General features: G+C 38.4%; 2 protein-coding genes across 8 annotated transcripts in view; both read left to right on the top strand.

The window, feature by feature from the left end:
- Positions 1–3057, top strand: part of ube2wb (ubiquitin conjugating enzyme E2 Wb) — a 7254-nt gene extending 4197 nt beyond the window's left edge. For all 3 annotated transcript variants that reach the window (XM_053487478.1, XM_053487477.1, XM_053487479.1), the window contains 5 exons: positions 85–176; positions 369–471; positions 1256–1411; positions 2161–2236; positions 2432–3057. In XM_053487478.1, coding sequence (XP_053343453.1) covers positions 85–176; positions 369–471; positions 1256–1411; positions 2161–2236; positions 2432–2445 — 441 coding nt within the window. In that variant the 3' untranslated portion in view covers positions 2446–3057. The remainder of the gene's footprint in view (positions 1–84; positions 177–368; positions 472–1255; positions 1412–2160; positions 2237–2431) is intronic.
- An 8148-nt stretch (positions 3058–11205) lies between these two features.
- Positions 11206–114358, top strand: stau2 (staufen double-stranded RNA binding protein 2). Of its 5 annotated transcripts, none has more exons than XM_053487738.1 (15): positions 11206–11256; positions 19896–19980; positions 20173–20303; positions 20501–20660; positions 23875–24010; positions 45297–45456; positions 49535–49642; positions 55064–55303; positions 55987–56136; positions 61641–61772; positions 63808–63871; positions 71588–71877; positions 83953–84066; positions 109975–110063; positions 113555–114358. In XM_053487738.1, exons 2-15 carry the CDS (start codon positions 19905–19907, stop codon positions 113628–113630), a joined length of 1926 nt encoding a protein of 641 aa, XP_053343713.1. In that variant the 5' UTR covers positions 11206–11256; positions 19896–19904; the 3' UTR covers positions 113631–114358. The 5 variants fall into 5 exon arrangements, with proteins under 5 accessions (XP_053343713.1, XP_053343714.1, XP_053343715.1 ...); XM_053487739.1 differs by having other exon boundaries at positions 55999–56136; XM_053487740.1 differs by having other exon boundaries at positions 55091–55303.
- Positions 114359–119354: the final 4996 nt, after the last annotated feature.

The raw sequence follows: 119354 nt of genomic DNA on the forward strand, positions 1-119354 counted from the left end.
GTTAATAATATGATCACTTGTGCTATCAGTATTATTTAATAAACTAACATTTTGTTTCTTATATTCCTGTACACTCCTGAACAGAAACGGCTTCAGAAAGAACTGTTGGCTTTGCAGAACGATCCTCCTCCTGGAATGACTCTTAATGAGAAAAGTGTAGAGAATACCATAACACAGTGAGTGTGTTTCCATGTTTCTCCTGAATCCCAGATTATGAAAAAGAACGGGCTGTAATCAAAGCAGTGCGAAGTACAGTAACTAAGACAAAAATATTTTTGACACATATTCCTATAAGGTGTATAATTGTATGTAATTTGTATTTTTCATATTATTATGCCTTTATTTGAAATGTCTCCTCTGTTTTCTAGGTGGGTCATTGATATGGAAGGAGCCTCTGGCACTCTGTACGAAGGAGAAAAATTCCAGTTGCTTTTCAAATTCAGTAGTCGCTATCCGTTTGACTCGCCTCAGGTACAATACAGTTTACACACGCTAATAAGCCAACAAGTGCTCTGGAGTATCCTTTGCACTTACATTAATTTATACAGGAGGTATTAACCATATAAAACTAATTTATCATAACTGATTAGCATAAAATTCGTGAAGGAGATGTGGTATAAGTGCGGACATCATGGCCCCGGTGTGTGTTAAACCCAGGTTAAGGGGCGTGGCTTCTCCTTAGCAGTCTCAGTGAAGGGGGTGTGGCCTAAGTGCTTGTTAATCCCCATGTAAGGGGTGTGGCTTCTCTTTAGCAGTATACCCCATGTAAGGGGTGTGACCCTTTTCTTTGGGATCTCATAAGGAGAGGTGTGGCCTATGTACTTTTTAATTCCCATTTTTTGCCTCTGGGTGTGGCATCTCCCTAACAGTCTCAGTAAAGAAGGTGTGACCTAAGTGCTTGTTACACCCCATGTGAAAGGTGTGGCCTCTCATTAGCAGTCTCAGTGAGTGGGCTGTCTTGGTAAACGGAGTTATGTTCACTGTGCCTGTCAGCCTCAGAAAAAGAGGCGTGGCTTCTGTCACATTACTTCATTGTATATTTGCTCATTACTATATTGCACTTAATCATTTATCTATTAATTATATCGTATTGCATTGTTGACGCATTATCTTCTGTACATTTTCTGGGATCACTGATCACACACCCTCTTGTTCCACCCTGATCGAGGTGTTATTTTCAGCATCAAAGCTTTTTTTTTTTTTTTTTACCTTTGTATATGTATACAGTAGGCTATATTTGTGTGTGTGTTTCCAGGTAATGTTTACAGGAGAGAACATACCCGTCCATCCTCATATTTATAGCAACGGCCACATCTGCCTGTCCATTCTAACAGAGGACTGGTCACCAGCGCTGTCCGTCCAGTCAGTGTGTTTAAGCATTATCAGCATGCTGTCCAGCTGCAAGGAGAAGGTAAACACACAGACACACACAAATATGCATACATTTTAATATATGCAGTGTTTTATCTATCTATCTATCTATCTATCTATCTATCTATCTATCTATCTATCTATCTATATAAAGTAAAGTGTAAATTTTCCTGGTTGTTTTTGCTGGCTAGAAATCTGTATAGCTGCTTTTTTTGCTCACACTGATCCGGTGCAGGTTCAATGATTAATTTAGGTATTTTTAAAAATCTGTAGTTATTGAGTAACAAGTCACTCAGTCGTAAAGTGGTTTACGACTGACAGAATTCTGTGGGAACTGATATTACAAACCACATATCAGTCCTTTTCATCACATGTCCTAATTTGTCTTGAACGCCCCTCATAGTGTATATGGCTGTGGTGGCAGTGTGATATTGTGCAGAGATGATTTAATCATTATATTATTCAAGCTCGGTTTCAGACATCCTGTGGTGTAAGAGATCGGATTTTAAGGACTTTAATTTTAGATGTGGTTCATGGGTGTTTATACCTCTGTTTTGAGATCCCTATCCAAGTATAATCCTGACAGTCAAGCGACAAAAGAAAAAATGTTAAAAGCACACAGGCTCATTGATAGCTTAAAGAAACATTGTTCTGCAATGAATCACACTAGGTTTTTTAATACTGTTTTTTTTTTTTTTTTTTTTTTTTCTGGCCCAGAAATTAGTCACATTAATTAAACTATTTGTAGAATACTGCTCCTTTACAGCTGATCTAATGTGTTTATTTCAGAGACGGCCTCCTGATAACTCCTTTTATGTAAGGACGTGTAACAAAAACCCAAAGAAGACTAAATGGTGGTATCATGGTAAGAACATTACTGCTGTTTCTTAATGTTTCTTGCTGTACACAATAAGGTATGGTAACAGTATAAAGTTAATAATCAGTGATGAGGAGGGATGGTTGGATAGATTGTGTGAAGTATAGGTACTGTATATTCATGTGTTTGGTTAAAAAAGCCAAACTGAGAATGATCTGTAAACCTTTTTTGTTTGTTTGGCAGATGACACTTGTTGATGCTGAACTTGACATCATGTTTAGAAAGAAGTTCCTGCTGACCTACATTAGCACTTTTTAAACTCTGAACTTTAGCCTCGGACTGAAAATGGAGGACGTGAACTTTTACTCAAGGACCAGCATTACGATAACGACAAAATGGCTTCAGTTAAAGTGAAGATGTCAAGAATTAACACCTGAAGAGGATTGACCGAAGAAGGATCCCGGATAAAGCAATGAGTCTCGATTCCATTTTTTAATTATGGGTTTCTTAGCTATGTCTCAAATCGCATGCTTCCATAGTGCACCAACCCCTTTTGGCGTGAGCAGCGAGCATTGCTTGGGACCCTTGTTGAGTCAGGCATCTAGGTTAGCCTCCTGGCTTAGTGCTTTTATAATTTATAATTATATGACTCACTTTGTCAGACTTAAAAACGAATCCGACTTAAGAACATGCTCCCAGAATGGAACTTGTTTAGAAGTCAGGGACTTACTGTGGTAATAATAATAAAAATGGAAAAATAGGAGGGGGAGGCGGACATCTTGCATTTGTCCATCTTTAGCATTTAGCCCTTGTTTGTTGGGGAGGGGAATCTAGTATTCTGCTTCTGTGCTATATATATATATATATATATATATATATATAGCACTAAGCCAGTTACGTAGATGTGCAAGGTACGAAGACAGGTACTATGTGTGTGTATGTGTGTATATATATGTATATATATATATATATATATATATATATATATATATATATATACACACACAGTATATACAGTTGTTTCTTTGGGTTCTTTTCAACATTATACATTAATAATGATCACACTGAAATTATGACAACAAATATAGAATTATGTAATCAAAATATAACGCATTACATAGACAAAAAAACAATATATGTTTTATATTTACGATTCTTCGAAGCAGCCACCTTTTGCTTCGCTGACCGCTTTGCATACTGTTGGCATTCTCTCAGTCAGCTTCATGACATAGTCACCTGGAATAGTTTTTCAACAATCTTGATGGATTTCCTAGAGGTGTTGAGTATTCTCGTTGGCTGCTTTTCCTTCACTCTGTGGTACAACCTCACTTGGATTAAGATCAGGTGATTATGGAGCACTCCATCACTCTCCTTCTTGGACAAATAGCTCTTACTTAACCTAGAGGTGTGTTTGAGGTCTTTGTCCTGTTGGAAAACAAACAATTTCCCTCTAAGTGCAAACCTGATGAAATGGCATGTTGGTGCAAAATGCCATGGTGAAAACCATTCCAGTCTAATGAGAGAATACCACGAGTTGTCATTAGAGCTAAATGTAATGACTTTAAACAATCTAAAATATAAAACACATTCTGGGATGTTTGACATTTTTTCATAGTTTGGATGTCTTCAGTATTACAACGTACAATATACACTGTTGAAAATAATAAAAATAGTGATAAACACTGAGTTAGTGTCTGGCCAAAAAATTGTCTCTATTTCCTGAGGGGAAAATTATTGGGATGCGTCAGGCAAAGAAAGTTAATGCTGAAATTGGGTTTAACCTGAAAGTACAGTGTCAACTTTGTGGGAATATGGTAAAAAAAATAATAGAGGTCAGTTAAACACTTGATAACACGTATTGTAAGAAAAATCAACAGTTAAAACCATCGCTGTACTAATACTGAAACTTGGAGCATTTCCAGACACACCGTATGATGAGAACTCACAGAATTGGGACTAAACAACTGTGTCCATAAGAAAATCACTTGATAATGAAGCTAATCAGAAATAAAATGCCCACTGTACAATCTTCTGGAGGCAGTGTTATGATCTGGGGTTGCTTCAGTTGCTCAGGTCGAGGCTCAGCAACGTTATGTGGAACGTTATTATGAAGTCAAGAATATATTGAGAAAATATTTTGAAGGTCTTGCATAGTTAACCAGTAAAGTGCATAGTGTGCAATTTGAGACAAAGCCCTTGATTTTCTACTTTACTGAATATATTATTAAATTCAACATTCTTTTCTATTTTGGTTGTGCAATAATGAACCTGAATCGTTTGGTTCATCTGGAAACGAGTTTAGCATTAAGTGCTTTGCGTTTTTTTGCATCTGTTTTGGTTTGATGTTATATGCACTGTGAAATTCTCTACGGAGGCACAGAACAGTTGAAATCGAAAACCTCACTCACTAATTTATTTCTGTGTAATTTTATTGAATTAGGCATGTGCCGATAATCATTTATATTACCTAGGTCGATGTTTGAAATGCACGGTATTAATATTGTGAATGCTTAAATAGATCATCACTGGAGCCAATATATTTATTATTTAAGACATTTATTGTTTGATTGTATTGTTATTTTAATTAGCGTTTTTAATTGTCCATTTATTTAATTGTGTGCGTTTGTTTTCCTTTATAAAAAAAAAAGAAAACATACCTTAGTGGACCACTATATTATGTTAATGTTCCCAGCAGACATAAGAGAAAAAAAAATCTTATTCTAATAATAATTTTATTTTAAAAAGGAATGGCATTTAACCTTCCTGTTTTTTTAGTTCTGGTATCCTGCTTCTGTGGTAGCTCATCTTCCTCCAGATTATACTTTCTGACTTGCTTTTCTGCTCACCACTGTTGTAAAGAGTGATTTTTTTTTTGAGTTACTGTCAGTCCATCCTCTGACTCGTCTCAGAAAGAAAGCATTTTTGCCCACACTTACTGAATTTATTTCCTTTTTCCATGTTCTGTTTAAACTCAGTACTGCTGTGTATTAAATCCTAAGAGATCAGGGATTTCTGAAATACCATAACCAGCCTATTTGGCACCAACAACCATGTCAGTCACTGAGGTCACATTTTTATGTTTGATTAGGTAGAAATCACTAGCTTTTTTTTCCATTGTGATGCTGTTGAAAAATAGATTGATTTCACGAATGAGCAGGGGTTCCTAATAAAGTGGCCAGTGAATGTATCATAGATTTGGTAATGCACACCAAAACAGTACGTTAGGAATATCGAGAAGCCATGATTTAAAGGATAAGCAGGTATTTTTATTTGGGAATGTACAGTAATATCGGCACATGCCTTTATATGCTACTGCAGTTTTGATTTCTTTTTTGTTTTTGTAAAAAGTACAGAAAGTAATAGATGCGTAAAATTTTCTGGAAGCTTAGTGGTGTTCCGGTTTATATGGTTAATGAAAACTGATGATTGTAATGAATGTTTCACAGCTTGTGTAAGTGTATTTATTTGTTTGTATAATTGACATTTTGAAGGGGTTTTAAAGGGCTGTAAATTAGACCACGTCCGGTTTAGTTAATTGTTAATAGCCATGTGCTGATACGACTTTACAGATTTTTCGTATCATTATTGTCTGAGGTTTTTTCCAAGCCTACGATCTTATACCTTATACGTTTGCCTTTCCTGTTTTTGTTGAACAGTGTTTTGAAACCGAGTTAAGTCTTGTAGTGCAGACATAGCTAGCTGATTAACTCGCAAATGACTTAAGCTAGCTAAATGTAACCATGGGAATGACTACAATAAAAGCGAAACGTAGCTTAGAGCAAGCCTTGTATGTGCATTTCGCAAAATTGTGTATCTGTTTTTAGATTAGTTTTGATTTGGAAAGAAATGTCTTCCTAGGTTGACAAAAGCACTTTTTTATTTAATGTTTAACTATCTTTCGTAGTCATGACCTAGCAAACTAACAAGTACTGGCTAGCACACATATTACATTACATACACTTCTGGCTAAATCTAAATAGTAGGGATGGAAATTTCCAGGGATCGCCGGGTACGATATTATCGCGATACCTAGTTGGTGATTTTATGTGTATTGCGATTCTGTCAATGCACCATTTTATAAATATCCTGATTGAATAGCTGATAGCACCACCTGTAGGATTATATAGGAACAGCAACATTTTTTGCCACCTTACATACGAACATATAAATTAAAAAAATATCTTTAAAAAAAAAATTAATCCTGATACATAAGTGAATCAACACCCCCTCCCCCGTCTCTACTAAATACACTAAATTATGACTTAATTCTTACCATGAATTCGAAGTGCTCATGATAATATTGCAAATGTGAAATTATCGGCACATGTCTAAATATGAACAAAAAAAATCCTGATTATCTTGTATTTCTTTTGTTTTGTTTTTTTTCCTGGTCACACTCAGACTCAGGTACTTTTTCCCCCCTTCTTCACCTTTCCTATGGTTATTCTGTATTTTATTGTGTATATAGTCCTTTTTTTCTTTCTTTTTTCTTATTTTTTTCTTCCTGAAGAAAATATTTTACAATAAGAAAATCAACATGTATATTTAAATTGTGTGTTACTCTTTAGCTGAATGAACATGTAAAGTAAAGAATGATTAGAATTGATTTGCAAATTAGGCTCTTAATTCAGAATGTTTGTTTTCTTACTCTAGTTTTAGTCCACTGGTAGCTGTAGGGCATTAAATCACATCTTGGTGTGCTGTTATAGGAAAATGATCTAGTATGGGGTGATCATGTGAGGAGTGGAATCATGGTTACCACCTTGTAGTTAATTACTCTCTTATAACTTCATGTCCTGAAATGTTTTGTTCCTCTTATTCCACAAGAATGTTATTCTTATATCCAATTATTATGAAATTTCATGAATGAATGGCGTATCACGTTGCTTTCTTAAAATCTTATTTGATGTAAATCATTTTATTTTGTAGAGTGTGTGTGAGCGATCAGCACGGTTGCGTAGTGGTTAGAATTGTGACATCGCCCTATAGGGTCAAGTGTTCGGTTTCCGACTTTGACTCGTGGTGTGTGCAGGTGGCACGTGGGTTATCTCACATAGTCCAAAGACGCGCGAAGTAGGCTAATTGGCATTACTTCAAGAAGATTGGCACCCTGTTTAAAGTGCACCCTGCCTTATGTCCAGAGTCCCCTGGAATAGATTCCAGCTTCTTATGACCCTGTAAAAGATATAAAGAATGAGTGGCTATTTCTCTCTCTCTCACTCACTCACTCACTCACTTACAGTACTCTTTCTAAAATTGTTAAAAAATAAGACAAAAAAAACACACTAGAAAATACAGATTCCTATACTTACGTTTTGGTAGAAGACTTCCAGACTTTGGCATTAAAGGTTTCTTTTCATAAACCTAAAATAATTGTGTCACCATATCAGTGATTACACAGCACATTCTTAATCCTTCTTCCATCCAAGCAAGTCTGAATCAGTCATTACTATAGAAATGATAACGTATCAGAACAGGGACGCAGATATAATTCCGTGACTTAAATTGCAGTAAAATTTTTCTGGCCGGTTAGATAAATGAATTTAATATCAATATTAACATTACTTTATCTATTTATTTTAGATTTACTTTATATTTAAGTATAGTATACCAGATAATACTAAACCCGTGCGAATAGGGCTTTAGAGTCAAGAGATTAAAGGCATAAATAGTTCTGGTTTTTTTTTTTTCCTCCCAAAGTCTGTCTTAAATCATAACTGGGGTGAACGGGTCCATCTACAGTACCTGCTGCCTGGCACATCAGACACCGAATGCTCTCCACCCTGTAGATACTGTATATCTGCCGTTTGGGTTCCTTTTGCAATTTGTTTTGGGTTGTTATCCATCTGCACTATTAGAATTCATCCTTCCACACCAACAAACATTAGTGACCCGATTCCATATGGAGTCATATATGCCCACAGCTAACACTTGGTGTCGTTTGTCCAAATGATAATGTCTCAAATTGTTTGTTGAATGTAACAAATTGTTTATTTGGCTACTCTTAAAATTTCTGCTACCTTTCTGATATATATATTTTTTTCTGCTTAATAATTGCTTCCTTTGTATTAATACCTTTTCGGACCGAATGTTGAGAGTTCCGGTGAACAGCTACCAAAACACACAAAACACTTCAATTTAACGTTTTTGACGGTAATCCTGAACTTGATCAATAAATTAAATTATTATTTATTTAATAATCAATAAATAATAGGGAAACAGGCCATGACTGGCACGCAACTGCTTATAAGGCAATTGTCGGATTAGTTTCAAGCCTTTAAACATATAGGGGTTTTGCAAAAACTTTAATTCCTTGATAGATAATACAGTATTTTTGTTAAACGTATTGAAATTAAAGCTGAAAGTGTATACCTCAGTCTCATCATGTTTGCTACATTTTAAATCCTTTGTGGTTATGAAAACTGTGTCACTGTTCAAAAACTTAAGTAACCAATTATGCATAAGCTTACTGGCCATGTCATGATCTGGATCCAAGAATCTCCCAACAATAGGATGATTATTGTTATGTTGCACCAATATAACCACTCTTTACAACCATGGTAACCTGAGAGCATTTCAGAAAACACAAGAAACGTCCTGAAGTGGATGGGCTACAACAGCGGATTACACTGGACTGCACTCTCGTCAACCAATAAAAGGAATCTAAAGCAATTGACACTGAAACAAAAAAAAAGGCCAAAGTATATTGTTGTGAAAAAGTTACTTTTTGCATATATTTGCACACTTAAATGATTGAGAATATAATCAAAATAATTTTAATATTACCTAAAGATAACCGAAGGAAATACAAAATGCAGTTCTTAAATAATAAGTCTATTATTCACCATAATCCCCCCTCCCCCCGGCCTCCTTTGCGAAATCATAAATAAACTGTGATTAACATTTTTTGAAAGCTGAGTAAAAATTCACTTCCACACCCAGGTCCGATGACTGCCAGACCTGTTGAATCAAGAAATCATTGAACTAGAATTAGAACTAAAGGTTTATTTGATGATCTGATTCATTAAAATGTGACAAATATAAAAAAATAAAAAAAATCCCAAAACGAAAATCAGGAAAATATATAATTTTTTTTTTTTTTTTTTGCAGCAGCAGCAGCACCGTATGTGGACACTTGGCCAAATATTTTGAGTTTAATGGAACCCCAGCTTATGAATTTTGGTCTTAGAAATTAAAATTTTGCAAGGAATTTGCATCATATGATTGCAGCATTTTCTGCATATGAATGAACGACCTGAACTAAAGACCGGTTTAAATGCGTGTATGTCTGGGTGCCGACCAAAACGTTTGCAAAGTGTGTCTACGAATTTTACCCCTTTTTTTTTTTTACATTTTGTGCTTGATTCAGTAAAGACATAATAAAATAAAATATTTCTCTGGGTCCCAAGAAAGTTTTCAAGGATGGTAAAGAGAAGAAACTTAAGTCACTTTCAGTAAAAAAAAAAAAAAAAAAAAGAATCATTGCTAAAAAAAAAAAGCAGCCGGTGCCAAGAGGAATCATAAATTAAGTGAGTTTTAATTATTTTTTATTTACATGTATTTTCTAATGCATTGATTGTTTTTATATATAATTATAGTGTTGGAAATTAGTAACACATTTTAAACAAATTTGTCAATAAAAAAAAATTATAATTGTTGCCTCAAGAACTCGCCTCTGGAATGGATCAAATTCGCATGCAGAGGTTGTATTGTATCTGGTTGATAATTTTTAAAATCGACAGATTTGTTCAAAATTTAACTTTTATCTTGATGTTTCATTGATGATGTGCAACAATTCTATATTTTAAATTATAAAGTGTGGTCAAAATACTATTACAGGCTACTTTTAGAGGCATTTTACATAGAATTAACCACATTTAAACAAATTAATGAAATGAAATTGAATACCACCCGTCACTTTTTCAGTTGAAATTTAATTGCACACCAATAAGTGTATTTAAAAACATTTTAGAATAAACTACAAATGTTTATGTTACCCTGAAGTGTGCGGAATAAAGGTGTAGGATTGCGGTTGTTGTTGTAGGTTTTAAATGCACGCTCATAAGCGAGTATTAAGAAATGTACAGCGCCATCTGTCGAAGTTTGAGATGAATTTTTCGAAGTCGATTTCTATGATATAAGTTAAATTTTGCAATAGCATATCTTCTCTTCCCGCGGGCGGATTGTGATGAAACAAAGCCTATATCGGCCTATCTACAGTATATGTTACCTCAAGCTCAAGTGTGAAAACCCCATTCAAATTCCTTCGGTATTTTTTGTACGTGATGCAAACAAACAAAAAACAGAAAAATTTTCAAAAAATAAAAATAAAAAATAAAAAATAAAAATAAACATCTGGGTGAGTTCTATTATTCTTTTTACGTCCCGCCCATTACGCCGGCATGTGCAATTCGACACTGCTGTGTTTTTTTTTGCAAATATCTTTAATGTACAGACATGCCAACTTTAAAGTTTTATGAGTCATTTTGGATAAATGATATTATATTTTATTATTAATATTATAATTATTATAGAATGTTGGAAAATGCTAACACAATGAAAATATTATAGGCTAATTTTAGATGTAGGCTATGTTACATTCAATTAAAACACGGATTTTTTTTATTTTAAACGGATTATTGAAATATTCAAAATTTACATTTTGTGTCATTTTGTTGTTTTAAATGATATATTTAATAAACGCGCATGTGATAAGTCTGCATTTCTCCGCTTCGTGTCCTGTACTGTATGTGAGAGGAGTTCGGGAAAGCGCTCGAGCTGCAGCAGGAAGTCGGACTGTACCACCGCTAGTGGAGGAGGAAGGGGGGGACGTGTGTGTTTTAATGCGCGAAATTTAAACTCCTCCTCGGTTATAAATGATTTCATAACAGAACCGAAGAACGAACAATGTTTTTATATCAATAACTAGTTTTTTATATAGTTAAAAATCGATTAATGACTCATAGAGAATGTGTAAAAATCCGGCGCACATCCGCTCGGTGGTTCGGTCCGGTGTCATTAGTTCTCTTTAGTGTTTGCCAATGTTGGAGGTCTGGCCGCGGACAGAGGTAAAAAAAAACCAAAAAACAATCACTATTGAAAGGTGGAGTGTGTGAGGTGGAAGTGTGTGAGCAGTGTTTGGTGTGTTTGTGTGTCTCCGTGGCGTTTGTTCGGCTGCCGGGTGATGTGATGGAGAGGTTTTGGGTCGGATGCGCAAGGGGGAGTTGAGACATTCAGCCATGATGGATAAACACACACACAGACACACACACAGCTAACAGCTAACCGTGCAGGGAAACCTGCATCAAAGCTATAATAAAACCAAAAGGAAATACTGGCGAACTCTTTCAAACTAATATATAAACCTGGGAAGCGTTTTGAAGCTGGAGGACAGCAGAGCTCCTGCAAAGCAGGCGGTTACTAGTGGACAGTGTCCACTAACCCAGAGAGACACTAGTCTAAACATCACACCACTGCAGCTCTATTATCAGTTATTATCAGTTATCATTCACACACACTCGTGTCATGAGCTCTTGTGATCCCCAGCTTCAGTCTTTAGCTACTGTCTCAGATTAACACTCATATATCAGTCCAGTTTAATCCCAAACACATGCTCGTGGGGACATTTCACACCAAACACATTTATATCAAAATGATCGCGACCTCCTAATAGATTCGGTTGCTACCCCGTTGGACTATTTCGTATCCTCGTGAGAAGTTACAGGTTGTTCCGTGATGATGTCACAAAGGGAATGCTGCTACCACGGTTACGTCTTAGTTAAGCAGCGTTTAAAATACAGCGGTACCAATTTAATCTGTTCCTGAGACGAGTTCTCAAGGCGAAATCAGGTTCGTATTGCGAAAGGCATTTAGCGAATAATGTACGTGCAGGTAATTCAGCCCCCGCCAAAATATTACCGATTTCACCACTATAGTTATATTTTTTGCGTATTAAAAAAAACAGGAGGTCTAAGGTGGCCATTTTCATGGTGGGAGGAAACCCTGCATGTACACAGACCCCAAGGCGGGAATCGAACCCGGACCCTGGAGGTGCAAGACGACAGCGCTAACCATGAAACCACTGAAAAACGAACAATGAAATAAATAGACATTAATCCTCACTTAACGTTAATTTATGCTTTTTTTTGGTACCGCTGCTTTAAAAACGAAACTGAAACTGGTTTTATTCTTGATAACATTCTTGGGACCCATGGTGCTGTGTCTTTACTAAATCTTGCACAAAATCCAAAAAAAACTAAATTTCGGCTACCAGAAGTATGCGCAACTGGATGTACATGTGACTGGTTCGGTCGCTTGTATGCCGAATATTCTTCGCATGGCGAAAAACATTTTGGGTTCTCAGGTGAAAATTTGCAAGGTTCGTATTCCGAGGTACTAATGTATTTATTTATTTAAGTGTGTTATTTATTTATTTATTAATGTGTACTATTTTATAATCCCCCCCCAAAAAACAAACAAACGCATTAATATGAAATTAACTCGTAAGACTTTTTTTCTGTAATTTTCCCAATTTTGTCGTAGCCAATTCCCACCAGCTCGCGAGGCAACTACCCGTTAGCGAGGGTGGACGACTGTCGTGGATTTCTTCCGATCCACGTGATGCCAGCAGGCCGCATCTTTTTGAACTGCGAGCTCACGCACTTTTGGGAGCGGCATGACACATATTTGGAGGACAACGCTATCCGCTAATTCCGCTAATTCCGCTTGCTTGAGCTCATGGACACTTGTGATTGGCTAGAGCTGCGATTGACGTGCAAGTGCTAGAGTGCCTCCTTTCCCTCCCCTATAAGAGAGCCTGGCCAATCAGCTCTTTCTAGGCTCCCGTCTGTGAGACGCTACAGCATCACCCGAGGTGCGAACTCGCAATCTCCTAATGATAGGTCGAAAACGCGGAAGACTTGTAAATATGCAAAGTTTTCATGAACATTTTGGAAATGTGTGCCTAGTCACATGACCAGGGTTATAATTAATATTAAAAAAAGGAACACTTCACACAGGACATCAGTATGAACACGAGACTATGTGAAAAGAAACTGGAGAAACACTATTACATCACCTGTAGGTTTTCAGAAGAGCGGGTTTGAAACTCAACTGTGTTGTTGCCGTCTTGCCTGGAGTACTCCGACTGAACCAATGGTTAATCCATCACTGGTCATATCAGCGGAGTGAACAGTGCCTGACTTTTGAAAAGAACATACTTACTTACCTCAGTTACCACCAGCGAGCTAGTTTTTATACTGTAAGCTGATGCTCTTCTTCGTTGTTGTTTAATGGCAGTTTGAATCTACTAGGTTGCACTACCTCCAACTATAGGTCTAATTTTTTTGACCTCTTAAAGACAAGAAAAAAAAAGTCAAATGCTACCTTTCCTGTCTTGTCTTGCTTTGTGTCTTAAACTCTTTGTCTGCTTTTATCAGAGCACTTCCACACACTCTATCTTCTCTACATGTTCTCTCTCAGTACCACTCTGCGCCTTTGGTTGGAGTCCTGTCAGTTGCATTACCGCCACCTGTAGATCACTGTCGCTCAACTTCTTTTCCAGTCCAGTATTCCTTCCCTGATCAGTGAGTCCTTATTCTAAAAAGACTGGTAACAATGCCTTATACTTTTCTTTGCATTTGATTGATACCCTACATGTCATTCCGCGTTCAGGACTGGAGTTTCTTACAGTCTTCCTGAGTCTCCAGTAACGAACTGGACGCCATATTGACGTATATAGCAACTGTTCTATTGTACTTCCACACAGTATGACTGCACAACAATCCCTGCTACCCGTTATCACCCAAATGAGGATGGGCTCCATGTTGAGTCTGGTTCCTCTTAACGTTTCTTCCTATTGTCATCTTTGGGATTTTCGGGCTGGTTTTCCCACTAAATTATACCCTGATTATTTTGATTCAGATTCACATTTTTCACATTTCATATACATTTTCATAATTTTCCTTTGATTGTGAAATTGTCATTGTGAAACAATGACAATTGATCACAATGGTTGTGCTGAATGGGAAATCTATCTATGAAAACCAAAATATATATTTTTTTATTTATACTAGGGTGCAAAAAACAAATTTCTGTTGTAAAGTTGGACATTGTTACATTTTGTTCTATGGGAGTTGACTCACTTTGGTAGCCAACCTAGTGGTTATTTGAGGAACTGCATGTTTTGGCACTTTGGTTGTTGGGCTTATTTTTCAGAACCAAAATTTCGCTCCTTAGTTTAAAAGATTACATGATTTTGCATCAGTCTGCACAGAATAACCTTCGCAAGTTGTGTCGATTTTGAAACGAACATGTAAGTAATTTTGTCTGCACTTTATTTAGTTTGCACATTAACAATCTATAAAAAAACGGAGGGAGAGCTGCCAGAGGGGCATACCGCAACGTGAGGTAATAAAAGCGAGGATTATTTGAAATAGCCTGGCTTGATTTAGTGTCACAGGTCAGTCCAGGCTCAGGAGTTTCCATAAACAAAGTGACTTTCAGGCTCTGTTCATGCTTAACATTAACATGCGTTCTGCGTGATTAGATTGTAAGAGGCCAGGAATGAATGGGGTATTAGTATTAGCATGTGAACGTGAATGCGTCTCGCTTATTCACAGACAGCGGGAAAAACGAATCAACTGCATTGTTTCTTTAGACGAAAAAATCTATAATCACTGCCATTATGTTCACATTACAAGCTGCATTGTTTAGTTCCATTTTTTTGTACATTCTTTCATTATTACAGCTGGTACACTACCTATTAGGCTAACTTCTGAGGCTGGTAACTCTAAATGAACCTCTTCTTTGCAGCAGAGCTAAGTTTTGGTTGTGCTTTCTTGGGATGGTCTTCATGTCTTAATACAACGATTGACCTTTGTTGTTTGTGCTTTTACTTAATTACCTAATGTTGTATGTGTTATTATATAGTTTTGAAACTTCCATGTAGTTCACAAGTTGAGACTGTTCACAAGTTGGGCCGAGTGGTAGAGCCCGCTGCCTCTCATTCACGGATCAGGGATAGCGCAGTGGTTAAAATGTTGGACTACTGATTGGAAGATCTCAGGTTTAAACCCCAGCACCACCAAGTTGCTATTGTTGGCCCTTGAGCATGGCCCTTAACCCTTGGATTTATAATGAGATACAGTGTAAGTTGCTTTGGATAAAGCTGTCTGCCAGATGCTGTAGCTGTAAAAGTAATTCATTTAACCACATAATTTCAACTTTTGAACCAGCCTGGAAGGTAACAGAAGACGAGCAAATAACCAAAATAGTAAACATGCCTGACAGGCTTTTAAGGTATTAATTTTTCCATGGTTTGTGGGCAGAGTTTATGTCAGTGTGTGAAAATGCAGAAATCTTATTCTGCATATACCATACACTCGTTAGAGATGTATTTTTCTACAAATCGCAACAAATGTACCATAAAAAGAAAAAAAAAACATATGGACAAGAGCTTTTCCATTAGCTCGCGTTGAGGGTCATTAATGAAAAACCAAGCGTAGAACAAGTGTAAACCCTGCTAAACGGTCCTGACAGAGAAAAATGCATAAAGGTATAAAAGTCTGAGCTTCGGAATGTGGAATTAAGAGAGAGAGAGAGAGAGAGAGAGAGAGAGAGAGAGCTGTCTGCCAGGCTGTCAGGGAAGAGCTAAAAATAATTGAATGTTTAATAATAATGATTTACCTCAGGCTTTTGGTTGTTCGGTCACACAGCTAGCAGAAGAGTAAATACTGAACACGGTTATAGAATAAAAAAAAAACTTTTGGGGCAGCTCTTTTAATCAGCAGCTAATTAAAAATCACTAGTGGTATTAAGTAGGTGCTGAGTAGTTCCGTCTTTTTCAGAGAGTAAGAGGTTTGTAGTAACTCGTAGTAACGTTTTCACATTAGGCACGATGGACCTTTACAATCCCCTTGAATCATTGCTCTCTAGGGCTGGGTATTGGTTGGGCTTTTACGATACTAGTGCCAGAACTGATACTTAAAAAAAAAAAAGGCTCAAAAAATGGTTGATGGATAATATTAAAGAATGGCATTTTATTAAAAACAAAAATTAATATAAGTTTAAAGGATACAAGTATAAGTAAGCCCACCACAAACATACCTACTACCCAACACCACCACAGTAATTTAATACCCATAACAGCATTTATGACCACATTTGCCTTATCTTACAAAACACGCTACCTCTCCTAACTTTGCTAGTGTTGGTCTGACTAAATGTGTTTAGCTTGGAGAACTAACGCTGCCGTCAGAGCTGGTGTAATTACTGCATTCACGCGCGTTAAGTCGGAATGTGATAGCAACATGGACACTTGCGTTACTACAAAGCGTAGTTGGATTTGTGTTAATAAGCTTTCCGACACATGCATTTTCTCAGTCGTTTGTTGCTACGTTTATCTCACCATCAATCTGGACTAAATTGCCTGTGCTGCTACAGCTCGTACATCCCCAGAACATCAGAGATTCATGCTTCATAGCACGGATGGAGTGCTTCTCATCAAATGCCTTGTTGACTCCTTTCCAAACATAGCATTATGATTGTGGCTGAAAATTTCAGTTACAAGTCTCATCACTTCAAATGATATCATTCTATTTTTATCTGATGGGCATTTTTAAATCTTATTTTTAGATATATTTTTATATCCTTTTACTGATTGAAGTTGTACTAAGAATTTTCTTGAGGATTTATTGGTAGGTCTTTTGCCTTCGTCATGGCTAAGTATTCGGCCAAGTCAGTACAGCCATGGAGAAATAGTGAATGGGTTTCTGAACAGCTCATTGGCTGTTTATACACAGACCCTAATTACGCTCAAATAAGTCCCAGGTGTGGAAACTTAACCTTAATAGACGTTTAAACTTACGTCTGTCAGCATGTGTGTATGCTAACAGGCCAAGCATTCAAAGGTATTAAAACTTAAGGTCAAGGCCATTTAAATGAGTTTAGTTATTATTTCGTATTTAAGAATAAAAAAAAAAAAAAAAGATTGTCAGGAAACCGTGGATCACTCGCAGTACCCAGTTATAGGATGACTGATCTGAAGACTACCTGCATCTCATCACGATCTGTGAATTTGTAGCAATCCGTAGCAAATAGATATTGAAAGTGGAAGCTGGAGTTCAGTTACCTGATCAAATACTTTACATTATTAAAACCTTTGCACTGAGTGTTGTAGACCTGCCTTCACTTTGCACTTTTGGTTTTAGGAACTTCTCTAAGTTTGCTCAAATCTTTTCAGTAGATTGTTCTAGAAACTTAGCACTGTGGAAATTGGAGATGGGGGAAAAATCAATTCAGTTACATATCACGATTCTTTTGTGTGGCAATGAATGTATCGCCACACTGACTCCAATTTTTTAAAATATATATACAGTGAGGTCAATAAGTATTTGATACATCATACAACGTAATTACTGGGTTCTTCTTTTTAGATTCTGTCTCTCACAGTGGAAATGCACCTGTGCTGAAAATTGTAGACCCCTCCATGATTTCTAAGTAAGAGAACTTTCAAAATCACAGGGTGATCAAATACTTATTGACCTCACTGTGTGTGTGTGTATATATATATATATATATATATATATATATATATATATATATATAATAAATTTATTTTATTTTTTATTTTAGTGAAAAAACGGACACTACACGGTTTTGCATGGTGAAACTCTCTTCTTTAAAAGGCAAGAAAGATTAAAACCATTAATATTCCAGCAGCCCCAATATGTGCAGGAACACAGCATTGGTCAGTAACTGATTAAAAAAGAAAAGAAAAAAAATGCTAATATGGCGTGTGTGAACGGAGGACAACTTTTGATATATCATGTAGAACCAAAGTCCGTATTACTTTTAAAACATCCTGCTGGAATATGGGAATGACATCGCAAAAATGTACAACTCTCAAAACTTATCATTATTATTGTCAAGGAAACAACCGAAAGCAACCAAAAAGAAAACATGTAATCTTATGAATCTGTGCTATTTATGTGCCAATATGATCCATTTTTTTGTATACAGTAGATGGTTAAACTGAAATAAAATTCAGTTCATCATATTGCCTATATACATATACATACAGTGGGTACGGACAGTATTCAGACCCCCTTAAATTTTTCACTCTTTGTTATATTGCAGCCATTTGCTAAAATCATTTAAGTTAATTTCTTCCTCATTATTGTACACACAGGACCCCATATTGACAGAAAAACACATTTTTGCAGATTTATTAAAAAAGAAAAACTGAAATATCACGTGGGTCTAAGTCTTGTATTCAGACCCTTTGCTCAGTATTTAGTAGAAGCACCCTTTTGATCTAATACAGCCATGAGTCTTTTTGGGAAAGATGCAACAAGTTTTTCACACCTGGATTTGGGGATCCTCTACCATTCCTCCTTGCAGATCCTCTCCAGTTCTGTCAGGTTGGATGGTAAACGTTGGTGGACAGCCATTTTTAGGTCTCTCCAGAGATGCTCAATTGAGTTTAAGTCAGGGCTCTCGCTGGGCCATTCAAGAACAGTCACAGAGTTGGTGTGAAGCCACTCCTTCATTATTTTAGCTGTGTTCTTAGGGTCATTGTCTTGTTGGAAGGTAAACCTTCGGCCCAGTCTGAGGTCCTAAGCACTCTGGAAAAGGTTTTCGTCCAGGATATCCCTGTACTTGGCCGCATTCATCTTTTCCTCGATTGTAACCAGACGTCCTGTCCCTGCAGCTAAAACACACCCCACACAGCATGACGCTGCCACCACCATGCTTCACTGTTGGGACTGTATTGGACACTTCTCCACACATACCGCTTAGAATTAAGGCCGAAAATCTTATTTCTCACCATCTTGGAGTCCTTCAGGTGATTTTTAATGTGTCTTGCACTGAGGACAGGCTTCCGTCACGCCACTCTGTCATAAAGCCCCGACTGGTGGAGGGATGTAGTGATGGTTGACTTTCTACAACAAAACTTGCGGTGGATTAAGATGAACCGTACTTACTGTACGGCTATTGCGTGAAACCGCGTAGGTGAGATAGGGGTATTAGTAGTTAACAGATTGTGGGCCAAACTTTGCTGAGTGATGGTGGTAGAATAATTATAAAGGTCTTAAAACAACTAAAAACCAAAACAACATACATGAGAAATCATAAAGGAGTTTTCATTTTCTGCAATGGAACAGTACTCTAACTAGTTACTTTTATTAGAAAATAATGTAACTGATAACTTTTTAAAGCCAGTAATGTAATTAGTTACTTTAAAAAGGATCGTTCCCCAACACAGGTTGTATGTAGTAGACCACTTTTGAATCTGGATATTTAATAGATTGTGATTTTTGCAAAATCACAATACGGAACGGGTCGTCACCTAGGTATCGTTATATCACATCAGATGATCCCTGTTCCAATTGGAAACAAAGATCTTTATAATGAGGAAACATCTTCACTGATTGTTCTAAAACCTTTGCGCTGAAGGCTGTAGAACTTTCATGCTATTGATTTAAAAAAAAAATCTAGAACTTTTGCACTGAATATTCTGGAACTTCTCCACTTTGTTCGGCCCACTGGACCTTTGCTGTCCGGGTTCCAGTACCTTTGCACCAAAGAGCTGAAATCTGTAACCCTGAGGACTGTAGAACATTTACACCTTCTGTCGGATTCTTGAACTTTATATGCATTTATGTGACTTTTTATTCTGCACCGTTCCTCTTGTATTATTTTACAGATATAGAGCATGGCTCAAGTGAAAGTGCAGAACTCAGCACACGCCGTGCCCTCCATCAATGGCACTGTGCCCGCCGTCCCGCCAGGTGCGTGTGTGTGTGAGTGAGAGGGAAAAATCCATTATGGTATCCACTTACAGCTTTTTATTTTCAACACTAAATGTCATATAATAATGCAGCGATAGTGCGAAGGGTCTGTTATTCAGTCAGACTGGTTTGTTAAGAGATTTCAGGCATTTATACAGTGTGCTACGACTGTTACGATTGTTTTTCTTTCAGCTACTCCCCAGGATAACATGGCAAACCCTAAAGAGAAAACTCCGATGTGTCTGGTGAATGAGTTAGCCCGTTTCAACCGGATCCAGCCGCAGTACAAACTGCTGAACGAGCGGGGGCCTGCACATGCCAAGGTGCGCCGCTTCAGTTCCCCTTATTACTCAAAAGCCAACTGAAGTCTAATACTTTGATCAGGATGTATCTTTACGTGAATCTATACCAGCATATACTTTATATTTATATTCATGTAATATACTGTATAATACAGGGTTCATTTTCTAATTGTGCTCTTCCTGTGTGTGTGTGTGTGTGTGTGTGTGTGTGTGTGTAGATCTTCACTGTACAGTTGTGTTTAGGTGAGCAGGTGTGGGAAGCTGAAGGCTCCAGCATTAAGAAAGCTCAGCACTCAACAGCCAATAAAGCACTGGCAGAGAGCTCGCTGCCCCGCCCCCCGCCACGCATCACTAAACCAGACACACACACCAATCCAGGTACGCACATCAAAACACACACTCTCTACATCAACCCCAGGTTCTAGAGGGGCAGTGAGGGCTCACATACATAAGACATCCTGAGGGAGGTGTGTGTCACTGCGAGTCGCATTAATGGTTCTCGAACCGTTAAGATTCTAAGTCCAGGCTAAAATCAGTGTGTGTAAGGAGTAAGAAGAGTGGAGGGAGGAAGAAAAGAAAGAACGGAGGAAAGAAAGAGGAAGTAAGGAGGAAAGAAGAAAAGAAAGAACAAATAAAGGAAAAAAAGATGGCATAGAAGGAAATAAAGAAGGAAGAAAAGGTAAGAAAGAAATAAGTGAGGGAAAAAAGGAAGAAGGAAGGAAGAAAGGAAAGAAAAAAGAAGGATGGAAGGAGAGAATAAAATAGAGGAAAGAAGAAAAGAAAGAAGGAAGAAAGCTTAGAAAGGAGAAAGGATGGAAAGATGAAAAGAAGGAAGGAAAGAATCGAGGAAGAAAATAAAGTAATAAGTAAGAAAAAACGGAAGGAAAAAAGGTAAAGAGGAAGAAAGGAAAGGAAGGAACAAAATAAAAAAAAGGTAAAAGAAATAAGTAAGTAAACTGTCCTAAATAATCATGTTTTAATATTGTACAGTGGAACCTCGCATTGCGAGTAACATGGTTTGCAAGTGTTCTGCAAGAAGAGCAAAGATTTTTTGAAAAACAAACAAGTCTTGGTTTACGAGTACCGAGTATCATGTATCACGCATGCACTTCTTGTTTTGATGCCGAGCGACATATTATCACAACCGAGCCAACGGTTTTTCTCTCAAATGCGCTGCGGAATTGTGGGTAATTGTCTTCCCTGCTGGGTCTTAGTGCGCGTCTCTTACTGGTATAATCAACATCTGGGCACGCGTGTACTGGTTACTATAACACTGTGACCATGAATGTGCGTGAAAACATTTTATTTTGTGTCTGTATGCGTGTGTGTACAGCGCGCGTGTACTGTTTATTATAACACGGTTAAAGATAAGGTTAAAGATTCATTTTCTGCCTCCCTCGCTGTATCAGCCTGCTCTGGGGCATTGGACACCGTGCCCCTTCACACACACACTCCTTCTCCTTTTGCCTTCACACACACACTATCTCTCTCTCTAATGGAAACACTGCTCTGTCTTTGCCTCTTCTCTTTCTTTAGCTTCTTACACACACACACACACACACGCACACACACAAAGCGCCTGCACGCTTAAATGGAAACACTTATCTGTCGGATAAAATGCAGGTTAATTTGTTTTATTTTTACTTTATATTTTGTGTTAATTATTTTGATGTATTTATTTTTTTGGGCTGTGGAACGAATAATTTGAGTTTCTATTATTTCTTATGGGGAGATTCGATTAATGAGTGTTTTGAAATGCTTCTGGAGCGAATTATGCTCGTAATCCAAGGTTCCACTGTATTGAGTTTTTAAATTATTTTTCACATAAAGTCACACACTGCTGGTTTAAAAAAAAAGTGATTGATAGGTTTTGGAATCCATTGGTCACTGTCGTTTCTAGATCCATTCCGAAGTCTATTTTAAAACATTTGCAGGGCGGGTTTAAGGACCTTACCTTTCACCTTACTGTTTGGAATCAGCGTTAAGTGATAAAATTAAATTGAAATGCTTTAACACTATTTTCAAAATGTTCCAGTTAAGATTGTTTATTTGGTCAGGTCTCGGCTCAGCAGCATCATGTGCCAGTAAAAGGAAGTCAGCTGACGACCTGAATGTACCGAATGACCAGGTTATCACATCTTGGCCCTTACATTGTGTGCCATATTGTACATATGATATATAAGATGGTCAAATTGAACATAAGTGTGTGTGATTTTAGTTATGGCCAGACAGTGTGCTAGAGATGCATTTCTACAAGAAAATTTAAATTGTGAGTGCTTCACCTCAGTAGAGGGCGCTGGTGAACAGCTGGTGAAGATTTGAGCATTAATTCCAATCGGAATTTGGACGATAATAATAAAAGAATGACACTTGGCTTTGTGACCAGGTTCTACATGGGATCTGAACATATTAGAGTTGGACATGTGTCAGAAACCATGTTAAATAAAGGTAACCTAATGGAAGGGGTGGACAAATTGCATAAATCCTGTGCTTAAGTAAAAGTAAAGATATTCTAGCTAAAATGATACTCAAGTAAAAGTAGAAGTCTTTGTGCTTGAGAAAAAGTACAAAAAATACTTACCGTCAAATTTATTCAAGTATCAAAACCCTGATCCTGTATTGGCTCATTATAGCCTTTAAGGCGACTCTCTCTCTCTCTCTTTCTCTCTCTGTCTTCTTTTCAAAACTTTGGCTGTGCTGTTTTTATCATTGTTGGGAAGCAACTCCACTTCAGATTTCTAACACCTGATACAAAGTAGAGTTTACAGACCCATGCAACTATGTACTGTATAATAGTCAACAGGTGGCGATATTACTGCTTTAAATGCTACACACCACATAATACCATTGAGAAACATACTGAAGGAGGAAGTACAGATGTTTGTTGTAGGATATAGTGGAGGTAAAAGTAAAAAGTATCAATTAATAAAAATACTCAAGTAAAGTACAGTAACGACTCATATTTCTAATTATGTTACTCACTCACTCGCTCTCTCATCGTCTATACCACTTTATTCTGTATTCAGGGTTGCAGGGGGCCTGGAGCCTATTCTAGAATATTTAAGGCATGAGGCGGTATACGCCCTGGACAGGGTGCCAATCCATCGCAGGGCACAGACACACCACACACTGTCACACACTACAGGCAGTTTGGAAACGCCTTTTAGCCTAATCTGCATGTCTTTGGACTGTGGGAGGAAACCGGAGTACCCGGAGGAAACCCACCAAGCATGGGGAGAACATGAAAACTCCATGCACACAGAGACAGGAATCAAACCTGGACCCCGGTGGTGCAAGGCGACAGTGCTAACCACTAAACCACTGTGCCATAATCATGTTGACCTTAGATCATCACCAAAACATTCAGGCCCCTTTAAGGATGAAGATCATTTTATCCTGTCCTAACTCCCCTTTTGTGTCTGTCTGCCTTTGTTGGATGCTGAACGATCTCTGTGCAGTAGAGAGTATGTATGTGTGTTACTGTACCTCAGTAATCCTGGTATGACACTCAGCAGGACTGACTGTTTTGTGATGTTGTTGCATTTCGTCAGCGCTGTTTATTTTTACGTAAACACCTGCATGTGTTCTTCAGGCAGCATCACCCCTACTGTGGAGCTGAATGGATTGGCAATGAAGCGTGGAGAACCAGCCGTCTACAGACCCCTGGAACCCAAACCCCTCCACAACTACAGGGCCAACTACAACTTCAGAGGCATTTTCAATCAGAGGTGAGTACCGACTTGGACCGTGGAGAAATCCCTGAGTTTACATTACAGAGCACACAGCTGCAGCATGGACGAAGCACCTGGATAGTGTTAGAAAAATCGCAGTCTGTTTAATTTTTATTTTTTTTTCCAATAATAAAAAAAAATTTAATAATATATTCAATGTTAAAATATATAATTATGCAACATAATCAGCGTGTACTACAAAGAGATCCTTAATATGAATAATAGTTTAAATAGAGCATAGAGCCTAATATTGTCAAGCAGTTAACCCTGTGCATGTTAGGTTTTAGTCCACTTATTTTAACCTGAAGCACTGCTTATAAAAAGACAGCTTTAATTTAGGTTTTTTAAATCAGATTATTTAAGTAAAGTATTATCTATATGCCTGGACTTATGTAGCAACATCATTTCCACTCCTGTCCACTAGGGAGCAGAAGAGCTCCACATATATTTAAACTTTGTTTATATTGTGTTCATGCTCAAGCATGATTATATCAAGCAATATTAATTTGTGTAATACTAAGATCGCATTAATAAAGAATTGTTGATACACATATATATATATATATATATACACACACCCTTTTTTAAATAAAAATAAACCAGGACTTTTGATTGCATAGGGTAACAGAACACAGTTGTTCTTGTCGAGGGGTCGCTATCCGATCTACAAAATAACTTGGCACAGATTTTAAGCCCTGGATGCCCTTTCTGACGCAGCCCATCCATTTCATCCGGGCTTGCATCCAGTGGCTGGGGTTTGGGCACGGGGTGGGAATCAAACCCGGGACTTCCGCACGGCAGGCGAGAAATCTACCACTGAGCCACCATTGCCCTCATAACATAACAGAACACAGTTATGAGAGTAAAAAAATTGCCTTTATTTCTCTATATAATCCCCTGCTACAGTAATGCACTCATCCCAGCGTTTCACTGGTGCTTGGATACCATCAAGGTCGAAAGTTTTCTTAGTACGCCCAATTATCAGGATACTTGCTTCAATTCTGAGACGCTAGCCTCCCAGGAACTCCTTTAATGGCCCATACAGGTGGAAATGGCTTGGAGCGAGATCAGGACTGTACTCTGAGTTGAGTTCCTGTAATGTGGAAGTGGTGTTCATGAGTGAACGTGTGTATGAAAGAGATGCGCAAGTTGGGAGACAAGTTATCCGTCGATTTATCAAGAATTAGACGTTTCACTCGGGAAGTGTTTGCCAGTGAGCTCCGCACCGCCTCAGCTTTCTTTAAAGCATTTGCACCATTTAAACTTTTTACGCCTTCATTCATGAGAAATTTCATCACAAGTCTAGGTTTGATTTGACTGCCCCTCGTTCAAAAAAAAACCCCAATAAGTCATATAACAGTTATTCAACATTGTCGTTTGATGCATACTTGACAGAAACATTTGTAAAAAAAATAAATAAATAAAAATAAAAAGCAAATTGCTCGGAATAGATATACTGAAACATTTCAAGCCAGAATATTGGTAAATAATATCAAATAAACAAACATACATGTACATAAATCCATAAACACCAAATATACAGTATACTGATTTTTAAGAACATCACTGGAATGAGCTAACATTTCAGTACACAATCAAGTGCTACAAAGTTGGACAGTTAGGCCTCGAAGTGTCTGTTTGGAGCAAGTTTGTTTTGGACAAAAGATTGCATTTGGAGTCTGGGGGGGTCTTTTATACATTTTTGGCTGAGCCGTCCCTTTAAATTGAATTTATATACATAATAGAGGACGTCAAAAGGAAATAATAGCCCTGCTGAATTACACAGGCGGTTATACACACACAAACACAGGCATACACATTGTCATCATGCAGCAGGGGAGAACCAGCACACAGGCTCATCTTGTTCCATCCTAAACGCTCAGAAAAACGCGTGTTTGTGTCTCTGCCGCGGATCTTTGGCACACAGCTTTACAAACAGTAAGACAGCCAGGAGCCAAGGCAAATCTGATCTCTGTAAGATTACATCATTCTGGAATAGACAGAGACAGGAGAAAGAAAATGAGAGAAAGGGACAGACAGACAAACCTGACAGACAGACAGGGAGGAAGAGAGGGACAATAAAGAGACAATGAAAGGAGGAAAAATGAAGATCAAAGATGAAAGAGGAACAGTAAAAGAAGAAAGGGGATACGACAAAAGGGTAGCGGGAGAGTGCACAGGTGAGGGGAAAGGAGAAAAAGGGACAATAGACGGACGGAAAAAATGCGAGACGGAGAGAGGCTGGAAAGTGGTGAGAGATGGACAGAAAAGGGGACAGAGACTGGGATGTAAAGAACAAAAGTTAGAAATAGAGTGAGTTAAGGAAAAGAAAAGAATAATAAAAAGAGGAAGAGAGACAGATGGATGAGTAGAAATAAGTAGGAAAGAAGGTCAATAAAAAGGAAGGAAATAAAGTCATGGAGAAGGACAGATGTAAATGTAGAGAGAGATATGTATACTGAAATGTGGAGACAGACAGGAAAAGCAAGAGTGCCTGATATGCAGAAAGGGGAAGAAAGAGAGTAGAGATAGAATAAATTAGAAGAGATGCACATTCAGACAGAAAAGTGAGCGAGACAAAGAATGAAACAAAAAAATGGGAAAAAGACAAATTGACAGATCTAGGGAGACAGACAATAAGTGTGGGGGAGAGTGAGAGATACAGAAACTAGACTGATGGACTGACTGGAAGGGTGAGAGAGAGTCAGACAGGCAGGGAAGGGCTGAAAGGCAGAAGAAAGAAGACAGAGAATGAAGATGGGGAATGGTAAAGTAGGAGGGCCAGACAGGCACGGAGAAAGACAAGTTGCCATGGTGATATTATATAGTTAGAATGATTAAACTCCTCACCGCAACCGAGATCGATCAGGGAAGGCAGTGTCTGTCACTGGCTTCATTATTTACTCCATATTTATCCCTTAAAGTGTCTCATCTGGGGAAAAACCGACATACTTCTGTATGTATGTGTAATTGTGTAAAAAAAATGTGGTTGCTGAAAGTGTGTGTGATTTACACTATGAGGCAGTGACCATCACCTTCATCATCATCATCATGACTGCTTTTTCTTCTCTATTAGCAGAACGACAATTGTGCTGGTATACAAAAATGCGTAAAATTGATTTTGTGTGTTTCACATACAGTGGAACCTTGGATTACGAGTAACACAGTTTACGAGTGTTCCGCAAGATGAGCAAAGATTTTTAATACATTTTGACTTGAAAAACGAGCATTGTCTTGGTTTACGAATACTGAGTATCATGCATCACGCATGCGTTTCTTGTTTTGACACCGAGCGTCACGTGATCACAACAGAGCCATCGGTTTTTCTCTCTCTTGCGCTGCGGAATTGTAGATAATTGTCTCCTCTGCTGGGTGAATACACACACACACACACACACACACACACACACTCTCTGCCTTACACATAAACTTTGCAGGCATTAAGACCCAGCAGGGGAGACGACTATTGCTATTCACCCAGCAAAGAAGACGATTACACACACTTTCTGCCTTATGACGCACACACTCTCTGTCTTACACAGAAACTCTGCTCTGTGATTCCGTTAGTATGCGCTCACGCAAGTGTGACTAGCGATGTTCCTTGCTAATTTTCCCGATAAAACAGTCTCTACGTTAATGTGGTGTGTGTGTGTGTGTGTGTGTGTGTGCAAAAAACAAAAAACACACTCATATGCACCCCACACCCTGCGGCTCAGACGGATTCCGATGCATGACCTAGGTCAAAGATTTATTTATGCAATACCTGTAAATTCCTAAAATAAGAAATAACCGGTTGAACAAATCAGGTCAACTCCAGATATAAAAAAAAATTACTTACTCTCCTGAGTTGTTTTGTTTAATAGCCATTTAAGTATTAAACATTATGGTAACCTATGTTAGGTACACCCAAGCACTAGAACATGCAAACTCCATGCACATGGAGACGGGAATCAAACCCAGACCCCGGAGGTAACAGTGCTAACCACTAAGCCACTAAACCACCCATTTGGAGTCTAAAAATAAAAGTAAATAAATTCTGTATTTTTTGATATATACTTATACAAAAGGATGTATGTCTGTGTATGAAAATGGCTGTAATTCCTCAATGGTTAACACCACACTTTTGTTAAACCTGAATTAAAGCTAAAAGTCTTGACTTTGTTGACATTTTGAGTGTTTCGTTTCAAATCCAGGTTTAAAAATGGTTATAAAACAATTTGTGCTTCTCAACTGTATGCTTCTTTCAAGTCATATATGTTAACAATTTCATTATTTATTAATTTATTCATGCATTTATTTAAAACAGGATGTAGCTGTACTGAAGACGTGAATGAAACCTGGCTGATTTCTGTCTCCAGTACTGTTTTTACCCAACACTCCCTTTTTTTTTTTGTTTTTTTTTTTTACGTTATCATCATTGTTAATTTAAGTTAAATGAGATGGATGAAGTGGTAACATGGCACTACGACCCCTAGCGAATCCTGATCCCTGACTCTGCGTATAAAGAGAGAGAGAGAGATTGTGTAAAGGCATATGCTTACTGCATGGTGTAAATATTAGCATAGTATGATATAGTTTATCAAAGTGTAATAAAATAAAGTCCAATGGTAGTGGATTAACCCAGGGAAAGTCCTTCAAACAAACCAAAATTCCGAAAGGGAGCTAATAAGGAACCCCTCTGATCCAGACTGGATAGTGGGACTAATAACGTCAGGGAATCGATTGCAGTTGTGGTTTCATTGCTTCCTGCCACTGCTTGACTTCCTGGGCTGTTGCGTCAGCGACGCCGTTTACGCCTGGAACAATAACGAGGGAAACCGCCACGTTGAAAATGATGATATTTCCTGCTCTGATACAGAGCAGAGAGAAACATGCTAACGGGGAAGACCTGAACCGCAGCGCTGTTTCCTTATCATAATGTCAGCATTAGCAATATTGAATGAAATGCTTTAGCATGCATGATTCAGTGTCCATGACCTTTTGTAGGTGGTGATAGTCTGTTGAATATCCGTGGAATGCTTGTGGATACAGTGGGACTGTAAGAATGTAATAACTAATATGCGAACATGAATTCTGATGGACATGTTGAAATCAGTCTTCAACTTGTCACGGGGAGGGACAGGAGAATGTTTAGCTACAATAGAAGTTACACTTTATATACACTTTAATATCAAAAGATAATAGACAGTGACATCACATTAACATGAAAAATTAAGAAAATAATTAGTGAAAAATGAATGCCTCAATATTACTGAGGTCAGGAGACTATGATGCCCGCTCCAGGACCCTAACTTTTTCCGGGAAAAGCCACTGAAAAGTCGCCTCGTCCTTGTGTTTTGGTCCTTTCCATCATTGTTCATGTTGGAATGTTCCAGTGCATCCAGATGCAAATTGGTCTCCAGTATTTTTGATAACGGGCTACGTTTATCTGGCCATCAATTTTGACTAAATTCAGGCAACACACATCTTCAGACACACATCAGAGATCCATCTTCATGCTTCATAGCACAGATGGCGTACTTCTCATCAAATTCCTTGTTGACTCCTTTCCAAACATAGCATTATGTTTGTGGTCAAAAAGTTCCGTTACGGTCTCATAACTTCAAATGATTTTGTTCTAATTTCCTAGTTTGAACACTAATGATTGGCATTTTTAAATCGTTAGATATATTCTTGTATCCTTTTCCTGATTTATAAAGTTTAAATAAGAATTTTCTTTAAGATGTTGACAGTTTTTTTTGGCCTTCGTCATGGCTAGGTATTCGGCCAAGTCAGTACAGCCATGGAGAAATAGTGAATGGGTTTCTGAACAGCTCATTGGCTGTTTATACACAGACCCTAATTACGCTCAAATAAGTCCCAGGTGTGGAAACTTAACCTTAATAGCCGTTTAAACTTATGTCTGTCAGCGTGTGTGTATGCTAACAGGCCAAGCATTCAAAGGTATTTAAACTTAAGGTCAAGGCCATTTAAGTAATTCCAGTTATTATTTTGTATTTAAAAAGGGGCTTTCTAAAGTATGTAATGATAACTGGATTCACCTCACCATTAAAAATAATTTTTCTGTTCAACACACCCAGGAGATTTACTTTTTTTTTTTTTTTTTTAATACTCAGACCAGTCCATCTGGCACAAGCAATCATACCCTGAATGAAGTTACAGAGATCGCACTTTATATCTCTTGCTATGTTTTTGTGAACATAAGCTCAAGTCCAGTATCTGCATGATTTTTATGCATTGCGCTGCCACTGCAAAATTGCCTGATTTGATAACTGCACAAATCAGCAGGTGTAAAGGCGTTCCTATTAAAGTTTATGACTTTTAGCCAGGTAGTACTTCAACTTTTCAATGCTCCATTTAACGGCAAGGGCCTCTTGCTCCCCTCTTGCTCCACTCTGCTGGGGTGACTTTCTACTCACATACAGGACAGAATTTTCACTGCAGAAATCTTGAGACAGCACAGTCTCAGGGACGTGCCAGTGTGAACTATGAAGAAGCATTAGAAGTCAAGATGCTCTAGGACTGGCAAAACTCATGTGCAATCCCTTAGTTTTTCCGCACACCTGGTCCAGCTGGTAGTTCTGGTTCCAGTCCTGGTTAGTTCACAATCAATCCGTGACATTTCTTTTGCTGTTAAAGTTGGTTAGGAGGGCAGGTTTCATTAAAATTTTTACACAAACTCGGCCAGTTCCTGTTTCTGAACAAGGTTGAGGACCACATCCTTGTGGATCATATTGTCAGTCCCAAATCTTGAGTGCTGAGACAATAGACAATCCATTTTTTTCAAGAGAAATGAATTATATTGATAGCAGGTTTAGTGCATTTGATGGTTGCAGGCAGTGGTTCACTCCAGCCAGGCCTCCTTAGCCACATAGAGCAATCCTTAGGGCTGCCTCCCAAAGAGGAGTTTGAGGGGGGTGAATCAGGTTGATAACTGGAAGTTTTGTCTCTCCTCATTAACTATTCATTTCAGAATCCACTTCAGGGCCTGGCTGAAACGTTCCACCTAGCTGTTGAGGACCTGCTTTGGTCTGTCCTTGGGTAGGCAGCAGGGCCAATTCTTGGTTGATGCTTAACAATGTTATCTTGTGGAGAGGGCTATTCTCTTGGTAGCAAGTGGCATGATTGTAGGTGGAAACAAGGTCTATGACTATTTGCCTAACGGGCACTCCTGTAACGATACAGGGATCATCTGGGACAGTGCATATTAAGGCTTTTCCATTTGATCTCCAGTAAAGGCCAGTGGAACCAGTCACTGATCTTTATACTAGGATGGTAATACACTATGCATTTTTTTTAACAATGATATATGAGGATGGCCATGCTTAGTTGATTCCAGAAGTGCCTTCCTAGTCACTGTTATTTTATTCCTGGCCAGACACAGAGGGCAAGAAATGAATGGTCTGAGTGCTATCACTTTCAGCTCCCCTGCCAGCATTATCCTCTGGGACAGGTAGGTTTAGTGGGGCCTGGCTGGTTGCATTGACTATGCTGAGCTTTTAATTTTGCAGGAACTTTATTTAGGGACCAGGCCAGGCTCATACTACAAGAACATACCTAGTGTAAGTTTTGGATCAACACATTGAGCCTGAGTCATTTGCACTTCTGGTACCTAATCTGGACCTCGGTTGTGGGGACCTCTGTGACATGACCATGGACACAGGTGATCTCATATGTCTACATAGAATTGAACAGTGAGCTAAAATGATTCGAGTTTGTGTGCCCAGATTGGTGCTCCATCAAAGGTGACCCAGGGTGTAGACAGCCAGATCTTCTTAGGCTCAGGGGAGGCTCACAGCTCTAGTTCCATGGGCATTGGTTCTTCTAGGCCAATCTTGTGAGCAGTTTTGTAGGTTGCCAGTGGCTTGAGTGATTCCATCATCTCTTTTGGTATGGCCTAGGGGCAGTGAGTGCGCATTCTATAACTTTCACCATGGATTTGGTCATAAATGAAGAAGAGCATGCTGATCTTTTACACCTCATCCAGCAAGCTCTTCAGGAACTTCTTAAAGGCCAGTAAAAAGAGTCTCTCAATTCATCCAGCTGATCCTCTGTGGCGGTTCCAGGGTCGTGATAATGTTGCGAAGGTCAGTGAGTTCCAGAGGTGGCACTTCTCTAGTCTTTCCTCAGCGGAGACTGGGGGAGTGTCAGTGGCATCACTGTCTGTATGCCTTAGAGAGAGGCAGAGTCAACATACAGTCTGCTTTACACACTTAAGATGTTTTACACAGCCTATTTTGACCAATATAAAGTAAAAAACTACTCTAAACTATTTGAAAAGTATTTGAAGGCATTTGTTTTAACTTCTATCTGTGTAAGCAGTGGGACCTGGTTTCATCCACTTAACTGGGTCTTGAGAAGACATTTCCTGACTTACTGAGTGGGATTATAGGATCGAATGGGTTTTTATTTTAATTTTTTCTCACTCATTTAATTTAATGAGTGATAATTGATATTTCAAGGTAAAATTAAGCAAACTTTGTTGCCATAGTCTTCAAGCAAAATGTGTTAATATTTATGAAATCGATTTTTAAAGGATTGACATACTTGCAGTGTGACTAGATGAAAGGATGTCTAGGTGACTAACTGAAAGGGAGCCAGCTACCAGACTAGCTGTGAAGAAACACACCATAAAAAATGTTTAAAATCTTTTTAGTTATGTGTTCGGTTGGAACAGCATCAGCTGGTTTCATCATTTCAGGGCGTGCATGTGTTTTTATCACAGCTGTGCATGATTATGGGTTTTTGCGAATCATCACCAGCATACATATTTGTATCAAAGGCTACATCACTGACCTTGATTTCCTTCTTCATTCTTATCTTGTTGATTTAGTGAGTAGTTGTGGTGTCCAAATATTTCTTGTTGAAGTCAAACTGAGAAAATAACATGCAATCACAGGCGATCTGTATTTATGGAAACAGTGAGATGAACAGGCGTAAAAGTGCCAATCACGAAACTGTGTTGTTGAATTGATAAGCTGAACAGAAGTGCTACACCTCCATGGTATTTTTTAAATGAGAGCATTTAAATACGGATTTTATTCAAGAAACCTCTCAAAACGGCTTTCCATGTTTCCGGGTGTAGATTTAGATTCCCAAAGACAGGGGCATGGAAAGCTTCCTGAGGCTTACTACTTTTTGATTTAGTTTTTCTGTACCACTGTCTAGATTCGAAAATTGAATAGTGTTTACATTATAGTATAGATCAGTAAAATTAAGCCGGTTTTATCCAACCTTTACTTTAAGTCTGGCTTATGGTAAATAATTTGAAGACAAAAACCACAGATTTGAAAGAAGTGATTTGAGATTGTTGCTCTTAGCAGGTGTAATGTGGAAATGGTTGATTTAGTGCCGTCAAGAATAAAAAAAAAGAAAGATTTATTGATATTGGTTTAGTTTGAAATGCAAAATGATGCAAGACCGAATGCTGCTGCCAGAAGATAATATCTAACTGGCAGCAGCATTCGGTTTGGCCACATGTTGAAATGTTTTTAAGTCTGTCCAGAAAGTCGATCCAATTAAACACTCATGATTCTAAGTGGTAATTAATTTCATTGTGCAATACCGCCACCTACTTTATTTCAGGTTTTGCCATTATAAAAGATTGTCCTAGCCCCTTTATCTTTATACTGTATCTTCCATATTACCAGTAAGTCAGGATGCAGCTGTAGTTATTGTCAGTGTTTTCTGAGAGTGTTTAGTCTGTTTTAGTTTAAGCGTAGACACAGTCATTAAGAAAGCATTTTATTTTTTTAAATAAACACAGTAGATATTAATCTAATGGACAGTTCAGCCGATAGTGTATGCTAAAAGAATTACATGTTTAAATTTACTCTGGACATGTTACGATTAATATTTCACTCAAACTCGACTACATTGCTAAAAAAAGTCTTAAGTTTCTACTAGGGTTGCCAGATTTTTTTTCCTTCTTCAGAATGAAATTGATCAAATCCTTTATTCTGGCGTTATGTTATCTTGAATATAATCTAAGATATACAATTTATTGTTTGGCCACATGTTGAAATGTTTTAAGTCAGTCCAGAAAGTCCATCCAATTAAACAACAACCATGGTTCTAACTCGTGAGCAAATTCATTGTACAATATTTCGGGCAGACGCAAATGATGATACTGTGGAACTGGCGAAATTGGTTTATGGGAATGGGCCGGATTGTGGTAAGAACTCCTCCGGTGGTGGGTAAGGGGGCGGATATTGCAAAAGATTTGCTCATACGTCTATTCCAGCTGAGGAAAGACATTTCAGTAATGTCATTTTCGTTAAATGCATTATTCATCCATTTTCAGTAAATGCTTTTTCTGGCTTAGGTTCAAAGCAGATTTGGAGCTTGATCTGGGCTCATTGGTGTAAGGTGGAAACCCAGAATTAGCAAAGCGACATCCCTCCAAAGTGCCAAACTTTAAATGGTCTAAAATGTATTAATTCCTTAAAATTTTACCACAGAAAATGGAAACCGTTCTCAGCTTCTGCTGATACTTCACTTTTTGTCAGAGTATTACTACTTCTTTTGAGTTTGGGCAGTTGGTATACAATTGATTGCTTGGCCACATGTTGAAATGTTTTTAAGTCTGTCCAGAAAGTCGATCCAATTAAACACTCATGATTCTAAGTGGTAATTAAATTCATTGTGCAATACCGCCACCTACTGGACTGGAGTTTGGAGCAAGAGATTGGCTGGGAAAAAAGATCATTCTTAGGTATACAGTAAGACATTTGAACAACATGTTCAGTGCTTATTCAATACTATTCAATATTTCTTCAGTGCAGGAAATATAGCTGCTCCAATAAATATTAGTGTTTAAGAATTGAATCACATGGAAAATTGCAGTCCCCAAAAATCGGTATCGAATCAATGGTCTACACACGATTCACAGACCTGGTTATAGCTTTCCTGTTTACCAAGGAATATCACAGACCTTTAAAATATAAAATTATGAATGCAGCTGCCTATCTGCCTTTACAAGCATGGCCATACATCCTATTAAATGCCTGAAATTATGGAAACAGCACATGGTGTGTCATTATGAGGGAAGCAGTAGCGCTGAGCAGAAGGGTCATTTCTTTAGAGGGTAAACACTGAGTGCTCTGATTAAAAAGCAGAGGTCACCCCTAGTGTCTCGTATGTGTTTAAAGCCATAACACCAGAGGAATTTCAATTTCCCAAGCTCATTTAAGTGTCAGGAAGCCCGGATGTTCAGTACTGCGGTCAGCTGAAGCAGAGCTGGGTGAAAGCATATGGGTTGGTTATAAAGCACACATGCCTCACACAACCTGGAAATCCTTTTTATTATTATTATCCGAGTCTCTTGCACCTTTTAGTCTACAAAATCCAGAGACAGTGTATGAGACACTCAACAATGAAAAAATCTGTTTGAGATGTATGTTTGATAATAGTAGAGTGCTTCTTCACTAAGCATCAGTCTTGTAGCTCCAATACAAAAGCAATGAAATGTAATGTATGTCGCTTCTTTGATTGTTCAAAAGCATTTATCTCCAGAATCCTGCGTTTCTGCGGGTTTACGCCGTTACATATTTGTGGCTAGATTCTCTTCGTGAGATGTGCTTTACGAGCAGAATGCTTAACGTATAGAGTAACACTATGATTCGTGTCACATTATTTTATTTGGAGGAGTTTACTGCATACACTGTAAATATGTTATCATTGTAAGTGCCTTACTGTTCACTTCCTAAGCAGTTCCAGCTCAAATGCATTATTCCCATTATTCCACCACTGCTTCATGTCATTTTTACTACAGTAAGAAAAAAAAAACAAGAATTTCACGTAAATAATCTGGGGTCAACAATAAAACAAAATGTTATTTAACAAAAAAAAGTGATCTTTTTTTATTAAAAGTGATTTAATATTTTTTTAATTCATAGAAAGAATCATAATTTTGTAACAGTTAGTCTTCCACTACATGAAAGTAGTCATCATCTCCAGTTTAGCACCATTACATTAAATAAAAAAAAAATAAAGCATTAACCCAGCAAGCCGACAGATAGCTCTATGATGAACTGGGTTGTGGCCTAAGTTACCTAACTGACCTGATTTGACTAAGATGTTAGCATAGGTCACTTAGGAGAAAATATATTTGGCTTTTTTTAAACCCAGGCCAATAAAAAAAAAAAAAAAAGTACAAGACAAAACTTAAGCCATGTTGGTTCTCACATTTTTGTGTGTTCCCACACTGGAGAACCATCTAATCATTTAAAAATGACTAAAAGTTAAATTTTTCATATTAGTTATCCTGTAAATGCTGGTGACATTGCTCTTGAACCTCCAGCGTCAAGGGTTAAATTTCTGCCTCAGGATCTTTGGATCTTATTTGTGACTGGATTAAAGTGTTTGTTTTTTTACACTGTATGACACTTTGCTGTGATCTATAAATCATGCAAAAATTTTATCAGAATTTTTGATTTACTACAATCTAAGTAGGGTGGTATTGGGAATAATGGCCCACCCGGGCCAGCTAGGCTGTGATTTTCTGTTAAAGAATGCTGCTATTGGATGGATGGATGGAAGGTTAGTGGTTGTAAATTGTGTTTAACTTTTATCTAAACCGGTATATTAATTGGTATATTAAAAACTAAAATAAACATACAATATACACATAATTTGGTTGCTGCTGAACTTGTTGCCCACTTGTTGTGTTTGAAATTTCTTATATTGCCTAATGTGCAGTATGGGTCGTAAAAAAAAAAAGAAGTTTTTTTGATGTTTCCAGTCGAAAATTCACTCCCGCAAAAAGGACCGTTCAATGTCAGTTCCTTTAAGGCCACAGACACTGAAACTGTCCATTTGACAAATGATGCCAATATTGTATGTATTTTTTATGTGTATGAACAATCTGGGAAATTAAGTAGAAATGCTACAAAAGTTATAGTTAAAGCCATTGTCTTAGAACAGGAAGTTTGGAAATCAGCTTTTTGATCCGTAGATAAAAGTAGATTTTCCGTAGATTATAAGTTATTCTAGTAAGCATGCTAAACCCTGTATACTTGAGTGGGAATGCAGATAGGTTCAGTGAGTGAAAAAAAGTGAAAATGATTTAAATTTAAGACAGCTTTATATACTTAACGCATCAAAGACCAGTTTTTCCATAATTCTTACTGATCTTAAAGGATCAATAGGATTAGAGGTTACTTGTACTCTGCTCAAAAGTACAGAAAAAATATGTACTTTTACTTGGCAACATTTCTGCATGGCATTGCGTTACATAACCACAACAGTGTGTAGTATTTGGAGCAGGAATTTCCCCACCTGCTGACTGTTATGTGTAATAGCATGACTGGCTTATTACGCATAACGTAACAGGTGCTTGAAATCAGAAGCAGAGCTTGTTGCAGACAGCGATTAAAAACAGCGTGTGTGTGTGAGAGAAAGGGAGAGATCTGTACTATGGAAAAGACTACTGTGAGCTAATACAGACCCTGGACTTTTAATACTTAAGCAAATTTGAAGGAGCCTCTGTACTTTTACTCAAGTACCAAAGTGAATGAGGGACTTCTACTTTTACTTGAGTAATATTTGTCCTAGGGAATCTTTACTTTTATTTAAGTCTAGGATTTGTCTGCTTTTTCTTCCACCTGTGTTTATTCTGTTTATTTGTGACCTAAAATGTTCACCAATGAACTGTTGAGAGGCTGAATGTGTTATTTCTGCTTTCACTTGTGGGCAAGAAAGGTGCGACAGTGTTAAACTACTGTACTGCACCTGCAATATGCTTACAGCCTGATGCTTTTATATGTGACACTTTGATCCTACAGTGTAAATGTCATTTCATTATGGAGGTTTTAAATAATGGCTTTTTCTTTTTTAATTCACCTTATAAGTAGCTTCAATGAAGCTTAGTCTTCAAAAGCTCTTTGATGATCAAGATATGGAATCCTTCTCCATATCTGCTTTTCATGAAATGCCACATAAATCCTACCTTCGTACAAATTATCTTAAACAGACTGTACTCCTTTTATAACAGTTAAAGTATGAGATTGGGATACAAGTCCATATAAATACTAATAATGCTCATATAATATTTTGTTTAACCAACTGTAAGATTTGCACTGTAAATGATTTTTGGAGTTAGAGCTTAACTGCAGCTACACGATCAGGACCAACAATAAACTAGATAACAGCAGTGTTTAAGGCAGCGTGAACATTATGGAATACAAATAGTATATGTTGTATGTTTCAGGAATTTTAATGTGTGTGTGTGTGTGTGTGTGTGTGTGTGTGTGTGTGTGTGTGTCTGTGTGTATTTGCCACTTCTCCCATTACTCCTGTTAGGTGTTCCCACTTTGGCTCGCGTTCCTTTTTAATTCAGACCAGACGGCCCTGTGTATGTGCCTGCGTGCGGGTGTGTGCGCGTGTGCGTGCGTGTGTGTGTGTGTGTGTGTGTGTTAGCAGTTCCTTTCCCACGCTGTGGCACCTGTATTCACCCACCCTGACACTTGAATCCACCCCCCAACCACCCAACCCCCCTGAAATGAGGCGCCCCATGGAATTCTGGGAGTGAACTGCAGCATCACTATGCTTTGAAATGTGAAGAGTATGCAAAATTCATAAGGTTTCTGAAAAAAAAAAGAAGTTTATTTTTAAGATCTTTTAAAAGTCACGTCTTTCAGTACTGGAGGACCTTAGAGTTGTGACTATAGTCATAAGCCATAAGTGTCTTTCAGATCTACCACCACTACTCTTGCTAAGATTGTTTTAAATATCGCTATTATATGTTACTGCTTTTGTTGCTTCTATCGTTAGAACTAGAAAAAACTATTGTACAGTGTTATAACCACCACTACAGCGATTACTACTAGGTCCATTATAAGCATTAGTGTTACTTTCACTACTGATATTAACAAGAATGCTATTACTACTGTTCCTTCTACAAAAACTATCACTACCAACAGAGCTATTAGTACTGTTATATTTACTACTTTTACTGCTACTATTATTAATACTGTCAGTAATACTGCTTATTTTACTACTAGTGCTATCGCCACCAATTACTATTGGTAATACGTTTATCACTGCTGTCATTTCTATAACTACTGTTATTACCCTAACCAATACTACTATGTCTGCTACAACCATTAGTTACTGCTACTTACATTACTCGTATTAATAAGAAATTTATTACTAATATTGTCACTACTAAAACTATTAATTTTACTACTACCACCACTGTTATTGCTGATACCATTAATACAATTACTTCTACTACTACTAATACCAAAACCATTAACCATTACCATTACTCAACTACAACTATAAGTACTACTGCAACTTTCACTACTTTTACTGTAAATAGTATTAATACTGTTAGTATTGCTGCTTATTCTACTACCACTACTACTAACGCTAATGTAGCTATACTGTATTTACTAATACACTTCTACTATCAAACTTTCTTTACACTTCCATTAGTTCTACTACTAATAATAACAACATAGCTATTGCTAATACTTTTATCAGTACTACTTCCACTACTTATAACTACCAGTTCTGTTAATACTTTAACCACTACTGCTATACCTACTTCACCCATTACTTACACTACTGCTACTTTCATTGCTTATGTTAATAAGAATTTTATTACTATTGCTACTAATTCTATCACTACTACCACCACTGTTGTTGCTAATACTGTTAATATTATCACTACTACTAATACCATAACTATTGCTTCTAGATCCACTTCAACTATTAACACTACTGTAACTTTCACTACTTTTACTGCTAGTATTAATACTATTAGTATGTCCCCTTATTCTACTACTACTAATGTAGCTATAGCTACTGTACTAACACAGTTATACTGTACTTTTATTATTGCTACTGCTAATAATAATACAACTGTTAATATTGCGAATACTTTTAGCAGTCCTACTTCTGTAACTACTACGACTGTTAATACCTTAACCACCACTACTATGACTACTTCAATCATTAATTGCTGATACTTTTTAATATTTTATTACCACCACCACTGTTATTGCTAATACTGTTAATACTATAACTACATTTACATTTAGTCATTTGGCAGACTACTTCTAATACCATAATCGTTATTGCTACCACCACTACAACCATTAGTAACACTACTTTAATTGCTACTGTACTATAAATAATGCTACAGATATATTACTTATTCTACTACTACTAATGCTACCACAACGATTGCTAATGCTGTTGCTAATATTATTATTAATATGACCACTACAGGTACTACTACTGTTACGAGAACTCAAACAGTTATTAATAGAAATTCTATTACTACTATTACTACTACTATTATTTTTGGCTGCTCATGTTAAGGGGTCACCACAGCAGACCTTTTAATCTGCACATAACATTGCACAGGTTTTACACCAGATGCCCTTCCTAATGCAACCCTTCCATTTTATCTGGGCTTGGGACTGGCACTGCCTCTAGTGGCTAGGGTTTTGGGCATTTGGGTGGAAATCAAACTCAGGTCTTCCACATGGTGGGGGAAAAAAACCTCCCACTAAGCCACTTATGCTCCCCAAAAAATTTAATTACTACAATTATTATGGCCATTGCTTTTACCATTACTAGTATTGTTGTAATTCAGTGGAACCTTGATTACGACAATTAAAAAAATAATAGTTTTTTACTTGTTAAACGAGCATGTCTTGATATACGAGTAGTACGCATGGCCTTTGTCTGTCGAGCGCCACGTGATCACAACTGAGCCAATATTTCTTCTCTCTCTCATGCTGTGGGATTGTGGGTCTTCCATGCTAAGTCCCAGTGCGCGTACAACACTTGTATAGTCAACATCTATGAGTACATGTACTGTTTAATATAACATTGTGACTATGCGTGTGCGCGCAAGTAAAGCGTTTTTTTAATTTTGTGTTTAGTGATTCCCACACAGTAGCCCCCCTCCTTCTCTCTCTCGTCTTACTTCAGTTACAATTTTTTTCAAAGGGGAAGTGCAGGTTAAATGTTTTAGAAGATGTTTGAAGATACAAATCATCAGAGGTTCCATTATTTCTTATTTGGAAAATTTGCTTTGATATACGAGTGCTTTAATATACAAAGCGCTTGTATATCAAACATACTGTCAGAATGAATTATGCTTGCAATCCAAGGTTTAACTGTACTGTTACTACTACAACTACTACTGTTGTTACTTCTGCTACTACTTTTAATAACATCACCACCACTACTGCAATCATTAATACCACCACCTTCATTGCTCCAATTAATTAGAACCCAATCACTGTTGCTTCTTTTACTAAAATCACTACTGCTGTTACTTCCTACACTACAATTACAATCCTTAGTCCTACTGTACTCTCACTGCTATTATTAATAGTAGCAATACCACCCCTAAACTAAAACCACTATTGTTTTTACTATTAAAATGAATAGTTGTGCTCCTGTGCAAGTACTAGTACTGCTGTTAATCTCCAGTACTACAGTACCACTCCTACAACCAATAGTACTCCTGATGTTGTTCTATAATTCTTTTTATTTTACAAAACTTGCAAAGTAAGCGCGTCCAGCGTCTGTTTTGCTGTATACTGGTTGTTCTCAGAGGCTGTTATGTTTCTCGGCCCATCAGATCTCCGCCAGTTACTTCACGATCTGCTTTTTCTCTTCAGGATGTTCATAATTATTCTGGAATTGTTTTCTGCATTTCATTACTGCATGTGTGTAATTCCTGTTTTATTATTATTCCTTGGTGGTTTCTGCACATGCCCCGAGCTTAACTTTGCCCAGATGGCTTCCATCAGAATTAAATCTGAGCTCACAATGAAGCGGAAGTTCAGTAACAGAAGAACCTACACAGCTGGGATATTTATGAAATCGAACAGTTTGGAGAATTCAGGTACAGCGGGGTCTAGATAACTAGATACCAAAGCAACCTTTTGGCCAAAAAACTAATGTACACAATGACCCCCTTACCCTAAATGTAGTTCAACAGCTAGAACATATTTGGTTTGCCAGAGAGCTAATTCCTACTTATCAACTTGGCTCTGTATTTTCATTGGCTGTTGAGGGAATCGGATTGGAGTCATTTACTCGTGTGTACTACCAGACCACAGATTTTCTTTTTACAAATCTGATAGAAAAAAAATGTTCGATATGCTCCAATCTGCTTTGGAACTCGAACTGGCTTTTCAAAAACCCAGATGTAGATTTGGATCCCTAATGACCAAGCCAGAGGTCACACTAGCAAAGGGTAAACTCCTTAAGAAAGGAGCCTGGAGAGAATCTCAAAGTTCCAAAGGGACTTAAAAGAGGACCCATCCTGTTCTGGGTGATTTATAAATCGTTCAAGGCTCTCATATTTCTTGAACATATTTCTAGTCGAATGGTTTTGTTTTTTATATGTATGTTGATGAAGGAGCATTAATGTTTTTCTTGGTATAAATTAAATCCCTTCTTCTTGGAGCCTTTTTTCTTGTTTTTGGCTTATGAGTATATGACAAACTTTTATGCTGTCTATCTGTAAGAAAAAACAGTCCTGTTTCTCATCCGCTGTGTTGTTGGTGGTTTTGTTTGCTGATCAGAATATTAGCCAATGGGTGCATTTTACATGGGCATTAATATTCCACTTATGATCTAAATAATTGCCCAATTGGAATAAAAAACGCACGGGCAGAAAAGAATTAATTTTTCATTAGGGTGAGAACTGGTGTAATTGTTTGATGATCCATTCAATACTGTAGGTATATATTAGACATCTAAATGTTTGACCTGGTTGGTTCTATCTTGTTGGCGTACATAGGGGGGGACATGTTTGCCCCATGTTGGGGTTACATTAGCTAACTCGGTTCGGAAGATCCCAGGTCCAAACCCCACAACCACCCAGCTGCCACTGTTGGGCCCTTGAGCAAGGCCCTTAACCCTCAACTGCTCAGATGTGTAATGAGCTAAAAAAAAAAAAAATGTAAGTCGCTCTGGATAAGAGCGTCTGCCAAATGCCTAAATGTAAATGTAAATGTAACTCGGTGAGAACTCTCAAATTTTCATCCTCTCGGTCTTCAGCGGAGGAAAGATTAAATATTAGATCGCCATTTTACGTACATCTAACCAATGCAAAATGGCAAGCTGAACCTATAGTAACTGCAAATAAAAACTACTCCTGGAAGATTAACTACTTCATGGTAGGCTAAACAACTTTGCGAATGTCAAAAAAGACGTACTGTGGTTAAATAATTTAAGCACTTAACAGTACATTTTATGATCTTTAATCAGAGTGATTTCAAATAGAATTTCTTTTACATAGCTTTTATATAATTTCTTTAAACTCATTTCTGAGTTCTCTCGCAATTTTGAGATTTTTTTTTTTTGGGGATGTTTGTACGCCTTTCCAAAATCCTCATTAACATGATTTCCCAATGTGATTGGATAATTGTGTATAAGATTTATTTAGAATTATAACTGCAACCAGAAGATGAACTAATTTACTTCTGTAAATGATTCAAACAGATCAAACATATATATACATATCAAAAAAATATTCACTGTTCGTTTCAGGTTACTGTTTTAACCTAATGTTTTAAAACTATTTGAAAGAATAATGGACCGTGTTAAAGGCATCCTGATCTGCGCTGTCGCCGTGAATTTCTGCTCGTCCTCCGCTTGAATGTTTACTACAGCGCTTAACATGAGTGTCAAATATTCGGAGCATTTTAAACTGCCTTCTCTGGAAAATCGAATTGTTCATACAGTGGTTAATAAGCATTTATATAAACCTAAATAAAATAAGTTTTTTATCCAGTCAAACTCTACATGGGCGGATTTTTGTTTGGTATTGCTTAACTAGTGTTAGAGTGCTAAGCGTGTGATTTTGGAGTGTGAATGAGTTGCAGTGGGGGGTGCATGGGATCAGGGCGCTGACCCCGGATCAGTCTGTGTCAGTCTTCATAAAGGACGGACACACTCCTAAATCTGGGCTGTGAAGAACCGTCTGACAGGCTGCGTGGGTGAGCCAGAGTTACGCAGGAGAAAGTGCAGAAATGTGACAAGGCTTTTGTTTTGCCTTCCTGAGGCGCGGTCCACCGGGGGCCATTACCTCGCTTGCCCTACTGCGTTAATTTCACCATTTATAACTAGGATAATATCGTTCGGGTTCGGCCACGGATATAAATCTGTCCTCTTTTCTCGAGTTGTTCTAAGCTTTTGTCTATCGCTTCTTATTTCAGCCTTTTCTCCCCAGGAGCTCTGTGTGTGCTGTGAGAAAGTTTGTGTCACTTTGATAATGTGGAGCCTCAGTCCAGGGTGAACCTTTTTCTAGACAACTGATGCCAGATGAACACTGATGATAGAACCTAGTAATAATAAGAGCAAATAAAACTGCTATAGCACTTTTTACCCACTCACTCATCTTCTATACCACTTTATTCTGTATTCAGGGTCGTGGGGACCTGGAGCCTATCCCAGGAGGCTTAGGGCACGAGGCAGTGTACACTCTGGACAGGGTGCAAATCCATCGCAGGGCACACACACACACACACACTACCAGCAATTTGGGAACCTAACCTACATGTCTTTTGACTGTGGGAGGAAACCATAGAACCCAGAGGAAACCCACCAAGCACAGGGAGAACATACAAACTCAATGCGCACAGAGACGGGATTTGAGCCTGGCGGGGAATCGAACCTGGACCCTTAAGGTGCAAGGCTAACCTGTACACCACTGTGCCGCCCACACTTTTTACAAAAAAAAGTACTTTTTGGAAGTGAAGTGATAAAGATTAATGCTACATATACTGGCCAAAATATTTTGGAACAAATCTCTCTCTCCCCTCATTTCCCCTATTATCATCATGCAGGATTGCCGTCATTCTTATAAATATCAGTATGTTCTCAAGTACTGGTAGGAAGTCATCAGCTGTGGCCGGTTTTCCTTCCTAAATCCCAACACAATCACTTTGCCAGCTTGTAGAAACTCAAAAGCTGCAATTTTACAAAGTACTAAATTAAAGTTTAAATGAAAGATTTTAGCCAGTAAAATTCTCTTTTCTTTATATATATATATACTGTAGTTATATCTTTAGGGTCTGGTTCCGCATTATGGTGTTGTGTGTGTTGCCATAGAAACAAGTGATATCCAAGTTTGAGGAGGTGACCGAGTGGAATCTTTAAGTCATTATTTTGTGTCCACCAGGCCTGATTTAAATTGTGATAAAGCTGTCATGTTTTTAAAAAATCTAATCCTGTTTTGACATAAATGTCATTTCCTCTTATCTCCCCCACTTTTTAAAAATTTTTTTATTTCCCTGGGCTTGAGGTATCACTATCCAGTCCCCAAGGTGTTCTACGTGCAGCTGACGGTAGGCAGTAACGAGTTTATTGGCGAAGGTCGAACTCGGCAAGCAGCTCGGCACAACGCAGCCATGAAAGCTTTGCAGGCGTTGAGGAACGAACCCATTCCAGAAAAGCAACCCCAGGTATGCTCGCTCTCAAACACAATCACATACTTTCAGATAAAACCGTATTAACAAGTGACAAACGCGCCTTTTACCCCGCCGGTTCAGCATAGGAATATTGCAGTATCCTTGCATTGCATAGCATCAATAACAAAAACTTAAGGATCAGCTGATATTGAGTGATCAGCAGGGCCAGGCGTTCCCCCCCCCCCAGATTTTCTCCCTAATTTAGTCATATCCAATTTCTCCCCGTCACTAGGGCGCGCCACATTAAGGGTACTAGTCGGACGGGCCTATCACATGTTTCCTCCGCACGCCAGCCAACCACATCTCTTCAAACTGCTTGCTCACACCATTGGGGGGCGCCGTAAAACACTCGGAGGACAGCGCTATCTTCTTTTTCCGCTTGCGTAAGCTCACAGACACTCCTGATTGGCTGTTGAGTCATGATTGATGCAAGAGCACTAAGTAGCTCTTGTCCCTCCCCTCGCCCTCGGACAATCAGCTCTCTCTTTGCCTTTGGCTACGAGAGATTATAGCATCACCCAGGAATCGAACTTGCGATCTCCGGATGATAGGTCGAGCACTTGACCACTGCGCCACTGTGGTTCAGGAGTGGCTTGATACTAGAAATGCCACAGTTGTAGCCCATTTCCTTAAGATGTCTGTACGTGGTGGCTCTTGATGCCCCAACTTCAGCCTCACTCCACTTCGTGTGAAGCTCTTCAAAGTTCTTGGATCAGCTTTGCTTGACAAGCTTCTTAAGGTGATGCGTATGCGACTTCTCCTTCCACACTTTTCCCCTCCAGTCACCTTTAGATAAATATGCTTCGATGCAGCACTTTGTGAACAGCTGGCCATATAGGCCATGACCTTATGTGTCTCACTGTTCTTGTGCAGGGGGTCGATGGTTATCTTCCGGAAAACTGTTAAGTCAGCAGTGTTCCTCCAGATTTTGCTTGCATGTATTGAACTAGAATGAAAGATACATAATATTTATATCTAAATTAAATATTTTAATATTTCTCTTGTTAGGATTCTTGTAGAAACTGTATGGAATAGGAAATAATTTGATACATGCTACACTTTTTCCCTTGTGGTCTTTGTTTCCTCATTCTTCCTCCGATGATGTCCATCACCTCAACTCCCTTTTCACCTTCTTGTTTATGTAGCTTTAGGCAGATTACCCACAATTCCCTTATGCTGATCCCATATCCCCTTGTTCTTGTGTGTTCTTCTATCATCCTTCCCCTTACTGTAACATAGGTGTGTAAATACGACCTCACACACTGTTAACAGGCTTTTTTGTGTGCCGGGTTGTAAGCTTAAGACCGTGTCACATTGTGTAAATCTTTTAACACTCCAATGCTCTGTGCCAGCGCTGATGTCACCATTCTACAGGTTAAAAAAACCTAAGGCGGGTGAATAAATACACTATCATCTCTGCTCACACGCCTCTAATCTGCTCACCAGCCAAATGTCCTTTTCCTTAGTTAAACTTACACACCTTACCATCCATATAAAAATGACTCACCATGGATTGTCCACTGTAGATGTGTCCCAAAGCACACACTCGAATTATAGTACACTTTATAAGTCATAAGAAAAAAAAATCTGTAATGATTTTTTTTCTGTCTGTGTGTATGTGTGGACTCTGTAAGGAACAAGGTTTCTAGTTTGAGACATGTCTAGTGATACCACAGGCAAATCAATAAACCTTGACTACAAAACTGCTTAGATTATTTGCAAGAACAAATTCCAAAACAGGTGTAATCAGATATTACGACGGAAGCTAAAATTATTTCTCTTGTTTTTTTTTATATTTTATTATAATTCAAATTTTATTTGATTGTTTCTTCATGGCAGCAATAAATATTAATAAAAAAAAAAACAGTAGCAGCCAAAAGTTTTGACACACCTCCTCAATATTTTTTGTTTAGTGATATTCTCTACATTCTAAAACGATACTGGAGATTTCAAAACTATGAAATAACGTGAAAATATGTGATTCAGTAACAACTACAACAAAAGTCAACTGTTGTAATTGTTATTTAAAGATATGAAGCTCAGCTAGGACTTAAAAATGAGTTTCATTCCAGGAGCATGTTCATAAGTCGGATTTGTTCTTAAGTCAGACAAAGTGTACGCCTTTGACACGAATATACAATTTAAAGCATACCACTCCATTTGACTAAATCCTCTTTTTCCACACTGGCATCATGTGGCCAAAACCCTAAGGAAATGAGATCTCACAAGGAAATGTCGTCTCTGCGCCTTTAAATCGCGAGGAGAATCCTGGACGCTATTATGTCTCAGAGCTGTTTTCCACTATATTGGACTGTGAACTCTGTATTGAACTGTTTTGTTGAATATTTTCCAAAATTAGGATTATTCACTGTCAGAACACTGTCACAGTTTTTTTTCTCCAAAATGGGACTGTCAATGTTTCAACATGCGTTCTGGAATGCCTAAAATCCCTTCTTTTTTGCTCACTTTTCAAGCTGGCCGTTTCAGTGTCTGTAGTTTTAAACACCCCTTTGTGGAAGTGCATCTTTTTAGCCAATAAGCGCACAGAGACTAAAGAGTAACACAACCTAAATTTGAACAAGGCATGGTCAGCTCTTAGCAGGTCACTAAGGTCGACCTTGCCTATCTAACTAAAAGAAAAACTGAGTACTGTACAAGATATTATTGCAAAATAACACTCTCCACACACAGTAGATCTGGCAAAAAATTGTCTTTCACACTTGCCCCTAAGTGGTGCAGTGGTAAGGGTTAGGGTTAACTCTATATTTAGGAGATCCCTAGGAGGGCACTTGGTGCTCTCAAATTAATCACGGCTCTAAAGCCAATCACGGGCATCAGTGAGCACTGCAGTTCGAAAAGATGGCGTGAGAAAACTTAGATTTCGGCCCTTCTTGACTGACTGGTGGTAGTTAATTATACATAATGTAAAGGAAGTTTCACACTGACCCTCTGGTACGTTATTAGTTCTCTTTATGATCAATATAATTATCCAAAAGATTTATCCTGCTTCCACATGCAATCCAAGCTGTTTTTAGCATCATTGTGTTTAAATTCAAGCGGCCAGGTTTCAGGATAGTTGTCAGAATGTTTCCATTTGAAAATAATCGATAGCTTCACTTGGAGGAAATAGAATAGTTACTCCTGGGCAGAACTGAGCCCCGAGCCAGAGGAGGGTTTTATCATCTTTTTTTTTTCCCTATACAGGAATTTTGTGAGGGTCATGACAAATCTGAAGAGTGTGAAGTTTTTTTTGCATGTACACACACTAGAGCTATAAGGATTTTCCCAACAGGGCCCCTTTAATAATCATCTCAGTGGTTTTTGTACAGACAGACTTCAAATGAAATGAAATGTTTCTCGGTGCTTATAAATATTGAATTAGATTTTTTAGATTTCATTGAACTTGAACCTCTTTATTGAGGTCTAACCAAAGCTGTTAATACAAAAAACAAAAAAAAAAACACGATGCCTGGCTGTGGTTGTGGGTGTGGGTCTGGGTGTGTGAGCGTTTGGCAGCGATCTAGTTATTCAAGCTGTAATATTGTGTTTTTCTCTCCTGTTCAGTCTCGCTGTGTTCATAACGAGCTCTTTATCAGCTGCTTCTCTTCCTGTATTATGTTACCAAGAGAAGAACACCATGGTCATGTACTGCCTCGGGCACGTGCGCACACACGCACACACATACACGTGCTTGTTGTGGATGTATTTCCACTGCAGGAACTCATACTGTAGTTCTAAAGGTCTTTATTTTTTATTTTTTTATTTATTCATTTTTTTTGACACTTTGGTGAGAAACAGAAAAGATCGGAGTGAAGCTTCCTGTAATGGTGTTTTGTTAAGCAGCGTGATTCATTGTTTTTGTTAGAGTCATGTAGAAAATTATTTTTCCTTTAAATTTTACAGAGCTTTAAAGATAATAATAAAAAAAAACATAAAAATAATGTTATATATAAAAATTTTATATATATAAAAACAACATTTGGTACAGTCTACAGTGCAAAAGTTTTGAGCCACCCCTTTTTTCTTTATATTTTGTATACTGGTGATTATTTTGTTCTTTACATATTTTTAGAGTCTGGAGGAGAAAAAAGGTTCAGAGGAGGAGAGCGACGCAAATAAATCTGAAATCAGCCTTGTGTATGAGATTGCACTAAAGAGGAACATGCCTGTGAATTTTGAGGTAAGTACCACACACACACACACACACACACACACACATTATAGCATGACATGCTGATGGACTCTAACGTTTGTCCATCTGCCACAAGCTTTCGTATTCCCTCATTATAAAATGATTTGAGGTTTAATTGCGAGCCACAAATGCACCGCTGTCTTCACTTCTTCATCCAACGTGAATTATCATCCGTGAGGGCTGCTTTCAGGGGACCGAATGGGTAAAAAGCCTGATGGAGCGAGATCAGGACTATAGGGAGGATGCTTTAACACCTCAGTACAAAGTTTTTGCAGAGTGTTGACAGTGTGGGCAGATGTGTGCAGATGTGCATCTTCATGCAAGATCACAACGCCCCCGGACAGCAGTCTTATAAACTGCAGTTTACTGTAACGAGCGCTGTCGATTGTTGAACCTTTGTCCTGATAATGTTCCAATTCTGGCCCCTTGAGAATCCCAGAAAACTGTAAGCATCAGTTTTCCAGCTGATGGTTGACTTTTTTTTTTTTTTTACTTTTTCTCGGTCGGTGATTGAGGATGTTTCCGTTCCGTACTCTGCCGTTTGCTCTCAGGCTTATAGTGATGAATCTGTGTCTCGTCACCAGTAATGATTCTCTTTAAAGGTTAAACTTTCAGCTTTCTTAGAGTATTGGTCCTAATTTTATTTGGGGATTAAACTCTGTATATATTCTTTAGTGAGTTGTTTCGGCACCAGGTGCACCCGTTCACACCTGCACAGCAGTGACTGGCAAGACAGTAGCCTTGAACGGGAAGTGCTGATGGCCATCAGAGGTTTTAATATAATCAAAGTGCGGATAATTTTTGACTAACCTTTTTTTGGCATGCCTTTGAGAATGGACGCACCCATCCATTCATTGGTTATATCAGCACGGGGCGGCCTAGAGCATATACTAGGGAAGTTATGGCACACTATGTCTTTGAACTGTGCGAGGAAACCAACCAAGTAACTTGCAAAGTTCAGGGATGAGATTCGAAACCATGTGTTGCAGGTGCCTTTACACAGGAAGCTCCACCATAAGCAGGAATGGCTCACTGTTTAGGATTTATCCCATTAGTTTTGCCAGATTTGTGCTTAATCCCTCCGTCAAGCCTGGAGCATGTCCATTTGTTTTTCCATTGCTTACTAAGAAGTCATTACACAGCGATGTTAAACTTAACAACCAGCCTCACCAACAAACTTCTGAACAGATTTCTTGCGTAAATGTTATGCTATGTTGTAAATGTTATGTTTTCCTTGATTGTGTGTCTGTTTTTTTTTCCTTCCCCCCTCTTTAAGAAGATACATGTGTGTTTGCGCGTGCGTATGTGGCGTGCGCTGTCACGCGGCGCTTAACTTGCGAATGATGTATTGCTCTTTCCCGTGTCGTCTCCACTTCATCATTCCTTCTGGCCTGCGTAGGAATTTTGGCCCGTGCTCAGGATTCGGGAAGAACGCCTAGTGCGCACTTTCTGCATAAACACCGAAACCGAGCGTAAGTGTTACAACGTGAGAAAGACGCAAATCGCTGGAAACGGACTACGTCTAACTCTTAACAGCTGCGGCAGGGCAGCGCGTGTAGGCGCTCGTTTCGTGCTATCGTGTCATCTGCAGAGATGATGTTCCACGCAGAGCAGGGAACCTTTAACATCATTACTGTCGTTCAGTTCCCACTTCGGCTGTCATCGCCCGGAGCTCACCGCTGTTCCTGCTGCAGTGCGTACAGTACAAACGCCTCCAATGTAGCATGTTGACAGACAGAAAGTTTAAAACTGATAGACGGATAAAGAAATACGCAACGGGACAAGTTGGAAACAAATTCATGGACAGTTCTGTAGATAAGACAGACGATGGAGGAACAAATGGACAGATGGACAGATACAGTATAGTATACAGTGATAGACATACGCATACAGATTAGGCTGAAGTATACAGTATGGAGATGGATATGTCATACTGAATTTTAAAACAGACAGGTGTGGACAGACTGATGGACATGCAGACAGACATGCAAACAAGCAAGTAAAGACATACAGTGGATTCAGACGTGCATCTCTCTCTCTCTCTCTCTCTCTCTCTCTCTCTCTCGCTTTCTGACTCGTGCATGAGTGTGTGTCTCGGGGGCAGATGCATCAGCACTCCATACAAAAGAGTCTTTCTTCGCTCAGTAGGTCTCGATGTCTCTTGCCGTCCTCACATCCTTCCTTTACACGGCTCGTACCACCAGCGTCTTCCCGGGGAGAACATGATCCACGCAGGACAGAAAAACTGGTCAGATCAAAGAGTCCCCGTCGAAATTCCATCGCCCGCGCCGAAGACGTTACACCGTCTGACGCCGAGAACCATGGCTCGTCGGCTGCCGATGGATTCAAGGAGTGCCAAAATCTCCTCAAAGACATTGTTCCCGCGATTAGACAATCACATGCCGGAGGCGAAAAGCTTCCACCACCGAACCCCTAACAATAACCTCAGTGATCGAGTCTGTGTGAGGTCAGGTGACTCAGGGCTTCAAAAGTATTCAGGAATTAAAGTGGCGTATAGGACAACTGAAGATGTCCTCAGACATTCTCGATTATACAGTGGTGTAAAAAAACTATTTGCCCCCTTCCTGATTTCTTATTCTTTTGCATGTTTGTCACTCTTAAATGTTTCTGCTCATCAAAAACCGTTAACTATTAGTCAAAGATAACATAATTGAACACAAAATGCAGTTTTTAAATGAAGGTTTATGTTATTAAGGGAGAAAAAAAACTCCAAATCTACATGGCCCTGTGTGAAAAAGTGATTGCCCCCCCTTGTTAAAAAATAACTTAACTGTGGTTTATCACACCTGAGTTCAATTTCTGTAGTCACCCCCAGGCCTGATTACTGCCACACCTGTTTCAATTAAGAAATCACTTAAATAGGAGCTACCTGACACAGAGAAGTAGACCAAAAGCACCTCAAAAGCTAGACATCATGCCAAGATCCAAAGAAATTCAGGAACAAATGAGAACAAAAGTAATTGAGATCTATCAGTCTGGTAAAGGTTATAAAGCCATTTCTAAAACTTTGGGACTCCAGCGAACCACAGTGAGAGCCATTATCCACAAAAGGCAAAAACATGGAACAGTGGTGAACCTTCCCAGGAGTGGCCAGCCGACCAAAATTACCCCAAGAGCACAGAGACAACTCATCCGAGAGGCCACAAAAGACCCCAGGACAACATCTAAAGAACTGCAGGCCTCACTTGCCTCAATTACGGTCAGTGTTCACGACTCCATCATAAGAAAGAGACTGGGCAAAAACGGCCTGCATGGCAGATTTCCAAGGCGCAAACCACTTTTAAGCAAAAAGAACATTAAGGCTCGTCTCAATTTTGCTAAAAAAACATCTCAATGATTGCCACGACTTTTGGGAAAATACCTTGTGGACCGATGAGACAAAAGTTGAACTTTTTGGAAGGTGCGTGTCCCGTTACATCTGGCGTAAAAGTAACACAGCATTTCAGAAAAAGAACATCATACCAACAGTAAAATATGGTGGTGGTAGTGTGATGGTCTGGGGTTGTTTTGCTGCTTCAGGACCTGGAAGGCTTGCTGTGATAGATGGAACCATGAATTCTACTGTCTACCAAAAAATCCTGAAGGAGAATGTCCGGCCATCTGTTCGTCAACTCAAGCTGAAGTGATCTTGGGTGCTGCAGCAGGACAATGACCCAAAACACACCAGCAAATCCACCTCTGTATGGCTGAAGAAAAACAAAATAAAGACTTTGGACTGGCCTAGTCGAAGTCCTGATCTGAATCCTATTGAGATGTTGTGGCATGACCTTAAAAAGGCGGTTCATGCTAGAAAACCCTCAAATAAAGCTAAATTACAACAATTCTGCAAAGATGAGTGGGCCAAAATTCCTCCAGAGCGCTGTAAAAGACTCGTTGCAAGTTATCGCAAACGCTTGATTGCAGTTATTGCTGCTAAGGGTGGCCCAACCAGTTATTAGGTTCAGGGGGCAATTACTTTTTCACACAGGGCCATGTAGGTTTTTTTTCTCCCTAAATAATAAAAACCATCATTTAAAAACTGCATTTTGTTTTAATAGTTAAATGTGTTTGATGATCAGAAACATTTTGTGTGACAAACATGCAAAAGAATAAGAAATCAGGAAGGGGGCAAACAGTTTTTCACACCACTGTATATTTACAGATGGGTTGGAGCAAAGAGAGAGACAGACTGCTAGACAGCTTAATGAATAGACAAAAACAGAAGGAAGACAGCTTCTGTGGGTTTTTGTTAAATGCACGTAAAATCATTTGTTTAAAGCACATTTATTTATTAAAGGAGTCATTTATTATAAACTGTGATCAATCTAAAAGTGTGATATCAATGGCCCAATGTGAAGAGCTTCCAGAGAAATAAAATAACATCGATGTGTGATCAAATCCCTCCACATGAAAGTCGTGTAAATATTGTGTGGGTGTGTTTCCCTTTCCAGCTGTTCAGATACAATAATGCCTTCAATGGGTTTACATTTTTGTGTGTTTTATTCAGCTTTAAGAAATGACTGATGGACACATGGAGTGGCAGATGGATAACACGAATTTATGGATAGATAGAGACATGCTGAATGGATGGATGAAGGGAGGGAAGGATAAAGCATCATGTAGACTGATGGATGGAAAGACACATGCAGGCAGATAATTTGATGGATAGGGACTGGAAATGGATAGTCACTCAGATGTATTGATGGATAGACAGACATGTGGATGGATGGATTGATGGATGGATGGATGGATGGATCATTATGTATAGATTGATGGAAAGACACATACAGGCTGACTGGTATATAAATAGTCACATGGATGTATTGATGGACGGACTGACATGGAGGGATGGATGAGGTTGTGAATGGATGACTGGCAGACAGATTAATATAATGATGGATGGATGGATTAATAGACAGATTGATGAGTAGATGGATGGATTGTCAGACACATGAATGGAAGAATGGATAGATGGAGGGACATCTGGTGGATTGTCCTAAAAGTGACTTGATTTGTAGGTTCTCAGTTTTACATTTTGGGGGGTTTTGTTCTTTATATATAGTTGCAGTGTGTGTGTGTGTGTGTGTGTGTGTGTGTGTGTGTGTGTGTGTGAGATAGAATGCCATAGTGCTTATGCGTATGAAGATAGGATGTGAAAAGGAGTTTCATAAGGGGGATAACTTTCACTGAACACAGACAGAGCCAGTTTTTTTGTGTCTATGTGAGAGTGTAATTTAATCCCCCCGCTAACACTGAGCTTACCTGCTTCGCTGCCCGAGTAGAGACTTCTGAACCTGAATGTTAAAACACACGATTTATTAAACACCATGTTCATCTGCATTCTAGATAAATCCGACTTTTTCATGTATATACATCACCACAGCCTGTGACCTGCTCTGCATTTTACAGACTTCCTCCATCCTCCTCCGTCCCCAGGTGCTGAAGGAAAGCGGCCCACCCCACATGAAGAGCTTCCTGACCCGCGTGACGGTGGGCGAGTTCTCGGCTGAGGGCGAGGGCAACAGCAAGAAGCTGTCGAAAAAGCGTGCAGCGTTCTCCATCCTGCAGGAGCTGAAGAAGCTGCCCTTCATCCCAGTAGTGGAAAAGCCCAAAATGCACTACAAGAAACGTCCCAAGACTATACTGAAGGTAGTAAGGGTACTACAGACATGCACTGCATCTAATAGTATAGTGTATATATTATAGAACTCTATAATACTCTAGCGCTTGTATGGTGAGCTAGGCACAGACACACACCACCCAATATCAAGGTTACAGCGTTTCCCACAGGTCTGTATTTACTGCCTCTCAGTACACCGCTCTACAGAAGCGGTAGCGCGGGAGGGAAGGGTCCGCTACTAATTAATCGAGCGACAGATTTTTAAAAAGGGTGCGCAAATATACTTTGACGGCCGTCAATGTACTTTGGCGGCCCAAGTATATTGACACACTGACAAATACGCTGACTGATGGAGACCCACTGGCAGACAGGTTCACTGATGGACAAACAGACACACTGACCGACAGGACCGAGTTAACAGACGGATGGACGGACAGACAACTTGACTGTTGGACAGACTCCCAGACATACTGACGGACAAATCAAGTGGTAGACAGACAAACACTGACAGGCAGCAAGACAAGCATGATAACAGACAGACGAGTTGGTAGACAGACATGTTCACAGACAGCAAGACAGACAAAGAGACATGCTTTGACAGTTCATCAGGTAGACAGGTAGCTCATAATGTAATGCTGATCGTAAGGAAGTAAGAAAGCATTCTCTTCTGTAGACCCAAACAGCATGTGTGTGTGTGTGTGTGTCTCATGAGATCTCATTAAAGGCAGGGCCAGAGTATGGTCAGGGCATGAACCCCATCAGCCGACTCGCACAGATCCAGCAGGCTAAACGAGAGAAAGAGCCCGAGTATGCGTTGTTGTCCGAGAGAGGCCTACCACGCCGCAGAGAATTCATCATGCAGGTACTACACAAACACACACATGCACACACATATGTATAGACGTGTGACGTCATGGATTCCTCCACAAGGCCTCTAAATGGGAGTTGCAAAATGTTGCTCACTTCCAAACACAGCTACTGTATGCTGCTCCTCAAGGCAGAACCATCTGTGGAAGAAGCTGCTTATCATCCCTTCATGGGAGTTAACTGATGTCAATGGGGCTGTTGGCCATAGCAGTTTAGGCAGAGGAATAGATTCCACTCGCAAATCTACCATTGGTTTTTTGAATGACCTGATTAAGGAATTGTTCTTAACTCTAACCTGTTGGGTGGGATGGGAGTCTCAGTTAATGAATTATGGAACTTATTCCATAATTCAATTAATATTTCCTGTATTTAGCACCGGAACCCTCTCCAGGTATAAAACTCCTTCCTACTTTCTGGTGTATACAGTGTCACTGTAAGGTCATCCATAAATGCTGACTGGTTCATCCTTAGACTATCCATGCGGACCATCTTCAGCAGTACCTGGTGATTTCCATGGGGCTCCCATGTTATAATTCCTTTCTCCAGCCAATGCCAGTCAGATGGCCTTTATCAAGTATCAGGCTGTGATTTTGCAGTACAGTAATTGCGATGTAGTGTGAGTTCCAACAATTTATGAGGTATACATGCATATGCATTCACCAGGATCAACAACAATCTGGCAAGGTCTATGCACATAGATAAATACGTTTTGGTTTTTAATGCAATGAAATTTCTGTACAACAATCAATATGTACTGTAGTATGAAGTCCTTTATTCTTCATCTGGGCATAAAGTCAAAAAGATGTCTACTCTAACATCACTTGTTCAATCCATGCCTGCTTGATTGGTTCCTGAGGATCATGAATAGAAAATTTTCACAGAAGTTTGCGGTTACAGTAATGTGAGACTTCGCCATTTTTAGCCATTTCTTTGTCAGAAAGTCAAAGACCTGCCACATGTTTGTTCTATTCATTAACTAAACCAGCCAATTTTAACTCTTCAGCCAGATCACTTATGGTTTGTGCACTATAATACGTTTAAATAATACGTTTAGGTATGTTTTAATAATACAATTGGACACCAGTGTTGATGTATGCAAAGTCTTGGAGTAGCGTTCATTCTTCTTTCTGCCTCTTTCTGAACCATAGTATGACATTGATAGTAACTAAAGTTGAACCTTGACAATGATGGTACGCATCAATGGTCTTTCGCACATCCTTTTCAAACTAGGACCAATCGTTCATCTTGGATGCGAGAGCCGCAGGTGTTGAACTACTCTGCTCAGATTGGTAAGGTTGGGGGCTTTGAGCTCTGAGGGGAAGTCTCGGAACAGGGTCCCTCTGTATCTCACCAGATACCGTACCTGTGGCCTGCATCACAAAAGGTATCATAGTCATGCTACAGCAGTTTAGATGATGTCAAACAAATGTACTGTCTTTAAACAAAAAAAATAACTAAGAGCAGCGGTAGCTCGGTCGGTAAGGATCGAATGGACCCAGGTTCAAAATCCCAGCACCACCAAGTTTACACTTTTGGGCCCTTAATCAAGGCCCTTAACCCTTAAATTTAATTTAATTTCTCATTCATTATCTCAAAGCAGCTTCACAAAAATGAAAAGAAAATTTAAAAAGAAAAATTATGGAATCGTGTGTATGTATGAGAAAAAGGAAAAAAAAAAGGCCCAGATATATAATGAAATTAATTTGAATAGTGTGTGGAAATGCTGGATAAAGCAGAAGAAGAGTTCAAGACACAAAACAAGTCAAGGTAAGATCATGGAAGGAAGCATTAGATGTTTTTAAGGAAGGCTGGACTGGAAAGTCGGTTTTAAGAAACCGTGAAGGTCAGGGAGATTAAGACCTACAAAAAGAAGAAATGAAACTGTAAGTCGACCTGGATAAGTGCATCTGCAAAATGAGGGCATTTAATTAATTTATTTATTTTTAAATCAAAATAGAGCTGAGATCTGATCAGATTTATTCATTCTATATTCCAATTTCCAATGATTCTGCTCATTTAAAGCAGCATATGACTAAAAAACGGCAAATTAAATAATTTTTTACCCCAGTTTTTAACCTTGGTATCTTTTAAAGCACCTTTTTTTAATTTAGCAGTGATGTGCCCTGTTTATGTTTCTGGTTGGTGTTTCATTCTCTCTGTAGGCCTTTCACTTTGTTTTATTAGACATCTGGGTTTATTTGATTTACTTTTGCTTATTTCACTACAGCGTGGTGTTCTGTTGTTTCTGCATTGAGAAACTCTACCTCTGCAATGAAACCTTTCCACAGAGACTATGTTACACGCATGAATTAAAACTGGATGTGCAAATATAACTGAAGATATATACATGTCTAGTTTGTTAATGCTCAGAATCTTTTAATGCGCTTTAAAATTCCTCATTGGGTGCAATATGCTTAAAGTAAATGATTTCCACATGTGTGACTCTTTTACACACTTACACTTTAAAGAAGAAAGTCTGTGCTAGACTAGTGGTTTTTTATTTTATTACAGCAAGGGAGCACCAATCAAGGGAAATTGTGGGGAAATCGAAGGAAATCAAAATAGAAAAGGTCACACGCTTTAGAAGATTATGCTGTATTTATATTTATATATCGGTTCCTGTGCTGTATAAAATTCAGGATGTGTGATGAGAGGGATTTCCGTGATTTAACCGTTTTACTGCTTTGTTGAGACACGGCTGGTTGAGAGGAATTTACACAACTTTCTCAGAGTCATAACTAATCTTCGCTTTTCGTGGATCAGATATCACAAAATTTATACAGGCAACCGTAAAACTCATTCTGTGATACCAGATACCAGATGTTATAGTAAACATCCAGCATGTTTTAATTAAAAAACGAAAAAGACAGATCTTTGATGTGTAGATATGTTATATTTAATAGTTTGTATTTGTCATTTGATTTTTATCATAAAACAAAATCTACAACAGCGAAGAATGTTTTTTTAAATGTCATATCATACTAGGAGATTTTTCCTTTATCAGAAAATACTTAAAATAAGAACAAGTGTTTATATACAGTATATATATATATATCTCATAATAACTCATATTGTGGTATATATTATATTGAAAATATGAAGAAAAACTTTAACTGGAATTTAAATATTAAAAGAGAAACAAATCACTGATCAAGAGATATTTTCAACAAAAACACATGTACTACAATTATTGACAACCCTGAATTTAAAACTCTACATATTTCAATTTGCCAATAAAGCAGCAATGAGTCTTTTCATAAGGTTGTACAATACAGAGCAGGGCATCTGAGACCAATCCTCTTTACAGAATCTCTCCAGGTTATCCGGACTCCTAGGTTCTCTCTTTTGCACGTACTTTTTTAAACTGGTTTTCATTAGTCTTCAGCTGATTTGGACATTCAGACTTCATTGTTAAAATTCATCGTCCTGCTCGAAGATCCAGTGATGACCCAGTTGAGGTTTCTGGACGGGGGCAGACAGAATTTGATTTAAATCTAGTGGTATGTTATGGAGTCCATGATGCCATGTTCCCTTTATTTTATTGCTGGGATAAGTTTCTTTTCAGTGCAGACATCATTCTTTTTTTTTTTACACCAACACCAACTTCAGTGTTTATTGCTAAAATGCTCCATGTTGTTTTTCATCAGTTACTTTGTGGTTATTTGTGGTTAGATTAAATAAAGGGCATTTTTTATTCCACACCATGCAGACTATCTGATGGCATGGAGGTGATGGTTTTGGAGACCTTTTACTTCACTAGGGATCACCGGGGAATTTTTTTTCGCAATTGTTACATCCTTACGTCCATATATGGCCCAAATTAAACTTGGTTCCTTTTCCAGGCAAGTCTGTATTTGCACTTGATATTCACTTTTTAATATTGGCCATTACATTAAAAATGGGTCTTTTCAGGAAAGCAACTTTTTTTTTTTAAAAAACACAATTCCCTGAAGGTCAACACACTTCCTTCTTTCTCATGTTGATGGATGATGGCGGGAATTTGTCCTCTGTGTCATGTCATATTTCCACCCCGGTTAATCATGGATAACAGCTTGAAGGACCCTTCACACTCCAATCAACTCAAAATTCAATATTATTGTGGACCTATTGTGCTAAATTCACTTTTTAGTAATTTTTTGTCATTAAGCTCATTCCCTAGTATGCACATATAAATATATTTTCTGCTCTTTATAATTTTTGTAATGGCTAAGGTTTAAACAAGCCAATTAGATTGTGTGACCTCGTATAAGAAAAGCCCCTCCCCCAGCGTGTTGCTTATCTCTTATTTTCTCTGACAAGGTGGGGCTCAAAAGGAGCTCATTTACGCAGACACTGAATTGACGTGTTCGGAAAAGGAGTAAAACAGGGGGAATAATTATCTGAGGGGTTTTGCAGCTGGAGCATTACCACAACCACACACACACACACATACGCAAACACACAGAGAGAACACTTCCATCCAGATGTTAATAGCTATGCATTTTTGTTAACTCCTCTTCCGTTCTAAATCAGCATAAAGTTGACATAACACACACATACAGTACACAATCTAGGTTGTGTGGAAGGCACTTTGGCTGTAGCTTAAAGCTCTGAGACCAGTGTTAATTTGTTTAAAAAAAAAAGTGACCTTTAAATAGGAAACATGCTTCAATTACATTGCTTTTGCTTTTCAATTAATAGTAATAAATGTGTTTTTGTTGAAAATAAAATTAGATTTTAATATGTTAATTTATTATATCAATGTGTACTAATGTTTTTTGTTACGTGACTACAGTTACAAATAGAGACTGATTATTATTTATTATTGTTATAAATTATTATTATTATTAATAATAATAATAATAATAATATTAAAATGGGTTTCTTTTATTTCATTGATTCATTAAAAACATCCAGTTAAAAGGTAAATAAAGCATTTCTCTATTGTTAAGTACAAATATACAGTATTTGTTTTCTAAGGTATCAAAGTGATCACAAATCTGATGTTTTTCAGACCCGATTTGAGTCACTTTCTATGTGGTCCTAGATGGGAGAAATATCTAATAAAATATTTTTAAATATTATATTAAATTAGTGTTAGAAATAAACAAGCTTTTGAACAAATACGACAAAAACTCGAAAAAGGAATTCAAGTGTTTTCTGACTGAGTTTGAATCAGATAAAAGTCATTTGTATTTATTTATTTATGAATGTAAACCGTCATACGTGCAAATCCGATCTGACCAAAGACATCAGAATTTAACAATGTGGTTTGTAATGTGAACGCAGCCTCTGAGTTAGTTTGTTCATATAACACATTTAAGTTTAAAGAGCTATTAAATTATTATTATTTAGCTTTAAAAAAAAAAAGGTTTATTAGGATCTGTAATTGTATCTTCTTTGATGCTTTAGGCTCATTTATTTAATAACTTCCTGAAGTGTGTGTGTGTGTTTGTGTGTGTGTGTGTGTGTGTGTGTGTGTGTGTGTGTGTGTGTGTGTGTGTGTGTGTGTGAGAATAGGTGAAGGTGGGTGATGAAGTGACATCAGGAACAGGGTCGAATAAAAAAGTTGCTAAACGTGCAGCTGCGGAGGCGATGCTGCTCCATCTGGGATACAAAGCCTCCACGCCTATTCAAAACACACAGGAGAAGGTCAGTACAAATGCACACGCTCACACACACACGCACACACACGCACAAACAGAAAAAAACTTCCATCCAGATGTTAATAGCTGTGCATTTCCGTTAACTCCTGTTCCATTCTAAAGATCAGCATCAAGCTGACATAACACACATACATGTACACACACACACACACACACACACACACACACACACACACACACTGTTTTAACAAGATCCTAACAAACTTAATAATCCTGATGCAACAGGACTGTTTTGTCAGATTTTGACATGCACTTTAGTATGGAATTCGGTGGGTAGTTTTGTTATTGCGTGTCACTGAATCAATTTATTAGTGAGTGTGTATTTCCGACAGTGCTCTATTTTTACACACTATTCAGTAAGGCCGTGGGCAGTTAAAAACTAATATATAAACGTTAAAAACAAATCGCAGTCTAGAACTTTGACTTTGAGCAGTCTGGGACATCATCAGTTAAGAAACCCATGACAACCAAGAGTCTCATAATATAAAATATTAGAAAAGGTTAGATTTATCTGTAGTCATGATTCTCTATCTTGTGTGTGAAGTCCCTTCCACAATTATTGGCACCCCTTTGAAAGCACGGGAAGCACGACTGAGGTCCGCAAAACTGCATCTAAACAAACCACAAGACTCTTGTCCTGTGGTCAAACGGCCTTAGGGCCCAGCGCCATGTTTGGTGAAAACCAAAAAGCATTTCAGCAGAAACACATCATAACCAATCGACCAATGTCAAGCACGGCAGTGGAGGGGTGATGATTTGGGCATATTTTTGCAGCTACTGAAGCTGGGCACCTTGCAGTCAATAAGTCGACCATGAATTCCTCTGTATACCAGATTGTTCTAGCCATCGGTCTGAAAAACTTGGTAGAAGTTGGGTCATACAATAGGACAATGACCCGAAGCACACCCATTAATCTACATCAAAGTGGCTGAAAAGTTTTGGCCTAATCAAACTCCAGACCTCAACCCAACTGAAATGCTGTAGCGGGACTGTAAGAGAGCTGTGCATAAGCGAATACCCAAAAACCTCAATGAACTGAAGCGATCTTGTCAAGAAGAACCAGATGTTTTATTTATTTATTTATTTATTTTTGGCTTCATTTTCATCAAATTAATTATAATTATATGTTGTTTTTCTGAGATAACATTTGACTAATATACAGTGGAACCTTGGATTACAACCATAATTTGTTCTAGAAGAGGGCTCGTATTTCAAAACACTTGTAAACCAAATCGAATTGTCCCATAAGAAATAATGTAAACTCAAATTATTCATTCCACTTCCCCCAAAAAAATTACATTAAAATAATTAATAAAAATAATAAAAAAATATAAAGTTAAAATAAAACAAATTAACCTGCACTTTACTTTTTAAAAAAGTTATTATGCGCGCAGGCGCTGTGTGTGTGTGTGTATATGTGTTTGTGTGTATGTTGAGCTAAAGTTTGTGTGTGTGTGTGTGTGTGTGTGTGTGTGTGTGTGTGTGTGTGTGTGTGTAAAAGCGAGGGGAGGAGAGGAGAAGGTGTGTGTGTGATGGCGAGAAAATATGTTTTACACACACACGTGGCCACAGTGTTATAGCTAACAGTACAAGCGCGCACAGATGTTGAATATACCAGTAAGAGACACGCACTGAACACGCATCAGAAAATTAAATAGGGTTACTAACTTTTTGAACATGAGTAGAGCTATGATCTATGATCTGTCGACATGACAACTAATCTCCTCAAGTGTCAAGTCTCAACTTTTGAATAAACTTCAAAAGTTTAGAACCTTACGCCAGGCCTCCTGGAAATGGCTTTACAATGTGTGTGTGTGTGTTGGTGTGTGGATTGTTTAGCGTTTTCACCTCATTATACTCAACATTGTAGGATTTAGCTGTGATGTCTCAATTCTCTTCCTCTCTTCCTATTAAGGATTAACCTGTGTGACATGCCGGAAAAGTGCTTTTCCCGTCTCTCTTACTTTTCTTTTCTTTGTGTGTGTGTGTGTGTGTGTGTTGGTCATCCCATTGCTCATCAGCCACACATGGACAACAAAAGCTGGAACGGACAAAGAGCCACTTTCAGCGAAGCCAGCACTAACAGTAAGTGTTTTTCCCTGTGTGTATGTGTGTGTGTGTGTGTGTCTGTGTGTAAGCAATGCTGCGTGTTCAATCTATCTGACTGGAGGGCATGGCCTCTAGACTATCCCTATTCACATACACTCAGGGGACGGCTCTTGTTTTTCTGTCAGTCAGGATTACACACACACACACACACACACACACACACACACACGTTCTGACACAGTTTCAGGCTGTCAGAAGATATTTCAGCATTACCAACACCTAAGTGTCATGATCAGGTTCCAGAAAGTCACTTAGATAGACGTAGTGTACTGATTTTCCTTGTTGACACACTGTGTAGTGCACTAGTGTACAGGATCGGACGCGGCCCGTCTGCTTTGAAAATGACATCAAAGTCTTCTGTAAAACTGCATGTCCATTTTGTCCTCAATGTTGTCTTTTTGTCCTCAATTATTTATTTTTTAAAATACACTTAAAATACAACGTTCACTGTTGTCTAGTAAACAGAATTATGGGATGCCATTTTCTAAAGCTCAGACAGAAGGCAGCTACAACATCGGACGTTTGCAATAACGTCAGCCATATAGTGCAGAATTATTGGCAGAATTACAGTCAGAAACTTTATTTAAAAAAAAAATTAATGTTCCCTGTTTAGTCTGGTTCCTCTTAAGGTTTCTTCCTGTTGTCATCTCAGGCGGTTCTCCTGGCCACCGTCACCCTCGGCTTAGGTAAAACAGCTTTGCGACTGTCCATTCATAAAAGCGTCATGCAAATGAAATAAAATTTACAACAACATATATATGACCTTTTTTTTTTTTTAATGACCGTTTTTCCCCGATTTCCCCCCCAGTTTAGTCAAATTCCTCCCCGTCACTAGGGGGCTCCCACATTAAGGCTCCTACTAACTCTAGTCGGGAGGGCCGAAGACTATCACGTTTCCTCCAAACCATGTGATGCCAGCCGGCTGTATCTTTTCGAACACTTAAAACTCAAGCGTTTGTAAACCTTTTTTTTATTTGCATTACTATGTTTTATATATACTGTATATTAAACCTTGAATTGTGAGTTCATTTCCCGGGAGCGTGCTTGTATAACAGAACATCAAAGCATATATCAAAGCGAATTTCCCCATAGGAAATAATGGAAACAATATGGATCCAACTATATAATGGAAATTAATACCAAATATAAAATAAACAAATTAACCTGCACTATACCTTTAAAAAGAATCGTGGCTTTAGTGTTTGAGACCAGAGAGAGGAGAGGAGAAGGAAGGGGGTTACTGTGTAGGACGACTTTTACTTTCACACACACACACACACACACACACACACACACACACATACACACACACACCAGTTTACCGACAGAGACTCTCACTCACACGCATACACATACACACACGCATACAATAACAAAGTAAAAGATGCTTTACACACGCGCACATGGTCACAGTGTTATAGTAAACAGTATATAACACGTATACAGGTGATGCACGAGACCGAGCATGGGAGAAGATTACCCACAATACAATACCGCTCGTATTTCAAAACCTCGCTCGTATAATGAGTTAAAATCCATTTACATTTTTTTCTCATTTGGGAAAACACTCGCAGACCAAGATACTATGTATATATTATGGCTGAAATTATTCCTTGAGTAATTCGAAAAACAGACGAAGAAGAAGCGCTTACATCACCCACAAAGCAAAGTTAGCTGTGTATTGATTTGGGGGAGCGTTCTGGTGCGGGCTGCAAATTGGAAGGGATAAAATGATATCAAAATTTTATTTATTTTAATGTGCCTTAGTTTTTTTGATAAGGTCATTTGGAATACCTTTTTTTTTTAGTTTTTGCATCTGAGAAAAGGCTTTAAAATAAGTATGTATGGCACTGTAATGCACTTAATTCATCTCAGTCAACTTTAAGCTATTCCTTGTATTGTGAATAATGACGATTTTTATTTTACAAATGCTGTAAAAAAAATAATAGTTGATTTTTCTAAAAAGAAAACCAATAAATTTTAGTTTTTTCTTATATATTTTACATTGCTGTTAAATTAAGCAAAAGTAAATTTTATCCGATTACCTGTTTAATTAATAAATTTTTCGGTAGAATACTTGATTACTAGAATATTTGATAGCTATAGCCCTAATATATATATATATATATATATATGGGCTGTAGTTATCACCACGCAAAACTGTGTTTTTCTGCAGAGCATGTGCGCTCTCGTTATTCTTTTTATGACAGCTGCACTTACTGCCTGACAGTACATCACTCTCTCTGTAGCAAAATAGCAGTAGCGTAAAAAGAAACTGTTCGCTACTAGTTAATCCAATGCGAATTGACAGATTTTTATAAATGGTGGAAACAGGATTTATTTTAATTAAATTTTTTTTTTTTAACTGCTTTGTGACAGTGAATGTTGTTAAAAGCGTCATACAAATAAACAATAAAACTGAATTAAATGTAACAATATTAAAAGCAGTTGTTAGCATGCGCGAACGTTTATGACTATAATTGTTTGCTAAACTCCTGTATCCTTTATTCCAACACTTTTTACGATGAAGAATTTGTCCCTATTAAACAACCTAAAGTGGAAAAGGGAAAAAAGAAAAAGTATGGCTGTGTCCCGAATTTTATCTGAATATCTTATCTATCATTGCTCGTGTTTGGGACGGAGCCCCTGTCCTGCATTTTTGTGCTGGAGCGGAGACGTTTTTCTGGCTCGCTGTTATCCCTGTGCTGCTGTAGGACGCTATCAGTGTGCGCTTGCTCTGTAAACTTTCTCTTCCACCAAGATTTCACTGTCACAGTAATGACACTGATTTACACTTCTTTAACTCTGATATGATCCAGACCAGACGCGTGCGTTTTTTTTTTTTTTCTTCGCCGGACAACCCTCAGAATGTGATTTGCGTGCATTCAGTCTTCTCGGGTTTATAACTCTGGGAGCGTTTAATGCTCAGATAGGAGAGACACATCGTTAAAGTCAGGAGGACTTAAAACGTCCAAACAGTGCGCAGTGATAAACTATCCGAGACTAATCCGGTTTATAAAAGACATCAGTGTTCGGCGTCGCCTTTGTACACAGTCCTTACACTTCATGCGGTATCTGTGTTTACCTTCACAGAGAGAGTGGAAACGAGAGAACAAGTTCTGTGCCAATCATGCACTAGATTTATGTCCTTGGTCATGTAGGATCTGGATATTTGCGTCTTGAGTCAAACCTTTCGCGGTAGGAATGCATTGAAGCTTTGTTTTTTAAAGGCTCAGTGTGAGTACGTTTTGTCTTTGAGACCGATACTGATACTAAAATTAGTCAGCTACAGTATTAATCAATCTACAGAACATTTTCTTTAACTTTTATGTTTCCGTCGTTTACTGTATGTAGCGGCCTCATGCACATGTTCATGCCTTTGTGCTGCTAGACTCAGTCTTTGATTAAAAAACTGTGTTTCCAAAGTTTGTTTCAGTTTTCTGAGGAGCTGGCTTTGGTTTTCGCTCTTCTACTTTTTTCCTACTAGCTACGAGCTCTTTTGCTGAATTTCGTCCTGTTTTGATATTTTTATATATAGCACAGTATTATTAGTTACTGTTGTCGCGCTATGAAACTATAGAGAAGTCCTCATCTACATGGCCCCATAGCGTTCTAATTCGGACCGTTCTACACAGGAGGTTCAGATCGGTGCATGTTGTGAGACGAGTGAACGCAGTCCAGCTTTAACTAGTGTTGGGGGACTTTCTCCATTATTTCATTATTAATTTTAATTAATGTCCCAATGCATTTTTTTTCCATGTTCTCATCGTGGTTGTACATGTTCGTATACTTTTTATGCATATTTTTATTTTTAATTAAAACCTTAATGAATAATAAAATGATTAAAGTACAGCCCATGCTATTCTTACAATACTGCATACTTGGAACAGAAAAAAAAGGATAAATACGCTGAATGTAAGAATAGGTCCAAAAATCATTTATGAAATTGGTACGGGTTAAAAAAAGGAAAATTGTATCACATTCCATCCTAATCGGCGTTTACATGCTGGTCAGAATTACACCATTTTCACCCTCAGCAACTTTGAAACAAGTGCTGCATAATTAATCGGAATCGCAACATGGATCTGTTCAATTATTTAATTGGAAAAGGCTATTTTACACATAAGGTAATATACATGTAATCTGGAATTTATTTAGAGATTCTCAATAATTAGAGTGTTTGCTCATTTTTTAAAATGGATTCGAGGTGATAAATTAACATTGGCAAACATCCATCCATAATGAGATCATAAATACAATTGAATACAAAACGGTAAATTGAATAGTTACATATCGCGGTATAAATCATAATCGCAGTATGTATCAAAATAATTGCAATTTTTCTTTAAACCATGCAGTCCAATCTGACAAATTTGTATTGCAAATCTGTGACTTTTGTGATATAAATATTCCGATACACTTTTTTTGAACAATTTTAGCGAATAACTTTCTCCTACCTATGACAGGATGCTGTGCTGCATCTGCATGAAGTTAGCTCCATGATAAATTACTATTTTTTTTTTTTTGTGACTTCAAAACAGAGGTTTGTAAAGAACCGTTTTTTTTTTTTTTTACATACCGTTACACCCCAATGATAATTTAAACTGAACAACCCCCCCGGTTCAAGAAACAGCCTGACTTTCTGGAATCAGAAGAGGGACGAAATAACCATGTAACACAACAGTGTATTGTATAACATGTCAGAAATACAGTGCATACTATTGCTTTCAATACATTTACAATATGTGAAATGAGTGCTGAGGTGCTTTTGCTAGCCACACACAACCTGTTGTATTGAGATTAGTCAGGTTTCATCCTCTGCTCAGAGGGTAGGGATCTCCAAAACCTTCGCTGTCTCTCCAATATGCTGCCGTTTGCATCTGTTTCATTTACTATATGGGACAGCATTACAGTATCCAATCAGAAGGTCTCCGGTTCAAACTTCAGCACCACCAAGCTGAGACTGTTGTGCACTTTAGCAATGCCCATAAACCCCAACTGCTTATATGTGTAATGAGATAAATGTACGTTGCTCTGGATAAGGCCGTCTGTTTGCTGTAAATGTACTCCTGGGTTACCGCAAAGACTCTCACATTGTATAATGTATTGATATCAGAGCATTTTATTAATGAGCATGGTATCTACACATTGCTATTTTTCAGCTATTTGTAATGTGTTATATGATTTCTCATGACAACTTGACACAGTTACAGTTACATAAACTTCTCACTCCTTCTTTGGGGTCTTGTTTGACGCACATGCTACTTTAAACCACACAAGACTCTGATGGATCCTCAGCTTTTCCTACATAGCTCAGAATGTGACCACCAAACGTGAAAAGGTATCAGGTTTTCCACATCATTAATAGTGCACTACGTCTCAAGCAGCCCATATTGTAAATATACTAATGAAAATGTGCTACTAAGTACACACTGGACATGATTGGAAACTCTTTCCCTGTGGGCAGCCACATTTCTCAAACTGCTGCCTGTTTTCTACATAAATGGCCTTTGAAGTTAAAAGCTTTCTCACGCTACTCAAACATTATAGTAGTTAGTTGTGGCAATTTAGCTTTCTGTGTGTTATGCAAAGTAGGAATGAAGAGCATTTACAGAGTATTTAGTGTAGGACAAAGCAAACACAAGATTTCTTAATGCATAAAGTAATATATTTGACGACATAAGTAGTGCATAACTATCTTATAATGTTAGTGAAGAAAATCTTGGTTGGATTATATTTTTGACTAGACATTAGGGGGTAAAGAAGTGGGTAATTTATCGAATTTATTGAGCAGTTAAATGCTTTTTTAATGACACTGATGAGGTCATCCTGGCTCACACTTCAGTTTTAATATTGTTGTTGAGTATGTGTTATTGTGTTATGTTTCATAAGAGAACCTAAATTCATCACTGGTTATTATTTAAAAAAGCCCAAGTGGGATTCCAAGCTCATATTTTTATGTTTTTAATGAGTTACAGAAATGCATTACTGGCAACCCATAGCTTTTACCCCTGTGATTTAATAGTGCCTTTAACGCACCCCTTCCCACAACGGCATAGGGACTAGTGCAAACGTCAGCGAATCACGTCCAACATTTGAGGAAAAGCTCATCTGGAGACGCCTGTAGGTAGAGAAATGCCAAAATCTGGGCTGCTATGGCCAGCTGTCCTGCACTACTTTAAGGTCACACCCCAAAAAAAAGAGATTAACTCTTGTCAATGGACTTTATTTCTGTAGCACTTTAAACAGCACAAATTTTCACTTGGAGCTTTACACGAGTTCAGACATAGTACTAGGTCTTTAATTGTCAAGCATTATACAACAGTGGCAAGGAAAAACTCCCTGAAACATCATGAGGAAGAAACTTTCAGAGGAGCCAGTGTCATTTAGAAACCTATGCTCTCTTGGATGAATAGCTTGAGGGATTATAAATCCAGACCTGTCTACCTGTGCAATATGATGTATAATTTTCTGTGATGAATGTAGTGCATCGGAATGAAACGGGATCATGTTAACAGTCTGACCCAATAAATATGTTTCTCTGTGCTTATATGCCTTACATAAGTGTAGCATTAGGTGGCATGTTCACCGGGTTTCATTCACCAGGTTTCTGGCTAAAGAAGTAACACTGATTGGCTTAAATTTCACACGTAGTAAAGTGTCTAACCAATCCCCATAAACCTCAGAAAAACGAAAGTTATGTCTTATCAGTTAATATTGGCTAATTTAAATGACATTGTCGAACCGCTGGCTGTCTTCTCTATGTGGGTCACTTTAGCTTACCAGCCAACTGGAAACATTGTAGTTTTACGTACTACAAGTAATATTTTTAGTAGGCCTAGATACTGAATGATGTGTGGGCTATGGATGATGGGAGTTCAATCAAATGCAAAGCTTTTGGTAATTGAGGTAAGTAGGCACGTTCCAATCCACAGCCAGGCTCCGTTCATTCAGCCCGTTTTCCCATTTATGGATTAACCAGAGATGGTGATGTCCAGAGTTCACACAGTTCAGGCTTCAAAACCACTCTTCAGAAAACCCACCTACTGTTTTATCCATTTTTTGTACGGTCTACGAACTTACTCTCAAAGTTGGAGAACATTCTTCTTCCGTTATATTTTATGTACTGTATAATAAATGCTTTACACTTAACTGGTTTGCTCATATTAAAAGACTTAGATTCTGATTAAACACGCATCTTAGCAGATCGGCATCCATGCAAACTGCTGGAATCCGAATGATTTAATTCGGGTTGAAGAAATATCGTCCATGTTAATGCACTTGATGTTATTTGTTTCAATCCAGTGGAACCAATCTCTGGCGAAAGTCCTCAGACATTAATTGCAAACACTGACAGTCCATTGCGCACATTTTTTACTTATTTGATAAAACCCCACATCCTCCTTTTTTTTTTTGTCGTCTCTGGAAACTCTGTCACCAAAACAAATTCCTCATACGTGCAAACGTACTCGGCAATAAATCTGATTCTGCAAAAAAATCTTCTCAATAAATCTGATTCTGATTTTTTTCTTATGTGTTCAGACTCCGACGTTTTAAAAGGTGCAAATTATTGACAAGTCGCATTTTTTTTTATTTGTTTTTTTTAATATGACAAAACCACAACAAAATGCACTGTATTCGTGTACAGAATTGACAAATTTTGATGCTTTCGCGTCTTTCCTCCTCCTGCAGCGCAGAAAGGAATCCTCCACCTCTCTCCAGATGTGTATCAGGAGATGGAGGCCAGCAGGAATAAAGGTGGCACAGTCCCTTCTGTCACTCCTATGACCCCGGTGACCTCTGTGACCTATATGAACCCTAAAGAAGTTAGCCCGGCACCATTTTACAACAACAGCGCCTCAAAGACGGCCGCCATCGCCCGGGAGCTGCTGAGCAAAACGCCAAAAACGCCCACAATCCCCTGCAGCTCCGTTCAGCCATCGCAGCAGCTCGAGTACCTTGCTCACATTCAGGGCTTCCAGGTATGAAGAACTAGCCAGTCTTTTCAGTTTGTATACTACTTGGGCACAGTGTTTTTTTACATTTATTTGGACTTGCAGCAGATCCCAAACTTTCCACGAAGGTTTATTCTAATTTACAAGCATTGTACAATAGGTCTGAGACCAAATACCTTTAGTGCTGTGAAAATGTGAAATATACTTAAATGAATCAAATCATCAAAAAACTTTGATATTATGATCATGAATAAACTGTGATTAACCACATTTTTTGGAAAGCTTAGTTTTGAGATCTTTTAGTGTGTCTTTTAGTGACTTTGTCAGACTGGTTCTATTCAAGTAATTTCTTGATTCAACAAGGCTGGCAGTAATCAAGCCTGGGTGTGTTAAGTGAAATTAAACTCCGCCTTCCAAAAAAAGCCAACAGAGAGGCCCTTCTTATATGAGGTCACATTTGTGTCAAAATCTATTTGGCTTGTATAAAATCTGGGAAATATCAAAACTGAAAAAGAACAAAAAGCAGAGATTTTTTATTTCCCCTTATGCTAAAAAAACGACCAAAAAGTTAACTTTGTATAATAGGTCTCTTTTAACCCCCCCCACCCCCCCACCCCTCTCTCTCTCATGCACACACACACACACACACACAGGTGCACATTTTAAAACCCTTCCATTCTGTCCGTCACTCACCACTTTACCTTACCTTCCTTTCTCTTTTTCATTTTTTGTTTCATTCTCTTTCTTCTTATTTCACATATATATATATTTTTTTCCCTTTTTCCTTCTCTCCTTCCTTCCTTCCTTCTTTTTACAAATGCAAATCTAGTTGCCTCTGGTGTTTATTAACATCATAACAAGCTTTCAAATAGATGCAGATTATTTCTATAACTCAAAAAAGAAACAAAATCTATTTTCACTTCCTGACAGAGGATAACCACCTGCACTGACCTCATCACTGTGTGTGTGTGTGTGTGTGTGTGTGTGTGTGTGCTTGTGGTCTGAGTTTTCCCTTTCGGCTACATGCTATTTAAAGGAAATCTGGTCGATGACTAGAAACACTTGTGTGTGCATCACCCTTGGTGATCCCAGTTTGTTTAACACCAGGTGTTTTTAATAACACCCAGTAAAAACATTTGATCTATACATGCTTGATGTGCCTTTGTGGAAGCGTTTCAGGGTTTTCTTTTCTTTTTTTTTTTTCTTTCTTTTTTTTGTGGGGAACCTTGAGACATAAACACTTTGAAAGCAGCAGGTTTAAGTTCAAGCTAGTACTAGTTCTTAATGAGTCACTTGACTGATTCATTTAATTTGAATTTGAATGATAATTAATAAAAAAAATAATAATAATAATTGATAACTTAATTAGGTAGTAATAAATAAATAAAAACATTTTGTAATGTATTTAAATAAATACATTTAGTAATAAACAAAAAAATTTATTTCATATATACTGTATATATGTAAATAAAAAAATATATAAATAAATAAAAACAGTATGTCAATGAATAAAAGAATAATTCAAACTATAAATAAATCAAATAAAATGTATCCACGCAAAGAGAGAGAGTTTTTTTTTTATTATTAATTTATGTTTACGTACTTAGATTTTTTTAGACGAGCTTCAAGTGATCTTTTGGTCTCTGGTGATAACAACAACAACATAGCAACACTTTTTATATCGCAAAACTCATGATGTGGTTTTCCCCAGTACAAACTCAGCTCAAGGACAATTGTGAAATTCCTTGGTTGAGGGTGGGGTGCATCATCAGTGGAGGACTTCCTACTCATATTTCAAAGCAAAATTATACGGGCCGTAAATTCATCTGTTTTTCTGTACTGAAAGTCCTAAAACACGATGATTCATGTTGCTCTAGAAAAGCAAACCATGCCATGCTAGTGTGACGCCTTATCACTTTAAAATGGATTATTTACCTTTAGCAGAATGCCGTAGTGAATTTCATTCCTCTTATACTGCATCAATTTAACAAAGTTTAATTTCCACTGGTTATAATTAAAAAAAATGTAAATACGTTTTAAAAATTTTTTATTTTTTTGTTTCAGAAAAGTGCAACGTCTCTGTCGTATACCTTCAAAGTGAAAAAAACATACTATATTTAAAATGTGTGAAAATGATTCATGTTCTCAAAACCACTTTTTTTACAGTGCGAGTCCTGGAACATAACTCCATAAATGTGATCAGCTGGTCATTCAATGCATTCAGGTCTTCAGCTGACTTCATTTTTTTTTTTGCCACGTAAAGTTGCTGAGTCTAACGTTGCGCCTCCAGAGGCTTGTACAGTGGCCACTATGCTGGATGGCTGCATCACTTTACGTGCTTCCCTTCTTTGCCTGACACGCCCTTAACTCCGGAATAGGGTCGATCTGGACTTGACCACATGACCTTTCCCATTGCTCCAACATTTTTTGTTAAAAATGATTAGCCTTGATTAGCCTTATTGAAAAAGATGTTTAGTCCCGATCCTGTAAGTTCTTGTCACATTGTGCATGTGGAAATTCTCTTACTTTCACTATTGAACATTGCTGTGATTGTCTTTTCTGCCTACAGTTCTTTTGAACAGTGGATGATTCAGCACTATCTTTTCCGATTTTAATAATGTATTACATCATTCTAAACCAATGATGTCAGCAATCTCCTTGGTTTTCTTTGCTTGATGCAGACCTATAATTTGACAAAATCATTAAATAGGAACTTATTTTTTGTACTTTGTTTTGTAAATGCAGCCTCTCTCTCTGTGTCCTTCTCTTTCAAGTCTCTGTGTGTGTGTGTGTGTGTGTGTGTGTGTGTGTGTGTGTGTGTGTGTGTACAGTATGTGTCTATTCATGTGTGCTATTATTTCTCCCTTGGCTCTGCATGTTTCTGGTGAAAATAGGGCAGAAATAATGGAGTGAGTGTTGTAATTTATAACACATGCTTTCATACTTTCTCTCTTTCTCCATTCTCCAAGTTCATTATTTCGGGCAAACTTTAGTTACTGAACCAAACCATATGTTCGTTCAGTTTTCAGTTGTACTGTAGTCCGTGACGATGCCCCATTAGGGCTGAGGCTGTATATGTTACACTGATATGTTGGTATAGCGTGATAATGCATTCTGAAAGAAAGGAAAATTTACAAAATTGCATTTAAAAATGTATCCAAAATGTACTTCCTGATTGTTTGGCCTTTGGCCACATGCTATTTAAAGGAAATGTGGTCGATGACTGGAAGCACCTGTGTGTGTATCACTCTAATTGACTCGTGTTTGTTTAACGCCAGGTGCTTTTAATAACTCGCAGTAAAAAAAAACATTTACACATACTCAATGCAGGTTTTCATTTTCATGGAAGCGTTTAATTTTTTTCTTAAATAGGAACTGAAACACTATAGGAGCAGCGGGTTTAAGTTAAAGCTTCATAGTAGCAGTTGAATGGATTCAGGTGATTCAAAGGAATCAGGTTCATTCATCATTTAGAGCTACACAGAAACAGCATAGAGTGCAGGCGACATCGTATATAAGTATATAGCGCAGCTAAAGCGTTTATTTTATTTTATTCATTCGTTTTATTTAAATGAATCGTGTTTATTTTGTTGAATAGACAGAAACCCACAAGAAGCCACAGCTACAAGAATCAAGTGTTAGAACCTTTTAGAACTTGAAACATGAAATTAATAATAATAAAAAAAACTAAATATGAGTTTAATATAAGGATAATAAATTTCCCAATATTAAAACATTTTAAAATTTTCAGAAACTATATAGAAGGAAAAGAGTATTATTATTTTTATTATTATCATTATTATTTTTATAAGTGAGTCAAAAATGAACCGCACTTCAGTTATATTAAACGAGACATTATCACTATGAGCCTGAGAATAAACACCCGAGTATGGAACAAAAACATCCTCAATCACCAACCGAGTTCAAAAGACAACCAAAAATTAATCCTTTGAGTTTTCTATGATTTTCAGTGGCCAGTATTGGAACAGGACTCGTTACACTGAGATGTTTATTAACGAGCCAAAAATGCAGAGGACTGCTATACGAGGGCGTTGTGATCTTGTACATCCACACATCTGCCCACACTGTTGACACTCTACAAAAACTTTGTTTTGAGGAGTTAAGTCATCCCCCATACAGTATAAAAATAAGTTCTTGCTTTTTCAATCTCTCACCTGTTTCAAGGTTCACAAGATTCACTTTTGATGAAGAAGTGATAAGAGCGGTGCATTTGTGCCTAAAAATTTTTTTTTTAATTTAAATTATTATTATTATTTTTTTATCTTTAACTAGTAATTTTTTTTTTATACATTTATGTATGCAAATGAAACTGTTTAGTTAATTATGCATATATTTGCGCACCTAATAAAAAAACAAAAAATCCAGGATGATGTTAGGATTAAAATGTTAACTTTACTGAAAAAAAAAGCTTTTAAGAGATCAGCCTTTATTGTTCCAATAATTATAATCATTTGGGTTCAAATTCGTTTTAACCAGTGTTGGGGGATGTTACTTTTTGAAGTAACTAATTACTTCATTACTTCATTAGTAAGTAATCAGTTACATTACAGCATTACTTTCTGATAAAAGTAAATAGTTCGAGTACTTTTCCATTGCAGAAAATAAAAACTCCTTTGTGATTCCTCATGCATGTTATTTAGTCAAGACCTTTATAATTATTCTACCATCATCACTCAGCGAAGTTTGGCCCATAATCTGTTACTTACTAATACAGTTCATCATGATTCACAGCGAGTTTTGGCTCTGCGATTAGGTTTTCATCGTTCCGTGTTTCGGTCCTCGCATAGTCAAACTGCATAGATGAGATAGGGGTATACCAGCAGGAATAACAGAGGGGGGCGGGTTATCGGAGACGGGGCTTGTAGGACGACTTTCACACACACACGGATTGGCAGCGGCTGCTGTCTGTTTTACGGATTACATAAATTGTCTAAATAACGGATTACACCTATGAAAATATAAATAAATAACTGAGTATTTAAATGGCGGACCTAATGCGTTAGATTACCCGTTACATTAAAAAAGTTATCTGAGTACTCTAACTTTGTAACGCCCAACACTGGTTTTAACAATACCTTAATAATTAGCGATCAGAGTGAACGTATAACATTTCATGGCTGGTTCTGAATTATTAACATACAATATGCTTTAATATGTTTTCAGTGGGGTAAAACAGGTATAATGAAATATGACATAATCATAGTTTCATGTTACCTTTTAGTGATATAGACTTTTTCCACCTGACGTCACGACGTCTGTCCGCCATGGTTCTGCCCACAACCCTCATTAAGTGGACTACATGGTGTGTTGAACAAGGGATTGTACACCCTACATAGCACAATAGGTTTAAATGTATCGATATTTCGGATTCAACTCCAGAAACAAATTTAGTTATTAATTTAAAAGGTTAATGTCAGTATTAGTTAACGAGACCGGCATTTCATCATTTTATGAAGCGTAAATCACAGCGTATTCCATAGCATTGTTGCACAGAAGCACGGAATGAGCTAAAGCTAATGCTTGCAAATCCAGGAGAAATCACATATTTCTACACAGTCTGAGGTGATCACGTTATAATAAATTCAACTTCTGCAAATTAATATAAATATTACATCGTTACCTTTTCCAGCACAACATACTACATGTCCACATAATCAGCAGAACCGGAGCCATCAATTGCTAGGTCACTTTTTCTAGTGAAAGCAGATCAAACTCTCATCTTTGTTTCATTGCTAAACCAGTTATACATTGTAGATCATGATCACGTACATCCAAGCTAATAGACAATGGCGTTCCCAAACGTCAGTCTGAGTCAAATACGTCTCTCATTAAACAAGGTTAATAATTGAAATTTGTTTGAGTTTTGAGTTTTGAATGCCATGCTATTAAAACATCTGTACGACACGTTTTTAAATGCAGGGTGGGTTGGGAATCCGGCGGGATGACGTCGGTAGCGAATGCTTCGGGTTTAATGAATACGTTGGAGCGTCTTTTGTTGAAGCTGACATCATGGAATACCTATTCAAACATGAGCAAGCTGATCGAACACTAACTCAATGAGGTACTCCGTACAATGTGAGACAACAATGTGTCATTGTTATGGTAAATCTCACGCCAAACAAGGCTGCTAAACAAAACAATAAATCTTTGAATTGATGGTATGAATATACTGTAGAAATGGTCCTGATGTAACTTTACAGTTTTCTAACAGTGTACCAAACCTACAGGCACATGGTGTAATATTTCCACTGTGTTTGCCATATTGTCTCTTTATATAGTCGTGTCAGTAAATGGATAGACACACAGATGGAATAAACACAGATATAAAAACTATGTAAAACAAATTGAACTTAGAGCTTGATTTTTTTTGTGTCGATTAATATATCGTCACACTAACAAAATAATTTTTAGACAATTTATTACGTTTATAATAGAAATGCATCAAGCAACGAGCCAGTGACCGGAATTGGCTGCTTTTCAGATTGACCAGCCATGACTGATAAACTCGGACTGATTCTGTGCCAAGTGCAAGAGCCTCTAAGTGACCCATTTTTACAGTGTTACATCATCAAAAATTGTGTCTGATTGGCATTCTTCTCCAAAGTTTACAAGCGAATCAGTCTAGAAATCCACTCATAACACACGCTTACTCTGTAAATAGTCTTAAAACATGAGCATTATAAATTGAGCGTGCAACAGCGCTGTGTCTGTGTTGTCTGCGCTGTGCTCACCAATCAACTGATCAACACGCGCTTTCGACTCTAGAGGCATTTCAGGCAGTTAAACGTCACTGTTACTTTATAATCTTACAGGTGGTACACTTTAAACTATTCTCACGCATCCCATGTGGTAGGAGTGGTCTTCATTTTTCTAGGTTTGTTTAGAAATAATAATTATCATTTTTCTGTTTTTCCTAATTTTGAGGTAAATGTTAAACTCTTGTAATGTATAAAGGCTGTGCTTGTTTTTTTAAGTAAGAAAACTAATGCTATAAGTCTTCTTCTTTGTCTTTCGGCTGTTCCCTTTCAGGGGTCGCCACAGCGAATCATTTGCCTCCATCTAACCCTATCCTCTGCATCCTCTTCTCTCACACCAACTAACTTCATGTCCTCTCTCACTGCATCCATAAATCTCCTCTTTGGTCTTCCTCTAGACCTCCTGCCTGGCAGTTCCAAACTCCGAGCATCCTTCTACCGATATACTCACAATCTCTCCTCTAAACATGTCCAAACCACCTCAATCTGGTCTCTCTGACTTTATCTCCAAAACATCTAACGTGGGTTGTCCCTCTGATAAACTCATTCTTAATTCTATCCATCCTTGTCACTCCCAAAGAGAACCTCAACATTATCAGCTCTGCTACCTCCAACTCTGCCTCCTGTCTTTTCTAAAACTAATGCTATAAGTAATGGGCTACATTTAGTACATTTAGTTACTTGTGGTCAATTCAGTTGTGAAGCTGTTTAGTAAAGTTAAAGCATAAAGCTTGAGTTAGGACAACTTTTTTCAAGGTAGTAGGTAAGTTGATACAGATAAGTGTTTTTATATCGAGCAGTACAGCATAACCTGGAGTGCGATATTGCTTTTAAACAACAGTTCCGCATGCACCATTTGTTATCAACAGATTATGACTTATTTGTGTCTTTTAACCCATTATTTTGCTCCACCAACACATATCCTTCTGCTACTGGCAGAGTTGGTAACCCAACAATTAGCAACCAACAGTTAGATTCCCAGCCAGTGGATGCAGTGCCAGTTTCAAGTCTGGATAAAATGAGACGGTTGCGGCAGGAAGGGCATCCGGCGTGATACCTGTGCAAAGCTTGTTTGTGCAAACCGGATGGTCTGCTCTGTCAACCCCGTGCCAGGAGCTGCCGGAGGAAACACGTGATAGTTTTCGGCCCTCCTAACTGAGTGTTAGTAGTAGCCTTAATGTGGGAGCGCCCTAGTGACGGGGAGGAATTGGACATGACTAAATTCGGGGAAAAATCCAAAAAAAGAAATAAATATGTTCCCACTTATTCCAATAGGGAATATCAGCACAGTTACATCTACAATCCCAAATTGCGTTAAATGGAAAACTAGTGCTTTCACCCACGCAAGGACCAACACTTTGGACATGGAGTGATGAATACATTTAAAATTCCTAGTGGTGTTACTGTCCAATATCATCACTCGTGAAATGATTTTCATCCAATTAGATTGCATGGTCCAAACTATGTGTTGTATAATCAAATCTTTTAAATAACGTATTATTTTCTGTAGTTCAGAGAGGTTTTTTGCCTGTACTTACCTAGACCTTTTTAACGGGACATTTGTTAGTGTATATTACATTTATAACAGATACCATAAAGTCCTTGCGCAGCTTAAGACACCAGTCGTCTGATAGTGATTGGTTTCGCCTCGCCTCTAGATCTGCTCAATGATCAAACAGCTGACCGTCAGATCGAGAGCTAGCATCCCAACTCATGTGAATTAGGCCGTACTAACGAAAAAAGTTGTTGATACTGATTTATGCTTCAAACTGCTTTAAATATGAATATGTGGACTTTATTAATTAATTAATTAATTTATGCGTGCTTATTATTTGGTGACCTCGGTTTAATAGGACAGCCTATCTGTGTGCACCTGCTCCCTATGTAACCGTATCACGGCTCACTAATGGCCGAGCACTGACTGATGATTGTTCGCTCAGCGTAGCGAGCCTGCGCCTCAATGTGCTCATTGTGCGAGTTTAATCTCAGCCTTAGCAACACAGTCTTTTACTGTTTAAACTTTAGACATGTACGTTCTACAAATAGCAAATTCAGTTCCATTCAGTTCAAGTTTATTTGTATGGTGCTTTTTAACAATAGACATTATCACAAAGAAATCCAGAAATAGATCAAGATCTCTGTTGAGTAACACAGAGGTGAAAGTGGTGAGGAAAGTCTGCCGGTGATGACATCAAGAAGAAACCCTGAGAGAAACCAGATTCAAAAGGAACTTGTGTTCATAGTACATATGTTTGGAGAAAAAAAAAAGTGTTCTAAAAAAAGTCTTTGCAAATATTGATATTAAATGTAATGGTTGCTGAGTTCATCGATAAACGCGATCTTCTAAAATGTCCCCCCCAAAAAAAGTGTCACTTCGTCAAAGTTAGTCTAATTAAATGTAAAAAGGCCATATTATTGTTGCACAGTATACCAGGATAACAAAAAAATTGTACTATAACAGCATTTTGAATTAATACTTTTTCTCTGTGCATGAATGTTTGACCTAGCTAACAGGAATCCACCTCCTGTCAGCACAGCGCTGACAGCAGTGATGTGTGTTTCGTAGCGGGGAAAAAATTGACCGAGTTTGTAACATGAGCCACGGAAAGAATTAAGCAGTGGAATTAAAACAGTCTAGAGCAACAGTAGAGGAAGCAGAGCTCTTTTATTTTGTCTTGTTCAGAGACTAGACATGAAGAGACAGGCAAAGTAAAAAGGCGGCAAATATGGAGATATTTCAGTTAAAATTTATGTCATTTGGCGGATGCCCTCGTACAAAGCGACTCTCAAATTACATCTAAGCAATTGCGGGTTAAGGGTCTTGCTCAAGGGCCCAATTGTGGCAAATTAATGATATTCCAACGCCTTAATCACTAAACTACCCCTACTGTTTTAAAGTGTGTTAGAGTTGGTTTTATATTGGGAAGTTCACCAGTAAGAACTTGTCTTCTATTTTGTAAGAAATGTTATAGCATTTTGGCTGCTACTGCGGACCATCCGATGATATTGATACAACGTGGCGGAGGTTTTACAGCGGATGCCCTTCCTGACCCATTTTATCTGGGCTTGGAACCGGCACCTCATCCAGTGGCTGGGGTTTGGGCATTGGGTGGGAACTGAACTGGGCCTTCGGCATGGCAGGCGAGAAACACACACAAAAGGGAAAATCTAAAAAGACTTTTTTGGTGGTTAGGGAGTGGGTGACAGGCCAGGTGGATTACCCTTTGAGTGCCTGTGATCCTGTTATCAGATAACTGGTATATAGTTGATAAGCAGTGTTAATGTTACGTGCCTACTTAATGAAGAAAAAGAATGGTTTGTGTCTTGGAAGCGCATCTCCTCAGACCTTCACAAACCTTTTAAAAATACCTAACACAACTTACACAATGAGTCACAAGTTGTCTGTAATAATTTCAGAAAGTGTGCAATCTCTGACCACAAAAGCACACAGGAGAACTGTTTCACTAAATAAAGGGTATATAAACGTATCAGATGAGCTGATGAGCAACAGTGACTACAAGTTTGAACATCTCATTTTTATTAAATAGACATGTTTTAGATTTATTTTGCATGCCAATGGACTATTAATGGCTCGGTGCTGGACAGCTTCCTTGGGTGTCCCTCCATGACAGCATGACAGCGTAACTGCGCTGAACACTAAACATTACTGGGATGATAGGATTTTGTCATCTCCGGATAAACGGGAGTATCATTGTCTCTGTCAAAGTGAGTTGAACAGTTCTGTGTTTGATGGAAAAACCAGGACCGTTCCAGGCATTTCGAAATTTGTTCCAGACTCTTCTGACAAAGCACAAATCAAACTTGACAATAAGCATCTGTCATGTTAGCCCCTCTCTCTCTCTCCGTCTCCCTCTTTGTATCTCTTCTAGGCACTCCATTTTTCCATCTCTCTTCCTCCGTGTTAAGGCTCCTTCTCTCACTCTGTCTGTCTGTCCCAGTCGACGTAAACAATACTCTAGCAGTTATTAAGTGAATGATAGTGTGTACACTAAAAGGCGCTGTGTGAATGGGACGAAGTGTGTATTTGTGACGATGTGAGTGTGTGTGTGAGTCAAATCAGTTCACCCTGTAGTGAAGGTGCAGCCCGTTGCTCAGTGTGTGTTTATAATATTTGGAACCTGAGTGACAGTTTGTTCTTTCTCTCTTTTCCAATCCGTCCTTCCTCTTCTTTCGCGTGTGAAACCCACATCAAAACCGTCGCGTTCGGCTCAGAGCTCTCTCTGTTCTCCACATCAAACGCTCCTTCTGTCTCACCTTCGCCGAACCAAGCGGCGGGTATTCATCAGCAAACACAGCGCCGGACACAATTTCGAGTTTCTGACAAGAGCCAGCTGCTGGAGCTATGGTGTGAAGGAAACGAAGAGCCGGTTGTGTGGATACTCTGGAATGTGTGCTTCATTCAGTCTGAAAAATCAGTAAAAGTAGCACAGGAGAAACAGCCAAGGAGTAAACAGACAGAGCAAATGTTAAGCAAAACGCGTTAATCAGAAGGGAGGGGTTTGTATCTGATAGCAGACGAAATCGAAGACCTGTTTATAAACAGCGTCTCACAAATGATGCTGTTACGCGTAATAAACTGCGCTGGATGCTTTTCCCTGGGGTGTAAATTGCTGACTTGCTAAGTGGCTAAATTGCCTACCGTCGCAATAGGCTACTAGCTAACTCTGTGGCGCCATCTTGTGCTATAGGCTACACTGAGATTTCTGACGTGTTAACTTCTACTACATAGTTTGTGTATGAAATCACTGAAAATTTCTTTAAAGATTGTGGCTTCCTCAGCGATCCAGAATGCGATCTCTTTTTTTTAGCTCCTAAATATATCCGTATTACTTATACTTAGACTATTGGTGTATCTATCCATCTCTCTCTCTTGCTCTCTCTCTCTCTCTCTCTGTCTGAATTATATGGAGGTCAGGCATGAAATAATCAAAAAGTGCCTGTGGTGTGACTGGATACTTTACAAACACACACTCCTCCTGGTGTTGAGTACAGTTGGACATATTCTCGTGTCCTTAAAAGACCCTAAGAGTCGAAACCGGGCTGGATTTCCCCTACACACCCTGGTAATACTAACACACCCTATCAGTGCAGTGAGGAAAATTTGCTTTAGTACATTTAGGATGAAACCAATAAGTCACTGGATCTACACTCTTAGCAAGTTTAGGTGTAGGGTGTGTGGTTTTTTTAATAGACCAGAATTCGTCTGATAATAATAATAATAATAATAATAATAATAATTTGATATGCCACACTGCTTACATTTTAACTGAACACACTTGACTCTGGCTGTTACCCTGTGTTTCAGGTGCAGTATACGGACAGACAGACGGACACAGAGTTTGTGACTTATCTCACTCTCTCGCCCGTTCAGATGACGTTCCACGGCATTGGGAGCTCCATACAGGCCAGCCATGACCAGGTACCCAGTTCTACACTACTCCTGTAACAGAATCACGTCATCTCACATCATCCTTCATTATGAGATTCATTTATTCCACTGTCTCGTTCCACATAAAACCAGTTATCCCAGTGTCTCCCATCTGTCACTCCTTCCATTTGTGTCTGCGTCTGTGCCTGGCCAATCAACGTGTAATTTTAGTAGTTTATATATTGCCATATCGCAGCTCAGGCTGTACTGAGTAGGCTTTAAGTGAACACAGTGAAACAGAATATGTCACAGGCGGTTGAACTAAAACATAAAAACGTCAGAGTGCGTTTTATTGTGGTGTTTGTTTAAAATGGTTGCTAGGGTTATGTTGGGTTTATATTCCCCCATAACCATAAGTCTCAGCATTTGATCAAAACACTGACTCGAGGCTGTTGTTGGGACCACATTCCCATCGGCCAGAGAACCGGACAATAGCAAATAGTGTTACCACGACAACAGTCATAAAGGATCTTGAATAATTGACTTCATGCACATGACCAAAGGTACTTGCTGGGATTGTGTGCATCTATGCTAAGTGATTGGCCGCTCACACACAGTGCATATCCCTTTTACTGGGACCGACAGATATAAAAGATATACCTCCTTTACCAGGACTGACAGCCGCGGAAGCCACGCCTCCTTTACTAAAACTGACAAACTCAAGTTTCACTGAAATTAACAAACAAACAAAGTAATACCTCCTTGACGAACTGAAAAACATAAGCCACGCCTTCTTCACTACAACTTACAAAGACAAGCCTCATCTCCTTGACTAGGACTGACACACACAAGCCACACCTCCTTGACTGGGACTGACATAAGCCACACCTCCTTGACTGGGACTGACATAAGCCACACCTCCTTGACTAGGACTGACACACACAAGCCACACCTCCTTGACTAGGACTGACACACACAAGCCACACCTCCTTGACTGGGACTGACATAAGCCACACCTCCTTGACTGGGACTGACATAAGCCACACCTCCTTGGCTGAGATTGACAAACTCAAGCCACACCTCCTTGACTGGGACTGACAAACACAAGTCATGCCTCCTTGACTGGAACTGACATAAGCCACGCCTCCTTTACTGGGACTGACACAAGCCACACCTTCTTGACTGGAACTGACACACACAAGCCACGCCTCCTTCACTGGGACTGACACAAGCCACACCTCCTTGCCTGGGGCTGACAAACACAAGCCACACCTTTTTCACCATAAGTGACAAAAAAAGCCACACCTACTTGACAAAGACTGACAAACAGAAGCCACACCTCCTTCACTGGGACTGACAAACTCAAGCCACGCCTCATTGACTGGGACAGACGAACAGAGGCCACGCTTCCTTAACTGGGACTGACGGGCACAAAAGTCATTCCCTTTTTTTTCTGTCCCAGCTATTATTCCTCAAAGCAATTACAGTAAAAATGTCGTGTGTGTGTGTGTGTGTGTGTGTGTATGTCTTTGTGTTAACTTGTCCATGCAGAAAATGTGCTGCTTATGTTACCTAATCTAAACATGGGATGCCCTTTTGTTCTGCCCTTCAGTGCTCCCGCTCTGTTAAAGTGCACATTCTGCAGACGGGGGATTCGCAGCCACTGAAGCCAAATTAATGCAATTAAGGCCACAGTCTTGTTTCTGACAGGAGCAGTAGTTCGTGAGTGCTTGTTAGAGAGGGTTTCTTCCTTCAGATTACAGCTAAATGGACAGATGTTGAACCAGGACCGTGCAATGAATTGGATTTTAAAAACAAGCTAATGGAGATTTAAAAACCATTGTGCCGCATTCCGTTCCACAGTAACGTTTTGTTTTGTGTTATAAATCCAGCGCATCCATTAGCATTACAGCGATGTGCTCTTGCCTCCGCTCAAACTCACTCACACGTGTTCTGTTCAGTCAAAGATTCCACACAGCAAGTTGTTTTACTTGCGTGTAAAACCTGCTAGCATCCTGTCATACGATCGAGCAGTTTGATTACAACAGTATACAGAAATGATTTTGTAGCTGAGCAGCGTGACAGGTTTCACTGGCAAATGAACCAATTTAATTTTTTGGTAGGTTTGGTTTGGCTTGAGAATTGATAGCGGAAAGAGGGACTCTGCTCAAGAAGAAAAAAGTACATCCAGTTTGGAAACACTTTGGTTTCAAGGAGGTTGACTTAAGAACAAGGCAAAAAACAAATACATCATTTTTCAACATCATCTCCTTGCTTTTTAATGCACTTTGTCAATCAGTAAACAAGCTTTCGTATTTTCTCGTTAAAAATGTTACCGGCTGAGCTGCGAGCCAGGAATGCACCACCGTCTTCACTTCTTCATCAGAAGTTGCTTTCTGGGGACCAAAAGGGTAAAAGTCTAATGGATGCTTTAACACCGCAGAGCAAAATGTTTGCAGAGTGTTGAAAGAGTAGGCAGAAGATGCAAGATCACAACACCCTATGGTAGCAGTCCTCTGTGTTTATTCTGAAGTTTTGGCTTCAGATCTTTAATAAGCATCTTACTCTAACAAGCATTGTTGATTGGTGAACTTTTTTCCTGATAATGTTCCAATTCTATCCTTTTAGAATCCCAAAAAAACTGTAATCAAGCTCATGGTTTACTTTGGATGTTTTCCTTGGTTGGTGAATGAGGATGTTTTCATCCGATATTCTGTTGCTTCCTCTCAGACTCCTAGTGATGAATCCATGTCTCTGTCACCTGTAATGGTTCGGTTTAAGAAACTTTCACCTTCCTTAGAGTATCCAAATATATCCAAACACTTCTGTGTATGCTCTTCCGTGAGTTGTTTCAGCTCGCACTGTAGTTACAAATGAACTGATGTAACACCTTCACACCTGCACAGCAGTGACCGGGAAGACAGTAGCCTTGAACGGAAAGTGCTGATAAGACAGCAGAAGTGTTGATATAACCAGAATACGGATCATTTGTTCATCGAATCTACTGTGACCCTATGTGTGTGTGTGTGTGTGTAAGCATTTTTTTTTACAAAATTTATCTTTTAAATACTTTTCAGTTGTTATATGCATGTTTCACAGTGAATAAATAATTGTTTTTAAAAGCTGTAAGAGGGAAGTGGGTTGTTCATGAACTTAGGTATAGTCAGGGTCTTATGTTGATTAGCGAATAATATCTGTCGATACGTATATACCTTTCTTAAGGTGTGCACAGCCATTTTGTTCCAGTCTGCATATTGACCAAAGAAATCATGAATGTCATAATTGAGCAGTCTTATGTTGTACTAATAATTATGGCAGGGAATCTTATATGTTTAATATAATTGATAAGTGATCACACATGGAGTGCAGAAAGTGTTATTTCTTTGCTTGATGGACTTGTATAAAGAATAGGAAGCTAAATTTTAACACCAGATAGGATGTAAAACCATGACTTTTGTATTTCTAAGTCTGAGACCTTTCACAGCCATTCATTAGCCAAATTCCAAATTTCCACCAACTGGAAATGGCTTGGTTTAAAAAATCACATCAATAAAACATGCTCTTGCCATATCCTATAAAGTGCATTCATGCTAAAGAAAAAGAAAATAGGCCAATGGATTACAACTGTCTCAACAATAGACAACTACCTGTAGATATCTAGAAATCTAGAGCACTGTGTGTAGGAAGCCAGATCAGGAAGTAAAGACTGAGCAGTGTAGGCGTCTCATACTGCAGTGGTCAGACTCCTGTACATGGTGGTTTGACTGAGTGAATCAAGTGTGTAGAGGTGTGTGTGTGTGTGTGTATGCTGCAGGCACTCCGATAGTCCAGCTTATCTGTATAATTAGACATGTTGATGCATTGAAGGCCTGCACGATAAACATTTCCTGGATTTTATGATATGCTTCAGTTTCAGCTGATACAGTCTATCAACAATTCAGAAAAAAAATGAGTCACTAAGCATTTTAAGAAAATAATAAGCTGATTATGCCTCCACCAGGGACTTTTCCGGTGGGCATGGCGTATAATCCGAGTGTTCGAATTAACACAGAAAAACATGTACTTGTTGATATAGTGAAGATTTCTGGAAGAATACTGTATGTTTTATTATTTTTTTTCTCAGGAACAACCTTGAAGAAAGAGAAAGATGCAGAGAGAATAACTTAGTGATAACAAAAGCTTATTTTTAGGTGGTGTTCTACAACATTTAATGAGAAAGATGTATATCATGTGTTAAAGTTAAGCTACTTTACAGTAAATGGAAGAAGGGGAAGAATGCTGCATTCATTTCAGTTTCTGTCTATTCAGTTTTCCAACCATCAGATTAATCTTGATTTCCGTGCTCTCCGTTTTTATAGCGCACCTGCTGTATAGTGCATGTTGGGAAAATCCCAAGCCTCCTTTACTTTTACTTTCCTGTTTGACTCAGCTCCAGTTGTTTACAGTCTCTGTTTAGCAGTCTATGAAAGCTTTTCTAAATATGTTTACTCATTCACCACTATTCCCGGCTGTCACAAAATCCCTTATTTATCAGGAGAACATTGTACTGACAGGAAGTTTCACTTTCGCAATGACTGGAGGTTTTCACCATGACCTTGATTCTCAAATTTCTATTTAAACCTCATTCATTCAAATGTTTTTATAATTAAACTACTAGAGTTCTAATAAGGAATTAGTCCTTATTAAGGAATTGGCACTCATTACTAGTAATTTTGAAATCAGCAATAAAGTAAAGGAGGGAGCAAATACTTTTGCAGCAATTTGAAAGCAATATTTTATTTTTTCTTAACGAACATAACATTAATAAATAGACCTTTTGACTAATCAGGTTAGAAATTAAGCCGCACTGTTATGTAAGACATATTGAAGTTTGTCTTTAAATTATAAAATACAGAAAAGACAGAAATATGACAGAACTTATGCTACTTCTAATATTACTACTACAATTAATACTCTTATTTATGAGATAGATAGATAGATAAATAGATATTTGAATATTTTCATGTTTAGTCCTAAAGAACAAAGTCATGCAAGAATATTTTTATATATATATATATATATATATATATATATATATATATATATATAGATACTTTTTAAGCCTGAATTGTGACTTGACAATAAAGTAGGAAGCTTCCTATTAATGCCAGATGTTAGGGGGATTGCTAACCAAATATATAGCTTGATATACTTTAACTGTTGTTGTTTTTGTTTTCTAAAAGTAGATTTTATTAGTGTATGATTAATGCGGATAATCTTTGTGTACGCTACATCAACCTCCACAACTCCCGCAAACCCACCGACCTTTTCTGAAACCCAATCTCTCCCATCAGCCTTGTTTAAGAGAATCACACCTTTAGTCAAAGGGTGGTGAATAAACACAGAGTCTTCTCTCACACACTCATCCCTCCATCATCCAGTTCACTTAGAAAGATGGAGTGAGCCATCAGCAGATTGAGTGAGACGGAGAGACGGGCAGAGAGACAGAAAGTGAGAATGTCTGACAATGTAAACATGAACTTGCAGATGAAGAGGGGTGCGATGAAAGCTGAAGAACTTCAGAGAGTCTGATAGCGGACAACATTAGCAACACCACCTAGTGCCGGGTGATTTAGTGTTAGTAGGCACTTAACACTTTAGATCTTTTTTTTTTTTCTTTTTTTAGTGGAGAGGGTAAGTAGGTGATTGTAATTACACACCGGGGGGATTAGTCTCGATGATTAATGACGAAAAGCTCTTCACCCAAAGCTCTCGTACGTCAGACATCGAATGCGGCTTTTAATACAGAGTTTCGAGCACATTATCACATATTAAAGCCCACAAGAAAGCTCAAAGGAAGTTTGGGCTCTGTCCCAAACACTAGCATACACTAGAGGTCTTGTCACATGAATTCATTAGATGCTTAGCAAGAACACTTAAGAAAGCGTGTGGTTTGGGACAGTGGTAATAAATGCTGCATCACTTTAAACACACCTCGTGCTATCTGAGCTTGCTAAGTAGTTGATCCATTAGTGGTTAGGAAGATGGGGGAAATTTTATGAGGGATAAATAAAAGTAGAAAGCAACAAAGGAAAAAAAGGAAAAACAAACAAAAAAAATGTAAAATATAGATGAGAAAGTTGGAATGAAAGAAAAGGAAAAAAGGGAAGAATAAAAAAGGGGGTAAACAATGATTTCAGAACCAAAAAAAAGAATAAGCAAGAATGTAAGAACAAATGAAAAAGAAAAAGAAATGCAAAAAAAAAAAATTATGTTTTTGTTGTATGTATATTATGAAAAAGGAAGAGCAAAATAAAAAGCTATATAACATGACAAGGGAAAAAAGACCAAGTAATGGAATAAAAAAAGAATGTAAAGAACAGGACGAATTAAATAAATCCAATCTTTTTTTGTATAAACAACAATAAAATCAAATAAAAATAAATCAAATTATATCAAAGTAAAAATAATCTAAGAACAAATGAAAAAAAAAAAAAAATGCAAAAATATTGTCTAAAATAAAAAGCTATTTAACATAAGGGCAAAGTAATAAAAAAGAATGAAGTAAAATAAAAAAATAATAATGTAAAGAAAGTATTAAGGAATTATATAAAAAGAAGATTTGTATAAGTAATAACACATAAAATACATATAAAATTAATCATATAAAAAATTATATAAAAAATAATAAAAATTAAAAAGATAAAAGTATGAGAGAATGTATAGAAGGAAAGAAGAATTAAAGAAACAATATTTGTTTTATGGAAATTATATAATAAAACTTTACATAAGGAATAAAATTAATAAAGATTAGGATAGAGATCAGGTGCCCACCATGACTATGTACAGTGATACCATTATATATATAGTATTCTTGAATCGGGACACATCCCGCATCTTTAGACCAAACAACAGCATGCCTCTCTCTGAAACGACTCTTTTAACGTTAAGCGCTCTAGTTTGGAACACCTCCCAGAAAAAGGTGAAGCAGTGTGAGGAATGACAGTTTAGGAACACTGTGCTGATTAATGTGCTGACTGAGGATTGAATGTCGCGCGCACACACACACACACACACACACACACTTTCTCTTCAGATTTGTACGACAAGCGGTAACACTCTGATGTGGTTTAATCCCATCTATTGTGACTCAGCTGCACGAATCGTTCAGACTTGCACTAAAATTCGGGTATTAAAAAGTAAATAGACTTTCTTCGAAACATTTATGCAGCACCGCACCCAAGGCCTCCTCTACATTACCACACGTACACCAACACAAATACACAGCTGCAGGGTAAAATAATTCACGGACCTTAACACATACCCTGCTTGTGGAACACGCTCAGTTGCTTATCATCTGGCAGGTGTGTGTGTGTGTGTGTGTGTGTTTGTGTGTGAAGATGGGGGTTGTTTGTGTTTTGTAGATGATAAAGGCGTTAAGCTCTGCTCAGTTAGGTGTTAAATTTATTAACACTACAGTGCTAACAGGAGTCAGTGTTTAGCCAACAGTCACTGATTGGTGATGTTATAAGAGCGTGTGAATTCACACACACACACACACACACACACATGCATATACATATGCATTGCTGAGGGTGTGCTGATTAATAGCTTCTGCCACTCAGTGCCCTTGAAGTGGAGATTTGGTCGAAAGAGAGCCATTTAAATTTAAATTAAAAACATGTTAAGCGAGCTCGCCTTCGAACATCATTGGCTGTCGGGCCCGTCAAGCTTTTGTCTTTTTTATGTTCTCATACTAACCTCATACTAGCTCGGTAAACTAATTAAAACTGCACACTCGTCACTTGACTTCTTGCTGCTTTATCGTCTCGCTAACCGCGAATTAGTCCCACTATATAGCACACAATCGTGCCTGTCCTAGTGTTTGTATTCGCATGTTCTTCTTTTATCTTTACCTGACTACTATTTCTTTGTACCCGCGAGAGATTAATTAACACTTCTCAGACATATTGGACGCAGCTTGAATGGGTTTCCTTCAGACTTCCGCGTCTGCTTTAACAGCGTCAGTAAAACCTAACACTTTTATTTGATACGTGACGCGTGTTTCGTGGTGAAGAGCCTATCAGCATTAATCAACCAACAACAAAACCGTGTCAGAGTGTAATTACGGTCAAACACACGAGCGAGAAGATACTGAGTATTATTGTTCAGGGACTCCAAACCATATGCTGATTTATTCACTTTACACTTAATTTAATTTCTATTTCGGGGGAGAAAAAAAAAAAGAGTTCTCATGCCCACACACACAAAACCGCATTCAGGGTGGTTCGCTTTTTGAGATGAGTCCGGCAACCTGAGAATGTCTCCCTCTCTGTGTCTCTGTCTCTCTGTTAATGTAATTTCATGCGTCAGGAAGCAGACATCATAAAATGGGGTTAACATTGGGTACAGACGAGGTGTCACACACTCCTGTGGTTAAAACAAACAGTCTCTTTGTGTGTGTGTGTGTGTGTGTGTGTGTGTGTGAAGTAAGTGTGGTGTGTGCATGTGTGTTAATGATCATTCTGTATATAAATCAGGTCTCTAATAATCTGTCTGTTTTGCACTTATGTCCCCTTATTCCCTTATTGGGATCTCAGTCCCTTTAATGTCATATTTACATGAATATGTGTAACAGAGATCATTTTATTCAGAGCATGTCCCTGTGATAATGGTTCCATGTTACAGTAAAGTCCCCACAAAGCTGATGTGTGTGTGATATGTCAGTGATTATATTTTTATTTAATCAGGTCCCTGTAATATTACAACATGCATCCATGTTGTTCTAAAGTCCTTATAAAACTAGTGTATGATTAGAACTAGTGTACTTGTGACATCCAAATTTCTGTCCTTTGTGTGTGTGTGTGTGTGTATGTGAGAGACAGAGAGAGTGTGTCTGTTTATAAAACCATAATCATGTGCCTATGCTGTACAGTGTGTGTCCACAAATCTAGTGCTTGTAGGTCTGTCAGTGATAATTTGGTACATAAATCAGGTCTCTAATTATGTGTCCCTATTGTACTAATTTCCAAATACTCCCAAAGCTTGATTCCATTCACTTTAAGTTTATATTAAAATTAAGTGTAGGTGTGTTTGTGTGTAAACAATAGTCATTTTGGTCCACGTTATAGTCCACGTGTGATTTGTCCCCCCATAATCTCAAATTTCCATAATTGTGTGTGCACGTTTCTGGCATGTGAGCGTTCTGTATAAATGCATCCCTGTTGTACTAAAGTCCTCCTAAAGTAGTGTGTGATCGGTGTCTTCATAATGTCCACATTTCCGCTGTATGTAGGTCTTTGTATGCAAGTCTGTTCTGTGTCTATATACTGTATATATAGTATATAGACATATGAGTCCCCATCATGCCATGTTTTTATGAATGTTAGTGTCTTGTGTGCATGTGGCCATGATATACTTATGTCCCCTCAGACCTGGTGTGTGATCTCAGTCCTCACAATGTCATTTATTTGAATGTGTGTATGGTCAACATGTTTATGGTGTGTCTGTATCTGTGTCTCTCTCTATATATCCGCCTGTATGTCTACATGTTTGTCAGTTTCTCTGTCTGAGGTCCCGAATTCAACGATTAATCATACTTTATTGCTTTTTGAATCATACGATATTATGTTTTATTGCTTTGTGCTAGCACCTGTTTTTGGCAGAAAAACAACGTCCCCTATCTGGTTGATTTAAATTCCTAATAATGGTATTGGTTCTTTCGAACTAAGCAGTCGTCTTTAGTATTCTCACATTCACTATTTCTTTAGTTAAATGAGACTTTTCAAAGAGTTTTATTTTTTCCTGTATTGCAAAAGCCATGGAAATGAAGTGAAATGACGATGGTAATAACAAAAAAAAATGTCCATAACTGCAGTGACGGTACTGTGTGTTGGTTCTGTTGTGCAAGAGAAGTGTTTGAACTGTGGCGTAGCAGACAGACTGATAGACTGCGAGCAGGGGGTGATTTATATCGGCGAGTGTGTGAGGGAATGTTTGGAGAGGCGCAGAAGGCCGTTAACACTCTGACCCCTGATACAGCGAGCAAACGCAGGAATTCTGGAGGAAAGGGGAAAAAAAAGAGATGAGATGAGTCGCATGCACAGACGCCATGATCTGTTCTTTTAGTTTAGGGGCAGCTGTGCAGCCCTACTCCCATTCCGCACTTCCCCCTGAGCCCATTCTCTAACCTCATACACTCCACGCCCCCCCCCCCCCCCCCCCCAAACCCCAGTCCTGTTCCTCGGATTTACAGCTTTTCTCTAGTTCTAATTAACGCCGTGTTAATCGCGTGTTAAATCCCGTCGCCTGGTGTTTACTGTCTGTTTGCCGTGTTGTAAAGTTGTGTGAGGGAGCTCATAAACTAGAGTGTGTTAATGTGGATTTAAAATGGTGTGTGAAGTGTGTGCAAGTGTGTGTGTGTGTGTAAAGCACTGCAGACTGAGCATGGGCTCCTGCGTAAGGGCTAGATGGCAGATACTTGTACTGCTGGATCTGAGTCTGATAGGGGTCTAAGTGCAATAAAAATAATAATAACAATAATATATTTTACCTGCTAACCAGCTTGACCGAGGATACACCAGCACACCTCAAAAAAGTCACTCAATTTGATATGTTCGCAGTATAGTAAATGTCCCGACAAAAGTAAAGGTATTAAACATTTCCAGTTCCCTATGAAGGAGCAGTTGCATGTTAGTGACAGTCCTAACTGCAGGATGGCTCAATTTAAGAGGAGCGCTGAATGCCTGCAGGTCTCCAGAAAGGCCTCAGACCCCTAAGGATTATTGATAAGCCACTGCTGAATTTCTATTTACTTCAGAGACATTGAGAAGAACTTCAAAAGAACATCAATGAACAATATTTCATTAACGTTTAATATATTATTAGTGTCCATCCCAGGTGATACCCAGGTGCTGATTCGAGCTGTATTGTGATTCTATAAATCTCACACTTTTAGAAATATTCTAATTCTGTTTCAGGTTTTGTTCGAATTTTGAACAAACTTGGCAAATAATTTTCTCGCACCACAAGATGTTATCCTGTGACTTTATTACCAAGCGACACTTTTGTGTATGCACAAATTCTATTTTTGTTCGCTCAGCCTCTTATTCGTCACACCTTAAATAATCGGGTAATGCTGCAAACCCACCCAAATAATATCCAATCTTGGACTAAACTATTTTTGCATATAAATTCTTTCATTAAAATGAGGCTAAATTTAATTACCAGCATAAGATGTATTTTCCAGACAAAGTTAATACAAGTTGTCCAGCTCCTGGAAGACTGCCTTATCTGGCAACACTCTGTTCACTCTAATTTGCTCAGCCTGACAAGGTTAACTCCGTTCTTTTCTTTTCCAAAATGTCATTTCCGTCTTCCTTTTAAAAATATTGAATGTAAAAATAGCCTGGGAGTTTCATGCTCCGTTACTCCGTTAAGCTGCTGAAAATACTATCTGTCCTCATTCAAAACTGCGGCTGTTCATTCTTGTGCATCGCCTAAAATGAAAGCGTGTCTCGGTTGTTTTCTACAAGTAAACAGATGTGTGAGCTATGGAGCACTATTACGCTAAACAAACATCATCAGTTCGAATTTTAATCAGATAAATTCGTCAATTAAAATTGTAATAATTAATCATTAACATCCCTAATCACCTTCCAAGTGGTTTCCAAAAATCTGAAAATGCCAAAAGCTCTCCATGTCTCTCAGAACTTGCCCCGAGATCGCAAAGGAAATCCGAGATCCGCAACACTAGGCCACTTATTTTTACATAATTTTACTGGAAGCTGTTGATAACGTGTCAATGCTTGTTAAGTTTCTTTGCAGCCAGAGCATCCTTCAAGAGAAAAATTTCCAGTGGACCCGTTTATGACCGTAGCATAGATTTGTTGGAAATAAACTGAGGCAAATTTCAACACCATCTTGTTAATTTATTCAAACTGTTAAATCTTTTTATTGCTGAACACTAGACTCAAGCAGATGCAGAGTTGATATATTGCGCATCAGCCAAACACTGCGTTGGACTTGAAAAGTCAGAGGTGGGAATTACATCATTTTCTACACTTTTTCACACTTACTTCCTTTATACTGTTTCTGAAAATCACAGAATTATGGGGAACATAGGGATAACGAAGGCCAACATATTTTTTTCCCCTCCAAAAAACGAATAGAAAATGGTGGCAGTGTAGGAAACTGAGGACCGAACTAATTAGTCCTTGTTGCCGTGGGAATCTGAGCACTTCCTGTCAGTGGCGTATGGAGTAAAGAACGGAGGAGTGTTAAACGTTATCTGACTGCACAGTGTCCTATTCCTGTGACACACACACATAAACACGTGCAACTGTGCAAAGTGACCTGTGGGGACTCAGTGTGTGATCATTTATGCTCCTTTAAGGGTCTGTTATCTGTCTCGGCTGTCTCTCTCTGTCTTCCACTGTAAGCTAGCGCCACATGGAGCATCTGCTAAATAATCCAAATTCCAGATTTTTTACCTGCTGATGGAATTTAAGGTCACAAAAATCATTCCCAACGGACAGATAATCGCTCTGTTGAGGAAGCCATAAATTACAGACACACACACACACACAAACACACACACATAGCAGAACAGTATGGATCATTTTACAGAGAAAAAGAAACCAATAAAAAGGCTGGATGAAACCTGTTGACTTTTGGCTGTGCCGGGTCTTGTATTAATTTATAGTCATTAATTTATTCATTTCGAGGGTTGGGATTTTGCACCATTTGGTCACACACCGATTCCCAGCAACCAGCTCAGCCCTCTTCTTTCATGAAAGGCACAGGGCAGGGTAACACTCTCAGAGGACAGCGCAATCAACCCTCGTCCACATACTTAATCACACAGGTGCCTGTCATTGGCTAGTGTCAGCGGTGGGACACTATCCTTCCCATCCACGGATAAAAACTTTTAGCTCCAATAGAATATTTTCTCTAAATATGTTTAGCTGATTTGATAGGTTTATTTATATTAAAATAAGCTAAATGTAATTTCCTTACTCAATGTGGATCATTTAGAACCCTTTATTTCTTTTTTGTTCTTTCTTGATGTGCTTTAATGGCTGAAAAAGATGCACACACTAATACTTTGTTAGACAACCTTCAGCTTTGAATACAGCACATGCCTGCCACGGAATTGCTTCAACAACCTTATGCAATGTCAACATTTATTTCCATCCAGATTTGCAATAATTTCCCCCCAGATGTTATGTTGTTCAAACCATTCTCCAAAGTATTCCCCAGCACATTCCCAAGACAGACTCATGGTTAAATGTCAGGACTCTGGGATGACCAGTTCATGTATGAAAATAATTCCTCATGCTCTCAGAACCACTCTTTTACAATTTGAGGTCTGGAATATGCCTGTTTTTATCAGGGAAGAGAAGAATAACTTCACTGACCTGATAACCTGGTTTTTCAGTACATTCAGATTACCATCTGATTTCATTTTATTGCAACATAACGTTGCTAAGCCTAGACTTGACCAACTGAAGCAACCCAAGATCATAACACTGCCTCCAGAGGCTTGTACAGGGGCCACTGTGCTAGATCGCTTCATGCGCTTCCCTTCTTACCCTGACGCACTCATCACTCTGGAATAGGGCCGACCGGACTCATCAGACCACATGACTGTTTTCCATTGCTCCAAAGTACAACCTTTATGCTGCTTTTTTTTGTGTCTCACTAAAAAAGTGGTTTTCTTCTGGCCACACAGCTGTTTTGCACCAATGCTGTTGGGCTTTTTTTGGCACATTGTGTATTGAAATGTTTTAACTTTCACTATGAATCATAGCTCTGATTTCTACTGTTGATTTTAATGATGCCACATCACCATGTTTATAAGTGGTCACGGTCTTTCCTGACCACATTTCTTCTGTAGAGTTGACAGATCAGCCTTATTCTTCCAGGTTTTATTAGCGTCTTGGATCGTTTCCAGTAATCTCCTTATTTGCTTTCTTTGCTTAATGCAGATCAATAGTTCTTTGGTCAACTACAGATAAATGTAATGAATCTTAATAGTGCCTCCCCAGTCTGCTAATCTGTTTTAAACATATGGCTTATAAGTAGTTAAGGCAATGTGATATGTGAGAGTGTCAGATAGAGAGATTTGCATGTTCAATTTCATGCTGGATAAATGTCAAGAGGATTCCCCTCAGCCCTTAAGCAACATACACACACACACACACTCACATGCTGCCATACATAAAGATCGCATTGTGTAATGTGGAAAGCTGTGGGTGGAATGTGTGTATGTGAGAGCAAGAAACCCTGAATGAAAACACACATTCTGAGAGGAGGAAAGGTCTGACCCTCAGATAAATGCTGTACACATGCAAATCATACCTGTGTTATCATGCTAAGTGGGTGGGGCTTTGACCTGCCGGCCACGTGGCAGTGCAGCATGGGTGTGTAATCACTGTAATCACTTCCTCTATTTGCATGGGTAATAAACTGAGACTTGATGAGTCTCTATCAACCAGTCAGTTGGGGTTTGTAATCAGAGCACGCTCATTAATGGTCTTATTCAGCATGACGCTCCAACACCCCCACATAGCTCAGACAAGATTTGTTCGGTTTCACACTTGATTTCCATAAAATGAAAATATGAGATGGCATACCTCGTCATCGTTATTATGAACTTTTATGAAAATTATAACTTATTAGCTAAACTATCTTTAAAAAAAAAGTCTCAGGGTGAGTAAAGAATTCTCCGCACTCCAGTTATATCAAAACTTCTGTTGGCCGCATTGTCTTATCGGCACTTGCCATTCAAGGCTACTGTCTCCCCAGTCACTGCTGTGCAGGTGTGAATGTTTTACATTCGTTCATTTCTAACTGCATTGCGAGTTAGAATGAAGGAATGAAGAGCAGTCTGCAGTGATTATTTTTTATACCGAAGACTTTATGTGGGTATTAATAAAGTATTTGGATATCTGATAACAAAATGTGTATCTATACTGTAAGAAAGGTGAAAATGTTCTTAAAGATATCATTACTCATGGCAAGACATGAATTCATCACTACGAGCCTGAGAGTAAATAGCAGAGTATGGAATGGAAACATCCTTAATCGCTGACCAACAAGCTCTCAAGTCAACCATTGGATAATTGAGGCTTACGGTTTTCTAGGATTCTTAAGGGCCAGTATTAGAACATAATCAGGAAAATATTCAACAATCAACAGTGCTCGTTACAGCAAGATGATTATTGACGAGCTGAAGCCTAAACTTCGGATTTTTACACAGAGGACTGCTAAACCCAGGACGTTGTGATCTTGCATGATGTTTGAGTTTTGTGTTGATTAAAGCATTTGACTTGGACCCCTGAAAGCAGCCCTAAGAGGACGAAAATACACTTCTGATGAAGTCCTGAAGACAGCGGCGCATTCGTGGCTTGCAGCTTAACCTAAAACATTATTAATAAAGAAATATGAAGTGAATATAAGTATAAATGATTTTTGACTTATCCTCATACTTCTGAATTTTATTTTAGCTTTTTATTTAAATAAATAACCTTGATATATAATCCATGTTGAAAGTTGGACTGTTTTTAGTAGTAAATAAGTATTTTTAATGGTTTGTGACATCCCAATGTCTTATTCACGATTTCGGGGTTAATTTAAAAATAGACGAGATTTTGTTTAGAAGAAAGTAATCAGAAAAATATGCTGTAAATATTGAGCAAGGGAATGGAGGACTGTGCAGTGAATCATGGTTTTACCAGGTCCTGCTGATTAAGCATTTTTCAGATAATAGAAATGTTCTGCACTTGTGCAGAATGCAGACCAACAGGAAAAGAAAACATGTCTGCGCTTTCAAGGACCAGATTTCGGGGACAGTTTCAGGGCTTTCTCATTGGGTTGATTTGAAGACCTGCCTCCCTGGTTTTAACTGTGTCCTACACGTTCTCTTTAAACGTCTACTATAGAGCTGGAAATCAAGCAGTTTTCTTTTAGGAAAAGTTTTCTTTTCTTTTTTTTGTGCTGATGGATTAACACAGGAAATTAAATGATGTAATGATTTGTTTCTTCACAAAAACGAAACATTTGAGACACTGACAACAGTAAAGCTGTTTATACATAACCAGTGTTTGATCATTATGCAATTATTTGTAATTTAACTACATTTGATAAATAAATGTCTTAAAAATAACATCTTGAATCTTGCTTTTACATTGATAACGTTTTTTTTTTTTACATCATAAGTAGACCAGTAGATCGTGCACCCATATGCGGATGAGGCTCGAGTGAAACTTCATCCTCATGACTTAATTTTAGTAGACGATAATTAAACATCCAGTTTCACTCGGTGAGACCGTGCTGACACTCTGCCTTTCCTCACACCTGTGTGGACAGAAAGTAGGAGAAAGAGAGGTGTGTGAGTGAGCCGATCCGAAATTCCACGGCTCCCTCCTATCGGCTCCTTTCCTTGTTCCCTCCCTCCCTCCCTCAGTCAGTGTGATTTCACAGCTCGTTGAGCCGAGCGCTCTGGAATGTCCTGTCTCTGATGAGCGGCCCGTTTGAAGCCGAGCTCATGCGCTGCAGCTGCACCGACCCTCGTAGACGGAAAAGTTCACTTACAGCAAGTGCAATGCTACCCGCACTTAGCAAAACACACTGTAAATTTACAGCTCAGTCCAAAATACTCACATCCAGGATGAGTGTAGTGTTAGAGTTTAGCGGCTCTGTCCTAAATTCAAGTCCGGCAAGTTACTATATTTAAGAAAAAACAGGCCATTATCAGGCTTTGCTCTAACTGGCTTTTTTGTCCAGTTAGTGTCCTTACTAGAATATCAGCCAGCTTAAGGCTATGTCTAAAAATTCCTATTGAGTTCTTATTAGCATGTCAGCCCTTTTAGACTTTGCCCTATATTTATGTTTAGTTAATGTTGTGCCAGAAATACATTGAATATGTTAAGGTCCTGTTAGTAAGCAATTTCCAATTCTGAAAAATAAAGCCAACCCAATGGCCCTTGATTGACCACTAGGAGCCGGCTCCAAAAGTGAGTCAATTTCCCCATAGAGCCCTATGTTAAAATGCTGAACTATACAACAGAAATAAACGTTTACACCCTGGTAGAAAGAAAATGGATCCAGCTATCTGGAATCGTTGTAGTTTAACTTACCAAATGAACCATAGAAGTTAACATGGGACAACATGTAGGGTTTGGATGATAGAAGTGTCACTAGCACATAGCATTTTAGCAGAGCTAAAGCTAAGCTTGCTAGCTTGTGGTAATTGAGGTAAGTAGGCGTGTTCCAACCAAAGCCAGGTGCTGTTCGGGTCACCCCATGACCATTTATATATTAACCAGGGTTTTAGATGAGTCAGCTCCTGTTAAGATGGTGATGACCAGAGTACCAAAAACTTCAAAACTGCTTTTTAGAAAACCTATGGGTGACATCATGGAGGATTTGTCAAGTTTTTTTTACACAGTTCATGAATAAAAAATAACCCTTTAATGTCCGTATCATAAAAAGTAATGTTAAGGCCTTCTGCTAAATATAGGTTCAGTACTGATGCTAGAAAAACATTATCATTAGGGCCCTGTCCTAAATCTCAATTCTGTGTATGTTCAAACTAGAACCTGAGAAGTGTATGTAAACTAGTATAAGAGGTTTACATACACGTATCCTGAACATAAATATCATGGCAATCTTGGCCTTGCAATGATTTCTTTGAACTGGCCCAAGATTTTGATGCATAATCTATTTTCTGTTTTTTAAAATCAGTACAGGGTCAAAATTATACATACAGGGTCATGACTATGCATACAGTACAGGTAATATTTGGTTGACCAGTTTTGATTTTCACCTTGACCAGAAGCTTTTGTTTGTTAGCCATTAACAGACTTCTGGTTGAATATCTGTCCACTATTTTGCCAAGAATAGTGTTTATATTGGTTCCTGGCACGAACATGATTTTTATGCGTGAACCAAACATTTTCAAAAGGCATAACAAAAGTTAGCCTGCTTTTCTGTTGTTTCTCTTTTTACTGTTTTAAAACCAGTTTTGTACAACCTTGCTAGACTGTACAGTAGACAGTGGCACCAGTGCTCCCACAGCTTCCAGCTTCCAGTCCTTGGTGGTTTCTGGGTTGTTCCTGACCATCTGAACCCTATCCTCTCAGCTGAGGTCTGACAGTCTGGGTCTTGACCTTGGCAAGGTGGATACACCTCCTAATATCCTGTACTTACATATAATTGTTTCAACTGATCTTGAATTCTGCAGTTGTTTAAAACTTTTCTTCAATAGACATTCCTGACCTTTGTGAATCCACCATCCTCTTTCTCAGATCTGTTCTGAGCTCCTCTGACCTTCCCATTGTGCTGTGTGTGGGTCAATCCAATGAGTGCTGTCAAACAAACTCTCTAGCCTGAAGACGCAACCAGCTGTAGTCAATCATGATCACTAACAGGAAGTTGAGAGGTCTAGTACTTGGCAAATTAAAAGACATGTCTGGGCTTTTAGCACCACTGAATTTATGTGTCTAAGTGTGTGTATGTATGTTTTTGACCCTGATTGTATGATTCTCTGTTGATATCAGAAAAGCCAGGATAAATTAAACCTTGTGCTCCAAATTCTTGGGGCTTTCTTTTATTAAAAATGTCTGTTGTACAATCTCTCTATCTAGAAAAAAAGATGAAGAATCAATGCAAGCCTAATATTGCCATGGCATTCATGTTCATGGCGAGTGTACTATATATAAACTTCTCAGAGGCTCCATGTATGCACCCATAATGCACTGAAAGTATCATCATTAAGAATAACAGATGAATACTAAGCATTAATGAACACAACATGTTCTAAAGTGCTTCACATTTTTTGGTTGTGTTATGCTCCAGTAGTCCGACCTCTCACTTAGTTGTGGTCTTAAGGAAAAGCAAATAAAACCATATTTCTACCATATTTATAATGAAGTTGACAGAACGAGAGGCTTTAGCTTTGTGTAACAGCTGTACAGGAGAACTGCGGACACTGTGACATCATCAGTCGTGTTAGGTTTCCTCTGATGCAGCCAACGTTGTGTAATAAGAAAAACTAAGATGTGATTTTCCATTCAGCCTGTGGTTTGGACAGTATCACCGCCCAGGATCTGCTGGGAAAAGACCCACTGCTCTGTGTTTGTGTGCACGTGTTAGTAAGAATGTGTGTGTGTGCGCGTGTGTCTGTGTGTGTGTGTGTGTGCGCGCGCACCTGCAGAGTGTTTGATTGCGCTGCAGCCGTAGGTCTGTTTATAGTCATGCCAAAGATGCTGAGTGTCACCGGTGCTTAATGGAGAACTAAATGGGCTGTGTCCTAATAACGATGAGGTGGCAAGCAAAACAAATGATGGACTTGGCGATCAAAGGGCAGCAGGGAGCCGGCACTGATTCTCTTGGATTGGGACAGAACCTCACAGTGGTGGGAAACTCTGCTGGATCACGAGGGGAAAAAAAAACTTGCACACACACACACACACACACACAACGTTTGTGCTTCATCCAAAACAGCAAGTGATCAAGTCAGATAATATGGATGAGACACACACAGTCTTCTAAATTATTCTAAATGCCGAGCATTATTAAATTCAATCCCTCGCTCGTTTGAGTTTCTACCGAACAGTGGGAAATTCCCTGACATTCAAACCTTTGGCTGTGTCTCAAATGCTGCTACTGCTTAATAGAAAACTTCCTTTCTTAGATTTACTTTAACAAGTAAACTTTAAAGAGCGTGTGCTTTAAGGCAGTATACTCATAAACTAATTTGTATCAGCAAGTATAAAACATGAACTCTTGATCATTAAATCATTTTAGTCTTTTAATTCGTGAGCCTTAGCGTTAAATAAAAGGGCTACGGTTTTTGTAATTGCACTAGCTAAAGTTCCAGTGTTAAGCAAAGAGTACATTAATATTTATCAAACATTGAATCTGAAGCCTCATCAGATTTGTCCGTGTGTGTGTGTGCGTGTGTGTGTGAAACCTTGACAGACATTTGAAATACAGATAAACACTTTGGCCCTTATATAATGGACATAAAAGCTAGGGTGTATTGTGATGTGATGAGAATGAAGACAAAAAAAGTAGTTTTACATTCATGCTGGTCACCAAAAGTCAAGGAGAAAAAAGCATGGATGTGGTGGAATAGTAAATCTCATGCTTATTCCACTTTACAAAAGTCTCAGCTAACTAACTGTTCTGGGGTTGAATCCCATATAGCGTGAAATGGAAATCTAGTGCGCTATGTATGGTGTACTGTCTGGTTCCACACAAAAATAGGACTTAGGATTCTGTAGGCTTTGGGATTTAAAAGCTTCGGGATTTGTTAGCTTTGTAGCTTGTGTTATGCCGTGAACTTTGTAGATTGTAACCATGAGCAAAGCAGCATGGTGGGTTATGGACTTGTTATTGCATTGGCAGATGCTCACATTCTCATTAACAGTAAGAGGCAATTCAAACTTACTAAAAAGAACTGTTTACAAAAATGCTTGTTTGTGGTAAAACTGTTTATTGTAGAGCTTATTTGTGGTAAAAATGTATAATATAATGCTAGTTAGTGGTAGAACTGTTTACTTTAAAGCTAATGTGTGGTAAAGGTTTGTGGTAAAATGTTTATTATCATGTTGGTTTGAGGTAAAACTGTGTAGGCTAAAGCTAATTTATGGTAAAATGTTTACTAGTTTGTGGTACAACTCTACTATAAAGCTGGTTTGTAGTACAGCTGTTTACTATAATGCTAGTTTGAGGTAAAAATGTACCTTTACAGCTAGTTAATGGTAAAATTCTTTAGTACGATGCTAGTAGTGGTAAAATGACTACTTTAATACAAGTTTCTGATAAAACCGTTTAATGTCATGTAAGGGTCCGTCCACACGAAGCCGGTGCGTTCCCTATCCGATCATTTTTTTTCGTGAACACAGCGTCGTCTCAAGAAATATCTGGGTACACACGAAACCACTGAAAACGGTGTAGTATATATGCCAGACCAGTATGGGGCGCTGTAATTCTGCCATAGAGATACACTATCCACGGAGAAGAAGACTTTGAGCCTCTCTTTTGAACCTTGCGCGCTGTATACGAACCAAGATGGTGTTGTCCATTATCGCTTGTTGCTCAAAACAGTTGCATAGAAGCAATAGATTTTGCTGTAATAAAGCTAGTAGGTTTTTAGCAACACGAACACAATCATGTAGTCCGCCATTATTGTTGTTGCTGTTACGTGTGACGCAGCCGACATGTGATGTGATGACATCATTGTTTCACAAAATATACGGATCCCACGAAGACGCAAGGGTGTCGTTTTCAGATTTATCCACTTTGAGACCCGGTTTCAAAAAATAGCGGTTTCAGTCTCCTAAAACGCCGGATCCGTGTGGACGAAACGCTAATACGATAAAAAATTTATACGTATACAGCGAAACGCGTCTTCGTGTGGACAGGCCCTAAGTTTGTAGTAAAATTGTTACTTAGCTTTATAGTTTATGTTAAAATTGTTACTATAAAGCTAATTTATGGTAAAACTGTTTACTATCAGGCTATTTTGTGATACAACTGTTTACTTTGAAATTAGTTTGTTGTACAACTGTTTCGTATAATTCTAGATTACGAAATAGTAAAATAAAAAGTGTTTATTATAATGCTAGTTACGATAAAGCTACTCTAGGTAAAACTGTCTACTATAAATCTAGTTTATGGTAAAACTGTTTACTGTAATGGTAGTCTGTAGTAAAATAATTTACTGTAATTCTAGTTTGTGGGAAAACTATTCCTATAAAGCTAATTTGTGGTAAAGTTGTACTATAATGCTAGGGTACGGCTAGCCTGTTTGGATTTTAAGTGTTTACTATTTAGTAGCTAACCTATTGTGGTTAACTTTACCCACAGTGTTTGTAAGATTTTGTTACACTTTGTAAGAAAGTGGTACTACTGCATTAGCGATTATAAAAAGCTAACCCGGGTATGGTGTGGTAAAACCACACACACACACACGGATTTCTTTGTTCTGAGTATGTGTGTTTGTGTGAGATGAAGCATCCAGTTTAAGGGGTTCCATGTTCCTGTGGGACGAATCGCCACTGTTTAGCCAAGACGAGCGTGCAATCAGGGAGGCCATTAAAGCACATGAGAAAAATGAGGCGTCTCTGTCCTCTGACACACTCTCTCCGTCCTTCTTCCAGCACAGCCTTTAAGTGCGCTCTCACGTATTTACATATTCCGCCTGATGTCACATTCCCCATCCGTCCTGTTCCCTCACGCCCACCCACCCCCGCTGGCCTTTGAACTCGGCAGCAAGGTGATGAATGAAACGCGGGCTAGTGTCTTTAGCCTGGAAACATCCATTCTGTGGCTTAATGTGCGTGTGCTGAGTGGTGGTGTGTGTGTTATCTGCGTTAGCGCCATTTAGCGTCTCAGCTAACTCGTCTGATGCCTCGCTGACTGAGACGAACCACTTCCAGGTCGTCGCCCTAAAATAAACACGGTTCTGAGGGCTGATGTCTCAGCAATCCTCACAGTGTCTCATTAGGAAAAAATAACGATGCGGCTGACGACAATTAGGAAAGATAATGGCGTGTTTATCTTACTCTGATGGATGCAGAGTGTGTCCCTCTGTATCCCTCTCTCTCTCTCTCTCTCTCTCTCTCTCTCTCCCTGAGGCCTGGAGCTTGTCTGGATCTGTAGAAGCTGATTATTTACTCAGAAACTCTAATCTCACACACACATCAGTAATCAGTGCTTTAATGGTGCTTTATTAGTTGTAAGAGGGAATGAGGTTTTTTTTTTTTTTTTTTTTTTCCAGCATGCTTTAAGCTGAACGTTTGTACATCTATGGCCTTCGTATCCAGAAAAAAAAAAAATCTGGAACTGATTATAAAGACTCAAGAAAAGTAGTCCATGCAGGAATACTGCATATTGTGTGTTTATGGTAGTTATGGGTTGTGTCTTAAATTACATACTTCTGTATTGCACTACCAATACTTAAATGATATGCTTGAATAAGAATTAAAAAAAAAAAGTGCACTATTACTCTTCACTATTACTCTTTGGTGCAGAGCCCTTAAATAGCTCACACTCCAATAGGAATACTACTAGACATAAATTCTAGTATTTCAGATGGAGGTTAAAAATAGACAATTGTAATAATGAAAGTTCTAAAAAAGGTTCTTTTGAAGATCACTGATTGATTACTAGTCTTAAGATAGCCAGTGTCTTAGTAAGTATACTAACCAGGCGTAAATTCTTGCATTTGTGAAGAATGCTTGAAATAAATCGCAGCTGCTTTGACGTTTGCATTTTTTTCTGCTCTATTGAAAAAAATTCTTTGCTAAAAAGCTCCTCCTTTTGTGACCTACACACTCTCCTCATCAATCACAAAAAAGATTCAATTTAAGTGTGATTTAGAACAGATCCTGGGAATGCATTTGCACACACACTGTAACTTGCCTGCATGTTCCTGTGTAGATAAGCACTCATTATTTACACAGATAGATAATACAGATAGATAAGGCTAAGGCCATGCAATTTGTGTGTGCGTGTGTATGTGTGCGTGTGTGTGTTTGTGTGTGTGTGTGTGTGTTTAACCACTGACTTCTAAGTATTTCTGAACATAGTTGTAACATTCATAAAACAGTATGCATTGTATGGGGCATAACAAAATGTCACCTATTTTTTCCAAATGTCTCTCTCTCTCTCTCTCTCTCTCTCTCTCTCTCTTTATTTGAATTTAAACCCAAAGTGAATGTGGTTATAACTTTATGTTCCTAGAAACACAGATGAAAAAAAACAACAACCCAGATGTAGAAATGCCAGGGGGGTCAGCACAGTGCGTGAATTCTGCCTCTCAAAGTTTAACCCATTCTAAGCTACCTCATTCAAGTGTTCTTGGGTTTGGCATCATACATGTGTAGTTTATAGGTAATTTATGCTTGTACCAGTCTTTGTTTGTAACATTTTCTAACACGTTTATAACTCCTGATCTACAGGGTGGCCCAAGAGCCTGGATCCATAGACAAAAAAATATTATGGAGTATTAAATCACATTAAATCAAATGAAGTTCTGTTTTTCGTCGCATATACAGTACATTACTGCACAGTGAAATTCTTTATTCTTCGCATATCCCAGCTTGTTAGAAGGCTGGGGTCAGAGCGCAGCGTCAGCCATTTTTCCTTTTTTTACGGCGCCACTGGAGCAGACAAGGTTAATGGCCTTGCTCAAGGGCTCAACAGCGGCAACTTTGTGAAGCTGGGACTTGAACCGCCGACTTTCCGATTAGTAACTCAGAGCCTTAACCCACTGAGCCACTACCACCCAGATTGAGGGCCTCTAACTTTGGGGCTCTTGTGTATACAACGATCAGTCAGAACATTAACACCACCTCCACCAGGTGAATTAAATAACACTGATTATCAATTATATTCCAGTAAATAGGTGACACGATCATGGGTACCCATCTATGCCTGCAGTGACCAAAGGCCCGGTGTTTGATCACACAGAAAAACAATCGCAGCGCAAATTGCTAAAAAGATTTGAAATCCTGGTCTTAGAGTTCAAGGTTGTTGATCCAACTTGCGATCCCAGTCTGATCAAGCAATATCGTTATATGCCTGACACAAACCTGCACCCGAAGGATCTGCTGGATAACATCCCAGTGCCAGTAATCACATCATACCCCCGAGAGGTCCCATGGCACTGTGCCCTGTGGGAAGTTCAGAGGGCGGCACAAGCAGAACCTAAACCTGAGTGGTTTTAATTAAAGTTTTATGGCTGATCCGGTGCATGCTGAAAACAGCAGTGTAAGGTCTGGTTCTATTCCAGCTTCTGTTGTTTTTTTCAAACACATCCTGAGTTCGGAAAAAAACGAAGAATATAAACTTTTCAAAGAATTATTGACCCTGTGACACTCCCCCCCCCTCCATTTGTCTCTCCTACAAACCTGATCAAGCGGTTACTAAGGATAATTTAAAAAAACAAAAAAGTGAAGACTGCATACGCTTTCCTGCTAGCTTTGTCAGTGACGTCTGAAAATTAAATGTGTGATATGGCGTTCTCACCTTTAGGGTCAGCCATTGTGGATTTCTTGTTCCTTCATAAATATGTTATGCACGTGTTATTTAGAGTAACACATGGTCTGTTTATGTTAAATTTTAAAGGTTATAAGGAAAAACACTTAACCACTCACGTTGCACCCTATTCATTAGAGAGCACACTAGGTAGAGAGTGTTGCTGTTTTGTGGACACATCCGAAGGCATAGTGGAGAATATCCAGTGCACTCATGTCATGCCAGAATGCCTTAGAGCTAGTGTCTAAACAAGTTAGTTTTAAAAGGAACAGAGTCTCTATAATGCAGTCTGGCATGTGTAGGGAACAGGGAGTAAAGGCAACCTTTTGGACAAGAGCTGTGATCAGATGGTATTCATCAAGTGTTTAATATTTACATTTAAAGAGAGAGTAACACACTTCAGGTCAGTTTTGCACTGGAAAAAAAAAACTGTGCCTGGGTCTGTCTGTCCATCTTTCCATCTTCCTTGTATTATGTGTGTGTGACAGCATATGGACTGGTAGGTGAGACAGTCTCGCCCATATCTGTGTGTGCGTATGTGTGTGTGTGTGTGTGTGTTGGTTAGGAGGCTCAGTGTGTTGTAGATTTATGTCCTTCTGCACATCTGGTCCTCATTGGCAGCGTCAGAGCATCAAGTTGCAGCCAGGTGGATCTGAGCTCTTGCTTTCTCTCTCTCTCTCACACACACACACACACACACACACACAACCTAATGATTTCATATGCATGGATATTTTTAGGCTCTCTGCACCCTGTCTATCCGTATATCCATCCATCCATCCTTCCTTCCATCTATCCATCCATCTCTCTGTCAATATATCCATCCGTCTGTCTTTTAGTTTATCTTAAATCTCACTTCTGGCGCTGCTGCTGCTGTTGGAGTGGTGGCTGATGGAGCTGTGACTCACTCGTCCTCTCTGTCTGCAGGCGGCTCTGAGTGCCTTGAAGCAGCTTTCAGAACAGGGACTCGACCCGGTGGACGGAGGAGTCAAGGTGGATAATGGATCCTGTGAAATGTAGGTATCTCTCTCATGAGTGTTGTGTATTGCGCATCAACAGTGTCGCGATTTTATCACTAGATTATCTGACCATTGTTTTCCAAATAGCATTTATAGACCATAGTTGTTTCACAAAGACCAATCACTGTTCACAGTTGGTTTCAACGACCAGTTACTGATTACTGTTGCTACCAAAGAGCATTCACTCATCACCACTGTTCCTGGGATCAATCACTGATCACCATTATTCCCAACAAACAACCACTGATCATTATTATTCCCAACAATTAATCACTGATCACCATTATTCCCAGTGACAAGTCACTGATTGCCATTACTCGCAACGTACAATCACTGATGCCCATTATTCCCAGTGACCAATCATCGATTACTGTTGTTTCCAAAGTTTTCCTATGGCTAATCAATGATCACTAGAGAAGCGGAAAATTAAATCAGCACCATGGTATCGTGATAATATCATATCAGCTGGCCCCATGTGATTCCCATCCCTACTGATCACTATTGCTCCCAGTGACCAATCATTAATGACGTTGTTCCCTATGACTAATCACCTCTCATCCGTATGAGACTTAATGTTCATGTTGTTTATAATAATTGATGTGACACTTCAGTTAGGTGACAGTGCTTTGTAAATTTTATCAGCACAGGAACGTGTTCAGGAACGTTGAGTTCACGCTTTAAGTCTTCTCGATAACATGTCAAGCTACACTGTTTAAGAGAGAAAGCGAGAGAATAGTGAGAGAATAGTGAGAGAATAGTGAGAGAATAGTGAGAGTACGACCGATGACAACGGCTGCGACATGAACGAGAACAGCAACTAATGTTCAACAGACTTTCCCTAATATTGCATGACATTAAGTCTAAACATTGCAATTGTTTTATTTTATTTTCATAAAACAGCACGTGTCGCGTGTTAATGTGGCATCCCTTTCACACTGAGCAACGCCACACACATGTGCCTGGCTGCATGCCTCACACACATTCCTTAACAAATGTGTCCTTTAAATGTCAGACTTGGGGGTGTGTCAGCTAATCTCACTAAGTGATTGTGAGAAGCCTTTCTCTCTTTCTCAGTACGCCCACACACACACACACACACACACATGTGCTCATTTTATCTTTTCATTATGAATGAATGTTTTGCATAACCCTTATCCATCTGTGGGAAATTAGGAATTCTCATTTCCCCTACACACTCTCTCTCCCTTGTGCACTCTGACGCTCTCTCCTTCTCTGCCTTTCTTTTCTTGTCTCTCTCTCTCTTTTTCTCTCTCTCTCTCTCTCTCTTTATGCCCCCCTATGTCTCTTTACCTTTCTTTCTCTTTATGATTTTCTCTCTGTTTCCTTTTTGTCTCTCTCATTCTGTCTCCTCTTCCTCCGTTTCTCCTTTCTCTTTCACACTCTTCCTCCGTGTCTCTGTCCTTCATTTTTAAATTGGCTGTATTGTCATCGAGGATCGTGTCCCCAGTCAGGACTGTGTACCGTATGTGGACGGTCCCCGGTCAGAACCGCATCAGCACAATGCCTCATTGCTGTTTTACTTGTTAAGACAGGGACATTTCCCCTGAAAGGACTACGTCTTCAATTTAGGGTTTGGGTTTCCTAGGAGGGCTGTCTCTACAGTGTTTTTCCACACGTGTGAAATATACTTGCGGTGGTATCCAGCGGAGCGGACCGGCTTTACCTAAAATACCCAGCAAAAGAGTGGTCTACTACATACAACAAACAATAAATACATGAGGTTTAACACAATGTTTTAATTTATTTTTTATTCTTATTCACTTTACATCTCTGAGATCCAAACTATAAACCTTCCCCTCCATCTAACCGTATGTGAAGAGTAGGATCAGTAAAAAAAAAAAAGAAAGAACACTCTTTTGTGTATAGAAATTGCACTCTCTGTCTGTTGCAACCCTTGCAAACCAGAACTTCTTATCCATTTTTGCTGTTTCCAATGTTTTAATAAATATATACGGATTCAGGATTGTGAGACATAGACTTATCCTTAGATATTTCCTTTTTTCATAAAAACATTTTCTATTCATGAAAACTATACAAGGGAGATAGTTTTTTTTTTTTTTTTATATTAAGCCATAAAATAAACAAACTAAAAGCTCATTTGGCCTTCTGTCGTGTTATCTGTCTCTTTTATTATTGTTATTTACAATTTTGTACTTTTTGTTGTTTTGTAAGGAGACTGAGAGTAATGTGATTTAAATTCTTTATATGCATGTACTGTACACGTAGCAGAATTGACAATAGTGTTGACTTTGGCTTTGAAATTATGCATAATTAGGAGAGTGAGCGATTTGAGTGATGGCTGCATTGCAGGTGTCAAACTGATGATGCTTTAAATTTCTTTAGCTAACCAGCTAACTGGAATAATTATAGTTTAACTTAGCACAGAAGATGAGTTAACACGGGAAGACGTGCATTGTATGAAAGACGGAGTTTAATCAAATGCAAAGTAACTCTTCGCTCCACTTATTTTCCCATTTATGGATTAACCGGTGTTTAGGTGAAATCAGCTCTTGCCAAGATGGTGATGGCCAGAGCTCCCAGCACTCTCCAGAAAATCTACGGGTGATGTCACAGTGGGTCTTTTTTATATAGTTTACTATGACTGATGTGTCCCTCAACGCAACAAAATACCTTTATTCAGGAATACATTTATCTGATCTTAAGACTCACCTTTGCCACTTTGCTGATATTTTTTTATTTGTGACTCCAAATATGGGCAAAGGATCTTATTATAAGTTTCATAATATTTCAAGTCCTGACTAATGGGAATGGAATGCAGGGAATGCAATGATGTATTGTTTAGTCTTCACCAAACAATAAATTAGGGCCTGCTGTTGTGGGAAAATAATCAGTGATGGATTTGAGTAATCTGACCCCACCCTGAAGTTTTTCAAAGTTTTTCCATAACAGTCCCCACAAACTGTTTGTCAGCAATTAACATCCTACGTATTTTATTTATTAAAGAATCTCATATGTTTGAAATCGTTTATAGTTACACACCCATGAAACAGGTTAGTTCACCAGTTTCTCTTTTGACGTTTTAATCAGAGAAGGAAAAAAAATGTTGCATGTCTCACTGCAATGAATGTCAACAGATTTTATTTTCCCTTAAGGCTAAATTTTTTTTTAGATACAAATGCATTGGCACTGGAGACTCCTGGAGTCTTTTTACATAAAGCGTTCATATTATTATATGATTTGCAGCCGGAACTCCTTTCAGAGCTGCTGTTATAGTATAATAATCAACACCTTCTAACCAATCAGAATAGAGAATTCAAGCATGATCTTTATTTTCAATCCATCCAATACTGAAGACTGTGATCTGAGAAACAGGTCAATCACGTTTCATGGTGTCTTACCTCTGTGACTACGCCTCCAATAATTACCACATGTGCGTGGAGTTATTAATGAAGAGTGACGTTCTGGGTGTGTTTGTGTGCGTGCATGCCTGCGTGTGTGTTTTGCAGATCGGTCAAACATCCGGATGGGAAACAGACTAACTCAGGCTCTCAGGACTGCGCAGATCCGAACGCTGTGGTGTAGAAAAACTCGGAGCGTCTTCACGAAACGCCGCCGGGATCCCTCGGAACATCGGCACGCAATAGGGTGGACGTGTCTCGACAACATGACGTAGAACAACACACATACTTGCTCTCAGTTTATGTGAAGACAACACTATCTTTAACCTTTAGTTACTATGGAAAATTTAACCTGCTAACAAATATTGAAAAAAAAAAAAGAAAAGGAAAACCCAACAAAAAAGAGAGAAGAACTAACGTGAAAACGAGTTAATGCATGGTACTGTGTTGACTAAAGGGGAAATTCAAGTATTACGCATTTCCCTGATCGATAGATGTTTTTTTTAATTAATTAATGAATTAATTTTATTTTAGTCTTTTATGGATTAAGCAGGCCTGTATCATGCAATGGAATTGAATGAAATTTAAGAAATAAAAAGTTCTGTAAGTGGGAGGGAGGAGGTGATTCGTACATTTTTTTTTTTTTTTTACATTTTTTTAATTTCCTTAATTGCAGTGCTTGAGTGCGTGAAGATTAACAGACGATGGCAGTGCTGTAAAAGTTGTAGTTGTTGTCTTCATATATAATCACCCAGCTTGGCGTTTATGCTGATGTTCATGTATCTGTACAGATGTGTACGACACGAAGGAGAAGAAAAAAGAAAAAAAAAAAACAACTAACGACAGAGACAGAATTAGCCGAGAGGTTTGATGAGGATCTGATCTGTATTATTGTAAATAAAGCAAATCCACTAGATTCACATCAACTCAGTGTTTTATGAGTCTAAAGATTTCCTGCAGCATTCTTTAACTCCGCCCTCACAGTCTAAACCCCGTCTGTGCACCGAACTTACCAACGTTTCAACTCCGCCCCCTGTGCAACCCCATTCATTTCAGTACTCACGCCCCATCCATATCTTGCACTCATCTTAAATAATGATTAGCTTTTTGCTAACTATGTTCTGTGTCTTAACCCCGCCTCTCACTTACTCCTGCCTACTTCTTCCCCACTCAATCTTAATTCTTTAGACTAACCCCTATCCTTTCCACCTATGTAACTAACTTATCTATCCTGACTCCGCCCCACACCTTGACCCCGCCCACAGCAGTCACTACCAGTCGTAAATGTTCCCCGATGGATTTGCGAGATGTTTCACAGTTATCGTCGCGTGCTAATTCTGTTTCTGTGTTTTCTCACAGCACATCTACACCCCAAACGCTGTGTGTTGTATTGACTTAATGCATCAACTGAGTGCTTTTTAATTAACTTGATTCTGGAGGAGTTTAGCCAAGAGAGCCTGCATAGCTTCTCCTTCCAAACTGCTCGATTACTTGAATCTTGAAGTTTCACACACCATTTTTTTTTTTGCGTTTAATTTTGAAAAAGAAAATTCCGAAAAGGTGTATGTTTGTGTGTGTATGTGTGTCTGTATTTGCTGTTTATTATCTTTTTAGGCCCAATCCAATTTAGTACAGATCTGAGAATTTGAGGCTTATGTAGTGCAAAATAACATTAATGAACTTGAAACTTGCACCCTACTAGGTCACTCAAGCAAACATTAGTTTCTATGTCCTGCTAGTACACAAAACATTTTTTGATTACGCAGTGGCACAGTACTGCGCAAAAGTTTTAAGCACCATATTTTGTTATACATGTTTACCACGTCTGGACATTGGTGACACAGTGACTCGTCTGACCCAGGTTTTATTCCCGCTCAATGCTCAAACCCCCAGCCTCTGGAAGAAGTACCAGTCCCAAGTCCGGATAAAACGGGAAGGTTGAGCCGGCAAGGACATTGGGCGTGAATCCTGTGCCAAGTTGTGTAAGGATCGGATGGTCCGCCGTAGCAACCCTTCGATGGGAGCGGATGAAAGTCCACCAACTTATTTATTATGTCTTAAAATTTAATATATAAATAAAATTACGGAAGAATATTTGCATGCCTGTAAAGAAAGCAACATATTACATACCATACCAGTATTCAGATGAAAAAAAAAAAAAAAAACTAACAGGCACCTGGGTTTTACTTGAAAATAGAAAGAAGAAAGTGTAACAAAGTTAATAGAAGAATGTCCAGCACACTCAGTAAAACCTAACAGCTGTTTTACTTACAGCACTGTGCAAAAGTCTTGGGAACAAACCAAAGAAAAGATGCTTTTGCAAACATTTCTACATAAAATAATCTTTTACAAAGGTGACTAAAGAGTAATAAAATAAACACATAACAAAACCCAAAGCCTAAATGAGTTTTTTTGTTTGTTTGTTTCCATCTAAAAACTGGTCTGTCATGTAATATGTTGCCCTATTTACAGGCATACAAATATTTCTATGTAATTTTCTTTAAATTTATCTATTTATTTTTAAGGTTTAATGTTTGGAAATAGTAAATGAGTTTGTGCATAATAATACAGACGTGATGAACATGTATAACAACATTTTTACTAAAGATGATAAGATGCCTAAGACTTATGCACGATACTGTACCTCCGTTGGTTAAAGTTCCGTATTAGCGATACAACAGGTTGTAAGTTTAGATACCTTGACTGTGAGGGAGTCTCTTTTGGTCCCGTGAGCAAAACCTTTAATTACTTCTATTATTAAGCCACCTAGTTATCGCATGAGGATAAAATAATGAGCGCTTTCTAGGAAGTCATTTTAAAAAAAGAAATAAAATAATTGTTTTGAGTATTAAAAAATTACCCAATCACGTTTTGTGCCTCCTCTTTGTATGCAAATGACCTTCTGCATGTCTCAAACAAAAATCGGCTCTTACAATTTATGATGCAGTAATTCTATCTTTTATTTAGTATGACATTAAACCAATTTCATGACGTTCGGCTTCCCTGTTTTATTAAATAATTTCGTAAAATGTGTTGTATAACTTTTAGAGGAACTTTATGAATATTATTAATTATAAAAATAGTTCCCATGTTGTTTTACGTGTTTTTTTTTTTTTTGTTTTTTTTGCCAAATGTGAACAATAAAACAATAAAAGCCCAGCCTGCCATGTCCTCTGTACTAAACAATAATCCTTGATGAAAGATTTGTATGGGGACATTATGTTAATTACCAATTATAATGTTATTCCTGACGGTTGCTAAAGGTCCTAGTTTGGTTCCTGTGTAACGTTCTAAAACAGAGGTAAATTTGAATTTCGGGGAACATTTTTAACATTAAATCTGTAATCTAATGTTGTGGGGCATATCAGGAACATCCCTCCCCAAGCATAATGGTATAGTTTTTTTTTTTTTTTTTTTTCCCGGAGCGTTAAAAAAACTGTAGGGATTGACCATATGTTCCTGACTGGCTCAATAGCAGCACCTTTACCCTATGATCTGGATGTCTGAACTGAAATGCAGAGAGATACAAGGTGCTGCAGCCATCTGTGGAAAAAAGTGTGGATAAAAATATGGAGCAGCTCTCACTGTATGTACATTTAGTCCTAAGTAAAATGTCCATGGAACATTCTCCAAGCATTCACTTTTAGTTTCCCCAGTAACTTCCTGGGAACCTTACACAATGGCTTTTTGGGGACATTTGCATTTGTAGGGGACCCAAGGGGACAGACCATCAACATCAAGGTTCAACTGGGTGCTTTTCTGCTCACCGTGCCTGTAAAGAGCATTATTTGATTTTATGTAGCTTTCCAATAAAAGCGAATCATTCGGGGTTTTTTTCTGCTTTCTCTTATTAATAACATCCTTCCAGCGCATTACAAGGAAACTGTTGCGTATAAACATCCCAAGAGATCAGCAGTTTTTAAGATACTCAGACCAGTCCATGTGGCATAAATAACAAGCTGAGATCACTTTCTGATGTTGATTTTGAAGATCAACTGTTGTGCTTGCTCTGTCTCTGCATGATTTTTACATTGTACATGATTCTACATGTTTGTTTGGTTGGATAATTGCATAAATGACAATAATAATAATAATTAGTTATAGCCCAATTTGAATAAAACTGCATATGTAAACACCTCAGTTGGAAGAGTCTGACCCGATTCAAAAAGATCAGAATACATTTTTGATCAGAAGTAGAGTGGGAGTGTAAATCCTCGATAATCTGTTCATTATGTAAAGATTAGTCTTGCAAATACTTAATCTCTACCGCTGGACTAAATAAATTCTTTCTGTGCATGTTTGCCCCACGTGGAAGTAACATTAGTTGACATGACACGTTTCCATGAGGGACGTTTAACTTCAATTCCTGATCAGTAAACTCCATGAGAAGAAACAACATACTTTTAACTGTCTTTACTTTGGATTTTCACCCACTTGATGAATTTATTTAAGAAAGAGACATTGATCGGATCACCAATTCACAACTAACCAATCATGGACGAGGCTGAATTGTTGTAACCAATCATAACGCAGAAGGTGGAATTTTTCAGAAAAGATGAGAGGCCTAACTTTAGAGCTGGAGAAAAATGACTGATTCTGTAATATTTATGGCAGATTAAACACTTTTGCGAATTTCAAAAAAGTTATAGGTTCTCATACAGCATGTTAAACATGTATCTTAACAGACCAGAGTTGGAATCACTAAACAGTCAGACCAATTTCAATCCAGTTGAAGAAGTATTGTCCACTAGGGATGAGAAACGCAAGTCACAACCTGATACGATATTATCACGATACCTAGGTGCTGTTTTGAATTAAATTGTGATTCTATAAATATCACGATTTTATAAATATCTTGATTCAATATAAATTTTGTTACTCAGAATTTGTTACAATTTAAACCTTAAAAATGATTTAATGACTAAATATAGACCATACCTTATAATACTCACTCACTCATCATCTATACCGCTTTATCCTGTATTCAGGGTCGCGGGGGGCCTGGAGCCTATTCCAGGAAGCTTAGAGCATGAGACGGGGTACACCCTGGACAGGTTGCCAATCCATCGCAGGGCACACGCACACACTACGGGCAATTTAGGAACGTCAGTTAGCCTAACCTGCAGGTCTTTGGACTGTGGGAGAAAACTGGAGTGCTCAGATATCAACTGTATGTGAATGTCCACACAATCGCGTTTTGTAATTGAATGGATTTTTTCCCTCATCTCTACTGTCCATGTAAATGTAGCTAGTGAGTGTTTATGAATAACATAAGTTTGGGTTTTATATGTGTTATTATTTTAGTTTTTATACCCCAAAAAGCTTTTTTTTTTAAAAATATATATTTATTGGTACTAAATAAATTTTTCTAACAATTTATTTTTGCTATATTCACTTTACATAACTTAGTATAGGCCCTTAATCCTCAACTGCTCAGCTCAGGGTAAAATAGCTGGGAGTTAAAAACATTTAGAGATTTAAAGAGAATTTTTTTTACACTTTGTTAGTTTTTGGAACAGAGGAAGATCATTTCCAATAAAGACAAATAATGTGTTATCGTCTGTTATTCTAAGCTAAAAGAAACAAAACACGGTAAAGTATATCACCAATTAATTACTATTTTTTATGTAATTTTACATGTTTTTATTCTCTTAAGACACTTATATTGGTCGTTCTGTTCAGTAATTGAAATGAGGTGTCAGTTGTAAGAATGTAAATGCAGTGTGTTATTTAGCCTGGAATCCCATTAGCACCTTGTAGTAGCCCGAGTGTTTGTGTTGTTCCACTTTGCGCCTGCTAAACTAAGCCTTTTGCTGGAGCAGATGGTGCTGCGCTAACCCTCTCCACCCACACACACCCCAACACACACCTGAACCCCTCATCTGAATCCTGCTGGGTGAAGGCCAAA

The sequence above is a fragment of the Clarias gariepinus genome, chromosome 26 (assembly GCF_024256425.1).
Source record: "Clarias gariepinus isolate MV-2021 ecotype Netherlands chromosome 26, CGAR_prim_01v2, whole genome shotgun sequence".
NCBI lineage: Eukaryota > Metazoa > Chordata > Actinopteri > Siluriformes > Clariidae > Clarias > Clarias gariepinus.

What these genes read in the sequence shown, in the direction of transcription:
- stau2 (XM_053487738.1), top strand. Translation starts at nt 19,905, where the DNA reads ATGGCTCAAGTGAAAGTGCAGAACTCAGCACACGCCGTGCCCTCCATC. An exon ending in TTCCAGAAAAGCAACCCCAG is followed by an intron (nt 45,457 to 49,534) that starts GTATGCTCGCTC and finishes ACATATTTTTAG; the next exon opens with AGTCTGGAGGAGAAAAAAGG. An exon ending in GCAGAGAATTCATCATGCAG is followed by an intron (nt 56,137 to 61,640) that starts GTACTACACAAA and finishes GTGTGAGAATAG; the next exon opens with GTGAAGGTGGGTGATGAAGT.